At 33.7% G+C, this 144179-nt stretch overlaps 4 protein-coding genes across 16 annotated transcripts; 1 reads left to right on the forward strand and 3 right to left on the reverse strand.

The window, feature by feature from the left end:
• Positions 1–21345: 21345 nt before the first annotated feature.
• Positions 21346–46274, forward strand: LOC143257064 (solute carrier family 35 member D2-like protein). The gene is made up of 12 exons (XM_076515193.1): positions 21346–22774; positions 23880–23913; positions 25969–26055; positions 26316–26383; positions 29451–29522; positions 32144–32212; positions 35846–35948; positions 36469–36561; positions 38704–38850; positions 40134–40216; positions 41532–41631; positions 42833–46274. The coding sequence occupies exons 1-11, from the start codon at positions 22596–22598 to the stop codon at positions 41626–41628; spliced, it is 1032 nt and encodes a 343-aa protein (XP_076371308.1). The 5' UTR covers positions 21346–22595; the 3' UTR covers positions 41629–41631; positions 42833–46274.
• Positions 46275–47665: 1391 nt separating this feature from the next.
• Positions 47666–73189, reverse strand: LOC143257065 (protein HGV2-like). 7 transcript variants are annotated; one of them, XM_076515195.1, is made up of 12 exons: positions 73023–73189; positions 67328–67554; positions 60925–60990; positions 58743–59303; positions 57654–57817; positions 57174–57238; positions 56637–56810; positions 55815–56106; positions 52156–52197; positions 50993–51046; positions 48712–48795; positions 47666–47940 (listed from the first exon to the last, which is right to left on the reverse strand). In XM_076515195.1, the coding sequence occupies exons 1-12, from the start codon at positions 73061–73063 to the stop codon at positions 47881–47883; spliced, it is 1830 nt and encodes a 609-aa protein (XP_076371310.1). In that variant the 5' UTR covers positions 73064–73189; the 3' UTR covers positions 47666–47880. The 7 variants fall into 7 exon arrangements, with proteins under 7 accessions (XP_076371310.1, XP_076371309.1, XP_076371311.1 ...); XM_076515194.1 differs by having other exon boundaries at positions 48712–48837; XM_076515196.1 differs by having other exon boundaries at positions 48712–48837; positions 72957–73175.
• Positions 73190–81937: 8748 nt separating this feature from the next.
• LOC143257068 (required for excision 1-B domain-containing protein-like) lies at positions 81938–87538 on the reverse strand. The gene is made up of 5 exons (XM_076515209.1): positions 87383–87538; positions 86718–86806; positions 83387–83591; positions 82859–82947; positions 81938–82625 (listed from the first exon to the last, which is right to left on the reverse strand). Exons 1-5 carry the CDS (start codon positions 87383–87385, stop codon positions 82556–82558), a joined length of 456 nt encoding a protein of 151 aa, XP_076371324.1. The 5' UTR covers positions 87386–87538; the 3' UTR covers positions 81938–82555.
• Positions 87539–90963: 3425 nt separating this feature from the next.
• Positions 90964–141970, reverse strand: LOC143257067 (histone acetyltransferase KAT6A-like). 7 transcript variants are annotated; one of them, XM_076515203.1, is made up of 9 exons: positions 141209–141970; positions 106565–106730; positions 105626–105738; positions 102337–102418; positions 99368–99472; positions 98665–98764; positions 98138–98255; positions 92126–92179; positions 91827–91963 (listed from the first exon to the last, which is right to left on the reverse strand). In XM_076515203.1, exons 1-8 carry the CDS (start codon positions 141836–141838, stop codon positions 92174–92176), a joined length of 1320 nt encoding a protein of 439 aa, XP_076371318.1. In that variant the 5' UTR covers positions 141839–141970; the 3' UTR covers positions 91827–91963; positions 92126–92173. The 7 variants fall into 7 exon arrangements, with proteins under 7 accessions (XP_076371316.1, XP_076371317.1, XP_076371323.1 ...); XM_076515201.1 differs by lacking the exon at positions 92126–92179 and having other exon boundaries at positions 90964–91963; positions 141209–141967; XM_076515202.1 differs by lacking the exon at positions 92126–92179 and having other exon boundaries at positions 90964–91963; positions 106565–106727; positions 141209–141966.
• Between the last annotated feature and the right edge of the window lie 2209 nt (positions 141971–144179).

Here is a 144179-nt window from a genome sequence, read left to right on the forward strand (position 1 = left end):
TTTAATGACTAAAGTATGTAGTAGCACGTATTAATGACTGAAGATAAAAAAAAGGATATATTATAAAAACGTTAAGCACCGCAGACAATGGCTCATTGGAGCTAAACTGGCTAAAGCACAATCCAAAGTGGACCTTTATCCTAGGAAAGTCTTGTTAAGCGTTTGGTGGCATATTGTTGGTGAGATCCATTTTGAATTGCTGCCACTCAATGTAACGATTAATCAGACTCCTATTGTCAACAGTTAGAGCGTTTGAATGTTGCACTGAAAGAAAAGAGGCCTACTTTAATCAATCGTAAAGGTGTTGTGTTACACCAGGATAATGCACGGGCTCATACAGCAAGTTTCACACCCCACAAAGATTGAAGAGATAGACTGGGAAAAACTTCCACATTTTCCTTATTCTCCAGGCCTTGCCCCATCTGATTACTATCTATTCCGAAGGTTGCAGAGCTATCTTAATAGAAAAGAGCTTGAAACACATGAAAATATCAAAACTACTCTCTCTACATTCTTTTCCTCCAAACCTCAAGAATTCTATAGAAATGGCATTCAGAAGCTTGTGAATCATTGGCAAGAAGTAATTAGTGATAATGGAACATCCATTATTGATTAAATAACACTAAAAGCGTTTGAAATCCTTTCTCTTTTTCTGAACCTAAAATCGGACATTGCTTAAGGGATGACCTGATATATCTTATCTATTGAAAAATTTAATTCTTCCTTTACTTATTACGTGGTTAGGGCGCTTGACTTGCAATCAGAGGGACGCGTGTTCGAATTCCCCTTGCACCAAACATGCTCGCCTTCTCAGCCGTGGGGACGTTATAAAGTTACGGTCAACCCCACTATTCGTTGGTAAAAGAGTAACCCAAGGATTGGCGGTGGGTGGTGATGACTAGTTGCCTTCCCTCTAGTCTTACACTGCTAAATTAGGGACGGCTAACGCAGATAGCCCTCGTGTAGCGAAATTAAGAACACTGATTTCTCTTGATGTGATAGGTCTACAGAATAACAGTATATTCTATAATATATGTACTTGCTTTAGGCAATAAACTGATCCTTGTACTAAACTGAAACTACTCTTTACAAATGATGAAGCCGAGATCAGATTTTTAAAAAATTTACTTCATGGGCAAAGTCGAATTTACCCAAAATAATTAACGCTACTCGTGTGGTCATTTTTAACCTCCCACAGAATAATACTACTTTTTCCAGACTTGGCAACAAAAATAGTTTACTGATTAACCTACCAACGTTAAGTAACGTAATTATGTTAAAAACTGTAGTAACACAAAATAAAGACTTTTTTTTTAAAATGTGACCAGAAAAAATTAAATCCAAATACATGGAAAATTCGTTACCTTTGCTTGTTGTTTAGCACAAGACTACACGATGTGGTATCATTTTAATCACAAGTCAATCACTGTCAATCACAAGTATCGAAACCCAGTTTTCAGCGTTCTGAGCCTGCAGACTTACAGCTGACCCAAAGCGAGAAGGAGAAGCTTTTTATTAGTGCCAACTTGTTCCGACATGTATTGTACAATTTTCGTAGAGAAATATTTTTTATTAATTGATTGATTATGTAATGCTGAATAGTACCATTAACCCACCGCTGAAAGTGAACGGAGATTATTTTTCACCTGTGTGTGTGTGTGTCTGTTATCAGAAAGTTTTCTCGAACATGACTGATTGGATTTCGACGAAAGTTGGTGTAGACTCAGATTATGTCTCAACTTAGAAGTAATTAACTTTTGGAGAGTTAAGGTCACAGCAAGTTTAAGAAAAAAAATCTGTTGACATAAAGACCGATTTTTCACACTATTTTTGCTCTGTAACTCAATAGCATATGACCAAATTTTAATGAAACTTGGTGGACATACGTAGAATATTGTTCATCATTTTCCTGCCGAAAATAGTCCACGTTCAGTGTTAACGACGGACACACGGACACATTTTCGTATTTCTTGAGAGACAAATATAACCAAGGTATGCGCTCTCATAGAGTTATAAACAGAGAGAGAGAGCACTCTTGTGCATTGACTAATCACAGGCTGTGACGTAATGGAGGTTTAAAATGACCACCAAAACGGTAGTACTGTCAACAACATAAAACCAACACACTAACACATGTGAGTTTCGAAGGGGGTGAGAATTTCCTGAGGAAAATATATAATTGATAAAACGTGTCTGTGATTATAGCAATTATGAAGCAAACTGCGTGCAAGAAGTAAATCTGCGCAGTTAACTGCTGTCCTTATAGTCAAAAAACGACCTTTGAGCAATATAGCTCACCTGATTCCATAGAAATTTAGTTCTATATTTATGTATAAGTACGAGCCATATTGCCTAAATTCGCCGGGTTCCTAAACTCGCCAATGAGGTTATATATATTTCAAAAATTAATTTTCCCTACTTTTGCGACTGAAGAACACTGCAGACAGTCTGGAATTCAAAAATGTTCAAATTCCACATTGAAAGCTCCCATCTGCCATAAGCCCAGTGGCGAATTTAGGCCCTATAGCTCGTAAGCTTTAAAATGTGCGACTGGGCGCTATTTCCGTTCATTGCGCGCTAATTCCCATTCATCTTATAGAAGCCGGTATTAAATGGACATGAAGATAAAAATGATAAAGACTAACATGCTGCCAATATTGTTATGACCCGGAAATCATTTCTGGAAATCTTGCCCGGACTGGAAATCTGCCATGTCTGGAATATCGTAAAACGATGCAAGCGGTAATTTTGACTTTTGGTCAATCGGGATGTTTAGTGTATCGTAGTTCTAGGTTTTTAAATCGTCAATCACTTTTTAAGTTATATATTCAATTTATTACATTTCATACATTTCGTAAGATTACAGTGAAGAATACATAATTAGACCTACATGTATATTACTGAAAAATTGTTGTCACATGCGGTAGTGTGAGGTAGCCTCGTAGAAATTCGTATGGTTGTAGACTGTAAAAATGAACTGTGATTGCAAATTGTTTGAAATGATCTCAGTAAAGTATTCCCTTGGGATCAGTCTCACATGCCTTCAATTTATTCTCAATAAGATCCAGAGTTTTATCATTGAAATTCAGTGACGTCAGATCAACTTGCGCTTTGATGAAAATTTTTTTTTTCCTTTTAGAATTTGCAGCAGTTTTGCGATAGATCCAATTTTACTTTTCTGCTTGCATACTCTCAAACCGCTTTTACTATTTTTAGCTTGTCCTTAGCTGCTTCAAGCTGATTTTCCATTGGAACAGTTGAACAATATGAATGCTCGGCATCTGATGCCTTTTTCTTCTTCTTGGCAGGTGCTGGGCGCGTTTCTTTGATTTCAGGAGCTCCTTTTCTTGAAGGTGGTCTACTTTGTGATTATACAATTTGCTTATATCGAGAATGACCTGGAATAATGGTAGGCATTGCCAGAGGTTTCAGTTCATACTTCAAGATGTCATCTTCTTTTATGTTTCTTGGGTGCACTCCTGGAAATAAATGAAAACTGTTGTGTTTTTTTTTAATTTTGACTGCAGCAGGTTTTCACAAAGAAGGCCACTGGCAGTTTGTTGTTATCTCATTTTTTAAACAGACCCGAAATTAAAGATACATGTCCTACAGCCCTCCACCAGTAAAGCGGTATGTCTACGAATTTACAACACTAAAATCAGGGGTTCGATTTCCCTCGGTGTGCTTAGCAGATAGCTCAATGTGGCTTTTTTATAAGAAAACACACACACGTCCTGTAAACAGTAACAAACATAGGAAGCCATTATTATGTATTTTACATATGTTATAAAGACATAGATTGTATTTTTAAAAAACAAATATATGAGTTTTCTTTTCAAAAATATTAATAAATATTGACCATTTAAATGGGTCAAAACGACATTTGAAACTTAGAAACCGTTTTGTATTGGTTATACAAATAATTGGTTTTGACAGACCAATGGTGTCAATGTCTGTAAACTATACAGGAAAAAGAGTTCCGTCGAACCATTATCTGAGGGTCGCGAGCTCGAATCCCCATCGCACCACATCTGTTTGTCCTTTCAGGCGTGGAGGCGTTATAATGTGACGGTCAATCCCACTATTCGTTGATAAAAAAGTAGCCCAAGAGTTGGTGGTGGGTGGTGATGATTAGCTGTCTTCCTTCTAGTCTTACACTGCTAAATTAGGAACGGCTAACGCATATAGCCCTCGGGTAGCTTTGCGCGAAATTAAAAACAAACAATCAAATCAGATAATGGTCTAACAAATCAACTTTCATGCGAGTATAAAACAGTCTCTTTTTTTTTTTTTGACAAAACTCGAAGGATACCTGTCGCTGTCCCTAATTTTGGTCTACCCATCAAATGGTGTGTGTGTGTGTGTTTTTTTTATAGCAAAGCCACATGGGGCGATCTGCTGAGTCCACCGAGTGGAATTGAACTCCTGATTTTAGCGTTGTAAATCCGTAGACATACCGCTGTACTAGCGGGGAGCCCCCATTAAATGGTTTCATAGCAGTATCCACCGCTCATTCTTGGGTCATACTTAATGGGATTTACCAGCACATTAAAACGTGTAATCTGCTGAAACCGTGGTTATTTGTGACAGTACGAGTTTCTAATCTCTCTATTCACTGATAATAACATTTTATTTGGCATCACGCTTGCAGGCCTAATAACACAATCAAAGAAAACTTAAACCTAACAAAAATACATGTTCATTTAGTAAACAGGCCTATTGAAATTGAATTAGGCATTATATATTATAAGAAAAACAAACAACTGAATTTTTAGAAAAGGGCCATAAAAATATATTTTTTTGCAATAAAGTAGGTATTTTTACAATTCTTTCCATATAAGTTTGGCACAAAAATTAATATACAAAATAACAGCTTTCATTACCAAAATATAAACACTAAAACGTTTTCATTGAAGTTAATTTTCACACTTAAGCAAGAAATGTCGGCAAACATTTTGTGATAGAAAATAAAATAATCCATCACTTCACCAACAATTGTGTCAATGTCTGTAAACTATACAGGAAAAAGATTTCCTTCGAACCATTTCTTTTTATTAAGATTACACAGTCCGCTATCGCCGAACACCATCTCTGAAAATTAGGTTAACCCCTTTTTTATTTAACGGACTCAGTGTCCACTCTGTAATATCTAATAATAAATTAGGTACTATGCCATAATATTATTAATACACCTAAATTAATTCAGGTATGGTGAACTGAACATAGCTCAAAGACCCTGCAAATCATATATGGCAAAATACATCTACAATCTGGGATTAATTTCTCTCCCCAACTTTCAGTTTTATTTTATACGTTTTTCAAGGACAGACTTTCTAGAAAATAGTTTCAATGGATTTAATTCCTTTCGAAGTATGCTTCACCAATTGTTGGCATCTTAGGGTAGTTTTGATTCTTTTACAAAGCCATTTGAATCACTAGTTTTGATTTAGTTTGTTTTGAATTTCGCGCATAGCTACACGAGGACTATCTGCGCTAGCCGTCCCAAATATAGCAGTGTAAAATTATAGGGAAGACAGCTAGTCATCAATTTCCACCCCCACTCTCGAGCTACTCTTTTACCAACGAATAGTTGGATTGACTGTAACATTATAACGCCCCAACGGCTAAAAGGGCGAGGATGTTTGGTTTAATGGAGATTCGAACCCACCTTAACCACCTAACCATGCCGGACCTTGAATCACTGAGCAAAGATGCACTTTGCCTTTGGTGATCTAAAAGAAAAGTCCACTTTATAATTTGTCTCGAACTATCTCCAATTTATGATGCTATGTACATTATGCATTATGATTTGAAACAGCCAGAAATTTTAAGTTAGAAGTTAATTAAATTTGTTATGTATTAAAGTTATGATATTTTCCAACAAGATTCATACATACAATTTTTTCTTAACACAAATATACACTGCAGGCCAAAATGTTAAGGCCAATGAACATAAAATCCAATAAAAATAAAAAAGATTTTAGCATTTAATAGAGAAAATGTGAAAACTATGAAATTGGCCTAAATACTAGCTGGTCAAAAGTTTAAGACCATACCAAAAAGAAGTCCTAAGCAGGACCGTGTACTGTATCTTGAATGCCCAACAAGAGGTCTCAGTAGTGAGTTGCACGGCCGTCATTGCGAATAACTGCAAACATTCGCTTTGGCATGGTCGATATAAGCATTTGCAGAATGCTGGCTGGAATGTTATTCCAAGTGGTGAAGGAACACAACACAGTCGCTCAGTTTCAAAGGCAGACACGCTTCCTTACTGGAAGGATGTTGTGAATGACGCGCCAGTTGAAAGCCTGGAGGTAGTTACCAACTTGGCGCATCGCGACGCGGCCCCAAATAACGTCCCACGGCAGAACAGAGTGGTGTTGCTCGATCTTGTGGGTGTATTCGAGGACCAGCAGGCGGTAGAGGAAACGGGAGTCCGTCGGTACGTCACCAGACACGGTACGACACCGCCAGATCGCCGCAGCAGCGTCAACGTACCAAGGAGGGTCAAAACACATAGGTGTCTGCAGGCTCAAAGGTACATCAAAGAGCCTGCACCTCGTGCCAACCAAGAATCAACTGAGGGGGCAACAGGGGTGACCCTCCAAAGACAGACAACAAAAAGTAGTAGAAAGGAAGAGGAAAAGACACTGGGGGTCTGGACATATGGAACGTTTAGATCTCCCCTGAGAGGCGGCAGCGTCAAGGAAAACCTAGACTCTGCCTCAGGCTTGCCACCCCACAGGAAGGCAAAGACATGACGTTCGATGGCTCGCGCAGTGCAGTCATCCAGAGGAAGAACAGCCCCCAGGTACCAGACCAAGGGGAGTATCCTCCTCCTCACCACCTCTGCTCTGTCAAACAGGTTAACAGGGCAGTAGCGATAATCGTGCACAATAGAACCACCTCCTCCAAAGCTGCTCCAGGGCTCTCGAGAAAATGAACCCCGAAGCAAGTGATCGGGGAGGTGGTCCAATCCAGACCAAACGGGGAGTCAGCAGACGAGGACAATTTGCTAAAACCCTGATGGACGATGGCTGGTGGTGAACCTAACGATCTGAAGTTCTCAAGGAACAGGTTCACATCGTCTGCATGCGCGACGTACGTCACGCTCGAACCCCCCGGCATCTGGAGGCCATGCATCGAGACCGAGTGGTACAGATGAAAAAGCAGGCACTCGATAACCAATGCATAGAGGAATGGGGACAACGGGCAGCCCTGACGAACCCCCTGTTAGATGGGAAAGGAAGACGTCAAGTACCCATTAACTAAGAGCCGGCTCGAAGCAGTCGCGTACAAGGCTTGTACGTACTGAACAAAAACTGGAGAAAGACCACACCTCCCCAGAACGAACCACAGAAATTCATGATGAACTCGATCAAAAGCTTTGCTCTGATCGAGGGACACAAAGACAGCAGTGATATCCTGATTCGTGATGAAGTGGAACAGGTCCCTGAGAAGCACCAGATTTCGTTGGATACTTCTGCTCTGCATGCCACAAGTCTGAGTGCCGCAGACCAAGGAAAGTATGACTGCACCCAAACGGGCACACAGGACCATAGAAATAATCTTTGCATCCACGTTCAGGAGAGAAATGGGTCGCCACGAGAAAAGATCCTTAGACTGGCTGGGATCCTTACAGATAAGTGTAATGAGCCCATGCAGCGTTCTCGGCAGCAAAGACTCCACAGTCAAACAGTCTTTAAAAAGTCTGACAAAAGAGGATCCAACAACATGTCACACGTGGCTGTAAAATTCCACCGGCAGCCAATCCAGCCCAGCATACTTACCGAGTGGCATGAACCGAATGGCCGACCAACACTCAACCAAGCTGATGGGTTTCACCAGCTGGTCGTGAAAGGAAGGGTCGAGGGAGGGCAAAAATCGAGTAATGTCATCCCACAACCCCTCGTCCACGGGTATAGCCAAAAACAAACGGCAGTAATAGCCTAGGCACGTGTCTAGAATGTCGGGGATGTCAGATGACGATTGACCATTCTCCAACACCAGACCGAAGATGTGTCTGGTCTTAGCCATCTCCCGTGCCTTGCACTGTGAAACTCTAGTAGCAGTTCTGGGATCGAGTGGTTCGATCAGACTAGAGATGCTCGCAGCATGGAACAGTTTGGAATAGTCAAAATCTATTTCCCTATGGAGTGTCTCAATGTTCGAGAGGACCCAGTGATCCGTCGGTCCGCTACGAAGCAAGGCAACCAAGGTGTCCTGCTTGCCCCACAAGGCCAGGCAGAGGGCCCGCGAATGCCGCATGCCAGCTTGCCACAGCAGTGAGGCACAGGCTTTCTTGAAACCCAGTGACAGACTTGACAGAACAGAGCTCTCGAACAAGGGCAAGCGAATCATCTCCAATCTCATCCTCGGCAAGGAGGGAAACGTTGAGCCTTCACACACTGGGGCCCCTAAAAACGGGACAAAATCCCAGAATGTGGTAAGAAGCGCTCGATGGTCAGATATATGAAACGAGACATTCCCAAGCCAAAACTTAAGAACCCCAGCGACAACATCAACGTACACCACCCGCCCCTCAGCATCACTATGCAATGCGAGAATGGTCCCAGTAAAACGTGTATACCAAAACCTCGATCACACGCCGTGCTAAACGACCAGAAGGCACAGACAGGGTAACCTGAAGAAAAGTAAAAAGGTCCCTCCGAGAGGCAAAATGGGCCTCTTGCAAAAATGTGGCATCAACCGCAAAGTTGTTGAACAGGACGAATGCGTAGAATTGCTTAACAATGCTGTGCATCCCCTGGATGTTTAAAGTGATGCAGAAACCCCATCAAACAGTCAGAGGGGAGAAATCAGTGACGCTGCTGCTTTGACAAAGTAGACGGAGACAGGGGGGCATGCGGCTTTTTGAGGCTACCCGACCCCACCCCTCTTCGTAGCAGTGGCCAGCGACATCCCACCACTGCCGCTCCACACAAGGAACATTCTGATCAAAGTCCGGTAACAGAACGGGGCTGCAAGGCCCCAGCATTTCCGCACTGTCCTCATTCAAGCCAGAGAGGCAGGGAAGACTGGGGAAGTCCAGAAAACTGGCAAACGAAGTGGGTGACGGCAGCTTGTCCAGCATTGGGGTCAGCACGGCCTCGGGGAAGTGAGCTGGAACATCCACCATCCCCAGAGCCAGCACTGAGGGTTCCTCAGAACTCCCAGCCACTGAAGAACTAGCAGGTGGAGCCAGGGGCTCCATAGAATTCCTGTCAACTCTCACCAAACCATCCGGAACAGGGGGCAGGACCCTCCTCATTGGGACCCACTCAGCACTGACAGGGGGGACAGGACCCTCCTCAGAGGGACTAGGATCGTGGGTGTCGACACAGCCTCCAACCCCCACACCACACGACAGGGAGGCCTGAACCTTCAGGGAAACAGGGGACGCCTCAGGGCCACCCAGGCCCGAAAGGTGGAGTCTGTCTTACACAGATTAGTCCTCTGTCCGACATCCTTGGAGATCTGGGAAAGAGTGGCCCGCCTTTTCTGGGTCCCGTCTCCATCAGCGGAGACCATACTGTACCACGTGCCAGTCCTTGTTCCCAGCCACCTGGCATTTTCTTCCAGTATATTTTAACCGTCTTTCAGTACGTCATTTGGCTTGTTCACTACAATTTGGTTTTCAAGCAGGCTCCGGTGTCGTACTTTCAGATACTGGGCTAGGCCAGGTATCGGCTGTTGCTCCACCTTGAGGCTGACTTTTAGCAGCTGGGTTTCGGGGAATTTTTCCGTCTCTGGCGGCCGGACGTCTCGCCACTTTGTGTGTTGGTGGGGGTAGGGTGGAGATTGGATTCTGAGCTGCCCTGCCTCCACATTTGCTTCATGGTTTTTATTGTTTTCTCTTGTATATATTTAATGTTTTTTGTATATATGTAATGGTTTTTATTGTATTTATTTAATGATTTTTGTATATATGTAATGGTTTTTTATTGTATTTATTTAATGTTTTTTTGTATATATTTCATGTTTTTTCCACTGCTATATATTTCATGTTATTTGTTTTTGTTTTGGATCTATTTAATATTTTTTGTATATATTTAAATGTTTTTCTCTTGTCATGCTTTTTGTACTGTTTCATTTGTTGTAAATAAATTCAAAATTTAATCTGGTGCGACGATCGGCTGTTGTCTTGCCGGACAACCCGCCGAATCCTCCTGCTCAACACCGGCGACTACTTGAAATTCTCGTTCCGTATCCCTGACGATCTTTTAAGAAATTTGCAACAGCAGTTTTACTACGCCCAATTTCTCCAGCTATGATACGTTGAGAGAAACCTTGCTTTTGCAACTCGACAATTCTGCCACGTTCAAACTCTGTCAACTTTTTAGCCATTGCCATGTTTTTACTCAATGTCAGTGGGAGATGTTGACAACGCTAATGCTTGAACACAAATGACTAAATTTCGTTACATGTTTAACGATTAACCCTTCGTTTCAGTATGGTCTTAAACTTTTGCCCAGTTAGTATTTAGACTAATTTCATAATGTTCACATTTTCTCTATTAAATGTTAAAAGTTTTTTATTTTTATTTTCCCTTTTCTTATTTTTATCTTTCGAAGCTCTCCTCAAATAAGTGGTTGAGTCTCACAACGCAAAATGCATTATTGGCCATTATGTTCATTGGCCTTAAGATTTTGGCCAGCAGTGTATTTATCTATATACACACACGAAAAATAACAACAACAATACAATTTATAATAACAGTTATTATAAATAATTATGTATATACAATCATTTTATATAACCACAAACAATATTGAATCTGGTTTAGAACTAAATATTTTATTACCGGTCCAGTTTCACGAGGCGCAAATTATTTTTACGTCGACGGAAATGCTACTAGTTTTATATTTCATACAGGCGTTTTTCTTTCCGCTGAAGCTATGCGATGGTTTCGTAGATATACTAACATCCGAAGTTGAACGCTTGATGTGTGTGTTTTCTTGTAGCAAAGCCACATCAGGCTATTTGCTGAGTCCAGAAAACTACATCTGTAGTTTTCCGAATAAGAAGCGTTTATCACAATTATAGCTTCCGAGGCTTATAGTATATTGATTGTAGCTGACCACCAATATTCTATTACTGTCTCTCGTCGCGTCGGTTTATATACTTCAAGCGAAATTCTTAAAAGTTCAACAATATTCGAAGATACACTTGTGTTTTCGTGAAACATACATTGTTGATTCTTACACTCAAGAATTTTCTACAAATTTAGAGAATAGGCGGGACTTGCGCGAGACACACCCAACAATACACTTCACATACATCAAATGAAACAAACGGAGGTATTAATGTATTCTCAAGACGACTGGTGTAGGTATTGGCACTTTAGTTAAAATAAAATTAATTTTAATTAAAGTGATAATGAATATACCAGCCGTCTTGAGAATACATTTTTATTTCAAGTGAGTTTCTCGTCATCAAGGTAACGGAGATATTAAAATAATGTATAAAAGTAACTCCGTTACAACTTCTATATTTTCCACTTCAAAAGATTTCAACCAGTATTTTCAAACAAAACACCTGTGTACTTTACAATGTTTTTCCTTCATAAATGTTATTGTTTCATTAATAAGAACACTGGTTGTCTTATTTCTGAGTGATGATTCAACGATCTTACCAACAGTTAATACTGGACCCAAAATAATGTGGTGGGTTTAGAACTATTCCGTTAGATAGTGCTGTCGCGCATCTTGGTTATTATGGGCTTATACTTTGCTGGGTTAATATTACAAACAAGAAAATAGCAAAATATTAAAATTATAGACTATATCAAGTGCAAGATGAAGTAAATAAACAAGGAACAAACTACGAGTTAAAAAATGTGCTGGTAAATCGGCAACATTAATTTTTATGATTTTACAAACAAGACAGATTGTGATAGATCAGAAAGCATGGACAATATGAACTGTGTAAATTACGTTAGTTTAAAACTGCTAAATTATACATTATAGGTAAGAAATGGCAAGGGATAAAACAACTTCTCAACTTTGGATAAGGACCAGAACCTATAGACTGATTACTTGCAATTTTTGTGAAACAGCAAAGCTAGCCTCACCGCAATAAAATGTGTAATGTACCAAAGAGGCTTTGCAGCATGGTCGATTCCGTGAAAATGTGAAATTAGAAAAAAAAAGAAAGTCATCGAAGTAAAAACAGAAATTTTGAATTTTTATTTGTACAATATAACTTTGTTAATTTTCTGCACTTGACTGAATCATTGGTGACATTGCTCTGTTGGAAGTGAAATGAAGTGCAAACAATTGGTTGCCGAAAACTTTGATGACATTAAAAATTTAGCATTATACTTACTCTATGCACTAAAATGTTGCCAAACCCAAATATATCATTCAAAAACATTATCTTTTATACTTATGATAAAACGAACAAACAACATATATCTAAAATTTCAGATAAAAAATGCCGAGTGAGCAAAATATGAAATTATACTATATAATTAACTTTCACTTCTATTAAGGCCTGGCATGGCCAAGCGTGTAAGGCGTGCGACTCGTAATCCGAGGGTCGCGGGTTCGAGCCCGCTTTGCGCTAGACATGCTCGCCCTCCCAGCCGTGGGGGCGTATAATGTGACGGTCAATCCCACTATTCGTTGGTAAAAGAGTAGCCCAAGAGTTGGCAGTGGGTGGTGATGACTAGCTGCCTTCCCTCTAGTCTTACACTGCAAAATTAGGGACGGCTAGCACAGATAGCCCTCGAGTAGCATTGTGCGAAATTCCAAAAACAAAACAAACAAACTTCCATTAATTTAATGTTGGTTAGGCCAACATTTCGTTATTTTTTAAATCTACGGGCAAAGATACTAAAAAGTTACATAGAAGGAAGAAAAAAGTTAGAAGCTAAAAATATGAATCAATATATAAAAAGAATTTTAAAAGATTTATTACCGAATAATGACTTAATGTTGTTATGTATTAAATATAATATGTCTACGACAACTTGGTGGATAACTGCGGCTAGCTCTGTTCAAAATTTTGTGGTACACATTCATACTATCAATATGTTGTGAGCGATATGTCACGATTGAGCATTAGAATCAATCTACCTCCACGTCGAAGTCTAGATCGAACAGTTAACATTTATTTTTGACTAAACAATAAATTTCCCAAAATATTCACATGTGCGTCGAGAAAATAAAATTAAAATACATGAAAACAGAGTCACATAAGTTAAGCACTAGGAGATAATTAGCGAATTTGTAGAAAACATTATGTTTTTAAACTATGCTGTTAAGGCCAACGTTATTTTAAATTTAGGCTTACAGGAGCGCCGTGCCTAATTTCTCTGAAATTGCAGTAACTATAAATGAACACAATTTATGCTGTACATTTCAGGTGTTATGAATAATAATAGAGAGTGGTGGCTAGCAGATTGTGATCCTTGTTTGAGCCACATGCAAGAAATACAAACTAGGTACCAGGTAAAAATAAACAGACATCTGTTTTCTAGGCGAGATTGTGTCGCTTTTATGTATCATAAAAATAGGGCTGTGTACCAGGGTTATCACTGCTGAGGTAATGTGATAGAAATTTACCCTGTCATGCTTTTTCCTGACAAGTGGGGATGAACTGATTCAACAAACAAGAAACCTAAGTGACTACTTTGGCTGAGCCAGTACTGCATCAAGAGAACTCATTTGCTGCAGTTGCAAGAATAGTTGCAGAGGTCTCTATAACTGATAAAAAAAAAACAGCATTTAAGTACGCTGCATTGTGTCAACCTTGAGGCGGGTAAGTTTATGACGTATGAGTTGTGCGGCATCACGCTAATTACTGTTTAAGTGTACTTTAATTTACAACTTTACATTTTGGTCAGTGAAATATTAGATGCACACTGTTTGTTGTTTTTATTGTAAATAAATAGAGATAATATTTTTGAGTAATATATTTGTGTATGGTGACATTTAAGAGCATATAGATGGAAAATAATGGACATTTTTCAATGTGATAAAAATATTGGCAATCATTTTTTAAAATGGTTGCCAAAAGTAACATAAGCCTTTTTCACGATGGCTCGTTTCTAACCATATTCTTTGGGCCTTGATCTACAACTACACCAAATTTCATGCTTGTACATATAAACCCACAGATATTTTACAATGTTAAAGATATATGTGGCAGACTAGCAGTGGGTCTTCAATTTACAGATTCACGGTGCACGGAAGTGTTCCCAAAAAAGTTCACGTATTACCATCAGTTTCAAAAGTGTATTTATCAGCATATTGTGTACATGTAATTTCATACATTACATTTTTAACTGTACAAGAACCATCTGGTACATTCTTTATAACAAGGTAATTTTTTGGCTTGCAGTTATTCTTCTTATTGAAAGTAGATCCAACAAGTAATTTTTAATGTAATCCATGGATTTTGCATAATACTGATATTTAATAAGATTTTATGATAGTTTTGTGCAAACACTTAATGAAAGAATAATCAACAAAGCGTAAAGTCCAGATGATATTTTCGGTCTGTGAAACAGAGGCATAGTTAGGCACTAACTGGTACACGGAATTCGTATTCCGATTCTATTTGACAGTGTCCTGAGTCCGCAGTAGGTGTGGCCAAAAATCATAATAGAAAATCCATGATGGATATCATACTGAAACGCCGAAAATTTTTGCGCCTATCTTTTAAGCACCTAGTGACGCCTTTGCTGTAAAAGCTTAATGAACTGCTTTTGATCAAATTTGTTTACAAGAAAACTTTAAAAATGTCAGTATTACAGTTATCAGGGTAACCGTTACAATGAAGACGTTTTCTTACGTCTGATATAGCGGTTATTTTATTGTCGTTTGCCTTGTAGATCCTTTCAGTCCTTTTAAGTTGTCCATTAAGCCGAACATGACCAACTGGTTAAGGTTCTTGAATCGCAACTTGAGAGTCGTAGGCTCGACTCTTTATCCCACATCACGTGCGCCTCCTTTCAGCTGTGGAGGCATTATAATGTCACGTTCAATCCCACTATTCGTTGATAAAACAGTAATCCAAGAGTTGGCGGTGGGTGGTGATGACTAGCTGCCTTTCCTTTGTCCTTACACTGCTAAACTAGAGACAGCTAGCGCCGATAGCCCTCTTGTAGCTTTGCACAAAATTCAAAGAAACATTTGCTCAGGACTTATATCATGTTCGATATTAGGAAGGCGGTGTGAAATAAATTGTAAAATTAACAATTTAACATATGGGTTTGGTACATTGTAGTAAAGAGTTTGTTATTTTCAAGAAGAGCCATGGTCTCAAGAAAATTTAAGGAGTAACCAGTCTACGAAACAATAAATTTTGCAGTAGGATGTATACTGTTAAGGAAATGAACAAATTCTTCCAGAAATTTACTATTATGATTTCAATTATTGAAAATGTCAGCATCGTAATGATACCATCTATTAGGATTTTGTTTTGTTTCGAATTCCCACTGAATAATTTAAAAACCGTTTGAAGCCACGTAGAAATTATAGTAAAAGCAAGTACAGCGTTTTTGCCCACAATGTTATGCTGTGTTTGTTTGTGAGAAGTATCCTCAAGCTCAAAATAGTTGTTCTTCAGAACACAGAGAAAAATGTTTTCAACCAGTTACACCCTAGTAAACAACTCTAGGTAGACGATATTTATGGATTACAAATCATACAGTACTTACACTAATTAATGCTTTTTAAAATTGCCACATTTTGCTCTATACTACAACTACTAGTGTTATTACGACAAACACGATGAGGACATGACCCACTTTACTGCTAGCGTCCCCAGTTGGACAATTGTGTGAAAAACAACCACAATTAGAAGCCGATAGATAGGAAAATGAAGTTCTTCAACTGCTTTGTCTAATGAATCATTCTAAACTTTATATTTGCACTTTCTATAGCTTCCCTTATTAGTATGTTCAAATTTTTTTAACTTTCAATACTACCATAAACCCATATTTCAACAGTGTAAAAGATTCATAATATTACACTTTATATAACTATAAGTTTGAATAACTGGAATGCTACGGTAGAATTTAACGATTTAGTTTAGCAATTTTTCACATTCTGCAGCTCGGACTGTGGTAATACAAATATCGCATATTTCCAGTGAAGGTGCTGTACTGGACTTTTACTTCACATACCAAGTTTAATGACAATCCATAAAAAGATATAAAACGTTCAATTTTGATTGAATTTTTTATATTTTTTTCTTCGCATCAAAACTACGGAAATTTTATTTAATGGAAAAACATATTTAACTTTACTGATTTTTTTTATTTCAAATGTGGTACACTGATAGATTGTAAAACCGATAATTAGATGCCAAATTTGGTCACACGTTCAAAGTTATTCAATAAAAACTGCTCTAATTTGACCAAATTTTATACACGCCTACATATAAAGTCATGCGAGCTACTGCGGCTTAAAGTAAGAGTAAATATGGACCGTTTATAGTTTTTGTCATTCGGGTTAAAGCTTGTTGATTTAGAGCAGCAAAACTATAGAATGAAAGGATGTGCAGATACATAAGTTTTGGTTAGGCCAGACAAACCAGATTAGCAGTTTCTAGCCCAAGTTGCCAAAATAATTATGCAGGTAGACGGTAATTACTGATTATTCAATACCACTTTTCAGTGCAGATTTACTAAATGTTATGAAATTCTTCTAATTAAAAAGTTGTTTAGCGTCATGCGAAATTAGCTTAAACAGGAATTAGCGAAAGTGATGATGCTTGATAAAGGTGTACCAAGTGCATGCGAATGATTACAAGAAACTGTTAATCTAGATTCCATGGTGTTACTGTAAAGGAAGTTATTATTACTGTTTTAGAGAGGAAAAATGACCATCATAGATTTCAAATAAACTGATCGGTTCAGTTAAGTGTAGATCTGTACAGAATGATAGGGCTGCAGTCTTAAAGCTATTGTTGGTCGTAATTAAGTGTTTTGTATTTACTCACTGTCATGCCCAAGTTGAACAAAAAAGGCGACCTCATTAATTAATTAATTAATATTTGCTGCAAAATTTCATCAATGTTATAAGTGTAGCTACCAGTTTGGTTACCAATTTTGACATCATTTCTCAAAGTCACACGCTCAATTCTTTTTTTTTTTTCACAGCACCTTTTTTCACATCTCGGGTGTTTTGATTAAATCAAGAAATAACCGTGGTTCAGTGTCGCTTGGTAAAAACAAAATGTAATGTGAACACTGCATGAAAGATAAAGTGGGAATAAAAAATTCAGAACTGGGTTTTTGAGATATCATATGAATATTCTTTTTTGTAAGAACAAAACGGAAGAGTGTCGAATGAAAATGAAATATTCTATTGTTTAAAATACTAATTATTTTCTTGGAATTAGCACAAAAATTCATTGAGTTTCTATATTTCCAACCACTGTCCCTCGATATTTAGATGCTTATGTAATAAATAACACAGTTTCATGTTCACTCGACTCGTAATCTGAGGGCCGCGGGTTCGAATCCCTGTCACGCCAAACATGCTCGTCCTTTCAGCCGCGGGGGCCTTATAATGTGACGGTCAATCCCACTATTCGTTGGTAAAAGAGTAGCTCAAGAGTTGACAGTGGGTGGTGATAACTAGCTGCCTTCCCTCTAGTCTTACACTGCTAAATTTGGGACGGCTAGAGTAGATAGCCCTCGAGTAGTTTCGCGCGAAATTCAAAACAAACCAAACCAGTTTCATGTTATCATGTGAACGAAATTAAAAATAAAGTCTGGCGAAGAACTACCTATGCTAGGAGTCTAACTGGTAAAAACAGTGGAGCATCTACAGATAACATACTAAAAATCTATAAAACATATATTAGACCTGTAATAGATTATGCAGCTCCAGCATGGATAACTGTAAGCAATAAAATAATTAAAACCAAACTACAAACAATCCAAAATACACTCTTCACAGCTGCATACAGAGTTCCAAGAACTATATCATCTCAGTTCATTCACAAATACTCGAACATACCAACCATACCAGATAGACTCCTACATATTACAATAATGTACTTTAATAAGAATTGGATGAAAAACGAATTACTATGCGAACTAGACAGGTACCTCATACATGATGAAGCTAGTCCTAAATATCTTAAGGTAGCCAAATGCCTCGTCATCTAATTAGTGACGCGCATGAAGGGATTAACGAGATTCCCACTGTCCCTATCTACTATCTAGCGAAACCACAGCCAAGGGAACGGGCTTGGAGAAATATAAAATATAAATATAAAAATAAATAAAAAAGAAAAAATATATATAAATAAAAAATAACAATAAAAAAAAATATATATATATATGTATTAAACAATAAAAAAAATGCCACTAACAAACTTGATATTTCTACTGATAGAATAAAATAATCACTATATATGAGCCACAATACATGGACATTACCCTGAAAAGGATCAAAATAATATTCAGTTCCACAGTTATAAATACCAATCCGTCAAGAACATAAGTTCAGGAAGGAGGAAGAGGTCACAGAGAACCTGACCCTCCAGGATATGAACTTTTCTTACCCAAAAACCGACGACATTCTACTTCTTCATGTTATCACGTGTTTATACATTCATAAACCTTTATACTACAGACTCAACCCCTTTTATTTTGCTCAAAATATTAGGCCTGGCATGGCCAAGCGTGTTAAGGCGTGCGACTCTTAATCTGAGGATCGTTGGTTCGCATCCCTGTCACACCAAACATGCTCGCCTTCCCACCCGTGGGAGCGTTATAATGTGACGGTCAATCCCACTTTTCGTTGGTAAAAGAGTAGCCCAAGAGTTGGCGGTGGGTGGTGATGACTAGCTGCCTTCCTTCTAGTCTTGCACTGCTAAATTAGGGACGGCTAGCACCGATAGCCCTCGAGTAGCTTTGTGCGAAATTCCAAAACAAACAAACAATGGCGAGTAATACTTATTGACAAAGTTTTAAGTGAATGTTTAGTTTATTACTGATAATTAATATTATATAAGTGGTTAAGTTATACAACTAACTGAGTTTTCATCAATATGATCAAGGTTTTGCTCTTCACTTGCCGAACTTGAGGTCATCTCAAATTTCAGTTTATTTTTGAATTTCGCGCAAAGCTACGCGAGAGCTGTCTGTGCTAGCCGTCCCTAATTTAGCAGTGTAAGACTAGAGGGAAGGCAGCTAGTCATCACCACCTACCGCCAACTCTTGGGCTACTCTTTCATCAACGAATAGTGGGATTGACCGTCACATTATAACGTCCCCACGACTGAAAGGGCGAGCATGTTTGGCTCGACGCGGGCGCGAACCCGCGACCCTCAGACTACGAGTCGCACGCCTTAACGCGCTTGTCCATGCCGAGCCCGAAAGTTTAAGCATAATAAGACTTAAAGATATTTGCATTGGTCATCTTAGTAGTTAAGCCGTTTGAAAAGCTCTTTAAGTTTGAGTAAAATAATTTTACCAAAGTTAAGTCTTGATTTTGGTTTGAAAAGCATACATAATACATTTAATATTAAAGGTCTTAAAACCAACTTGAATATTTTGTCACTTGAATGAAGGAAGTAATTTCAAACCTCTAACAATAACAATTTGAAGCACGTAATAATGAACAATATAGCCTCTTCTAAGTTTAAATGGATTATAAATACCAAGTTTTAAAGCCTCTCACATAACTAAATCTCTAAAATTTGTAAACATACAAAAAACATATGTTTGCACTTTATATTTTACCTAAATGTTATATGCGACCAGAAGAATTTCAAGACACAAAATGATTCAGCCTACTGAGTTTATTAACTGTTGTTCTGCAGATTGAATCCTTTTAAAAACCTGTGTTCTAAAATGGAGCATGTTCTTTCTAACTAGTAGAGTGTTGCTTTTGTTTTATTTTCAGCTATAGTAGTTCAGGTGTTAATTTGATCTTATCTAACCCTAAAACTGGTTATTTATAACAGCTGAAAAACTTTCACCATAGTTTGTTTTGATGTAGGGTAAAACAATTGTATGTGGAAGTAATTTGCATGTAAGCTATATGTGAATTGATATGTTTAATGTTTCTTGTATTTCAACATGTAAACAAATTATTTTTTCACACACAGACTTTTGTGTGTATTACACAGGGGTAAACTTGCCTTTAAATTGTTTCTCAGGGGTTGAAGGGGGAAACTTTATTTAAGTAAAATGGAGTAACTTTACGACAACCATACTTACTACCTTATTACATTCTGAAACTGTGACTGGAGCTTTCTCAGAACATTGTCATTTGGGCTCTCTTAAATACTGTTGCATTTACTATATATGAAAACATTTCTGTTTGCTTTCCCACTAACTGCAACACTCTGCCTTGTAGACTTTTTCAAGGAATGATCAACCAAAATGCTGAGATCCTTTTTGTTTGCAATGTTACTAAGTTGGTTTCCACAAGGGTGTTAATTATAGTTTAAATTAAAGTACACATAACCCTTATGCATTATGTTTCACTTAGCATAATTAAATGCTATTTTTCACTTATTCAAATGTCTCAATACAATATTGGCATGTTATTGAAGTATGTCAAAATGAATAATGGCCCTAGCATAGAGCCCTAACACACTGCAACACCATTCCAGTTTGACTGAACTTTTGATTGTTATATCCATTTGCTTTTTCTCCTATAATCAGTCCATAATCCATTGGGGTAACTTACCTCATATACCCATGGAAATAATTTCTTTGCTTGTCATTTATGTGGCATCTTATCAAAAGCATTTTAAATACTCAAGCATATAAAATCCACACCTTTACCTTCATGAACGTAAGCAGTGGCATATATGAAGAAGGTCGAAAGATTTGTGAAACAAGACTTTCTCTGTGTAAAATTTATCTTGTTATCTTTGTAAATTCTGTTAGATGGTTTTTCAAATCATCTTTAATTAGACCTGAAACACATACTCTCACAGAAATAAGATTAATTAGCCTATAATTACTTGGACATTGCTGATCACCATGCTTAAAAGTAGACATCCTATTAGCTTGCTCCCAATCTTTTAGTAAATGTCTAATGCTCAAAGACTCACAAATAATATAAATGAGTGTCTTATGTGTGAAATCCTTTATCTTTTTTAACTGCTTGCCTTTGGAAAAAATATTGGCTGAGGAACCCTATCATCTTTTAAACTTCCAAACCTTTCTTTAACAGTGTGATGTGATTGGAAATAATGACTCATTTGACTTCTAAAAACTATATGTAAATAAATGTTTCATAAACATGTTTCTTTAAAAAGTAATGATAATGATTAACAGTATATGTATGGAGAATGACTGTCCTTTTGTTATTTCATAAAAACGACATATTTTTATGTATATTTGTCCATTTCCTTTAATTATTGCTTGGTTAGAAATTTGACTTCTAAATATTTGTAAGTCATGTTCAAATATTCTTCCTGATAAATTCTCATAGACTGAAATGTGAAAAAAACTGATTCTCAAAGACATATTCCTACTTGGTTAACTATATCACAAGCAACCTTTAGTTTGGACATTTTCAAAATAAAACATGCTGCAGGTAAAGCAGGAGGATTATTATAGAGCTGTAGTCAAGAGTTCTGATTGGACAAACTTTGGTGACATTGTGTCAATGTGTCCCCTTGACAGTGAAAGGTAATTGGGGATTTCAGTGGGTGATTATGGTTTTTTGAATACCAGCAATACCAAGCTTGAGATAAGTATATCCAGTTTGATTTTATTACTCATCACAGTTTCTACCAACACTCCCTTAAATCTAATTTACGCCCAAAATAGTGCATCATTCATTTTATATATAAATGGCTGGAAAAATTAAAAGAAAACAAACTTGCTTATTGTTGCAGAACATTTCATCTTTTCATGCAAGATACTTGTCGATCGGTACTGCAAAGATATCAGCTGAGATATCAGCATGATTTCCTACAATTAATTTTGCAGTGTGGATTACTGTTAAAATGGAAGAAAAATAACAGTTTAGCAACTAAACCATCCCATAATAATATGTTATAGCCATTTCTTCTACATTCTTAAAAGACCCAATTCTATTTATTTAACATGTGTTTAAATGAATTCTTATTATTTAATTGTAATATTACCATATAACCTTTTTTTCCATATGTCTGTTTTTGATTTTCAAGTATCCTTTTTTAAACCAAAGATTTTGATAGTCTGTAATCTTCCATGTTAGTAGTTAACTTTTTAAATATCTAACACTTAATATTATTTTCCTTCCTAATATTTCCAGTGAACCTTCCTAAGAAACACTGTATGTTGAAAGATACAACAAATTGTAATTTGAACACTGTGTAGTGTTATATACCCAAAAAGTCTAATCAGCATTTAATTTTTTTGTCCACAGTATTTTGTGTTACAAAAAAGAAATTGAAAAAATACTAGTAATCTAGCAGGATGTCTCTCATAAGAGACATTAACCAGAATAACATTATTAGAAAAAATAATCACCAATTTAATAAAAAAATTAAACTTCTATTTCCCAATAGTGTCTTTTAGTTTTGGCAAAAACAGTGATAATATAGACTGGATTAAAATGTTGTGTGGATAATTTTAACATTACCTCTTGTGTAAGTTTTTTTTTTTTAATTCAGTGAATATGTTTTCCAAGAGTAGCCACAACTTGAAGAGTGATGCTACAAATATTTATATACATCCAGAAGAAATAACGTCAAAGACCCCTGTTCCACTGTTATATAAAATCTTATCGGCACTTCTGTATGCTGGTTCTTCATTCCTCATAACTGTAATAAATAAAGTGGTTTTAACTTATTACAGGTAATTTTCTAACACTGTTCTGTGTTGGATTTTCATTACTTACAATTCTAGTTAACTACACTAGAGATTAGTAGTTTACAAGTGATGTTGTACCCTGTACTTTGTTCATTTTAACCATAATAAACAAAGTAGTATTATGTGCACTGTACGATATATTCTCACAATGGATGTAACAGGTAACTAGCACATTAAAAACCATTCTGTCACTAAGTTACCATTTTACAAGTAGCTGGTGAATTAATAAAATTATATAGAGGTGATAAGACCAGAGATAAACAATTTATCAGCACTTTTTACACCATTGTTCTGTGCGTACTAGTGTACGTTGTTACTAATCAACTGCCATGTGGTTTATGTAAGATACTCATGTAAACAAATTTGATATTTTTTTAGACATCCAACATTCATGTTGACTGGTCTTAATTGAATAGTAAAAATTAATTGAAGACTTTGGTAATTGTTTTCAAGCTAAAAATATCATGGTAGTCCAGTTTTAAGTTATTTTTTAAACTTGTAACAGATGCCTGTTTGGGTATAGCAGTAATAGTTAATAAAACACTCACATAGAATGTGACATCTCTTAGGTTTAAACTTGAGGTGAGAATATACATGCTGTAAAAACAAATTGCCACTCCTAAATCTCTCTTTATCCTAGTAGTCTTTTTTAACACTAGCATACTTTTAAAGGTATGTGTGTGTATGTGTGCATGCACACACACATACACGTGTAATTTATTCAAAGTGTATCTGAGGTGTTCAGTACCAGCCAGGTTAGGGTGATGTATAATATTTATTTGATTCTGTCAAGTACAATTTGACATTACTGCATACATGTGTACGTGTACATATATTTACGGCAGACTTGTACTACATTATAATATTTTGTATTGTAATGAATGTAAAATTGGCCTTAGGGTCAGTTTAATGTTTATGCCAAGTTTACAAGATGTTGAGACATGCATGAATAGTCAAATAATCTTCAGTTACTTATGTAGTAGTTAAACATTTAGTAATAGTATAAACAACAAGATAATGGTTGTTATGTACTTTAAGTTAGTAATATCAATCAAAGTTGAATGAGCCTGATCAGTTGACATTATTTTAGGTTTCCATGCTCACATACCTTAGGACTTGGTCAGGTAATTTATCTTGATTTGTGTTCTTTTACTGTTTCTCTAAGTAAACAGATGTATGTTTTCTCAGTGATATTTACCATGTTACAATTGGAATGAGAAGCACGTAAAACAGTAAAATCACAATACTGTTACAGTTAGTTTGTTTAAATAATTTATTTTGCTTTATTTTATCTGTTACCTACACACTCCAGAAATACTGGCACTGTTTAAACTGAAGTGATTGGTATACTTTGAGAATTTTATTTCGTATGATGAAAGTAACACTGCACAACAATTTTTTTGAAAAGTTTTGCTTTCTGACAAGTTTTTGCTGATTGTGGCAGGTACCTGGTGGGTATGCGCAAATATAGTTTTGGTTTTGCTTCATCGTGTAGGAACTCTGAGAAATAAACAGTTAACTGTTTACCAGCAATAATGTATTTAATTGTGTTTATGTTTCTAATACGCTATTAAGTTCAACATAATTAAGTGTTTTGCTTCTGATTTTAATTTGTATTCAATGTCCGGTGCATCACGTTGCAGTGTCCAACAGTAGTCAACAAGCATTGACAGATTCCAGTTGCCCTCTTATCGTTTTTCCATTGTAGCAATGTCCAAGTGAAACTGAAGATTTTGATGAAATGGTACGTGAAGGGCAAATTTGAATGTGATTATTGTGATCAGCAGCCAAAAATCTATAAGGAACACCCAACAGTGTTCAAGAAGCAAAAACTTTGTTGTGCAGTGTAATGTAATGGATAAACATTAATATCTGTGTATGTTAAGGTAGAAAATTTCCTCTCTCTTTCATTATACTTCTTCCAAAACATGTATTATTTGTTGAAACTTAATATCTATGTGTAGTATGTTGATCACAATATGTAAAGTTGGAGGTGTAGGCAGTGGCATGTTCAGCATTTATCTTGTATTGGATTGTTTTCTCCCCAGTAAGACACAATTAGCCAAAAACAAATCTTTAATTTGTGGTTATGCAGCACCTCCATTAAAGTTGGTTGAAAATAATATGGAAATTTTGCTTGTATTCAGTGATTAACTGTGTAATAAGGTAAAGTAAAATTGAAATTTTTTCTTAAAAATAGCATATTTTTGTCAGCAAACAAAACTATTCACTTGAGTCCAACACTTCATTTTTTTGTTCATGGTTTTTAATTGTTGTAACTAAACAGTCCATAGTAGAAAAATGTTATATGATACAGTTTTCTTGTTAACTTGGTGACACTACGTGCTTTTAAGTTTAACATTGTATATCTTTGTTGATTTTGAGGTAGCGTATTTTTTTGTTCACCTTTTATGTAAGACATGTTTCTTAACATTTGTCAAAAACCATTGTTCATGTAGCATTTATTTTTTTCATATGTGGTTGTTGTAACAAATGATCGTCCATTGTATTAAGCATTGCATCGTATCACTTTGTTATACATCATACATACATCAATAATAGCTTACTACTTACATATAAGTAATCTTTCCTTCTAAATGATAACCCACTATTACAAGTAAAAGTATATACCATAAATAAATGGTCAGTCTTGTGATACTGACCTCAACCCTGCAAATTGTGTTTTTTGTTGGTTTGTTTCCTTCAAAGAAATATATAAACCATTGTAAACATATGACATTCATGTTTGGTGAATTGTAATGCATGAGTAGTTAACTAGTGTGTTTGATAAAGTCATGGGAGTAGCAGCCATAATTCCGTATAACATGCTACAGTGTAAACTGTTGTGGCAAGCTGTTTATAGCAGTGTGCAGAATAATGTAGTTTCTAAATAAACATACTTTCTGTCCAACATGTAAATATCATTTGTCTAGTTTATTTATGTGAATTGTTTTTGATATAATGTTTAAATAGTTTCTGAGCATCCACAAAGTTTCTTTAATTTACTGACTTAGTCAAGGCTAGCTTTGGTATTCTAATGACTTTCAAAATGATAACAGTTGATTTAATTCATATTATTTTGTTAAATTAAATTCTCTTTCTTATTATTTTGAAGTAATAAATATTTCCTGTTAACTTTGATGTAAGCCATGTTTAATGTTGTTTTTTGATTCGTGTAGATGATTGTAACTTTATTTATATTAAGCTGTGGGAAAACCCTTGGATGTCTAACTTTCCCAGATTTTTCATGTTCAATTCCTCTCAAGGTGAGTATCTTTGTTAATAAGTGTAAAAATGTTATCTTTTAAGAATGGAGATATATTGGTATAATTAAGTTGAACAGATAAGTTTTCTTTGTGAACATTTATAATCTATGTTTGTGCTTTTAAAACATTATGCAAAAATTGACTAAAGAAATAAGGAAGTGTCTTGAATATTATTACAAACAGTGGCTCTATGTATTACCTTGACAAGTGTAAGGCTTTTAATTGAAATGTTACTAATGCAAGCCATTGTTTCCTTCTAGATATGGCCTCTTCCACTCTTCTACTTTGGCAACTTGATTACTGGGCTAGGAAGTACTCAAAGGTTAAGGTATAATAGCATATTTAGAATAAAAAAAGCAGATCCACTATGAATAAAAATAATCCAGTGCAAGTGTAACCTAAATATAGAAATTTCTAGTTTCAGGCAAAAATTTCACGTGTTTAAAAACATGTTTAAGTGAGGAACATCTGTGTTTTATGTACATGTGCATATGATTTATAAATATCTATAATTCTTTAGTGCATATTGCTGTATATATACCAACTTGTACGTACTAAGTCATATAAATTAAATTTCTTTTAATATCATTAATAGAAAGTTATGTGCAAAATTATGTACTATATATTATTTGCAAAAATCAGAAACATTAATTTACTTGCAGAATTTTATATCCCAAATTATTTGATGGTATGTTTATAAAATTAGATTTATATTTCACAATGTTAACTAGAATTCCTTTAAGATTGTATTTAAGAGAGATTTCTGAAAACTAACCTTTAAAAAGCAAATAATAAAGTTGTAGTGTGCTACTTTTCATGCATTAAAAAAAATAAACTTATATCTCAATAGGAGTTAAGCATTTAAGAACTTCTTGGGTATACTTTTACTCAAAGGGGTTGATATCTTAGAATAGTTATGGTGTACATCAGGCAGAGATGCCAACTATTTCAAATGAGTGAGAGAAATGATTGTAGACAGAGCCCGTACAGATATTGTACAACCACTGGATACAGTTTTGGATCATCCATGTCTGTGGATCCATCTGTGGCTAAACTGTAAACACTGTTAGTAAATATGCTTGAAATTATTTTGTCATCTTCATAACCCAACATTTGTACAATGGCTGTAGTTTTGGTTCTAGCCAGCCATTTTTTTTTTTTTTTTTGTTATATCAGAGTCTGGGAACATTTTTCTGAATTGATATCCTGCATGATCGGCTACAGCTAGGGGTAAATTATGAGCAGTGACAGATTGCGTGAACATCACTTCTGCATTTATGGTTTCATATTCTGAATTCTTACTCATAAATATCGTTATCTGCATCGTTTTTGTCTTCGCTGCAGCATTTTGTTTGTGAGATGCCGATTTTATATGTCTGGAAAAATCGTTTATCCCGTCATGCGCCACAGAAAAATCGATGTGACAAACTGTACAAAACGCATGACTGTTACTGACTTTTGATGCAGTGACTGGATATTTTGCACCATACTCTTTCCTAAATTTTTGATTCACAGTTTTAGTCCTTTTAGATTTGCCAGAAACAAGACAATCTGGTGAACCAGGCCTCTTTTTTTTTCCAATTGTGAACGATCGCATTGGTGTTTCTATGCCACTTAGAAAACGAGAAATACCCACCTATGCGAGCGCTGATTGACTGACAAGCACTGATGACGTAACTATGGATTCCCCCATGTACCAAGTATGGAGAAGCACTGCACTCAAACTATTGGTAGACGTCGGAGATACAAATATTTTTTTATTATTTCAAGCACAAACATGATTATTGCAAGTAGTCATTTGGACTATGTCTTTTATTTATTATCAAAATTTATTTGTATCTCACTAGAAATTTTCTTTTCACCCCTTTCAAGTCCTAGGGTAACAATTTATCACTATAATATATAATAATTTGGGAGTTGCAACAAGTCGTAATATTTGAGCATATAGTCGTAATGTATACACCAAAATCATAATGATTATGCTCAAATTGTAATGGTTGGCATCTCTGCATGAGGTTATGTCAGCTGTAAATATGGCACCATAAAATTGGTCATGACATACAGATGTTATTTCAAGTTCAGGTAAAATACATTCATATGAGGGCTTATATCATAGCTAGTTGACTAAAATTGACCTGAATCACCAATTTTAAATTAAATAAGCACTTAGAATCAGCACAGCCACACTTATATACAAGTATGTTTATTGTCTAAATAAAATTCTTACTGTTCTAATAGAAAAATCAAATGCTGTTTATAAGATGGGCATTTCACCAAAAAAGATGGTAATGGGGACAAGGGTGAACAGAGTGTTTACTATTTGTTTGCTCACTTCAAAGAGATGTACACTGTTAAAGATATTAGCACATTAACTGTTTTAGCAGTTAACTTAAGTAGAAATTTTTTTTAATGTGTATAGAAAAGTATAATATCAAATTTACTTGAATATAAGATGATTATTTCATTAAGAAAATGGGCTTTTGTACATGAAAGTTGTTTTTATAGCAGTATTTTTTACATTAAAAAGCAAAATAATGAAAATGTACAGTGTTGATGATGTGGTGGAATCTTGATGTTGTTTTATACATTTACATAATTTTTATTGCTAAAGCATTTTCTTTTTGTGTTCCTTTATTAAATCTAATGTTTGGTTTTTCTGAGAATACTTGGTACCTGATGATTAATCATAAATTAAGGTTACTTAATTATGCCAATTTAACATTTAAAACTTTCACTAAAGCAGGTAGAAGTTCAAGTTAGGTAACTGCAATAAGCTACCTTCAGAAATGAGACATTTAAGAATGATCACTTATTGAGTGTTCTCTGGAAAGCATGGATGGAAATATTGCATTCCTGAGGAATTTCATCTTTTAATTTGGCTTTCCTGATCAAAAATGCATGATCTGTCTGTATTTCTTTAGTTATGATCAATGAAAGTGAAGATATTGCTTGGACTAAATATATGAAAAAAAAAGCAATTCATGAGAAAATTTAATTTTAAGCAAGAGGATGTAAGTTTCCCAATAGCTCTCCCTCATGTGAAGGTACTTGTATTTCATTATACCTATTAAGGTATGAGACTTTTGAGGAATTTATAATAATGTTATTGTTTTAATATTCCTGTAGACATGAAGTTTTTAGTTTATAGGCATAACATAGTGTTGGAATTCAAAAACAGAAAAGTAGTAACTTCAAAAGTTTCAAGATAAAAGGTTTTACAGATATTGAGGAGACAATGTTAATGCTATGGAAACAATTTATTTTGTGTGTTTTTTTGTTAACACTTTATCAAATTATGTTAGATAGATTCTCAATGATGATGTGTGTTATGTACTTGTATGTTAGTGTCCTCTGTCTTAAAAATGTTCACTATACTGGTTTTTTGTCTTTACTAGTTTGCCAATGTTCACTGTTTTGAGGAGGTTCACAATACTGATGACAATGGTTGGAGAATATATTGTACTCAAGTGAGTTTAGTTTGGTGAAATTCTACGAACCATATTGTCTTTTGTTCATCCTAATTTTTTCAAATTATATTTTATTGGACTGAATTATTGTGATTAAAAAAAAAAAACTATCATTGTGAATTTTGATGGATCAGAAATGCCCCTTTCTGAAGCTGGTTGAGTTAATACAGATGCCTTTAGCAACAACCACCAAATTTGTAGCATATCATCAGATATATCTGGTCATCCCATAAGTAATGTTCAAAAATTTAATACAGAAAATGCATCACCATTTCTGTCTTTGTAGAAGGCTTTAATGACTAAAATATGTAGTTGAACGTGTATAAAAATGTTCAGACAAATAAAAGAAACTAACCCAACTCCACTTTTTCTAATCATTAATAAAATAAACCTTTATGAAGATGGATGCGTCTGAGGAGCACATTAGACATGCAATGCTTTATGAGTTTAGAAAAAGCAATAGTGCAGCAGTAACTACTCGAAACATTTAAGGTGTTTATGGGTCGGAGTCTCTTAGTGAAAAAAAAGTCAAAAGTGGCTTCAGAAGTTCAGATCAGGTGACTACAGCTTAAGTGATGTGCTACGTTCAGATCGTACTGTTGAGTTTAATGACAACTTGTTACTGATTACAATTGATGAAGTTTGTGCTGTAACAGTTGAAGAACTAGCACAGAAGCTTAATTCAACCTATTTAACAGTTCTCCGTCATCTGTAACAGCTTGGAAAGGTGCCAAAACTTGGGAAATGGGTCTCCAATGATTTGACAGAAGCCAACCTAAGAGCAAGAGTGGACATTTGCACTTCTCTGCACTTTTGTGAACGTAACTCACCTTTTATGGACAGGTTAGTGACTGGAGATGAAAAATGGATATCTTATAAAAATGTTAAGTGCCACAACAATGGCTCAGTGCAGGTAAACTGGCTAAAGTACAGCCCAAAATGGACCTCCACCCTAGGAAAGTCTTGTTAAGCGTTTGGTGGGACATTGTTGTAATGATTACATCAAACTTCTATTGTCAACAGTTAGGGCACTTGAATGTTCCACTGAAAGATAAGAGGCCTACATTGATCAATCGTAAAGGTGTTGTGTTACACCAGGATAATGCACGGCCCCATACAGCAAGGATCACATCTGCAAAGATTGAAGAGCTAGACTGGGAAAAACATCCTCCTTATTCTCCAGACCTTGCCCCATCTGATTATCATGTATTCCAAAGTTTGCAGAACTATCTTGATGGAAAAGAGCTTGGAACATATGAAGATATCAAAACTACCCTATCAACACTTTTTTCTCCAAACCCCAAGAATTTTATGGAAGTGGCATTCAAAAGCTTGTGAATCGTTGGCAGGAAGTAATTAATAATAATGGACTGTACATTATTGGTTAAATAATATTAAAAGCGTTTGAAATCCTTTCTCTTTTGCTGAACCTAAAATCAGACATAACTTAAGGGATGACCTGATACAAACATGAATGTCTGTCCGTGTGAAACACAAATATATTTAGAAACCAATGGATGGCACCACAATAGTGTTTTCTTTAAAACCAAGAAAATAAAGCTATAACAATTTTAAGATTACTGTAGGTTATGTCAAAATATTCACAAATATTGTTTTTTTTGTGAAACACTAGAATGTGTTTTTCAAATAATCCAATGCATTGATAACATTATAGGCTAATTGTATTGAGATATAAAACATTGGCTCAGCCATTTTGTTATGATGTTTGTTTACTAACCCTGACAAGTAATAAAATGATGTCAAATATTCATATTTTTCCTCTTTTTCAGTGAAATGCATTTTTATGAAATTTTAAAATGTACCTTGACACCTTTTGCTGAGCATAAAAAAAAAAAAAAAACAAATTTCTTTCCTCATTTAAGCACTTTACGCCACTGAACTAAGATTTGTGTTACTGGTATTTTTAGACCTTAAAGTTTATTATGATATTACAGATATCTTTTCACCAAAGATGAAACTGAAAATTTATCTGTGAGACAGAAGCCTAATCTACTCTTTATAATATTTATTTTATTTTTTCAAATTGACAGTAAGGTTTTACATAAAAATACACACATCAGAATGTGCACATATAAAATTACAATATGCTACTTCTCAATAAGTTTAATTTGTATTTGAGATTATCCATTGTTTTTAGATGTTATAGAGCCACTGATATTTGCATTCTTGCTAATTTAATGTTGTATTTTTAATTATGTGTAATGTTTTGTACATTTAGAATATCACAAACATACACACACCCACACATTTGCAGATGATGACAAAATAGCTGTAAATAACGTTGCTTTTCATGAAATAATAAAAACAATTAAACTGTTATTCTGTGTGTATCCCTCACATGATGTAATTCAATTTTAGAAAATATGTTTAAAATAATACTTTAGAATAAATTTCCTGAATGTAAATAAATAGTCATTTATCAATATTCAGCTAGTTATTTATGTTTCATTATAAAAAATAAAAGTAATATATCTAGATTTATTATTTTAATATCTAGTGATTTCATATCTATGTACCAGTGTAAGAAAGAAATTAACATGCAATTCCTTAAATTGTTGTGTTGGTTGTGATTTTTTTGTTGTTGTTATTCATTTTCTTAGAGTGAGACAACCTTGTATCATTGTGGTGACAGTATTTGTCATGGTGGGAGGAACAGTTGTTGCAGCTAGGTAAGATTTAACCAAACATTTGTTAAGTAAGATAATTTTCCTTATCATATGTTGTTATGCACTGTATGACAGTCTTGACTTGTGACCAGGTATATAATTAGCTACTGGTTTGTCTTTACCATTATTAAGAAGCTGAATCCTTAACTAAAGTACTGTGTTTATAATCAAAGGGCTCTTATATTTTGTTTAATTGTTAAAAAATGAGTGTAGTATTTTCATACCCTGATTAATACACCTTTAAGGATCCTGGTACATTGTGATTAAGACACCTGTAAGGGTTTTGGTAAGTTGTGATTAGGACACATCTGAGGATCCTGCTTAGTTGTGAGTAGGACACCTATGAGGATCCTGGTTAGTTGAGAGTAGGACACCTATAAGGATCCTGGTTAGTTGTGATTAGGACACCTTTGAGGATCCTTAAATGGAACAAATCATGAAATGGCTTGGCAGTTGTTCAGTATTACTGGGTTGCTTCACCTGTTTCTAACTTTTATCACAACTTCTGACTGGTCCAACAAGATGTATTTATCACAACTCTAAATGTGAGAAATAATAATTTCTTCTGTGAATGTATGCTATGGGTTGTTAGTAATAATAAAGAAATTTACTATGAGTAAGTCCAATTTAGTGTGAAAATTTAGTAGTTAACTTATAACAAAGTAAAATACATATAAAACATTTCAGAAACGAGGTTTTTCTTTGTGTTGAGGAATGTGCATTCTTTTCTCAGAGCTGATTAGCCATACTGAAAGTAAAATGGTGTTATAATAATCTAATACCTAAATTCTGAGTTTTTGACTAGTAAGTGGTGTTATGGGTGCATCAAATTGCACCATGCAGTGTGTAACTTACTGGTTACTTCTGCAGTCATCATTAAAGTGTTGGATACATGTTTTTGTTCGTGTGGACACTCCCTTGTTTGCTCTCACTTAAACATTGCCTTGCTCCTTGTTCATCAGCCAAACAAGAAGTAATCATGTGGAAAATTCTTGAAGTGGAGATTATTTGGGGTTACATTGTTAAGGTAAACTGGTAGATCTTTGTTCTTTCAACTACTCTGTAAGTTTCCTTTTTAACACAAGGTAGTTGTATTCTTTATGTGCAAAAGTATTGCATTTCCTGTTATGTCAGTACTAACACCATAGAGAATAAATTGGCTTTTGTGCAAAACTACGTGAACTTACTGACATTTTTAATATAGTTATCTATGTAATTTGTAATTTTAAAACAGTAACTAAAGCATAGGGTAAAATAAGTAGTTGAAACTTTGACATCGAACATGTAAATACCAAGCTGAATAGCACCCTGTGAATGGTCGTAGCACTTGAACTGTGACATAGGGTTATAATGTATATGTTTTCATGAATACCTTTTTTAATGTTGACTGACTGTAAGTGAGAAAGTACATTAGTTTTATGGGAAAAAAATAAGTTGTACATCTTAAAAAGTTAGTTTCACTCTAAAGAAACATTCCCATATGTTTCAGACAATGATAACAGCTCTAATTTAGAAATGTCAACAAACTACTATAAACCATAGATAAACTGAGAGTTATAGAGAAAGGTACAGACCAAAGGAAAATAATTCCCACTGAGGTGTAATAATGTGTGTAATTATGTTTCAGGTTTGAATATGTTATATTTTAACTATCTAACTGTACAGATACTGATAAGAAAGAGCATTGACATACATATTTATTTCCAAGGTTCATTACTAAATCCAAAATTTATAATTACTTTTGTGTCATTTTTAAAACTTTATGTTAAAAATGAAGGTAGAGTGAAGTACATTTTACTTGTAACTTTTGTAAAAGTAATTTGTTAATTCCCTGTTACCTTATTATTATGTAAATACTAGTTTGTTTGTTTTTTATTGCTTCTATTTTTTGTTACCTGTTTCAATAAATCAAATTTATTTGCAGTGAAGAGATGCTAAGTGTTCTCACTTTGGCAAAAACCTATTTGTTTCAACTTGCACTGTTATGGTCACACCCTGTGTATTCAGATTTTTAAAAGTGTTTTGCCACTTATAACATGACCTGATACATTTTTTATGAGGGTGAAATGTAACGGAAACATTGTTGAGACCATGACAATTTAAACATTTTTATTTCTGCAGCTGAACTTGCATGCTTTCATAACAATGGATAAAACATTGACCAATCATTATGATTTGAGCATAATCATTACGATTTTGTTGTATGCATTACGACTATAGGCTCATACAGACAAATATTACGACTTGTTGCAACTCCCAAATTGTTATATATTATATAGGCCTATACAATAAAGTGATAAATTGTTCCCCAGGGCTTGAAGAAATGGGTGAAAAGAAAATTTCTTGTGAGATACAAATAAATTTTGATAATAAATAAAAGACTAGTCCAAATGGCTACTTGTGATAATCATGTTTGTGCTTGAAATAATAAAAAAATATTTGTATCTCTGATGTCTACCAATAGTTTGAGTGCAGTGCTTCTCTATACTGGGTACATGGGGGAATCTATAGTTACGTCATCAGTGCTTGTCAGCCAATCGGTGCTCGCGTAGATGGGTATTTCTTGTTTTCTAAGTGGCTTAGAAACACCAATGCGATAGTTCACAAGATGGAAAAAAAGAGGCCTGGTTCACCAGATAGTCTTGTTTCTGGCAAATCTAAAAGGTCTAAAACTGTGAAAGGGCTCTGTCTACAATCATTATGCTCAGTCATTTGAAATAGTTGGCATCTCTGCATTCAGAAGGCATATCAATGACTGTCTCATTTGAAAGTGGGACAACCATGTTAGTTTTTGCTGGAAAAATATATCAAGGCCAAAGCCATCGAACAAAAAATGTTTATGAGAAAAAACATTGTGTCAGGACACCTCTCTCACAGCAAAGAAATTTTGGAGAAATATAAAAACAAATCACAGATAAATTTACAACACAATATTCACAAAGTAAAGGTAAAAGTACAAAAGAAGCACTTGGCATATTGGAACACAACCGTAACATCACAGTAATACAAATATTGTGGACACAAAGGAAGAAAGAACAAATCTTAGGTAACATTAAAAGTTAAACAATGCAGATAAAGTAAATAAAGATGAAAACAACCACAAAAATTGCAAGTGTTGTTTGAATATGGAACTTTTCTTTATGCATGGGTGTTGTATAAATTTAAGTTTGAATGCACTGTTGATAAGCTTTGCAACAAATTGTCAAAAATAAGTGAAAACCATGCATTTTATATTTATTCTGTGAATTTCAACATCTCTCATGACAGGAAAGTGACTGCAGCAAAGAAATTATTTCTGTGTATCTGTTTCGATTAGAATACTTTAGGCTCGCATTCCTATATTACATCAATTAGGGTTAGCTCTTAAACATTGATATGATCCTGTAGAACACAAAACGTGTTATTGTCAAACAGTATTATTCACCGGTGTTTGGAACCACACCTATGTAATCATCTTTCCCAGTGTGGAAATTCTGAGGAAAGTGATCTGTTGAAAATGTTACACTAAATGTTAGAATATTTCATAGAATCATCTTGCTATATTTACGTACAATTCTATTAAGAGTAGACTGTCCCTTTCTTATTAGTATTATTGTGTATAGTGGAAGCATAAAAAACATTTTTATATTGTTACAGTACTGATTTAGCATTTGACCTTAGTGGCTATGTCCTTGTCTTATCCAACAATTTCTGTACAGCAGCTAATAATGTGTATTTGAAGAAGAAGATAGAAATGAGGGTGAGTGAAAGAGAGCGAATTTTTAAGCAAACGAAATAAAATTATAGTATGAAATACTGCAGTTTTATGAATACTTTAACAATTTTTAGTTAATTAAAAGTTATATAAGCATATATTTTTATTTTAAAGTATTTCTTTGTTACATAAATTACACACACAAGAGAACAATCGGTTTTCAGTGATAAACTTGTATTAACTTCAATGTTTCACCTTACAGCTTTTTCGAGAGGTTAAGCCTTTACCAGTTACAAAGCTAATTTTAGTACAATTAACAGCAAAATATATAAGTGGTTTTGTGTGGTGATGCAGGCTATATTACTACAATATTAAAGAATGTTGTAAATTAATTACCTTAGAATCAAGCCACATTTGAAAAAGTTGTTTTACCTTGTGTGTTGTCTTAGAACAATCAAGATTATTTTATAAGGTTTTATCTATGATATTTGTATTATATGAACAATTATTATATACATATTACCAATGTTCTGTATTTGAAGTGCTTCTTGTTTCTCTTACTTAGGATCTTGGGAAATTTGGACTTTTGTTTTATAATGTCTTTTTCATGTTTGCCCCTTTAATGTACATAACTTGGTTGACTGGGGGTTTTTCAAAGGTTTGTATAAAGTCATTATATATATATATACACACACACCAAACATGGGTAACCATGAAAGTGATTCATTTATTTTTTTATCCAGGTTGTTAGTTTATGCTTTAATGGAAAACAACCTGTAAATAAAAAATCAAGTATTTTTGAATTTCTTATGAAATCTTAACATTTCATTACAGATTTCATTTTATAATTGATAAATTATATTACATATTTAATCATAGAATATGAGTATTATAATTCTACATCTGCATATTCAAACCAAATATTTTTATGGGATAAGTATTTCATTGTATCTGTTTTGAAAGAATGAATGACAAGAAGGAACTGAATTTAGCCACTGAAAGTATTGTGTTACTTATATGGTTTGATTTTATCAGCAAATTTTGTGGTCAGTAAACTTAAAGTTATTATGTTATCTTTTACATACCTTCAGACATTGAAGAATGTAAAGAAAAAAAACTATTTAAGTAGAATCGAGTGCTCTGACACTTCTTTATGAATGATTGCAGTACAACATTTCTCTGTAATTTTTAATGTAGTATGTTCTTATTGTGATTTATATAATTATTTACGTAAAATGAAAGATTTGCATTTTTTACAGATGATTCATATGCTTGTTTATAAAAAACGTTTGATTCAGTTTATTTGATTAATAAAAGCATATAATTAACTAATTACATGAAAGACAACTGAAATTTAATTGCATGTCACAATTGTTTTACTTAAAAGCCTGGTGGTAAGGGCACATGGCTCACCTGAATGTCAAAGGATGAAAATCTGTCACTGAACATGATCACCTGCTGTGTGTGAGTGTGTGTGGGTGGGGGTATTACATTGTGACAATTCTTGGTGAGGAATAGTCTAAGAGTTGGCATTAATTAGTTGTCTTTTGAAAGGTCTGAAACTGTAAATTTAGACTAACTTAAATAGCCTTTGGGTAGATTTGAACAAAATTCAACAAATATATGAATAAATAATCCATGTGTTCAAACTGTAAATTTAGACTAATTTAAATAGCCTTTGGGTAGATTTGAACAAAATTCAACAAATAAATAATCCATGTGTTTCTCATTTTGGAAATTATCTAATTATAAAATAATCTTAACTGAAAACCTAAACTGATCACAAAGGTGGTTGTAGACTGTAATGAGTAATACAATACTAATCCCATGAGGAAACAATCCATATGTAATATTACATTTTCAACTCCATTTTGTCCACAAAGTGTAGTGGATAGTAATAATTTAGAAAATTTTCATGAGAAAAAGTCCAAGTAAGTCTTTCATTTCTCTGACATAAGATGAAACTGTTTATTGCTTCCTGTGCAGAAACAGTTATTTCAAAAATGACATGTTTTTATGAAACTTTTCATCTTCAAGGTTTAATAATCATCCAAGATGTTTATGATAAAAACTACATTTAATATAATCTTAATGGTAGGCATTCATCAGACTTCCAACACCCTACCAGTAAACAGTCACATCTAACAGTGGGTAGTTGTGTAGTGTATCACCAGTAAACAACCACATCTAACAGTGTGTAGTTGTGTAGTGTATCACCAGTAAACAACCACATCTAACAGTGGGTAATTGTGTAGCATACCACCAGTAAACAGCCACATCTAACAGTGTGTAGTTGTGCAACATGCCATTAGTTGACAGCCACATGTAACAGTAGGTAGTTTTGCAACATACCATTAGTAAACAGCCACTTGTAACAGTAGGTAATTGTGCAACATGCTGTCAGTAAATGGCCACTTGTAACAGTAGGTAGTTGTGAACATGCCATTAGTAAACAGCTGTGTGTAACAGCAGGTAGTTGTGAACATGCCATTAGTAAACAGCTATGTGTAACAGCAGGTAGTTGTGAATATGCCATTAGTAAACAGCCATGTGTAACAGTAGGTAGTTGGCGAACATGCCATTAGTAAACGTCCACATCTAACAGCAGGTAGCTGACACATTTTAACATAATACTTGTAAAAAAAAACAACTATTATTTGTAACATATTTTTAATAGAAGTTGTTTTGTATAATGTTGAAAATAGTTATTGGTTTTGTGTAATATATTGTTCATGTACTTGTAATGAAGTTACAAGTATACTCTGTATTTATAAACCTCTGATATATATCTTTTTATTAGGTTATTGAATATGACCAGTGGACCAATCTATGGTTTTTAACATGGTTTTTACTTTCTTGCACTGTGGGATTCATTTTAATGTATTCAACAATAGTTTGTACTCAGTACAATTCTCCACTTACAACGTCTATTGTTGGTAGTGTCAAAGTAAGTTTTTTACATAGTACACAACTTGTCACGAAGATCTGATTTTTTTAAACACGTAATCACAAGTTATTTCTAGAATACTTTTACAATACATAGGATCTGATTTATAAATAACTTTCCCATCCACCAACCATTGTCTTATATAAGTTAAAGGTAAATGCCTGCTAGGTATAATATGATTCTATACTACAATAACTAACATGGCCACATAAATGAAGGAAGCATTTAGAAAAACATTAGGTTTTTTACACAATCTTTTTCTTAAAGTTCTTGCAAAATAATAGTGTAAGTTCTATGTATTTTTGACAAGGTTTGAACAGGTCCTTTACAAATAAGATTTTGATAATGAAGATAAATTTTGCTTTATTTAAAGGAGAGTATTTTCATATTTCTTATAATAATGTGTTTTTAAATGCACAGAAAAATTAGCAGTCAGTTTCTGATTTCTCTGTCATGTACAGAATAACGTGTTAAGTATCTTGGGATAGATTTTGCACAAGATCATGGTTTGATGGGTGAGTGTTGTATTTAAATACAGTAGTATCTGTGTAATGAACATGATTTTGCCTAAAGGGGGTCTATGCCCAAAACATCACAGAAGAAAAATACTTTAAATGTTTGAAAAAAATCAAGCTTGTGTTAATCATGTGAGAATGTACCGAAAGTCAGTATAATATATGTATCATGACCAAAAATAAAAGGAAAAATTAATAAAAGTCTGTAGCTTTTTCTCTGAACTTTATCTCTTAAAATGTTTTATCACTTGGATATTAAGGAATCCAATGATGCTTGCATTTATCTTTTCAAAAGGGGGCTCAATAAAAGCCACCTGTTTTAATGACTTGCACTACTATACAGTAGTGTATTTTCTATCAGTCAGTACACATTAATGTGGCATTACATAAGGGAAGCTTGACATTGCAATTTTTACTGTCATTATGTCAGCAGAATGTGCAAACGACACTAATCACTAGAAGAATTATGTATTCTGTAGTCTACAACACGGCATGACACACAAGCTTGAAAAGTAAGAAATAAAAATATTTCTTGTTCTTAATTTTGGTTTTACTTACTTTTAGAAGAGAACAGTTTTGGGAACCATGCAGAAGTATATCAAGGATTAGTTTATTGTATTTTGCAACCTAACCTAATAGTTGTATGTGTTGTACAATAACCAAGATAATTGTTTGTTTAGTAACTTAAGATAATTAGCAGTAGTTTTATTTTTTCAATCTCAATATGTATTGTGCATAAATAACAAGTGGTTTGTTTCATCTCAACAGAATATTCTAGTCAGCTATCTTGGAATGTATGTTGGTGGGGATTATGTATTCAGCATTACCAATTTTATAGGGCTCAATATAAGGTAATGTTTATGTTTTGGCATTTTAAGTTGTTTGGAACCTGATGAACAGCAAAGTAAAAATGTATTTTCTTAACCAACCAAAGTTAAAGTTTCTTCTATTCCAGACTGTCTAAAATTGTTAATATATTAAAGTATTTAAAACTGTGACATTTCAGCCCATAGATCTTCTGACAGTGTGTTAATCATACTTTTTCTGAAGATGGCATGCTCTAATGGGCTGAAATATCACAGTTTGAATTACTTAAAAACATTTTCAGTGTATACCTGTTGAGTGGGATTATCTTACGATACTCAAGAACCCTGATATTTTATAATAAACTATGTTTAATTCTAAAAAAGACTTACATAGAAACTGTTAAAAAAAAGATTGCTGGAGCAAAAGTAACTAAAGCAGTTTGTTTCCAACTGTAAAATTACATATTGACCTCTGAACATATAATTATAATGTGTACAAGGCTTCATTGTTATTCAACAATATAATGTTGTCACCTCATACTTACGACTTGTACAAAAGGAAAAAAAGTAGTAAACTGTCAACACTATAGTTTACATTGTGTCAGATTTATCACTTTCGTTTATTTTCAAAAACTTTTCATGTGAAGTTAATAAACTTTATTACCCTTAAAAAATTTCAAAAATAAATGTAATGCATAGACCTATTTAGGAAAAGATCATGGAATGTTTCAGAGCTTTAAAGAAAAGGGATAATATCAATCCTTCAGTTCACACTATACTTATTACCTCTACAACTAACCAATCTGTAACATTTCTTTCATAAGAAACTTCAGGAACTTTTAACTCTGTTAATACTAAGTAAGTAAAAGTATATGTATTAGAAATGAGAAACTAACCATTAGTAATTGATAAAGTAAAACTTTTCTGTTTTGTTTCTTTATATTTTCTTTTCCAGCATTAGTGTTGGTTAATGTTTGTTTTACTGAACTAAAAACATGACACTTCATGTAGGCCTAAGACCAAAACTAGTTGTGTTTTTCAAATTCTTTATTTACAAGTCTTTTTTTTGATATAATAATATTAATAAACTTCAAATAAAAAACTTTAAAAATATCTTTACTTAGGTATGTTACATAGTCTTTTGGTAATAATACGTAACTGTAACATTGGCAAAAAAACGTTTTAATATGTATGAATACTTCTATCATTTAATGACTGGTAAGCAGTTTGCAGTTTATATATAATTCAGTTCCAAAGTGTAGTCATACTTTTAAGTTTCCATTTTTGCTAGTAATACAGTAGTGTAAACATTGTTACCTCTTGAATAATTTTATTTTCATTTTTTCTTCTTGTTTTCCAGTATGTTAGGAAGTGTTGTCTACACCTATTTAATCTTTGTCCAAAAGAAAGAACAGGAAGTTGTTCCTACAAAAGAAGATTCACAGAATAGAAAATAATGAGTAGGTGGATATTTTCTTTTCTTCATTGTACCAGTACTAATAGATAGTAGGAAGAATGCAGTTAATAAATACATAAACAGTTTGTAGAAATTTAGGAGGCCTGGCATGGCCAAGCGTGTAAAGGTGTGCAACTCGTAATCTGAGGGTCGTGGGTTCGCATCCTGTCTCACCAAACATGCTCGCCCTTTCAGCCGTTGGGGCATTATAATGTGACGGTCAATCCCACTATTCGTTGGTAAAAGAGTAGCCCAAGAGTTGGCAGTGGATGGTGATGACTAGTTGCCTTCCCTCTAGTGTTACACTGCTAAATTAGGGATGGCTAGCACAGATAGACCTCGAGTAGCTTTGTGCAAAATTAAAAAAAAACAAAAACAGAAATTTGGGACTTGCAGCTTTGTGTTTAACAAAAAAAAAAAACAAAAAAAACATATTGCCTGAAACTAAGTTTTGATACCTGTGGTGTGTAGATCTCAGATAGCTCACTGTGTAGCTTTGTGCTTAATTCCAAACAAAGAAATTATTGCCTGAAAAGTTATAAAAAAAAATCTGCAAAGGTTTTTTAATCCTTTATTTGCTGTGTACATTTCATCACATATAATTTATCTAGTTTATATTATATACGGGAGGAGTACAACCTTTCATCATCACACTTCTTTTCCATATGTTGAAGTAATGGTACACTTGACTCTTGTTTCTGTAGATAAACAGAAGAAATCGTAAAAAACTAAAATATTAATAAACACTTATCTTTTTGTATTGAGTTTTTGCTGGTGTAAATATTTTTTTGGGATATTTGCCTTACCCTCCCAGTGTTTCTGTTATGTAGTTAAAACAAGAATTGTTTCCACATGACATGGCTTACTAAATTTAGTGTTTTTATGATAAAGTCCATATAAAAACAGTTTAGCTTCTTTTTAATTATTATTTAATTGTTTGACTTCCCAGTACACTGTGTAGCTTTGCACTTAACATCAAGTTGAGAAAGTTATTTTAAGTTCTGTAGTAGAAAGGAGTTGAAATTTAAAATTTTTAGCCTGTGTTATTGTGTATAAATTCTGTAATATTTATAATAGTGCTATTATATAATGTTTATTTTGTTGGTAAATTACTTCAGATGTAAAGAATTAATTTTTGCCAGATACTTTTTATTTCTGTAGGTTTAGCCAAAAACGACCCTGAGGTAGTTATTTTTTATTTACAGATACCTGTCAAATGACTGAACTGTTTCACTGATGCAATTTTTGACATTCATTTACACACCCATAGTAGCATGTCTGCAGATTCACATTGCAAGAAACTAGGTCTCAATACCTGTGGTGGACAGAGCATAGATAGGCCATTGTGTTGCTTTGTGCAAAATTCCCAATAATTATCACATTTCTAATCTTCAAAATACTAGCACCAATATTGAATATACCAAAAACAATATCTATTCATTAGATTTGGTCAAAATAAGCAAGCTCCCCTAATCTTTGCAAAATTAAAAGCTTTTCTTTTTATGAGAATATAATTTTATGTTGCACCAAAAATAAGTTTGTTGTAGGCTATAATTAAAGGCTTGATTATCCCAGTAGTAACCCAAACACTATACTTTCACCTAGAACAAGTTGGCCAATTCATTTTTTCACATTAAAAATTTAAATTACAAAGTCCTTAAGCAGGTAATTCTTTTGCACAATTTATTTAAATAGTATTCTTTTTATAAAAACATTTTGTTTAGAGGTAAATTAAGACCATTTACACTATTACCAGAAGTATTCCAAAAAATTTGATTCTTTTAGTTCAATTACAGTTCTTTTTTTTTTAATTAATAAGGAATAATAGTGTTAACCTCTCAATTTTATACCACCCAATAGTACTGGGTTTGAATAATTTGATCGTACTTGCTAATTTTATTTTTGTATTTTTAATACTTGGTGAAAGGATTAACAAAATTTGGTAATCATTTTTTTGTGTAAAATACATAGGAAGTCCAAGCTGTAGTTACTGAGATTATTAAACTATTGACTGCAGCTGCTCTCACCAAGCACAGAATTGTTGCAAGCCATATATGGCAACTTTGCATTTAACAGCTGAAGACAAAGTATGCCCTGTACAGCATATCAGCAGTCAATGGATAAATTACAGTACTAGAAAGTTGAGTTAAAACATTATTGTATGACTAAAGTTTTATTAGGATCTTTGTCAAATATCATGGTACATAAGCAATTCAAATGCATTTAACCCTTAAAAAGTGGGAATGTTGTAGATAGCAGCTCATTGCAGATGAAAAAAAAGTCTTAAACATAATCTTTAGCATTTTTATTATGAATTTTGACAAAAAAGTATAAAAGTCTTATTACAAGGTCAAATGTTTTTAGGGTATGAAAACATTCTCCAATGCACAATGCTACTCTACATTCTTTACACCAAAGTGTTGTCACCATTCCAAAAATTGGTAAATTGTAACCAGACTCCCTCAATGATGGCTTCTTGCAAGATTTTACTAGATACATGTTATAAGAATTCAAAATTGAGATATCAGTCAGATGTGCATGTGTGTGTGGGGGGGATTATTCTAACCAGTTCATACGTTGTTGAAACTTTGTAGAATGGACGGCAACTGCCTGTTGTGGAGACGCAAGTGTAGAGGACAACGTTTTGAAAGTCTTCATGAATACTCTTCCTAAACAATCTATCAATGAACACTTCATACATTCTAGCTTCATTCCCTCTCCTCACACATCCTTTCTTTTCTGCTCCACTACTTGCACTGGGAAAATGATTCAGACACAACATTTTGAGTGGGTTGCCAACAAATGTTTTTTGCTTGTATCATTAACTGACGATAGCTGTACTGAGCTCAAAGCATGAAATCAATTTATAACTGCCATTTAAGGTTAAAAGCCAAAATACCTAATGTTTTAAGAGAGCTGCATAATCACAAAGTCCTGTTTTAGAAGTTGAGTTTCATTCCTTATGTAGCTTTTACATAAGTGAATTGTTTAAGAATGGATATGGTTTATCATTGGTGCAATACAATTGTGCAGATAGTTGGCAATAACTTTAACAGTATAAAAAAAAACACATCTGCTTGGAGAGAATGGGTAATTCAGAATGAAGATATTTACCGTTACACCATTCTTTTTACAATTTTCTATTCAATACCATATGTGGCAAAATACACCTTCCCCTGTACATTTTATGAAATTGTTGGAATTCAACCAAATGGATTTGTGAATTGGTACAGAATCTTTTTTTTCATTGCCACTGTCAAATAACTAAACTTTAAAATGTCGTGTTGAGAAATTCAAGTAAAACTGTCAAGTTACAAATAAGCTGCTACCAACTTCTTTTACAATGTCACAACTTCATAACTGTGACATTATGAATCAGTTATAGTTAGCAGTTGAGTATAGTCAAGGTTGTGTGTTTGTTTATAGGAAATTTAATTCTTCAGATTTGATCCTAGTGTATTGACTAAGTTGTTAATCACAAAAATGCAGCTGACATTGAAGGAGAGCGAGTCAGAATTGGAAAAAGTTTTAGTACCTTGAAAGTTTTTTCTGTAAGCAAGTTGATTATTTGTATTTACGGCTATAGTAAAACATTAGAAGTTGCCATATGATGGAGAAAAAAAACTTTCACCCTAATAAATCAAATATTTTGCTTTCATCTTATTAGGTGGCATTGTGGAACTTAATTGTGTGCATACATTTTTTTTTCTGCCAGTATAATTGTTAAACTTCTCATTTTGTTCTTTTAAATTTTTTTTGTTGTTAAATTAAAACTTTCGGTTAGCATTTGTTTTCCATTTTTTTTTTGTACATCTGCTTTTTTTCCCCCCTTTCCCAATACAAAAATTACACTATTACACTAATGTTATTCTATTTTCCCCTTTATATTGCAACATATATTTCCCTTTATATTGTAATATGATTAGAATAACTGAAATACTATTTCACAATCCAGTATGTAAACATTAAAGTTCACATATGTATGGATAAAAGCATTTTCATAAAGCTCTATACCATGACCTAAGTCACAGACTAAATATATACAATGTGGTGGGAATCACTAATTATTGCATTTAGGTGTTAAAAATGACTCATTTTAAGTGTTAGTCTAAATCTGTAGCTCTGAAATCTGGGGTTGCAAGATTTGTAGTAAGTATACAGCACAAAGTGGAAAAAGTTTTGAACAAATGGTTTGTCTGAAACAAGGTTAAGTGTTTGATTTATATGCTATTCTATAGAGGGCAAATTACAATAGCCTAAAATAACATTTTTAAAGCTGTTAGGAAAATCTGTTTTCACAAAAAGCATAAGACAAAAATGGATTTCAAGTTGAGAAATGTTTTAAAGTTGAACAATCCTACTAAAGACTTATTGTTATTGTTAAGCTGAAAGTTATACATCTATGCTATGCTCACTATAGGTATAATACTAGAAACCAAGTTTCAACAAGTCTATGGACCATTGGGAGGGGCTTAAAAAGTATGCATGCATGTTCTGTACAAGTAGGTTCTTGTAAAAGCAAGGATTATTTCATGATGAAAGGGTTTGCATTTTTATTATTTATTTTGAGTTTGAGGATGCCAAATTTATTGCAATTGATTTTAATGTTATACCAATGTAATGAATAATAAAACTTTTACAAATTTCTACTGTTGTTGAATCTGTACAAGTTTATATTTAAATATGCTAAAAAGTCTACTTGAATTTCCATAATCACTTAATATATTTATTGCAGTAATAATATTAGGGGTGTTGGTGGAAATAAAGGAACCAATGAATACTAACTACACATTCCAAGCTAACAGTGAACTTGAGATGACAAGAAACCCACTTGAAGGAAAATGTATGTTAAGACAGCTGGTATGGGTATTGAAATAAAGTACTGAATGACATTTTGTCCTTCTAAGATCTTCTTCAGGTTAACAAGAGAGTTTGTAACTAAACATTGCTGGGCATCTCTTAGGGGCAAGTGTGTAAACAGGTACGAGATTATAGGGGTGTTGCAGTTAGATGTTAGATTACTAATTAGTATAGATAAAAAGATGTTCCTTTATACTGGTTTTAGCTGTTGTACAAGTAGGGTTTCTTTGATTTTGTACTTGTTTATATTTGCTTCCATACTTAGTATCTGGACGTTTTCTATGCAGTGTTCAAAAACGTGTGAAGGTGTTTTATGTTCTTTGAATCTAGTTTCCATTTTTCTGCTTGTTTCTCCAATACAGAATTCATGTTAGTTGTTGCATTGTATTTTATAAATTATGTTGGTGTTGTGTTTGTCAGTGTAGTTTTTACATAGTAGGAACTTTAGTTTTGTACCTGGTTTTTCAATAAATTTGGTGTTTACTAGAATGTTGTCTTGTAAGTTTTTACCAAATGTTGGTTAGTTTTTCTTTGATGTCAGGAACATATGCAATGCAGCAATGTAAGGTTTTGTAGTTTGTTGTTTCTTGGAATTTGTTTGTTGTTGATTTAGGCCTGTGCGTATAATTTTTTCCCAACAGTTTTTGGAGGAAATTTGTTGATGAAGTGTTTTATATATTGATGATTTCATCATTAATTTTATCATGGTGAGCATAGTTTTATTCCTGTGTTTATTTGGTTTCTTAATGTTTTATGTGCAGAGTCATAATGTATAATCCACTATGGATGATTTTTCGGTTTTGAATTGTGTATCAATTCTTGTGATCTTGAGGTTAAGAAATGGTACTTGCTTAGTTTTATCATGTTCACAGCTGAACTTGTGGTTGAAAAAAACTGTATTCTGCAATTTTTACACTCTTGCCCCTAAGATGTGCCTGACAATGGTCACTTGCAAACTCTTTGTTAACATGAAAATGACCTAAAGTTAAAACGTTTTTAGGTACTTCATTTTAAGGAAAGTTTTAATACCCATACCAGCCATCTTGAGAATACATAACAATGAACTGACTCTTGTCTGAATGATACACCACCTTGTTAATATCCTTGAAATTTCAGTTCTATTTTATTACCTATTCAATAAGAAATACTGCTGTTTAAAATTCTCTTGATGCCACACATTTTTTCTATATAACTTTTTTTATTTCAAATACAATGAAAAATTATATTAAAAGCAAAACACTGATTTCTAAAAATTGGTAAAAATAACTCTGAACAATACCAACACTTAAAAATTTATCATCATAAGTAAAAAAAACACATCTGGTTTTCTTAAAAAAATGCAGTTTTTATATCTGTCTGAAGCTATCGAATGTACAAAATGTTTTTTTGTTTATCACGTGGTTTGAATATCTGTTCTTTTCTTTGCCTGTGCCTCAAGTTTCTCTCCAACATCCTTAAAAAAAGTTACATATAAAAGAAGTTAATTACCACTAAAACCTTAGACTTGAAAAATGTATGCAAGAATTACACAAACTTCAAAACAAATTATTTAAAATGTAAGAGAACATACTAACACTATTTCCTCATGTTTGCACACACTTGGAGTGGTTGGTACATTATATGCAAGATATGTAGGCTCTAAATACAGTGAGCCAACCACGAGTATGGCTGTGCAATTAATTTGGTTAGCTATCAGCATTGAGTAATGTTATATAAAATAATCTGCCCACATTACAATTAAGTCTATTACTGTCATGAAAGTAACCAACTACTCAAAACTACGATTATTCTATCTACATAGATTTCTACTGTGATTTTTTTAAAAGTTAAAAATTTATTCAGTTCCTGGAGGTTAGGGATATTGGCTTGTGGATTAACAAGTGGTTTTATTCCTGGTTGGTACCAACCACGTGTGCTTTTGGCCTCAGGTTAAAAAAAAAGGCTTGTTGCAAGTTTAGTTTGTTTGTTTTTTATAAACCTTAGTGTCTTTAGTTGTGATCATAATAGACCAAATAGAAAAAAAAAAAACTCATCTCCTGGTGCACAAGACTCTTAATCCAACCCTGGTAATAGCTGTTACACTTCTTTTGTATGTTTAAGTTACATATCTAATGAAATTAAGTACAATATGATTATATACAAATACTTTGAAAATTAAGCCACTTTGAACAAACACCTTTGTATCAAGCTACAAACAACATCGCAGTGTTTAAAATCCACTTACCACACTGGTTTGTATTTTTCCGTTTGCTTCTGTTTTATCACTGGTTAAAGATGTATTATCTTCATCTGGCCTAGGCTTCTTTGCCTGAAGATCAGAATTTTGCTCATCTACTTCATCTGGCTTTCTCTGAGTATTCAATTATACTTAAAATCTTAAGGTCTAATGGATAGTTTGTTTTTTTCAAATTAGAGTTTCAAACAATATTTCTTTTAACAAACCTGTACTAGCAAATCTATGTTGAAAACAAATACAGATAATTACTGTGAAGAATGGTGGTTTTCAAGCTGTTATATAGAATGAAATAGTAAAATTAAATTTATGGAAAGGAATTGGAACACATCAAAAGCAGCTGTAAATTGAACTTAATGGTAAACTTTATATAATTGTAATTTCTAAATTTATTACTTTAACCATTTCACAATGAACTTTGTATAATATACAAGTGTTAGATATATACTATAATTTTTAACTGAGTATGAGTACTTTCACAAAAACTGATACTTCTTGTAAAGACTTGAAATCTTTTACACACAAAAAATCAGTTTTATAAATGGAGTATTTTTACTAAAGATCTGTTCGTGAATATATTCTCTATTGTTACTAGTCCAAGTGCAATGCGATTTTTCATGTCATGGTTAAAAGTATTCTTTTCCCAAAAATTTCAAACATTATTTGTGTAATCTAGAAACCTCTTAAATACATTTCAAATATTTGTTTTCAGTAAGACTGTTGCTTTCTATACCTTAACTATGTGGGTTCTGTCAATTTAACCAACATTGTCAGCACCATAAAAACAAAACTGGGAAATAAGTATAAATTGCTTTTTTTATGGTTCTAGAATAAATACAAATTACAACAAATGTTTAGTCTAAATAGCTTAAATCTCATAGAACTAGGCATTTATTATGTTGACCTTCTAATCATGCCTTGCTAAGATTACAGAACTTGCATTGACAAGGCACACATGCACTCATGTTACTATATTTAATAATGTAAAACTGACCTTTAGTGTTTACAAAGTGACCTGTCTTGGCTGTGTTTTAGTGCACTAGTATTTGGTAAAATAGTCACATTTCAATTAATATATAATCCAGACATGCAGATTATTACCATTTACCAAAAAGTCCTATTTTTTCTTAAAACATAAAACAGTAAATATATAAGTGTGGCAAACAATTATATGTTCCAGTTACGACAATCTTTGTTCTTCATAGCCTACCAACCCTTTTCAAATTTTGCACAGAGGATGTAAAATGTACATACAAGGACCTAAAAACATTTTCCTTGGAAATAACCAAAAAACAATTGTAGTTCACTATATCAATACCACAAAATTCCATTACATTTATGAAGCTTGGTAATTAACTTATATTTTGTCTTTTGAAAAAAAAAAAAAATGTAATTTCAAGTAGGCTCAAGACAAAACCTACCTGCTTGAAATTTTGGTTTGAAAGAATGAGATGGCTTTCAAGAACTTTAAAATTAATGAGAAAGCAATTACATGGTCAATTTGAGCATTTGTTTAATTATTCACATTCTGTATATTGACATATGCATACAATGGACTGTTTATAAAAAAACAGAGGTGACCAGCATGTTTGATGTAATACATAAACAATATACATCTCAGCATACAGAAAGATACAAGGTTCTCAATTTATATTCTAGCTAGTGAATACATGTAATGAGTCCCTAATTCATATGAAATTACAACCTGAGTAATTTAATATCAAAAATGTCTAATCTGAACCAGTGCTGCATTCAACATACCATGCGACTCACAAAAAAAAAAAATATTTAAGTGTGCTATTTTAATATTTACTTTTAAATTAAAAAAATAATATATAATGGAACCTGAATTATAATCTATAATTTGATAAAGTAACTGAAAAATTCATAAAATAGCAGTTCAGTAAAACTGAATGCATGTCAACAAATGCAATATTGCCTTTGACCCATGATCTGTTAAGATACAATTAAAATGCGGACATTTTTCATTTCACCATTCTCCAACCCTTTTTTTTTGCAAACTTTTAATGGGTATTTAAGTTTGCACATTAAGACTACTTTCTAACCCCTTTTGTAGACTTAATCATTAATCAAGACTGTTTATTAAGCCTACTTTCTAGAACAACAAAATTGTACCCAAAGGCATTTCAGACCTGATTAAATGCAACTTATTCTTGTTAGATTTTTTTTAAACAAACTTCTCATTAATAAAAGTTTATTAATCATAAATATTACAGTTATTCATAAACTAAAAATATAAAGAAATAATCACCTTTCTCTTCACTAAGTGAGCAATGCTTGTTGCTGCTTTTGTTGGAGAAACATTCTAGAGAAAAAAGGACAATGATTTGGTTTAATTGTAAACACAGCCCTAAATACACAGTGGCCACTGTATACTCATCAAAAGTGCTTTCCTTTAAAAAAAAAAAAACTTTCCACTATATATAGATATATACATACATAATCAATTAAAAAGGGTTTCCTTAAATGTAAACAGTGACCACTGTATAGTTAATAAAAAATGTTCCACTAAATAATGGTCACCATTTACTCATTAACCCGTTCAATACAATAGCTGGATTTATTGTACTTGACATTTAAGTGTTCAGCACAGGAGGATGTACTAGTGTCACAACAAGTTTGCTTTATGGTACAAAAACCTAGGTACTTGCACGTCCTCAAATTTTCAGCTTTAATATCATGTGTGTACCAAGCAAAAGTGTAACTAGTGGATTTTGATACTGAAAACGTACATAAAAAAAACAAGTAACTTTTTTTTGAATGGATAAAATATTTTGCAAAGCCGCTGAAAATTTAATTGCACACTCATAGTGTCTAAGTTCAAAATAAATACTGTACTCCTCTTTAATTGCCTCTGCCCTGTATAAACAACACTACATAATTTCCAAAATAAAAATAAGCACATCAATAGCTCATTGTCATGAATTTGAAAATGTAAAAAAAAAAACTGAAGTTAGGTTTAGACTTTACTTATTGCTAGCTGAATTGAAAATTTTTAAATGTATGGAATTTATCAAACCAAAATATCAAAATTACAATATTGTTCACTTACTATACACAATGTTCAGAATTACTTAAGTTTTCAAAGTGCTTAAAAGGGAGAAAACATTAAATACAACCATATGGTTTTCTTTTCTTATTTGTACAGATGATTATATAGAATATGTGCATGCACACAACCAAAATTCAATAACTTCCTTAAATAATAGTATACTCTTCAAGTACTTTGAAAAAATACAGCCATAAAGGATTAGTAACCAATTAAATAATTTACACAATAGTTAAACCAAATACAGAATATTTAAAAGCATAATTACGAACTTTTTATTTAAATAACACAAAACTAAAAGTGAACCATACATCTAACTCCAAATGATTTAAATAAGACACACTAAAATAAAGTTTAAAACTAACCTGTGAGGTACTATCATCATCTGTGTTGGATAAATTATTTTCCTGCAGAAGGAGAGAAAAAAATATGAAAAATATTTAATTGAGCAAAGATCTAGGCTGTGGCTACAATATAGTTCTTTACAATGTAAGCAGTTTGGTGTTATTTAATATAATGTATGTTTAAAGTCAAGCATCCTTAAACCACCTTTTTTGAAAATTAGAATTATCTTAAAGGAATATGACTTCTACCTTGCCAAAATTTGTATCTGTGTGCCCTACTCCTACTATTCTCTGTTAAATATGGTCTGAAGTCTTTCCAACAATTCAATGTCTTTCCTAATTTCTTAGGTAAGGAACCAAATACTGAATACAATATTCCAAATGTTGTGTAATCAGTTATAGATACAATGAAATTATAACCTCTTTAGACTTGTATTAAGTATTTCTGTAGATACAATCTTCAATCCTATTTGCCTAAACACTAGCAACAGCACACTGTTTGAATAATTTAGAAACTGTTCAACTATTACACCAAGATCCCATTCATTCATAACATTAAGGTTATTCCCACCCAAATTATATTTATAATTTGAATTACAACCCACATGCAAAATTGTAATTATAATTATTTGTCCAATTCTAAATGATCTAAATACTTTTGTAAAACAGCAGAATCTTCACAGCTAGCAACACTCAATACCAAATTTAAGTAATTTATTGATTGTTCCTTCATCTGTCATTGATGTAAATCAAAAAGGGAAAAAGTCGAAAGACTGAGTGCCCTGAGGTACACACACCACTTATGACATTAATCCATTTTGACTGGCCTCCATTCATAATACCCTCTGCTTTCTTCCATCTAGCCACTCTTCTATCCGGTTAATTAACTTCTCTCCAACACTCAGAGAATTTGTTTACAAGCCTTTTACATGGCACTTTGTCAAGTTCTTAGAAATCCAGATACACCAAATCTATATCCTCACCCTCATGTACATAAGTAGTAACAATTTCAAAGAATGCCAAAAGATTTGCAAGAAAAGATTTCCTTTGTATTTTCAAGACAGTTAGCATGGATATTAAAACTAATTAAAATAAAGTACAGAACAATGTTTCGATATTCTTATGTCATCTTCAAGTTAACAAAGAGTTTGCAACTTATGGACAAGATTGTAGAGGGCATTGTAGTTAGATGTTAGATTACTAATTAGTATAGGTATAAAGGTGTTCCTTTATATTGGTTTAATTTTGGTTTTAGTTGTACAAGTAGGGTTTCTTTGATTTTGTATTTGTTTCCATACTTAGTATCCGAGTTGTTTTTTTCTATGGTTATGCTGTGTTGTGTTTATTTGATTTGCAGTGCTCAAAAAAGTGTGAAGGTAGTTTTGTGTTCTTCAAATTTGGTTTCTATATTGGAAAAACAAGCAAAAAAAATGGAAGTTGTGGCAGTTGTTGCATTGTATTTTATAAATAATGTTGGTGTTGTGTTTGTCAGTGTAGTTTTTACATAGTATGGACTTTAGTTTTGTACCTGGTTTTGAATAAATTTGGTGTTTACTGGAATGCTGTGCTAAGTTTTTTTTCCAAATGGTTATTTTCTTGCTGATATCAGAAATATATGGTATATAGCAGCATAAGGTTTTGTAGTTTGTTGTTGATCGAGGTGCATGCACATGTTTTTCAATGGTTTTTGGAAGAAATTTGTTGATGTTAAGTGTTTTTGTTGATTTCATCTTCAATTTTATTGGCTGAGCATAGTTTTGACTGTTCATTTGGTTTCTTAACATGTTGAGTTTTTGTTTTGTTTCATATGGGTGATTTTTCTGTGGATTTCTACTTTGAATTGTATATTGATTCCGTGATCTTGAGGTTGAGAAATGCTATTTGGTTAGTTTGTTTTCTGTTCACAGGTGAACTTAATGTTGAGGTGTATGGAATTAACAAGGTTGATAAAACTAAGTGTGTTCTTTAGATGTGAATCCAGCAATTGTATCGTCAACATATCTATACCAGCATAGTGGTGGACGTAAGGCTGACTTGATTGCTTGAGATCCAATCTGTGTCATGAAAATGTTGGCTAGAAACTAGTAGAAACCCAAATGGATTCAATCTATTTGTTATTATCTTTGATAATGTTTACAGGATGTACTTCACATTTTACATATAAAGCCACTTCTACCACCTCTTTAATATTCTGTTTCTATTAAACAGCCTTTTAAAACCTTGTATTTCAAAGAAACTTCTGTCAAAAATAATCTATTAGGTTGAGGAATAATTTGTGAGCGTTTTTAAATAATTTCATTCAAGCATTACATGCAAGACTATACAATACTTCAATGCATGAACACATTACACCCAAAACATTTATTATGATACTTTATTTCATGTAATACCTAGGTATATAGTATGCATTGTTTAAAACAAAATTGCAAGAAATTAAATGTGAAAAGCAGATGGTGTTGAAAATGCTCAATTTTGTCCACTTGACATTCCATTTAATGAGCTGAAAATGAAAGCAAAAATTAGACATATGAAAATCAAACACACTATGTATTAGAGCAAAAAATTATCTACCAAATGACATGAAATATTTTGTGAAAGCGTTTCATTTATGAATATATTTTTTTAACTTGAAAAAACACTCACGAATTATTCCTCAACCCAATATGTTTAACCATGTTGCAGGTATTCTCATTAAATGAAAATCCTCCATTCCTACTAATATGCTAAATTCATTTATTTCTTAAACTTCTAGCAAACACAACAGTAACAATTAACAAATAAGTGTATTCTTGTAACTAGTTCTATATTAATTTCTTCTGCTAAACTTTTCTATTTTTGCATTTAGTTTTCCTGGTCCTCACCATTAAGTTTTAGTTTAAAAATTCTCTTACAGCCAAGTTTTATAGTTTTAGCAAATAAACCAGCCCCCTACCATATTTAAATATAAACCATCTAATCCAAAAAAGCTCCCTTCTACTGAACTAATCCCCAAAGTCCAATCTGACAATCTTCTTGTCCCTACAAACTGTCTCCTTTTTGCAAGTCATTATTCTGTAGTCTTTGGCACATTATTTAATTGAATAGAAACTACTTAATGTAATAGTGAAATTAATAAGAAAAAGGATTAAGTTGCATTGACACTCTAGGGAAATTAAAAAAGACTGAGATGAGTACTTCATGCCATTTTGTGTAATTTTCATTTATTATTATAAAAGTGAGAAAAACTGACAACTTTTTAGGTAAGATAATATAAATATTATTCTTTTCATATTTTCAATGAAGTATGCTTGCAAGCAGCCCATAGATTATGCAATTTCATACCATAATATGAACTGCACCTTCTCTGCACAACTCAAAATTTATATGGCATAAATAGTAGTTAGACAGTTCAAAGGGCAATAAAGCATTAACATTCAAGTATAAACAGATGCCTAATATTACAAGCTTTAAGCTGCTAAAACAAAGCATTATAGTTTTCTGTTACCATTTACAGGCATTCCAGAAAGAAAATATGGGAAGGTTATTACTATTTTACAATTTTTGTATGGTGATTACAAGGTCAGTTAACTCAAATGCTTTCCTATAGAGTTAATGTAAAGAACATATAAAATGTAAAGCTCTTCTGAAACACTGGTCTGTAATTACACAGTTAACACTAAAAGGCAACAACTACATCTTACCTCTGATGTATGGAGTCTTTTGGCAGCAGCTTCTCTCATGGTTTCCTCAAAATTTCTCTTAATGTCAGCAGTATCTTCAATCTTGCTCTTAATGTCTGGGATAATTTCCTTTAATTCATCTATCTCCTTGATAATGTTAACAGAATCATCCTGGCTATCCTGCAACTTATCCTTCAGAGACTTCTGCAGATTCACTATTCTATCTTCTATCACCTGAATGGCTTTCTCATAGTGTTCAATAGCATTGTCAAATTGGTTGTCCAATGAATATGCTAAACCCAGCTGGAAAAAGCTACAAAACCTCAGGATTATAACTCACACAGGAAAACTTCTAGTGAGATTAATTGTAAGACTGATTTTTTTAAATAAAAGTTATTGGTATACTGTAACCAACAAATATCATAACTCTCCCCTCAAGTAATTTGGTGCATAAATGTTGTGTTTTTAACATGTTTAAAAATCCAATGTGACCCTTTTCCACTAGTAAAGCTATGGTTAAATACTTTTGTTTTGATGTTTTGATTTACTTCAGTACTTTAAGTTAAGGGAGAGTATTTCTCAGCAGTGTTAAGCTTCTACTCCCACAAGGGATTTATTTAATACAGCTATGAAGTTAGTTTCTCAAACTACAGGAGTACCAACATATTTGCTGTAGTAATACAAACTATGAATTAAATGTTTATAACAAAAGTTAAACACTCTCCAGCAATTCATTGTAACATTTTTGTTTTTCACAAAATATTAGTCAGATGTTTATGGCAAATTTGCAATAATTTTAGGGTTTTGATTCCTTCTGCAAGTTTAGTTTTATCACAAGGATACGCATCAGCCAAGTTCCTGTCGTCAGGTTGAAGCAGCTCTTTCCTCATTTGTAAACACTCATTCAGGTCATTTACAGCCTGACTGTAATTTTCTGACTCTATACTGACTTCACCAAGCTTAAGCAGTACTTCTGAAGTTTTTAACCTCATCAAATAATCACCACCATCAGCTTGTCTAAAGCAAATCAATAAAAATTGTAATTGAAATAACCTCTCCATCAACATGACAAATCATTTGTAAGCCATGTGAACAAGCTTTAAAAGCTTGCACAAAGAATCAATCCAAAAACAAAACATGAAGGATTAACAAAATTATCAACTAGTACAATATATAAATGTGTGTATGAACACACAATAACAAGTGCAGAACTATTAATAAAAAACAACATTAAGAGCATTTTGCTTAACACAAGAAATTATGCAAACCTTCTCAACAAATACAAATTACTGACAAAAGGTTCTGTTCACAAATATCAAAAAGTTTACTTCTTAATGATTTTTACTTTCTAACAAGACCTAACACTAAACAAGATAATACCTCTTACAGATAACCTTTGCTAATTCAAGAACTTCCCATGCTAACTGTAGGTTTGAGATTTCATCCTAAACAAAAGAGAAACAACATTGAAGCTATGATAATAGACTGGTAGAATCATTAAGGATGCTAGAATATTCTATGCAAAACAATATTACAATTCAAAGTGAAATACACCTTATAATACAAAACTTAGCTGGAAAAACAATCACTAATACTATATTTATTCGTAATATCCCAATCTACATGCAAATATTCCTTTTGAATAACTAAGAGAATTTAGAGACCACATTTAACACCGTAAAATAAAAACTTCTACTTCAGCAACTACTCTCCAAATGGTTAATTTCTGCCCAAAATTAATATAGTTTGAAATAAGCAAACATCATTCCAATGCTATGGATTCTCATATAATAGTGACCTTGCTTGCAGAATATTAAGTGTACTCCCACTACGTTTACAAACTTGAGATACTCATCACACCTCTTCATCATCTTTCGTAGATTTCTCTCCTGATGATGTACTAGGTTGGAGCTCACTAAGCCCTCTCTCTTTCACATTATTCTTTACCACTTCTTCAGTTTCTTTATTTTGCTCTTCATCTAAATCTTCATCTTCTTCATCTTCAGGATTTTCTCCTTCTTTCTCTTCAAACCAAGTAACAATTAAACAGCAAATTTGAATGAGTGCATGTGAAACCCTTTACATTTCAAAATAACTGATAACTTAAATTTCTGATGTTTCTAAGTGTAACATAAGCACATTGCTCACACATTTCCATCAATATAATGAAAAGGTTTCAAGCTTTGTTTAGCTTAAACTGAAGTCAGAACATACAACACGTAAGCTACCTGTAACACTGATAAACTCTGTGAATGAAAGAAGATAACTCTTAAAATAAAAATGTTAAGAAAACCACGATGACTGAAAAAGGTCGAAACGTTGTTTGCTCCTCTACATAATTTTCCCAACCCAAACCAGCCATTTTTACATACATATTTTTCTCTACAAGTGGGTTTTCTTGTCATCACTGATTATACGAAAAAGTGTTTGAATGATAATAATAATAATAATGTGGTGCAGGTGAAATACAATTTAAGGTTATATTACAATGTATAATCAAACAATAATCAGTTTCTTACAATTACAATGCACCTATATTTGATATTGAAATTATTCTACAACCCTTTTTCATAAACTTAATCTTTGTCAAGAGAACTTGACAAAACATGATAAAGTCAGAACTTCAGCACAACTACCCCTTTTGACAGCCAACCACCCAGATGATCACACTGAAAGTGATCAAGACAGATCAGTTACATAAAACAAAGTAAATATCTAACAATAAAATGTCTAAAAGGAAAACCAAGTTTAAATCAAATGAAATGAATGGGAGGAGTGAAACATGTTTACAGATGCAAAGGTAACAGCAAAACATATGTAAAGATGATGCTTCATTTTTTTAACCATTATAAATTTCACAGAAAAACACACTACCACAGTTAGTATGTGCATGTGCAGTTTGGTTAGCATGAATTGTTTAGGATCCAATGAATGTTACCATAAACATACCTTGGACTTTAACTTCCTCATCTGTTTCCATATGTTCATGTTCCTCAATAGATGCATCTTGGCCTTTAGTTTTCTTCTGTTCCTTCTTAGTTGCAACTACTACCTTATCTTTAGTGTGACTAGCCTCATTTTCATCTTCAATTTTTTCAGATGTTTTGGTAGTCAACAATTCATCCTTTTGTTTAATGTTACCTTTTGGAATTTCTAAATTTACAAACAAATTTTGTTCTTTTTTCTTGTTCCTCCCTACTTCTACATTTACTGGTTTATGGACAACAGTAACATTTTTCTCACTTTGTCCTTGAACTTCTGGAGTTAAAGTTGCACTTAAAGCCACATTATCACCAAATTGCAACTTTTCAGAGCAACTGTCTTCCCAGGTTTTTTTTATTACACTTTCAGTCCTTTTTCCAGCTTTATTAAAATCACCTAAACTATCAGTCTGTTTACTATTACTTGACTGGACAACCTCCCGACAGCATTCAAGTTTATCATCCAAATCTCGTGAATTCTCATCAATTGCAGCATCAACCTCGTGAATGATCATCTCTCTTTCTTCACCTACACAAACAAAGCAGCAGAAAGACAAGCACAGATGCAACAGAAATCAAAACCCTTTTTTTCTATGAGCACAAGCCTAAAACAACCAAGATGAAAAGCACAAACCTGAGACACACAGCCAATTACTAATGCAGTCTTTCAGTACAATCTTAGCAATAAAACATGTGAAAAACACTGAAAAAAAATTTCCATCATTTACCATAGAAAATGTTAGTTTTTATCTATTTAATATATATAATACAATCATATACCAGTAACTGACATAAAAGTACAAAATTTACCAAGGTCTTAAAATTACACAAGTTTTAAAAATGAAATTGTATCTTAGAAAAATTATCTGAAAACATCTGTACAAACTACCAAACAGATAAATTAGGTTCCAAAAGAAAATGTAGTCATCATTTGTTGAGAACCATGAATAGCTTGGATATTATATCTACCATGGAAAGAAAGAAAGAAAAGGGAGAGACTTATAAACTATAAAGCCACATTGAACTGGAATTATGCTTCAGGCTATTTCTCTAATCTATTCACAAGAAGATTTACTTGCACTATTATTGTAATAAACTACAGAATCAGGGACAAAACATCTGTACTTGTCTGGATCAGAGAATTTTACTTAAGAGTTTTTAAGATGTGTATACAACTTCTACCAATACATTGGATGTACACTATTACACTAATAAGTATATTCACATTTTGAGTATCATTAAGCCATGTAGATATTTAAAACAAGGAAGCGATATTTACATGATTTGTAGGTAAAGACATATCTAATTTATTTATTGTTGATTCCATTATATCACACAACATTTAAACCATAATTTTAATTAATTTTTACATTTTAGACAATGATTTAGTTTCATAGGTAGATTTATGACATAAAATTATAGTTTACAAATGATAATACTCAACCTAAATGATGCCCTATTAATGATTGAATGTATTCTAATCTGCACAGATCCCATTGTCTTGATTTATGATAGTGAAATGTAAACAGTTTGTCTTTAAAAGATTTTATTGTTGGCTTATTTAATTAAAAATCAATTTTCATCCATAACAAAATATTGGAAATAAAACACCAGCTTTATATATCTTATAGAACTAACACTACACTGGACATGGAAAACATCTACTATTACAATAAAAAATAAGTTAAAAAGAAAAAAGATATTGATGGTACTTTCATACTATAGTGAGTGGGTTGTATTCCAATTTTTAAAAGTTTCCCAATTTATTTTGCCACTGACTCACTGCTGAAACTGGTGATTTAGAGTATAGTATATACAAAAATATGAATAAAACATATTCAAAAGTATGATTAATATTAGAGTTTGACAATTAAGCAAGCAACTCTGGTGGCAGTGGAGATTAAAATCTCAGTTTGCTATACTTTATCTTGCATTAACTACATTGAAGTACATGGCACATGTTTTAAATATTTTGTGGCTATTTCTGTGCCCCAAGCTATGATTCTTTTCAATAATTGGAGATACCCATTGAAGTTCCAAATCTCTTAAGCTAGCCAAACATCATGTTATATTAGGTTTATGACACTGATTTTTCTTTGAGACTAAGATTTCTCAAATTCACCCTTAAATAATAAAATCTGTTAACCTACCAGTTACATTTTCTGGATTTTCAACTTGGTCATCTTCTGATTCAGCATCATCATCTTCACTTGGCACTGAGAAGTATTAAAATAAAAAAGGCTAAAGCAACATCTTTTTAAGAAGTAAAAAAACACTAAACTGTATTCATAAAAATTTTGTTTCATATGCATTTTTAGACATAACACACCAAAGATACACTTAACAAATTGGTGAAATACCATAACTTCATCTTCAACAAAACTACCTTTGACAGCTAACTACCCAGATGATCACATGACATTAGGTATGGAGGAAAAGAACCTCCATTTTCCACACTATCCTATTATTCAGGATCCTACTACTTTTAGGAAATATATAATACAGAACTCATAGTAATTTATATTAAATAAAACAATTTCTTCAATAGTAATGCTAGTTCTTAATATAATAATTATTTTTCTAGAATCTGTTTTTGTAATTTTTGTCAAATTTAATGATGGATTTCTATACATAAAACATCTAATTCTTTCAATGAATTTACTTGTTTTACAATTGGTGCTACATACATAGGATGTATCACCAGATGGCTTCAAACTTAAGGGAGGGAACAAGCAAATCTAGTAAGTGATAAGAAATACAAAAGAGCACGTTATACGTTCATGTAATGTATGGAGTATTTTCTTCAGGAATACAGCAAGAAGTAATAATGAAAGTTACTGAGCAAAGACCATTGATCAAGTGGCTGAAACCCTCACATTAAGGAAAAAGGATCATCTAGGAAATTCATTCACATAGCTGTGTGCCAACATAATATACATAAAACATGGATAATAAAGAACCATTTTCCCTTTAAAGCTTTCCTTTCACACCCACAATGGAAGAAAAAAGGAATAAACTTCCTTCAAACAATTTACAATTTCCTTCTTAAACCTTTTATAAAGAGCCAGGCTTTACTGCTTTTAAATGTACATTTTCTTATATCAAAGCTATATTAGGCTATCTGCTGTGCCCACTGATGGGAATCAAACCTCTGGTTTTAGGAATTAAGTCTGAAGACTTACTGCTGTCCTACTGGGGAACTCGCTACTTCTAATAACAGCTTAGTATGGACTAAGTATTATTATTAGTGTTAAAAACTTAACACTCCTACGAAAAGTGGAGCCTAATAGGCCCCAGAGCAACTTGAAAGGTTATTAATATTAGGCTAATAATTTTGTATTTAAATGAAATTGCCATTTAAATCCATTAATGAATGGATTAACGAGATTCCCACTGTCCCTATCTACTATCTAGCAAAACCACAGCCAGGGGAACGGGCTTGGAGAAATCAGGACTAGAAACGTCTTTTCGTAGAAGTGTTAATTCCTTAACTCGAACCTCATTTGTCTTCTAAACGTCTTGTACACTATTCTTTCAGAATAATAAAGTGTTAAGAAATCAGAAACTTTTATTCATCCAAAGATGGTACAATGAACTTCAATATGATCATCTTTAGGGTTCAGCATGATGTTAACTTGTCAAGCTAGCATTAAAATTGGGAGAAGGAAACTATTGTGAACAAATGTTATCCAATCATTTTTCAATATTTGTTCTACACCCAGCTATACACACACATTACACAAAACTAAAATGATGGCTATAATTTTTTCTGCACAAAAATGGGGAAGAAAATAGATTGGCACAGCTACATATATTATCTTTTGAAGATGTTTCTCAGTAAAATGTATTAGCTCTCCTTGTAAACATTAGTACACCACTGAAAAAAGTTTGTTTTTCATTTCATTCTTTTTACAAAACAATGTTCATTATATTTATAAGAAGTATTACAAGAATATTAAATACCAAAATACAGGTCAAATTATAATAATTTTGGAATTTTTCCAAATTTTCCATGATGACAAGAAAACCCACTTGTAGAGAAAAATATTTATGTATAAACAGCTGGTATGGATAGAGAAAGCTCTATGTAGAGGAGTGAACAATGTTTTGACCTTCAGTCATTGTCAGGGTCACAAAGAAAAAGAAGTAACTGACCAATAGCTGACCACATACCTGATGATGACCAAAGAAGGTCGAAACGTTGTTCACTCCTCTACATAAAGCTTTCTCTACCCATACCAGCTGTTTTTACATATATATATATATATATATATATATATATATATATATTTTCCAAATTTTATCATACTTTTTAAAACCTCAAAGTTGATATGAAACCCACCAACTACAAAAAACAATTACCTTAAAGTTATTAATACAAACTCAAATACATAGAGAAAACAAGTTTATTTTGCAACAATATAACAGTGTATAATAAAGCATGCTGTTGACATGTTTAACATTAAAAAGGCACAAATTAAATATCAAAAGAAAAGGGCTGAATTAATTTTATTAGTCAGTGCTGGGTAGTAACTTAAAATTTGAAGGCTTTATTTAATAAAGTTAGCAATCTGTTGTTCTGGAGCAAGAATTGTAGTTTTCAATAAGGAAAGTGACAATTGATTCAATATGCAAACACATACAATATTCAGGTGGGTTATCTCAAGCTGCATAGTTTTACCAAAAGTGGTAGTTTGTAAAGTTATCACAAATGTAATTATATTACCCACAACTGCATAGGGATGGGCAATACCTTTGATTTTTAACACGTTCACAGATATACTCCGTTTAGGAGACTTAGAACAAGATTACATTTGTAAAATGTATAAAACAGCAAATGTTTTGTTGCAGTAAAGAGATATTGCAAAAAAAACAAACCAAAAAACATCAAGTATTTTAATTTGGATGTCTACCAAAGCTAAGTTTTTTTCTTTTATCTCAAATGTAAAGTTTATACATGGATTTCTTAATTTAGATATTCTAGAAGTTCTTGGTGTGATAAGTGTTGCAAACATGTAGAAAAGCATCATCAAGGTATCTTCTATATAATACTGGTTTGCAATAGATGCATCATTTTTTTGCTACTGACGTTCATAATAAAATAGGAAAATATGTGTCAGAGTCAGACTTAGGGGTGTTTTCATCCCCACTCAATTTTATCTGGTCATAAAGTTCACCATTAAATCTGAATTATTTCTAAGCTTTTGGTTGTATCAAATACTTCTTTGCCCTTTGTAGACAGATATCACATAAATGAGCAGAAAAAACAAGGAGCACATTCAACTAAGAGAGAACTATAGCCAGAATATGATCTGAACCATGTAATACTAATGAAATTAAGTCCCAAAAATTAAATGTGTAAAGTGAAAAAGGATGTGCCCCTAGGTGTAGAGTGACTAAAGCATCATGAACTGTACATGGTAACTCAACTGCATTCAAAACCCATGCTATTTGAAACTAACATCCATACATGAATAGAATGAAGATCATATTGTTGGAAAGTCAATTGCAATCCAAGACTCAGCTGCCAGGTATTGATATCCATGTGAGGGTACGAAAGAGGATCATACTATCAGGAAGTTAACTACAATTCAAAACTCAGGCTATGGAGAATTAGTATTTATGCAGGAAGGTAGGATCATGTCAGTGGCAAGCCAACTATAATTCAAAACCCAGTCATCTGACAGGGGTAGGAAAAACAATCATACTGTCTTCAACACAAGTTCATGAAACCAGAGGGAATCTCGTACTTCCTGACATGTGAATATAAATTGAAATACTCATTTGAGAAACCAACATTTGGTATCAAAAAGATGTCTATGTTATGTAAACCATCTCCCTCTAATGCAAAATTAACCAAAACCATCTCAAGTGCATTAACATGCTCAGAATAACAAACACAGATATAGCAAAAGGGAAAGAACTGTAACAATCCACAATTACCTCCAGTGAGACCTACCACAATGTGGAAGTATAAACAAGGAAGAAATAAAACATCTTTAATACATGGGTGAGGACTTTTGTTGATTGGTTCTGCTTTAAATCCAAAATCTAGATACTGGAAACCAATACTGACATGGGTGGAGGTAGAATGAAGTGGTGAACTGCAATTTTAACTGTTCACTCTCATGCCACAAAGAAGATATCTTGTTATCTACACCAGCAGAACACCACCACCTTACTCTCAATTGAATAGATTTAATCATTTGTATATTTTGCAGAAGTAATTACCTGTTGGATCAGGAAATATAAAAGGTGTAGGAAAGGATTGCCCAAAAACACAAAACAGAGGAGACAGAAGACTTCTGATCCAAAAGTAAAAGAGGACATCTGCACAATGAAGAACAGTAGGTTGATAAAAAAAAAAACCTTAACCCAGAAACCAGTGACATAAAATTATATTTGTGTTGAGAAACTTCCATGTTGGAAAGGGAAATGAAACAAGTCAGCAAAGAGACTAACAGTTGGGAGAAGCAAGATCACTTTGCCAACAACCAGAGAAAAATTAGGCATGAAGATGGAGGACAAGAAGACTTAGATGACAGAGGTGACTGAGGATGACAAAGGAAGATGGAGCTGGAAAAGTTGCAGAAACTACACCTATGACAGCCAGGAAAGAGCTGTCAAAAGGAATGAACAAAAAGTGTCAAGAATGAACAAAATCTTCTAGAGAAATGAATGTTTATGACCAATCCTGAGAGAAAATGTTGACAGTTAAAGCAAGATGACAAGAAACCAGAGACCAAAACCAAGCTTATTTGTGATTAAGGGATGTAGTAAAGGCCACTTGAAAACAAAAGGATCAAGAGACCACTCTGGTAAATAACTGTTACATGGATAGGAATCCAAGAGTGAAAGCATCTAGAACACGACTCAATAACAGGAATGTCGAGCACGTGGGCTCAAAAGGAAGATCAAAGTATTAATACTGAAAGATGGAGAACAGATGTTATCTTGGTGATTGAGATAAGCAATCAATGAAGTTGAAATGGATCATTACCAGATGGAGAAAATCAACCAAAACAACCTACAGCAGGAAACTCTGGGACACTGATATGATAAAACTTTTGGCCATACACAATAAAACCCGAATCTTCCAGTTAAACACCCCACCAGCGCAAGTTGTATTTAACTTCAAACGCTGCTCAATGACAAGGGTAGGAAGAAGAGTAACAAGAGCTGACAAAGGATAGAGAAATCCAATGATGGACTTCACTACCTGCAGCTTGTAAAAATAGAGGTAGAGGTATAACATTGAAGCTGGAGCATGAACCTCAGAATTCATTGTAGAACTGTGTATAATCAAACAAATGTTTGACATAAAATGTGACTAAGCAAAATTCTCATTACGAAAATTAAATCATGAAAATAACAATTCAAGTGAAGAACACCAAAAGAAAAAAGAACATGGCCAATTGCTGCCAAACAAGTGATAGTTTGGTGGAATTGAACAGAGGAAGTCGCATGTGTCATAAAAGTATGTTGCATTCTCATTGGTGGAAGGTTAATGTGTGACAATGTGCATTAGAGATGCAGTCAATTCCAGTGAAGAGGAGATAGCTTGTGGCATGTGTAAAAATATTTTTTACATATGAAGGGCAGCACTGAATGAGAATAACTATTTATGTAACGGGAGGTAATTTACTGTATCAGAAGAAATGCTACTGCAAATTAAAAACTTTCTATCCTTGAATAAAGGATAATTTATCTGCTAGTTTCTTGGTGCAAGTGCTTGCCCCTTCACAACTGTGGTTTATCCCACTAAGTTGACAGATACCAACCTGTGTTTATAAACTGATTTAGTAATGTTTAGATAAATTAACTACAGCAATCTATTTCATTGTAACCTGTAAATGAAAACAGAACTTATTACTGATCAAAAAATTACATTCTAAAAATCCAAACAATTAACTTATTTTACATCCATTAATATGGAATTTATTTTCATTTTTGTATCAAAGATTTATTTCAATTACAGTGTTTGTTATAAAATACTTAGGATCATGAATATTGCTATATTTTTATTCATAAAAATAACAGAAAATTTAGAAACTCAATCTTTAATAATACTTTACTATCAATGATTTGAATAACTTTTATTTTGTGAATTACAGTTCAAAGACAACATACAAACCACATAAGACCTACTCCTCAAGACTTTGGAAAACCACACCCAGTAAAGTGAAACTTTAAAAAATCTTCATAAAATTATAAATTCTCCATTTAAATTGCTGCCATTGCCAACTTATTCTATAAGCCAATTGCCCCAATAGAAATATTAACCCTATTTCCAACTTCCAAAGCACTGCTCACAACCAACCATGTTTAGTTTAAAATTATCTTTAATGAACAACTTCCCAACTACGATGAAAACCAGCCAACTATGTGGGTGTTTGATGTTTAGTGCAAAAACAAAGGAGACCCCATTTTCTCTTAGAGCCAAACCAAATTCTCTTTGTATATGGCTGGGTTTAAAAAAAAAATTTAAGAGCAGGTGCAAACATTTAAGTTTTAGCAGTAAATATAACAAACAGCACATGTACACAAACTCACCTCCTTCAAGTGCATTTCCAAGAACACCAATTTCAAGTCTTGCCAGTTCCAAAAGAGCTTTTCCATAGAAGAAATATACCTCTCCACATTCATTGGCCATTTCTCCATATTTCTCAGTATAAAGTTTACAAGACTCTTGAAAACTAGAAACAGCTGATGGATAGTCTTGGACAACAAGATGCCTTTTACCTTCAATGAGGTAGTTCAGAGCTTCTTTGGCAACATTTCTTATAGAGACAAAGATAACAGATTCATAAAATATGTATAAAACTTTTGTTATTAAAAAAGTACTTCTTTTGTGCTAAAAGAACAAAAAGAGGAATATTAAAGTGTAAAGAGGTACTAGTATTGTAAAACCAAAAAGTTTGAAAGCTAGAAGCTCTGAGGATAGAAAAATTCAGTTATTTTAAACACTTTGGGGCTTGGATTGGTTGTCCCAAATATTAGAAGAATGAGATTACAATAAACATCTACAGATATATACTCTTCAAAAAAGAAATGCAAAAGGGATATTTTTGTTATTTTAAAGAGAAATATATGTAATAACGTTACAAGCTCAGAGTATGTGATGTTACGTGTTAAGGCACTGATTGTCAGACCAAAATGACAATAAAAGTTGTGCACTTTGAAAACGGAGGAAAACATCGGAATTTTCGCCAAAACGCATGCGTGTCCAATACATTTGTTTGAGAGATCTGCATGTTCTGCAAGTGCAACATGTGCAAAATCCCTATAAAAGTGATGGGTTCTCGGTTTCAATAGCTCAGTGTTAAGCCACCAACATGCAATACAGTTACGCCAAGACTGACTGAAGCACAACGCAACAACGCCATTGGTCGCTTGGAAGCAGGCAAATCTCGATCAGATGTTGCCAGAGCTGTGAATGTCCACCCAAGCACCATCACAAGGCTATGGAATCATCACCAACAACATGGATCAACTCGTGACCATCCACGATCTGGCAGACCTCGTGTGACCACGCCCGCACAAGATTGCAACATTCGGTTACGTCACCTTTGGGATAGGACCACCACTGTGACGTCTACTGCCTCAACCACACCAGGGCTGCGTAGGATTTCCGATCAGACCATACACAACCGTTGACGATATTCTTAGGCCCCATGTGCAACCCATCATGGTGAATGTCAATGACGTTTTTCAACATGACAACGCCCGTCCTCACACAGCCCAACTCACCACTGTCTTCTTGAGACACCACAACATCAACGTTCTTCCCTGGCCCTCCAGATCACCAGATTTAAACTCCATCGAACATCTTTGGGACGAGTTGGACCAACGTCTGCGACGGCGACAACCTCAACCACACACTCTACCTCAGCTTGCAGCAGCTTTGCAGGCTGAGTGGATAGCCATTCCACAGGATGTGATTCGTCTTCTCATCGCTTCCATGGGCAGGAGATGCCAAGCAGTTATTGATGCTCACGGGGGGCATACTCGTTATTGACGTTGAGTGATGTTAAACTTCAACTAGTGAGCGTGGACTGCACCTTTGCATGTTCAGCAGTGAATGTGCAAAGTTTCACACGTCATACAGAACTACCTGGAATAAACTTGTTAACAATTTGTCTCATATTTTGCCTTTCTTTTTTTTGAAGAGTATATTAAAGTACCATATTTCTTTCAAATCTGTCCTTGCATAACTACTCTTAGGAAAATTTAAATTTAAACTCACCTTTTACAGTATTACCAATTCCCCTCCTAAACACCCATATAATGATCACCACTTCTGCCAATGGAAACTCATTCTAAAAGCCAATCAAAAGCCCCCCCATTATTAAAATAATACAAACTTTATTGGAACCTAGTCTGCTCTTTCAAAATTTTAAAGTTGCGTCATTTCTTTTGTCTTTAGAATGCAATAAAGGAATTGGTTCTCTGGGTAAAACATCTTGCACCATCTCTTATTGCCCTACTTCACTAATAATAAATCATATATCATGGCCTTAAAACCAGTTTTCTGAAAATTTGGAACTAAAATTAACTTAAGATGTAGCTTATCATACCTAATTATTCAGTGATCACCTGTCCTCATTCTTATCAATCACTTTTTTTAAGTATATGGTCTCCAATTTATTTCATCTTCAATCTGACAAACTAATCTTTAAATATATTGTTGCACTTATGCTGCAGTCTTGTTTGACCTCACTGTTCTATCAATTTGTTTACTCCCACTTACCACAACACAAGTTTTTATTTAAATTATCTTAATATTTTTGTGGCTTCTGAAAGCAACTACCACCCAATCTGCTCAAGTAGAACCCATTTCTAGACCATAATTCATTACTACCCTGAAATATATCCCATACTATTGGGATAAGCATATCCCAAATAATCTTGTATTGAAGTCTTGGTTCCTGCTAAGTAATCCATTCCAACATCCACAGATCCATTCCAAAAAGCATCATTGGTATTTCTATCTCTAAACCACAGAATCCTTTATATTTATTTAAGAGTTCTGATTTAAAATTTCAAGCATCATTCGTATCTACATACACTATAAAAAAATAATATTCCTTAGCTTCCTTAACTGTAAACATAGTATGATATCCATTACTTAAGAACTTTTTAGTCCTAATTTTTCTGTTCTTCCAACTACAAACAGCTATCCTTATCTCAATATGTAAACCTCTTGATCATATTTTTCCTTGTTGCTTGTAGCCATACTGGAATTTGCCATGTTTGTTATAAAAGTTATATGTATCAAATTTCTCATAATTATACATTCTTCTGCAGATCAGTGGAGCTGTATGATCAGTAGCATTTACTCTTTGATCAACTTTCAGCTTCTTACATTATTACATTGACTAACCTATCGATAGCTTTTCAACCATGGCACAAACACTTAAAGGAAAAAAAAAGTTGGCACCAGATAATGTCAACTAGTTTTTCTTCCCTTGAACTCAAGACCCTCAAGTTACAAATTACAAAGTTTTCCTCACCCTCTAAACCAAACAATCTTGAAGTATAAAACTGGCAAGACTAAAATTGAACAGATCCCAGAAAGCTGTATGCTTAAATAACAAATATAATAGCAACAGTCTGATTGGATAATTGTAAATACTGATTTTGATTAGATGATTACTTTTAAAATAACCGACTGTTGGAATACGGGAAAACAATTGGAAATGCCAATTTTGGTTGAGCAATTACATCATGTAACATAAATTGATGGAATTGTTGCTCAATATTAATAATTTATCATTTGTTCTACTGCCCTCGGAATAAAATGAGAAAACCTGAATGCATCAATTATTTCAATACCCATGATTATAAAACAAAAATGGCAAGGTTCTAATACAGAATCCTGAGCTACTCCAATTGTGACATTAATTCAATTTCACTGAAGCCCATTTATTAAAACATTCTGGTTTCTTCCATCTAGCCACTTATTTATAATGCATAATTTAAGGAAAGCAAAGGAACTGTTAGTCCAAATACCATCCTACTCACAAGATTAAACCCAAAATAAAACACTCAAAGAGAGGTCTTATAAATTACATATTCATCAATACTTCCTCAAAATTAACTGCATCTATCACATCTGAAGGTAACCTACTTCAAGGGTTAACCATCCTGTTTGAAAAACAAAGTATGAACTAATGATGATTCCTACCTTGCCAAAACATTTATGTTCTACAATTTTACTATTTTACCATTAAGTACAAAAAAAGATTGTCCAAGAAATTAATAGTATTCATGCATTATCTTAAAAAGCTCAATGAAATCCTCTGCAAATTTTAAGAGAAAACAGATCTTAACTTATCCTAGTATGACAACCTTTTCATCCCAGATATCCTCTTTGTATCCTTCCTATGAACACTTTCCAATAATTCAACATGGCCTAATCAATAATAATAAAACCTCTTAACTTGTATTAAATATTTCTGTAGATATAACCAATAAGCAAACTTATCACACACACACATTTATAGACTTCTGTATTTCATTAAGCCTTTTTTTTGCAACACCTTGTCAAGCACTCTCTTTAAAGTTCAGATGAACCAAATCCACACCCTTACATAAGTAGTAACCTCTTCCAAGAATTGTCAAAAGACTAGCAAGGCAAAATTTTTCCTTACTTGAACCATGCTGGCTACCCAACAAAATTTTAAACTTTGTTTAAATGATTTTGAAAACCTTCCCTTACTGGAGTTTCTAAACCTCTTTCCACCATTGATGAAGAACTAACAGGCCTATAATTACTGGAAAAATCTTCAGCAGCACCAGTGAAAGGAGTAGTAACCATAACCAAATTTCAATCTTCTGGCATCTGCCCACTATTCAAGAACTAAAAGAAATATATAGCAATTAGCTTATATGTGAAACCATTAACTTCCTTCCTTGTTGCAGTATTATCTCATTTAGGAACTTCATCATTCTTTACATTTCCCAATTTTTTGTTAAGTTCAGAATTTAGATAATAAATTCCTACACCTAGGAATTTATCAAGATGATCAATTATCAGTCATAAGGCAGAAAAGTAGGAGTTAGTAACCCTAATGTCTTAGTCTTCAGAAATGAGCTTCTTTATCATGTCTCAAAAGCCTGACTTTTCCTGTTCGTCTGTACACTTTCAGTCAAACCCTTTTTGCATAACTCCTCTGATGTCCTGTTTGACAAACTCTTTCATCATTTATAATCACCATTCCCAGTCATAGCAGTATTTAAATTTGCAATATCTGTCTTTAATTTTATCCCTTGCTTATATATTTTTGTGAACCATTTTACTTTTTCCCTCCCAACAAGGAATGTGCACATCTTTAATATATTAAAATATATTCCTACATTTCTTTAGTATCTCATTTAACTCAACTGCCAACTTTATAACAGGTAATTTTTGTTGGACTTTCTCAAAATATTTAACCAACTTCTTATTTTTGATCTCCATATACAGTAAACATCAAACCTGAATGGACAATGATTACTTATACCTAAATGTTCCTCAATTTCAATCATTTATTGTTACCTGCTAATACAGAAATGTAAGACAGCATTACTTCTAGTAAATTCCCTTACAAACTGGTGAAAATATCTTGAACAATTTAAAAAACTTGTCTCCCTTTTGATTCCCAAACCATATGTCCAAAATAAAAATCCTCCATAATTATGACTCATTAAAAACTAAAATATTCTCATTGTCAAGTTTGTCACTCATTTTTCATCAGGTGGTCTATAAGAAATCGCAGCTAAAATCTTTCTCTGTGTTCGCTAGCAGAAATCCAAATAGATTCATTCTCGTGATATCAGTAAATTCAGCTAAAAGTTATTTATATTCTACACACAAACTAATGATGCTTCTTCTCTCATTCTTTTAACAGTTTAGTAAATAACCTATAGTATAATCTCGTACTTTTATTCAGACATTTAAAGCATATTAATGTAATTATTAAAAGAAAATAAATCGCAAACTCACGACATCCAACACGTTCATAACTTACAAGCTCTAAGTTTAATACAGTACTCCATCTTAAAGACCAATTACAAGAAGGTCGTAAATATTTCACGCTTTAATTAATATTTCCTATGCGAACTATAGGAGCACTTGCTGAATGTATTAGTAAAACTACTACTCATTTACTGTATATTAATAGTTGTATGGTATAATTACCTCTAGGCTTAACAAAATTGTTACTTCATTATAACTAAGTTTCATCTTAATCTCGTTTTTTTATACCTTTCTTCATTTTTAGGAGAAGGCACAACTTTGGTTGTCATAATAAAATATTCCACAGTTACACTATCTACGACTATGATAACAACTATATTTTGTACTTTTCGGTAAAGTTACAATGACAGACTATACAGCTACAAGTTCAAAGACCAATTCGCGCGTTTTTAAAGTACCTGACGTTTCACCCGAAAATCGACGTCATTAGGTTTAAAAAAGAATTATATTCAAATACTTTGGCTATTTTAAAGTTAAAGTGCTATAAAATTAGTCAAATATTTTGGAAATAAAAAATAAGAAGTCAAAACAATTAAAAGATGATACAAGATTTGTGTTTAAAATATAGAGGGCATTTTTTTTGCATGTTGTGTGCCACAATTCGTTCGTGCTTGTCACGTTTGTAGGAAAGTAGGTATTTTAAAATATTATTTAATATATACCTCTCTAGTGTAAAAGCATTTTCATTTATGATTACATATATATAAAATAATTCTTGATGTATTGTACAATGTTACTTATTATGTTCATTTTTACAAAGTATCTAAATTGGAGATACTTTTAGAATATGTCAAGTTTAACTTGTTATTTACAGTTTCAACCACTTCTATTTCTACTGTAGTTGTAATAGTACTAATAACACGAGTTGTTTTGTTCCTAACTAACAGAGTACTTCTACTATATAGTAATAATTATTAGGAATTTGGTAGAATTTTACTGTAACTTTTAGCGGCTAAGGTTTGAAGCAAACCTAAATTTACCTATATAAATTATAGCGTTTAACTTACCTTTATCATTAATGCGATTGGTTACTTATACGAAGATAACAATAATTAATATACACTAATATTTATGTGTTGAAAGTTTGTTTTTAATAGAAACAAAACACATGGGTGACACTATAAATACGTAATCTTAGTCTTTTGCTATCTGTATAATGTATTCAGATAAACTATTTACTATGATTTAGTCCTTCAGTGCTTCCCTTTTACACACACAGACCTCTAATACAAAGAAAAACAAAAACCCACCCATAATTTTCAGAGAATTTATCAAAGATCCACATAAAGCCTGTAAGGTGCTAGTCTCTTACTACTAATGAGAACCCATTTAATAAGATTATCACCCTGTAAGAAATTTCTTAACTTGATCTCAGTCTGTCTTTTGCAAACTAATGGTGTTCCCCTGTACAACTGTCCTTAGGGTACAGCACAAAGAATTGAAGGCCTTTCAGTAATAGCAATGCTGATAGGTATATTATCTATCCTATTAGTAAAGCTACCTTCATCATGGATAATGCTGTGAAATTTAATATCACCTACTGCCATTCTTTTATCAAGAAAAAATAAAGAACTATTTAAGGTAATCCTTCCATTCTTGTAGTTCTCTCCGGAGCATCTTTCAATAAATCAGTATCCTTTAGCAGATACTAAGACAACTGTAGTGCACAGCACTCCAAGTGAAGTCTAACTAATGACTTGTATTTAAAGAGATAGTTTTTTTTTTTTTATTTGCAATCAGTATGACTTTAAACATAAGTTTGCAGTAATTTGATAGGACTTTGTAGAGGTATGTCTCAGAGAAACTGTGATTAAGCTACTTTTGCTACTTAGTATTTTTTAAATATTATTTGAGGTTGATAAATAAAAATAAATTGACATTAATGTTTAAGTTATGAAGTTCTAAACAAGCAGCATCCCCAAAATAAAGAGTAGGTTTGATCAAGTTCTAGTTGAGAATATAATTAACTGTTGAAAAACATTTTCTTTTTTTTCTTTTATAGAATTAAAAAATACTCATTTTCCTATATGAAAGTGTTTTACAAGTGTGTGGCATGTCCCCTGTGGGAGTGTATGCTGGTGGTTGGGGAAGCATGACCTTTTGGTATGGTGGGATATGCCAAAAATAATTACAAATGAAACATAAGAGTTGAAGATGATGATAATAACCTAATAAAACTGTCATTTTGTTTTTTAATTTACTTGCTCATTATAAGTCTTTTCTTTGGGATGCCCTCATTGAGTAGTTACTTTCTCCCTTTTTAATGCTGGGGGATGTTAATGGACATAATCTTTTCTGGGGTATTGCTTATATTGATGGGAGGGGTCTTTCCACAGAGTGTATGCTCTCAGATCACAACTTTTCTCTCTTTATTACTGATTATTATACTTATCTTCATGCACATAGCCAGTCTTTTACTGCTGTCAATATCTCCATCTGCTCCCTTTCACTTACTTTTCTTGGAGGGTTGACAGTAACCCATGGGACTGTGATCATTTTCCTGTCGTTTTGAGAGAGACTGGCCATCGTCGATGTCACCCAATTTGCGTGTCTCAGTGGAAGTTGGACCAGGTCAACTGGCCCTCTTTTACTGCTCTCTGGAAACTTCATCCTGCCATTATCTGTAAGTGACTGACTGTATTGTCCAGGCAGCTGCTCATTGTGTTCCTAAAACACATTTTCCACAGTATCCTTGTCTGTGGTGGACTCCTGCCTGCCAAATGGCACTGAAAGCTCAAAAATGCATTGCTTTTCAGCTGGTGGAACTCAAGCTTGCTCTTCATCGATTTGGCAGTACATCAGTTGGACCTGATGATTTTCAAAACGAGATGCTGTGCCATCTATCTTCTGCCTCTTTTGTTATTCTTGTGGTTGTTTTTAACCAGACCTAGCAAGAAAATATTTTTCTGATGCTTGGCTCCTTGCTATTGTTCTCCCTTTCCCTAAGCCTGGGAAGGATCTGAAGACTCCAAGATGGTCAATGCTCATCTTGTTTGGTGCCTCCAACCAAACAACCTCCTCTCATCCACTCAGTGTGGGTTTAAACCAGCATTCCACCATAGACCACAGGATTCAACTTGAAACATCAATCAGGGAAGCCTTTCTCAAGGGATGACATTGTGTTTGTTTATTTTGTTATCTTGAGAAAGCTTATGATACTACATGGAAGTATGGCATCCTGCAAGACCTCCACTCATACAGGTTGCATGGCCATATGCCCATTTTTTATTAATCATTTTTCAATGGACCAGGGATTCTAAGTCCATGTGGGTTTGACACTTTCCTGTTCTTTTCCACAGCTACTTAAGAGTTCTTCAGGGCTGTGTCTTGAGTGTCACTTTTTATTATAAATATTTGTACCTTCAGCCGACAACTACCACCTACAGTTGCAAATGTTCTCTGTGTTAATGACTTCTACATGTCGTGTCAGTTGTTGAGCATGAAGTTTATTGAATAGCAGCTACTGACTGCCCTCAATTGTTTACTGAAGTGGACCACAGCAGATGGTTTTACCTTTTCTCATTCTAAAACCATTTGCATGCACTTCTCTTGCCAATGAGGTATTCACCCCAATTCCAGTCTCTGTCTCAGAAAAGTTATGCTTCCCATGGTCCCTGAGGCAAAGTTCTTGGAACATATCTGTCAAATGAGTTGAACTTTATTCCACACATCAAGCATCTATGAGCCAAGTGTAAAGGGTGCTGAATATCCTCTGTGTCATCTCTTCCACCTCTTGGTGAGTGGATCAATGTTCTATGTTAAAAAATCTATCTTTTTCTCATTTGGTTGAAACTGGACTATAGGTATCTGGTCTATGGTTTTGCCAGGACCTCAGCTTTGAAGATGTTAGACCCTGTTCACCATGGGACTTTCTGCACTTCTCCACTCCAGAGTTTGTACACTGAGTTTCATGAACCTTCTCTACACTTTTGTTGTTTGCAACTATCTATACCATATACTTTAAAGCTTTGGTCCTTACCACAGCATCCCACTTGGGGTTGTGATTTTCTCCCTCAGTGGCCCATGCTTTTTTCACAATAGATAGTCTCCCATTGTTCCTTTTGGCTTTCATATGCAGGCACAGTTGGATGAATTAGGTCTGTCCTTGGATAACACTGCTCTATCCAATTTTCAGCTCATCCCATGATGGCTTATCACCATTCCCAAATGTGACCTTCCCTTGAGTCATCTGAAGAACGTGGACATTCCTGATTAGAAGTACCGTTTTCTATTTGCCGAACATCTTTCAAACCATCCATGTAAATGAGAATAGAAGGATGGTTTGAAACCATCCTTCTATTCTCATTTACATGGATGGTTTGAAATCAGGTGGCTCCATAGGTTCTGCCGTGGTTCAGTGGTTGCACACAGGATCCCCTCTACAGCTTCTGTGTTCACTGTTGAACTGTTCACCATTTCTTTTGCCCTGGATCACATAGAAGCTATGCAATACATGAACTGAACTATTTATACTGATTCGCTTAGCTCTCTACTAGCCTTGGAATCGCCTCATATTAGTTCTCACCCTGTTCTCATCGATATTCAAAAATGACTGGCTCATTTCTCTTTGTTGGTATTTGCAGAAACAAGCTGGCTGACACCACAGCTAAGTCTGTCTGTTCTGGTGCTATCACAATTATGCCTGCCCCATACATGTACTATGGTCCTGTGTTGAAGGCTCAGCTCTATGCCAGTTGACTTGAAATGAGCAATGTGATAACAAGCTTTTACAAATAAACCCTTCTCTTGAACTTTGGCTGTTTTGCTTCCTTAACGTTCAGGAGGAGGAATTTGTCCTAATTAGGCTATGTATTGGTTATTGTTTTTAACTCATCATTTTCTTTTATCTGGGACTGATTCACCAATGTGTGGTCTGTATGACACTCAAGTCACATTAGCCCACATCTTACTGTTGTGCAGTCATTACAACTGTGAATGATGGCACCATTTTAGACATATTTTTGCAATGGGTTCACCCTTGACATTGGCAGTTATCATTGGCAATGGTGACACTGCACACCTCAGTTGTGTTTTTAAATTTTTAAGGGCCATTGGCCTTTTTAACTTAAGTTTTTAATTCAAAAATTGGACTTTTTGTTTTAACATGATTTCTTTTTACTCTTTTACCTGCTGTTTAATACAGATAGCCTAGTTATTTTGTGCCATTAAATGCCAAACAACCAACTAACCACAGATGTGTCTTTCACTGGTCAAGACTAATGATATCTCAGGGTAACATATTTTGTTTTTTTTTAGAATGATGAGTCACATGATAACATTATTTTTAAATGTAATCAAGGTTTCTTTTTAGTTCAGATCATCTGTTGTATTAAGAATAACTTCAAAACCATGAGTTGAAATGGAAAAACATGCATGATAATAATGATGTATTAATTCAGTAGAAAAGCGTCTGTCCAGTGTGTATTGTCCAGTTTGCATTTCACTTTGTCACATGTGTAGTGTCTTTATATTTCAACTTAAAACTCAGTTGTTTAGATAAGTTCTCGTGGTTCATCTTCCCATTATACACTGGACCCATCTCATACATGGAAATCAGTTTACTTAAGAATACCAATATTTAACATTTAAGTAAGCAAGTTAAAGAAAACACTCTTTATACACTTACAGGTTTACTAGCAATTAATGTTATAGATTAATACTTCCAGTTAGTTTTATAACTTTTATTGATTAATAAAATAAATAATAATAAATAAAAACAATGATGGCTCAGCCTTTGAATTTAGGACTAACTTAAAATTTTGAAATTGTGTGAAGATGAGTTATTACTGAAATTACAGCTGAAAATATTGTTAACAGTGGGCCTGTCCAGTTACTGTGTAATGCATTCTAAATTATATAGATTTTGGTAATTTATAATCAATTTGTTGTATAGAATAGGTTTCATTGTGACGTAGTTATGGTCAAAGTTTTTAGTAAGTGACTTTTAAAATACTACTAATATTACATCATATTTAATACCAGCTTGTGTTTCCTACAGAATTATTTCTGACATTTAACCCTTCATTTTTAATGCTTCACTATTAAAGTTGTTTCCACATTGCATTTAATTCTTGCTTCAAATTCTTCCATTTCAAAACTTATTTCAACATTATATCTGACAAATAATGCAAAAATTAATCAAATTTTCATTTTAATTGCTAAGTAAATATACAAATTAATGATCAAAAAGCTACTGTTGGGTAGTTTGAAATTTATTGACTTTGTTATTACATCATTTCTGTCATTCCCTTTTGACCTTTAGTGTGACAGATTCTTGGGCTCTTTGACTCATTGGTAAGAAAGAGTTTTGTCCATTGATCTAAGATTTCATGATTGTGTTTTACTCATTGTTGTAAAAGTATCCAGGACTAAAAAAAAGTAAAATTAAACAAACATCATATCAAAATATTTGATAGATACCATAGATAGATATTTTTCTGTCAATTAAATCATAAATATATATTAATAATGGATGACCACATTTTTATGCTGTGCAAGATTGAAAATTACACACACGCTAATAATTGCATCACTCATACGGTAATAGTGTTATACTTTATCATGCAACCAAAGGCCCAGCATGGCCAGGTGCATCAAGGCGTTCGACTTGTAATCTGAGGGTCGCAGGTTCGAATCCCACTCACCATAAACATGCTCATCCTTTCAGCCATGGGAGCATTATAATGTGACAGCCAATCCCACTATTCATTGGTAAAAGAGTAGTCCAAGAGTTGGTAGTGGGTGGTGATGACTAGCTGCCTTCCCTCTTGTCTTACACTGTAAATTAGGGATGGCTAGTGCAGATAGCCCTCGTGTTGCTTTGCGTGAAATTCAAAAACAAAACAAAACAAACATGCATTCAACAAATTTGAACTTAGTTGGAGAGAAAGAAATAGTAATATTAAAAAGTTCTGTAGTGTTAAACTGTAAATTACTCTTTGAACCACTGTTAACCAGTTTCATAATATCAGAATTCATTGTATTTAGTATTTACAATATTAAGCTGAAGGTGAATGGTTTGATATTTGTTTGCTTTAAGAAAGTACTTCTTGAAAGTCTTGTCTGTGAATAAAATTTGCAGGTGAACAGAGTTAAAGGTGATGGTACCGTGCTGCGTTTCAATAATTCAAAGTTCAAACCTCTCTGATAACCAATACTTTTGCTATAACAGGACATGCAGAAACAAAACGTAGGTATGTTAAAGTACTAGCAAAAGTACCTGGTTTCATTTGGGTTATTAGGTTTATAGTATGTGTATTCTAATATTTTTATGCTAAAATGAGTTCAATCTATACATTGTTGCTAAGTAGCATGACATAAAAACCATTGTTGGAATGCACTGTTACCAAAATGCATTGGCTTTTCTTTATGAACTATTCCTTCATGTTTTTTGTTAGCTTGCCTTATTAAAAAGTTAGCATGTGCACACATGGATAAGATAAGTAATACCCAGGTGTACACCCTCAGAGTCTATTTAGTGTTCTAGGTTATTTGTACTTGGAGCTATGGTGGTGACACATACACACAAGTATCTCAATGTCTGTTGATTTGTTTGTAATATAAAGAACTACCTTTACATGTGATGTTTTGCTAAGTTGCTTCAAAAAGATGCAAATGCATTAGTAATACTAACCAGTTACACACACTCAGGGTCTACTTCATAGGGGTGACAATTTCAGGTTCTAGATTCTTTCTACTTGGTGCTATGTTGGTCATGAATGGTTTTTAATAAGAAACAAGTAATTCTCAACATGGACTTCAGTCCCTTAAAGTCATGGCATTTTGTAATCTCTGGGTAAAATGTTATTTTTCAATTAGCAGTGAAAATATTTAAAACAAATATTTAGCAGTGATTGGAAATATTTCTCTCGTTGAAAACAAAAAGCAGGATCACTTGCTATGAAGGTTTTAATGTCCGAGAACCAACTTTTTGTATTATTTGATTAGAACCTTTAAGTACTTTCACAACATCATAGGGAAAAATTCATTGTGATTTATGTAGTAGTAACATTTATATATTGTTATTCCAGGCTTTCTACTATTTTCAGTTGAAATTATATTGAATAACTTGTATTTAAAACTGTGATTACATCTTAGTGTTTAGTATTATATACCATATTTACAAAATGGTGGATATAATGCTTTGTTCAGTGCCCATTTCAGGCTAACTGAATAAAGTACTCATAACCCCTCACCAGGGCACTCGAATTTACCAGACTGACAGGTTTTGTGAATAAAATTATGTAGATTTAGAATGAAGTATTCTGGTGTGCAAAATTCACAAGATTTTTAGTGAGATTTAAATAAAGGAAATGTTCAGCAATATAGGTCAATGTGGAGAATCCATGTAGGTATAACAAGGTGACTAAAGGTTAATGCCCTAAACAATTTTTAAATGAAAGACATCCTGTCTTTTGAGATAATTTATAAGTTACTTGAATCTTGTTACAAGTGAAGTGAATATTTCTCTATATTAGTTTTAAAAGAAAAAAAACATGAACAATAGTTTTAATTTCTCTAAGAATGTATATTCTTTTAGATGTAGTTGATAACTTTGAACCTTCAAATGCTGAGAGGGTTTAGTAATGGTGTTCCTATGTCCAAGGGCACTAAATGTCAAGACAGTCTTTTAGCAAGAACAGTAAAAGTCCAGTTTATCGTAGATGTCTTTCAGTGTGAAATTAAAGTCACTGGCTCTGTTGCAATGATCCTTCATTTTCTATACTCAAACCCATTGTGTAGTTTTATGTAAACAGAAATATACAAATGTGACAAGTATCTATAGGTAAAACTTATTTTAAGAGGGGAAATTTTATTCTGACATGTCATAGTCATAATATAAAAAGACATGCACTATGTGTATAGAGCTTATTACACACACAAAATACACATCTTTACTCACATTTAAGTATGTAATAATAGTTTCAGGAACACTTCTATCATAACACAAACTATTTACTTCTTGTGTTGTCGTTTCAGACATCTGTAGTTGGAGTTGTATTAACTCAAATTTGGTTCAAAAATTACCATATAATTCCATCAAGAAGGCTTAATCTGACCTTGGATTTCCGAAGTTCACAATTATTAAAAAATTGTACTCTTAAGTGAAATATATTTCATGTTATTAAAACAACTGAAAAGGGTTGGTGTTAAGTGTAAATATTTATTAAAGTGATATTTACAATTGACAAAAGTAACTTATTTTCAAGAGTACAAAATAGTCCAATGCATCAAAGTTTAAGGTGTGTTCTTTAAAGCAGTAATACACAATAGCACATACACTTTGTCATGAATAGCACAAATATGGGACAAACTAAGTGCTGAAATAAAAGAAACCTTTACATAAAAATGTTTCACTGATGCTTGCAACTTAAATTTGTAAAGAAATAGAAATGATCAGATAATGGTAATAAACTTGCATTTCACCTGTCTTACAGGCTCCTATTAACTGGATTATATATATTGAGAACAACTAAATGATAGAAAGCAGTGGAATGGAATTCAGAAATGATTATCACAGGAGAACAGAAATGTTCATTTAACACTGGAAAGAGATTAATTTGATTCATTTATTATGGTTAAATGACGCATGTTAGAACACACGTGTGTGTGTTGACTAGCCTGCCAACATCCAATATAAAAATGTTTATAAAAACCAACATCCAATATAAAAATAGGGAACTTGTATATGTAATTTAACTTTTCATACAATGAAAGTATTTCTAATGGTACAAGTAATCTCTCTGGTGGCAAGACTGTACTTAAAACTCTTGCATCTTGTATTTCAGTTCTGCTAAGTGTTCCTTGATCTTTACTTCCACATTTTTCAGTCTAAACATTAAAAAAAAAAGTCCATTTATAAATCTAATTATTTCTATCAATTAGAATATCAGAATATGATTTAAAACACAATATTTGTTACACCATTTACAGTTTGGAAGTATGTAATTCAAATGAAGTAACCATTTTAAAATTCTCTACTTCAATTTCTTTGAAGTTTTCTTTTTTTTAGAAAGTAGTTCCTGAATTAAGATTAACAAACAAAAATATGGTACTTGATATACCTTTGCTTCAGATCAACGACCAGTGCCTGTCTCTCCGGTTCCTCGGGGTGATCAATAACATTCTGCTTTGCAAGCTGAAGTTTAACAGTCTTAAAAATAAAAGCATTTGTATATAAATTACACAGACATGTACATGTAGCTCATGAAAGTTACCAGATGCAAGAATGAAATTTCAAACCTTCAACAGAGGATTAACAAACTCAGTATCATACTGAAGGATAATTTACTAATAGAAATTAAAATTCCCTCAAATTTTTGAGCTTGGTGTATTCGTGATCTTAATTTGAAAGTTTTTTCAGGTATTACATTAAATTGATTAAACTTGAAGGCTATACGAATAGGCACTTGAACAAAGAACCTAAAAATAATTAAAACTTGTAAGCCCAGTATTTCATTGTAGAAATTACAGTGAAACATTAAATGTGAAAATCAAAGATTATGAGAGAAAGCTAAGCAAATACACTTTTTATTTAAATATACACTAGATTAAGTATACAACAATAACAAAACTGTTAGATGTGGGCTTACTAGTTCCAGTTTAGTCTTTTCCTCTTCTTGAAGATGAGAAAGACGATCTGCTAGGTGAGAAGACCTGAACTCGGTTCTCAGCTGCTGTTCAAACTTAACAATTCTTTCAGAGATTCTTTTGAACTCCTGAGTTATTTCGCGAACCAACTGACGAAAGCGAACAAAGTCATACTGTGGTGCAGTTTTCAGATAGATTTTGTGAGCTCTAGAAGTTAACAAAGTGAGAACATGCTATGATGTTATTTCAGTATTCTCATTTACTTAACATGTATTGAGATGATTTACTTGAAAGCCAAATACTAGAGCTTAAAAATTAAGTTAGTAACTACACTTAAGAATTGAACTCTAATGATTAAATATCCTACACCAGTATTGTATTCATCCAAATATAATCTTACTTTGAAGGTTCAATACAAAGCAATTAAGCGTTTGAAAACAGTTTGCTTATATCCTTAATTTGTTGGAAATTTGTTTAAATACCGTTTCTCTTAAACCGTTGAAAAATTCCATTACATGGATTAAATGCTTACCTACAAGTATTACTTATGACGTCTGGCACAAATACCGACTGCACTATCGTGTTATTAAAAATATTCTTATTACATGCTTTGATTCCATATATGAAAATGAAGTTTGGAAAAAATGAATTATTTTAGTCTTAGTGTTACAGTTGTTTAAGATAATTATACATTTACATACTAATTTTGTTCAACACCTGATGAATTAAAATTACAAAAATAGAAAAAAGTTTCCAATGCAATCAACTGATTGACAGTATTCAAAATATATTAAATATATTATAGCAGTTTATTTGAAAATGTAAAATTTTCTGATCAAAATGTATCAAAATCAAACCACAGAAATAAAACCAAGCCATCAGAGAAAGGACTACTTAAAAAGAACATAAAATTGGTGTGTGTGTCTTGGAAACCTCTTACTGGCATAGATTGATTTTCTCATTTTTCTAGGTTTAAGGGAAGATATCCTTCTAAATAAAGTAGACCATCTCTAAGCAATCTGGAAATACAAAATCAATGACAGATTTACATGTGGTGTGAAGGTACCACAAAAAATATGAATGAACCAAATTTATTTTTTCAACCAAGACAAAATACATATTTTTGTTAAAACACTAAAGATAGATTTCACAGAGCACTGCATGTTAATTAAATTAATAAATATTTTGTTTTTCCTACTACTTACTGTTTATTACACATACAGACAATCTGGACTCTTACACTCGGTCTATTAAAATTAACCCTTTACTGTGGCTGCATTAAATGCATGCAGAATATTTGCAAGCCATGAATTGTATACAGCATACACATTTAACTGCAAGAGGTGTACTGTACCCTATATACTGAATAAACTGTCAGTGGGTTAACTTTCTAATGCATATTATAATGTACAGGTAAGAAATCTAACTTTGTTGCTTAATAAACTTACAAATGCTTCAGTTCTGTAGATAAATGCTCTTACTTCTATGTAATAATGTAAATAAATTATGACAATTTTTTTTTTTATCCCTCAATCAAACAGTGTTACTTCTAGGTAACATACCCACATTAACAAGAACATTTTTAATGCAATATAGCCTCATATTTAAGTTAACTCTATAGTAAACCATTTTTTCCCACTATATTTTCATAATGTAGGCAATAGTAGGTTTAAGAGGTTTCTGAAAAAACCCAAAATCAAATTGTATAATGAACTTATAACCAATTTATTTGAAGATTTAAATGAGCAACTTAAAAATCTTAGTTATGGAATGACCCACAATATTCCTGGAAATACTTTTTACTTCAAATCTATATTTGGATCAGATCTTCCTCAAAAATCCAATAAATTTTAATGATGTGACATTTTGCAAAGATTTTTTAAAGTGCAAACAGCTACATATTGGACAGAGACATGATTAAAAACATACAAGTGACAGATCTTCATTCACAGAGCAAGTACCTAAATTAAGGAAAACCAATTTGTCAACATCTAAAACTTGATCCTGCCATGACATTGACCTTGGAGTTTCTATGTTTAGCAATGTATCCTTGATATACTTTATAGTCACCGAATGTTGTACATCTTCAAACATGAGGTACTGCATCTCTTATGTCTTGTTGAATAAAAGCAAAGTACTAATTTAAGGGGAACAAAAAATATAAAGTTGTGTTTTTAGCATAAGTACAGTTTTATCAGTGTTAAAAGACTGCATATATTTTTGGGGTTTATTTACAGTAAAACATAAAAATATAGTAATTCAACAAAAATGGCCTACATCAAAGATGTTGGTGATACTACACACAAAACAACATAAGAACTAAAATTGGAAATACAAATAAAATTCCTACATTCAAAGTATAAATTAATCTTATTCTTAACACAGCACCATATTTTCACAGAATCCTGGCACCTCAACAAATTTCTTCTTGTAACCAACAAGCAGTGATGGTCCTTCATAACAAAACAACAAACACCAAGTGTTCAAATCACTTCTGAATATGCATGCTGGGAAGTTTCATTTATGATGTTCTGAATGTCAAATTATCATATGATTTATGTGCTGAACTAGGTTTGTGTGTGCAGGTGTAATTTACCTATAATTTCATTATTATACTACATAAACACAAAGAGTAGGTCTTTTGAGATAAAAAAAACTCAATTTTTATTAAGTTAAAACTTTACTGGCAAACTTGCTTGTTTCAACAGTACAATTATAGTTATAATGGAACAATCTTTATCAACATTTGCTTAACAGTTTGACTGGAAGGTACACAATTCTTATTTTAATGTCTTTTATTGGCTTAATATTTGACATATTATTGATTTTATATTGACTTAATTAGGATTCTAATTGTCTGTTTTTTATTTTATTTTTTTACATTTATGGAAGTCAATTTCATGCAATGTTCTACAAAAAATACAATACAATGTTGTTGTAATTCAGAGAAGGGGCTACTAAGATCATTCTGTGATACAAAAGGGTGATCTTACAAAGAAAGATTAAAATCTCTCAACAGCAAAATGAATTCAGAAACTAATTTAGCAGTCCTAGGCTAAGGAGTAGGAAACTAGTTGTCACCACACACCGATAATTATTGGGCTACTATTTTACTAATGAATAGTGGGGTTGATAATCACATTATAACACCTCCACAGCTGAAAGGGTAAGCATGTTTGGTGGGATGGGGCGTTCGAACCTTTGACCAACAGACTGCGAGTCAAGCACCCCAAAATAATAAGCCATATAGAATGTTTTAAAATTCTGTGTGAAAAGTGTTTAAAATTGTGTATAGAGAAATCATAATAAATCCTACATAATGAAAATACTTACTCTTGGAACAGGTGGTGTGTATGAACTCGTTCTTCCTGAAGGGAATAACACTGCTTCAACACACTCAGTATGTCCCCATTCATTGACCCCTTAAGAAAAAAAAAAACGATTTCGGGATAGCAACATAAAATTTCAAAATACCTAAAAATAGAACACCAGTATCAAAAGCTTTAATATTGAGTTATAAAGAGCATTAAAATTTAACTAACAATGCTGACATGGGTAGGATGTTTTTTTATTGCAAGCATGTTTGTTTTAATTTTTACAACGATTCAGTTGCTATGGTGCACGAGAATTACTACGAAGAAAAAGTTGCAGAAAAAAAATAGGGCCAAAGTCTTGATCTGATATGCTTTCTAAACAGATAACAATAAAAACAATCATCTGTTAATAATAATTACTACTTCATTGCGATAGTAATGACATTAACGTTACGTAACTGCAATAATGTAATGTTAAAAATAAGACACTATAATTATAACTAAAATAAAGCGAATAATAGAATGTCTAGCTACATGTTTGACAGTGTTGCCTTTTTTAGTTTCAGTCAACATTACAAAAGTATTAGCTGATCACTGTAATCCAATGTTAAACATACATAATTAAGAAAGAAATACTTAATATAATGCATCATCATTTTCTTAATTCACACCAGTATTACTTACCATATTGCGTTATTTATCTCTAAGCTTTACAATAACAGAAATATGACAGCAACGCTCCAACTGTCAAATAAACTTTGAACCTCCGTTACTTGTATCCGACTTCGTAATTCATGGTGTGAACCTTAGCGAAATCCTTTTAAAAGTTCAGTGGTCTGTGCTGGGGATTTCACATCACGTGATCAACAATATTTTTGTTCCCTGCATGACATGTGTAGCTTTCCGCAAAATTCAAAAAACAAATAAACTTAACGACATTGCGACATATGTTTGAAAGTTGTGCCCAAGTTAATATTTATTTGGAACATTTATTCTCACCGAAAAATAAGTTAACTAACTTTAAGATAATAGAGCGTATGTTTACAAAGGTGATTTAATGCTGATTATGTTTTTGCTTAAAACTTGGAAAAGTCTAATTTCCTTCAATTAACGTTTTTCCAATTACACGAAATAGTTTCATGCAGCTAGAGCCGGGGTGTACACTGTATCTGTGGCACTAGTAAAGTGATTGCGTAAGTATTTATAATTAACAAGGAATTCAAGTGTTAATCTATGAACTGAGAAATAGACTAATTTTAATTATATTAAACGGTTAGCTGAGTAACAGAGAATAGATTAGTAAACAAGATGGTTACTCTGAGATAGTTCAAGGATGGGGAAAATTTGATAGGTGTCAGCATTGGGTTACCTACATTTGAGTTGAGGTTTGATTGTGACTTACGCATACAGGAAGCTTAGAAAATAACGTTGCACTGTATTTGCAGCACTGGCAAACATAAGGACATATTTGACAGCATTTGTAAATTTACTGTAAACTCTGTTTGCTTTCCAAGCTATCTCCACTTTGCCACACCTTCTTAAACCACTGATAAGAATGTTACTTCAGAGAATATTCTACTATTGGGTAGTATAAATCAAAGCAGAAAGTGTCTGACGTTAGGGTACATAAATAGTTCTTGGGGGGGGGGGAGCATTACGAGTTTTACAAAGGTGAACAGCAATAAAACGTTCAGGTTATAGGGACAGATTCAGTTAGCATACGTGTACCAGTTTCTAATAGATTTTAACCTTTGCTTGCAATGAAAAACGAGGTAACATATCGTGGGAGATTATCTCATTAAGTATAATTATGAAGGTATTTATTGTGAGAAGAATAGAATGGTTAGGACTACGTTTGCTAAAGACAGGACATTACAGAACATGTTGAGAGTTTATGTACAAACAAGGAACTTTTTTTTTCCTTTTGTAGTACACGTAGGGGTGAATGATTTCATAAAGTTCAAGCCAGAAGAAGATGCTTGAAAAGCATAAAGTACACTTAATGGAGGTTTGGGGTTAAAAGATAGACGCGTAACCTTTCTTTGGGTGCTAATACTTTCAAGTATACTGTTTGATCGCTTATGTAAGAATAGCAATTGCAATAGCTGAGGAAACGTTAGATGGTCGGATATCATGGGTTCTGTGGACGAGACATAGAGCTATTGCCCACCCACTTTGTGAATAGGAGTGGACTGGCTCTACTTTTAATAACCTGAATTCACTGAGTTGAAGAACGACTAAACACAATATAAAACAATTTGAGCAATGCAAATAACAGTACAAATCTGTCACACAAGAGCACAGAACACCAGATAGTGCTGTTTTCACTCAGAAGACAGACCTATGCAACATTTGAAGACAAAATGTTATATAGTTCTTATAACTTTTCTGTAAGATTGGATAGTACAACAATTATGTGCAAAATTCACCTTTTTCCAGAATGACTATGATTTAGCCACACTATTTTTGGTAATTTCAACTGCAATATTAGGAAGAATATGTCCTTAAGTCATTATCTAACCTGCCAATAGAAATGTTACTGCTTTTCTTTATATAATGTGTTCTGCTATACAATAATCTTTCTCTACAGACTGTAGAAATGACAACAAAAGTAGCTATGGTGAACGGAAGTTAACCTCATTTTTGGCCAATGTTCTGTTGTCAAAAACATACATACAGCTAGAAACGTGTGTGCAGAAAACTGAAAATTGTTGGTTTTATGTTCACCTTCCACAAAAAAAAAAGTTAACATACTTTTCCATACCACAATGGCCCCTCAAGTTGCATACAAAAATAATTTAGTTAGCAGTATCCAAGGTTTAAATGGAAGAATATCAAGGATTCATTTAGAGCAACAGATGATCCAATTTAACCTGTAGGATAGTTTTTAGGGTAAAGTGTGTATCTTAGAGATGAGCTCTGCTTAAGCATATTGGACAGCAGTTGGTTTTTGGAAGTTCTAAATCTATTCATTAAAGACAGTTTAAACTAAACTTTCATAGTGATGAAGGAACTTAAAAATAAACATATTTAGGAATAAAAGATTTAGAGTACAACAAATTTAATAATAGTTTAAAAGATAAGTATGCCATGTTTAAAGGTAAATTCAAGAATAAACTTAGGGCTTTAGTTGAAAGGTAAAATTAGATTTGTAGGACACTGAATAAAAGAATTACTTTGCAACTCTAAGGTATAAGTTATTTTAAAATTATAAATTTTTAAAAGAGGGAGCGAGATGGCTCTGTATAAAGGATGAACTGCAGCCTATTGGAAATGAAGACATAAAAATGGCAGTCAAGAGGTTTAAGGATTGAAAGTTTTTAATTTGTGATTTTTTTCCCAGGCCAGTTGATGAAAAAGATTATCTTATTGGTTGGTTAGTTGGTTGTCTTTTAGAGCAAAGCCACATTGGGCTATCTTCAGTGTTTGTTACAGGTAATTAAAGCCTGGATTTATTGTTGGAAGTCTAAATTTACTTCTGTCTCGTCTGAGGGCTGAACTTAATGAAATTCATGTAATGAGATCAAGTTGTTACTAATAAGAATATTGTTGTAATATTTATGGGAGACTTTAATTTTAGACATACTGACTGACATTTTATTGAGTTAAATGGTGAGGGAGAGAATTTCTTTTTGTGAATAAAGGTTTCCTGTGCCAGGTGGTCAGTGAACCAAATATCTTAAAAAGTAACTGCAATACAATAGTTTTAAGGCATTTATAAGCACTGTTCACATACCTTTACTGTATCATTTGTCATTAATAATAATAATTTAAAAAAAGACTGTAAAGTGATGTTTATTCTTTTACTAGCAGTGGTTGCTATCTCATATTGGATTATAAAAGTACAAATAGACATCACATATAGTTGTTTTTCATTAAGTGATGATACTAATTTAGGAACAGGGTCAACATGAATGGCTGCAAAATGAACCACGCTATCAAAACAATATGTATAATTCATTAAATCACAGTAACTTAGTCAATTTCTGAGAGGGTGTTGGTCCACCTTTGGCAACAGTCACATCTCAGATCCTGTTACTAGCACTATTACTGCAAATACAGGTTGGGATGGCTAATTCCAAATTTGGGTGGGCTGTCCAGATACTTCTGGTGCTATAGTGTAGTAAGAAGTTAAGATATTTTGACTTGTTCTACTGATGACTTTGTATAAGATAGTTTTTGCAACAGTATCCCATTTACAACAAAGTATGTTTTATCATGCTTGATAGGGAACTGAATGAAAAACTGACTAGGCAAACAAAGGCCATCATGCTTCAAATATAGTTTATTTTCATACAGTCAAAATTACTGCAAGTAGACATTAATAAATAATACTGTTTCAAAGTAAATACAAAATAATGAATTATAGATAATTTCATATTTAATAACTTTCTTACAGAAACACAAGCTCATGATATATTTTAATACTTTGAAAAGTAAACCAAGCTTTCTTTCATTTAATATAACTTCAAAATTTAGTTACTAAAATAAATATTTATATATATATATATATATATATATATATATATATATTATTATTTAGAAGTTGTCCATTTTTTAATACTTACATGTAACTATTTAGAAACAAAAATACTTCTTTCATTTTACTACCCAGCAAGTGACCACAATTCAAGTACAAACACCCAATACTGTTTCGTGACTTATGATAAGAACGAACACCTGCATAATTTTTAGAAGTCATTAATATCTATTGATACAGAAATGCTTAACTTCTACAAAATAAGCAATATCTTAGGATTAATCGACAACTCTTAATGGAAAGATAGATCTAATGTTCTTTAACGTTCACAGAGCTTTTATTTCTTGACTTATATGTTTTTGAGATTTTGTCTACTTGTTTAATGAAATACTTTGTCAACAGCCAGGTGCTCTATGAAACATTAGTTTTTCTAAAGATGTTTTGTAATTTAAAAATTACCAATTATAACTAAACTTGCAATGGTTACATCTTAAAATGGTTAAACTCATGACTGCGAATAAATTAAGTATTTTTGGATAGTTAGCAAAAGTAACTTGCAACAGATATTTGCTAGTATAATGTACAAGTAATTTAGAAATTGGATAACAAAGCTATGGAATGATATGATGAACAAAGACAAAATGCTAGAGCAGATGTCCATTTGTAAGTCCAGTCTGAAGACGTTTCACATGACTGTAGATTTTCAGTGCTGGACCAAGTTTGATTGACAGTCCTGTCAATACATCACCTCTTTTCATTAATAGCAAGGACTTTCCATCAATTTCCTGAAACGAACATATAAACATATTAGTAGTGTTAACTGAGGGAACCACAAGGACTTATCTTTTTTTTTAACTGCATTACAGTTTATTACAATATGAATCTATCAATTTGTATTAATTAGTTATGTCTCAACTGGGATGGAGTGTATGTTTCAACTTCCTTACCTCAGAACAGAAAGTGATTTATTGGGTTTCAAAGAAGGGCGACTCTGATCATTCCTGAAATTGAAGAGTTATTTTATGGGAACAAACTAAAATCTATTGTTTTTCTCTTGAGAAAAGAAGAATAAGAGGTTACATTACAGTAACTTACTTGCATGGGATCAACTGGACAAAAGCCTCCAGTTTATATTTAAGTTAATTTGAAAATAACAGTAAAAAAGAGAACATGATTTTAAGATTTAGAAAAAAGTTCAAGATATATATATATATACACACACACACACATACCTCCTTTACTTTTTTTTTTTTTTACAAAAGAGTGATTGGCTTACAGAATAAGTTGTCAACAGCATTTTTAGGTACAACTGTACTGAACTGCAAAAATAGATAAAAATGCCACCCTGTAATAAACGTGTTAATACCAACAAGATCTTAAAGATATAAGACATATTTCAGTGCTTGTGTGTGACACATTTTTTATTTTTGTCTCAGATTTCATCAATTAATTTTGTAAGGTCACCTGATGATTTTAACCAATCTTCACATGATTTACATGTGTGCTACTGTGCCTTAAGTAACTGTGGTAAATAGTATTTGGGTCTTTCCATGTCAAATCATCCAGATTTTGGAAAATTTTCCAGATGACCCCCTCAGAATGCCTTGAAAAATTTCACATGTGCTCATCCACCCATATAATGAAAAATTGCCCAAGATTAGATCAATATCTCTAATAGTTTCCAATTTACAGCCCTGTAAAATTTAATTACTTTTTAGTTATTTTTGGCAAATTCATTTTTGGGCAACTTTGGCTGCTTAAAGCTGCAAGAGTAATAGTGGTAAAAGGCTGAAATTTGCTACACTGACTGAATTAATCTCGCAGAATTCAAAAATGGTCTCAAACCAAGTTTATCTCTCTTAGGATTTTCATAGTGAGGCTGTAAAATCACCTAAAAACTCAAAATTGTAAAAAAACATTGGTTTATTTAATAAGCCATAACTCTAAGACTTAATATGATACAAAGCTGAATTTTGTTTTCAAATTTCCCATAACATATCACTTGATAAATCAGCAATTGTTGTAATTAAAGGTCAATTAGATCTCCTGTAAAACAATTTAGTTGCATGCAACTTTTTATGATTTAGCTAAAAATAGCCCTACTTTAGGCCACAGTTTGACCATGCCATCAGTTATTCAGTCTTTTCAAATTTTTACCATATATTCTTACATCTCTGAATATGATCTACAAAAAACATCAGGATAGTGTTCAACCTACTTTTTGAGTTATAATTTTTTAAATTATTCTCTGACCATACATTTTTTATTTAAAAACAAATTCAGTTCAGGTGTGTTACTGTGTGCAAATATATCCATACAATTTTGAAATAATTTATGAATCCCATTGAAATATTCTTATCAGTCTTTACCATATATTCTTACATCTCTGAACATGATCTTCAAAAAAATCAAGGTTGAATAAATAATAAATTATCAAATTTTAAGTGTCTTTGATATGTACATTTAGGGAAAGGACCACATTCAGTTCTTTCTTGTCAATCAGGAATCAGTCCTGCAGAATTGTGTAAAGTTTGATCTACTTGAGCGCTATGAAAAATGCAAAACTGTGGTAGGTATTAGGTCACATCATAACTTTATTCCCCACTCTACCAACAAATTGTATATGAGAAGGCTATCAGATGATGATGTGTACACAGTTGTAACTGTTGGTAGTAGCAGTGAAAGTGATGCTGCAGCAGCTCAAATAGGGTCTAATGATAGCAATGACAATTATCAGCCAGGGAAATATGTGGCATGAATGGTGTGTGGGAAACATAAAAGATAGATCAGATGAACATTCCGATGTGTTGGTGTCATTTATGAAGAAATCAAGAAACGAACTGTTCTCATGGCCAGCAAGGACACGTAAAGATGAAAGCTGGATTCCTTTCCAACATATTCTTTGTCTGATAAGTGCACCTACTGTGCAAGGCAATAGTGCTCGCCACTATGTTCTATGTCAAAGTGATCTCAACATAATCAAACTCGAATTTCAGAAATTTATTTAAGCTGTCTGAACAAAGCAATGTTTATTTGATGTTGTTAAGGCTAATTTATCGCCAAAGCAGTTTTGAAACATTTCATTGTCACGATTATTGTAGTTTGGTGTGACTATAATCTTTCTCAGTTATCCCCTGTTGTAGCATTGTGCTTTTTGTGTCTGATTTACCTTTGTATTTATTATATTATGAATCTTAAACTCAGCCATATCTGCATAACTGTAATACATACACAATATATTTGCATTGCCATGTGATCTAACTAGTTATGCCAATAAACTTGTTCAGAAATGAATTAATTCTTTCTTGTTTCCTACAACTTCATTATTTAACATTGTGAAAGGCTGGTTAAAATATTTCAGTGGGATTCATAAAATTCTGACAGGTATTTTTCACAATTGTATGGATATATTTGCACACAGTAACACACCTGAACTGAATTTGTTTTTAAATAAAAAACGTGTGGTCAGAGGATACTTTAAAAATTATAACCCAAAAAGTAGATTGAACACCATCCTGATGTTTTTTGTAGATCATATTCAGAGATGTAAGAATATATGGTAAAAATCTGAAAAGGCTGAATAACTGGTGACATGGTCAAACTGTGGCCTAAAGTAGGGCTATTTTTAGCTAAATCATAAAAAGTTGCATGTAACTAAATTATTTTACAGGAGATCTAATAGACTTTTAATTACAACAATTGCTGAGTTATCAACTGATATGTTATAGGAAATTTGAAAACAAAATTCAGCTTTGTATCATATTAAGTCTTAGAGCTATGGCTTATTAAATAAACCAATGTTTTTTACGATTTTGGGTTTTCAGGTGATTTTACAGCCTCACTACGAAAATCCTAAGAGAGATAAACTTGGTTTGAGACCATTTTTTGAATTTTGTATGATTAATTCAGTCAGTGTAGCAAATTTCAGCCTTCTACCATCATTACTCTTGCAGCTTTAAGCAGCCAAAGTTGTCCAAAAATGAATTTGCCAAAAATAACAAAAAATTAACTACATTTTACAGGGCTGTAAATCAGAAACTATTAGAGATGTTGATCTAATCTTTGGCAGTTGTTCATTATATGGGTAGATGAGCACATATGGATTTTTTCAAGGCATTCTGTGGGGCCACCTGCAGCCCCCTGGATGATTTGACAAGGAATGACTTATTTAAAGTCTTCTTCATGCTGTCATAAGATGCCACACATTTATAAGTATATCCTCTCACATTTACTCACTATAATCACATCAAGGGTATTAACTTCACTCAAGACAAATGTACATTTGAACAACTGAAGCCATACAAGTCTCTATCAAATTTAAGTTGTGAGAAACTAAGGGAAGACTAGAACAAAATAAATTGTATATAATGTATGGTTACAAGACAGTACTTTAAATTTCATTCAGATTATAATATTTCTGAGTAGTATACATGCAGCACTGACTCAAGTAAAATGTGGTTGGTGGCCAAAATTTACACTACTTCATGCTTGAGTATAACCCTAGATGTAAAAGGCCCAGTCCATCTAAATGACCACAAACCTATCCCAAACACAGTGAAGTGAGGATTACTAAAGCTCATTTTGCCACAATATCAACAAGCCAATATGATCCCACGAGCCACAACATGCAAAAGAACAAACTACTGGGTCTACTGCAGAGTTTCCATTTCAGACTTCATTATAGATAAGAGATGGACCATAGGCACATGTTAAAGGAGAAAATTATGTGCAACTCTCACATAATTGCCTTCAGCACCAAAATTCATCTTTAACAATTGTCAAGACCAAGCATTGGATGATAGATTGATGTTTTGTCATGGCTCCTCTTGGATTCCTTCAAATTTGTGTGTGATTCAAGTTTCCCTTGAAGAAGTTAATTTGCATTTTGTGTATGTTTTCTTCAGCAAAAGACAGAACACGTGAAAACAAGCTTTGATATATGTGAAGGACTGCAGTGCATCCAAGATCTGAAAGAAGTTATAACTGATTATGAGGCAGCTGTTATTTGGACCATCCAAGTGCTGGACAAGAAAATCTTTCAAACAGTTTTATGGTTTTCCCTGATGTGTGTTTCAGAATATCTGATGGAAACCAGAATTTATTACATTGTGATAAAAAGGTTAGAGAAAAATGTCCTTTAACTCCATGTACACTACAAATTTTGAAAGACAACAGAATTTATTACCACACTTTGACTTCATCTTTCTCAGAGGGATCTATCATTTACTGATGTGTTGGTAATAAGAGACAAAACAGAATGCACAATTAGAAATATGGTAATATTAACAGGGGATCCACAAGTGATCAATATTTGTAAAGGATGGAGTTCAAGATTTGTAAACATAATAAATTTACACACTTTTCAATGTGGAGAACAATTAAATTACTTCACACAGAACAGGGTTATGTGACAACCAAGGTTCTACAAAACAACATACCCTTCAATGTGAAAAACAATTGTCACTTCGGGTAGAACAGGGTTGTGTGACAACTAAGGTCCTAAAAGACAACATATCCTTAAGTGTGGAGAAAAATTAAGTTACTTCACACAGAAGAGGATTAAGTGACACTCAAGATCCTACAAAACAACATACTCTTTAATGTGAAAAACAATTATGTTATTTCAGGTAAAACAACATCAACAACCTTCCTAGTAACACGTAACAACTCAGCACTACTTCAATAGCAACAGCATCACAGATGCTCGTGTTACCCCTTGTTTATGGACTTGACTCACCAAACATCCATACTGTAAACAATTCCAAGAATTCTTTAATCTGTGTTTTACAAGTTATGACACATTTGAACATGTGATGATGTGCTGCATACATTTTTGTTTAGTATATCTTCTACACATGAAATTGATTTGACACTCGAAGTTCATGTTTCTAATTTATTAAAACTTTTTTCTGCTGTATGATTTTGCAATAAATGTGGTTGTTTCAGTTCTTTTGATACAAGTGAAAACTATTCGTCACTTAAACTCTTTGTAACCACCAATTATTGTTACTGAAAAGAAACAATAGCAGAAAAGAATAATTTTAATAGTAAAAATTTTTAAATCTATTTTACACCAGGAAGCATTTTAACCGTGCACAGTCATTAACAGTAGTGAGGGCAAAAACGGTTTAAAGGGGGAACCAATCAATGTTTTCCAGGAAAATAACAGTAAGGTTTAATTTTTAATTGCACTTTATTTCTATTTAGAATAGGCGTATATGGATGGCCCCCAAAAACTGGATAGTCCCTTGTTGTCCGTATTTTATACTAATCAAATATACAAATAAAAGCATATTTTTCATCATCAATAGGTACAGGTACGCTGTTAAACGGAGTATTACCCGAACACTACTTGCCACTACTACAGTGATTCAAAAATACCTTTCCCTATCTTGGTTACAATGTTAAATTATGTTTAACGTTTACAGGATCTCTTCCCAATCTTATTTAAGTCGTAGTTAAATACTTCTAAGTTGAAATAATTATCACATTATTGATGAAAATCTAAGTTTAAATATGTTCTTTAAAGAGTCACTTAATACTCTTAAAACACCAGTTAGTTTTGTTACATGATACACATTCCGGTATTAGTGTGTAAGATGCATCGCCTACTGGCACGTGATTACACATCAGTTCATTACTGATGAACAAGATTTTGTACGAAAAAAATTAAAATATTTAAATCAACTAGATTCTCCTGAGAGACAACGTTGTATGAACATAAATACTTAATGATATATTTATCATCTAAAAGAAACAATGAGTTTAAAATCCTGTAAATGTTCTGTTATTTAAAATCACGTGATCACTTATCACAATGCAAGTGTCGCCCTCTATTATTTACAATTTCTTCCGTTATTTTATTCATAAATGTTGTACGACTGTAGTCTCGCCGTTGATGGGGTATACAACATTAGCCGCTTAATCACACACATCACTCTTATAACGGTTAGGCTTACCTGTTCTCTGAATGCAGGGGCTTGTTCTGGAAAGCCAATATGTGTGAAAAAGTTTTCTACGTCATCAATGGTCCAATCTTTAGCATCTGGAACCACCTCTGGATATGTCTCGAAATGGCTGTTTGAAAGAGAAGATGACATTGCATCAATCCGGCTCATCAAAATTCCGTTGTTTAGAGAATAACCTTTACAAACGTGCCCTCTTTAGCCACAATGTAATGACGACGAAATACATTTTTTCAACATTTTCATTTGTCTTCGAAAGATAATTTATTCAAAAAAATTATATGAAAAAATACACAAGTACTTACACAGGTAATAAAAGGTTGATTTTTGAATATATTAAAAGAAAACTATTTTTTTATTGGCAGGAACAATTAGTAAATTTTTTTAAACAGCACAAGTTACTGGTAACCTTTATAAAATAAAATAAAAACTATATACATATATATTTCAATACGATAGTTAGTACGAACGTCTCATAGTTTCAAAAAACAACAATAAATGGCAAGATACTGTTTCCTTACTTTCGATTTAAAGTATCAAAGGTATTCGTACAAGTACCATAATCATGTGGAACGGGTGAATCACAAAGTAAGGGAAAGTTTAGTGAAGTATTGACTCCTCCTATGAAAAGAAATTTTAAAAATTACTTATAAAAAAACAACGGAGAAAATCTAGAAACTAGAAGTTATACAAATTTTAGCTGTTTTAAAGTAGTTTTTATAAGTCTCTTTGTTCTAGAGTTTTTCCTATTTTCAAAAAACAAAGAAATAAAACATAATAGCTTCTAAGCATCAATCCAGGTTAAAACAAAGCAAATTCCTATGGTAACAAACACGAGCGCAGTCTTTAACGCCATCAATTAGACAATTCATTACCTTTATTTTCCTTTAGAAAGCAAATATAAAACACATAAACAAAACTTAAAGCATGGAATAACAAACATACTAGCTCAACTCTGATAACGGAAACACCTCATTACAATCAGCTGGAGACAAACGTTTGTGTAACGAAAACATACAACAGAACGTAAATATATTTATATAAATTTTCCACTGCGGATTTCATCATCTGATATACTGGGCATTAAGTTCCATGTTTCAAAGTCATTGAATCTAAATTTCAATAGAGTAAAAACTAAACAACCTATACTGATATATGCTACACCTAAAAACGACGATAAAAACACAGAACTTAAAATTGTCTGTAAGGTTTTTGTTTTCTTACCCAGGTCTCCTAGCTGATTGCTATTAACCACAGAATTTTTATCGTTGATTTCATCAGCTTCTGTTGTTTGCTTTTCATTCATGCATCGTTGACATATCCATGTCCCTAAAGTACATCCATTAACAAGAAATAAATAAAATACACTATGAGCCACATCCATAATAACAAAAGTTCATGAAAAAAAGTATTAAGGACTGGTGGTTAGCGTTTCCAGAATATGGGTTAGAGAGTTCATTTCGCATCACGTTGCCGCAGAAATAAGCTCTGCATTTTAAGGCCGCATGTGCGCTATAAGAGTAATGGTCAATTCCACTCTTCGCCAGACAACAGTAGCCAAAGAGTTGGCGTTGCCTGCAGTTGATAAGTTGCCTTTCTTCTATCCTACAGGGGGTGGCTATACGAAGCTAGCTCGTAAGTAGAAATTTCTGATAAACAGCAACAAATTTTTACATCTCTCTCTGACTTTATCACAAACTTGTAATAAAAAAAAAAGTGTTTTTTTCTTTACTTTTTCTAAGTAACATTGTTTAGAGTTAAAACTACTTTATTTAAATACCATATGTTTGTTTGTTTTTTGAATTTGCACACAGCTACTCGAGGGCTATTTGTGCTAGCCGTCCCTAATTTAGTAGTGTAAGACTAGAGGAAGTCATCACCACCCACCGCCAACTCTTGGGCTAATCTTTTACCAACGAATAGTGGGATTGGCCGTAACATTATAACGCCCCCACGGCTGAAAGGGCAAGCAAGTTTGGCGCGACGGGGATGCGAACCCGCGACCCTTAGATTAGGAGTCGCACGCCTTAACACGCTTGGCTATGCCGGGCCTAAATACCATATAATGGTAACGAGTAAACGTATAGAAACATTATGTACATTAATTTTAATTTTAACCATTTCTTTCCACAAATTTTGGATTAATACCGTGCTTTAAGATTGTTTTATTAACAAACTGAAAAAAAAAAATCAATTGACAATAAGATCAGTAAATTATGAAACCTGTTATTTCAACCCTTCTTGTTAATGGAGCAGACAATATATAATTTGATTTACGAGGAAAATGTCTTTCAGAAGAGATGGTTAACATAATATTCATGAGCAAAAAGTCGGGTCTAATAATAATACATTATAATCTACGAATCTACTACTAAAAGACTTGGCCGATAGGTTAGGTTAGTTCCTAATCGCTGATGTTTCCCAGATGCGAGTGCAACATGCACGATGTTTCATTCATTCAAATTACACAACTGTTAGCACAGACTGATCGCTTTTAATAATTTTAAAAATTAACATAATAGTAACTACTAACAAAATTTCTTTTTTTCCTACAGTTATTATTAAGCACAAAGTTACCCAATGGACTATCTGTGCTGTGCCCACTGCAAGTAACGAAACGATTTTTAGTGTTATAAGCTCATTTGATTAGTCATGGAAGATTGAAGGAACCTGAGGTTATATCAAACGAGCAGAAAAGGATAGAAATATAGACTTCAAAGAAGCTAATGTGGTCTTTGCAGGAAATAGGTACAAAATGACTCAAATAGAAATTCAATTTGTGACAAATGTATAGAGCATTAAATCACACTTATTTTTTCGCATCATGCATTGTTGAAAAACATCTTGAAGTCGGTTGATTAAAATGAAAACGAAAGCTGTGGAATGAAGGCAAAGGAAAACAAATTATTTGTAATGCGTTTATAAAAGTGGGAGAAAGGTTCGTGTGTAGATGTGACCCATAGGAAGATGTTGATGACTAGGATAGATATGCCTGGGAAAGTGCATGGGGTTTATAAAAACAGTTTCGCAGTCCAGCGCGTCATATCTAATAAAAGGTACGTCATAGAAAGGTGAGCTTGTACAAGGTTGTTAGGGTTATCAAGCGGTTGTAAATGCAACAACTATAATATGTTGCTACTGTTGCGGACGGTTCAAAGTGTGTTTTCCCATCGTCTAGAATGCATTGCATGTGTGTGACAAAGAGCATTATAGCAACAACATGCTGGTACGGTGGCCAATTTCCGGACAACTGGATCCTTGGGGTCTGGAATCGTGCAAGGCTACCTATGGTACACATGTGGCTTCGGGTACCCTCGCAACAAGAAATCAGCTGATGTTAAATCCAATGAATAAAGTAGCAACTTACAAGCGCAGTAAAATTATTTTGTTCTGAAATTGTTCCCGTTAGACGTGTTTCTCTTGGTTACCATTACGAAGATGGAGCAACACCACATTGCACGGACACTGTAGTGTCCATCAGGTTTCGTTCCTGCAGCATGAGAAGCACACTGATTGATAATTGCAAGGTACGGTGGAACATTGACTATGTGTGTTTGCAGTGCATGTACTGATGGTTCTTCAAAAAGATACAGTCCAATAATAAAGTCAGCTGTGATCTTGTAATGGCTTGTTCTACTATGACTTTGGTGACGGTTTTATCAGGTGTTAGTGATGATCTGAAAATACGTCTTTTATCGTAAATACAATCTCTCCTCAGCATTGCATCCTTTGGTGTAGGTCCAGCATGGCCAAATGGTTAGGGTGCTGAACTCGTAATCTCAGGGTCGAATCCCCGTCACACCGAACATGATCCCCTTTCAGCCGTGAGAGTGTTATAATGTGATGGTCAATCCCACTCTTCGTTGGTAAAAGAGTAGCCCAAAAGTTGGCGGTAGGTGGTGATGACTAGCTACCTTCCATCTAGTCTTACACTTGTAAATTAGGGGCGGCCAGCGCAGATAGCCCTCGTGTAGCTTTGTGTACTTTTAATGAGTTAGTTTTATGTTGGTTGAATGATAAGTTTTCCTGTAACCATAGGAACAGAATTTCATACGATATTATTTGTGAGAAATATCTGTTGCACAGGTGTTAGTTATAGACACGTGACATTCCTTGTAAAACATAGTTGTTAGTTTTCCTGTAACTATATACACGTGACATTTAATACGATTTTATTTGTCAAACATACCTACCTGTTGGTTCCTCTGTAACTATAGGCACGTGACATTTCATGTGATATCCTTTGTCACAAGCATCACAAATTAACATCGTGTCCTGCGTATAGAAAATGTCTTCTTAAACATGTAATCAGTTAAACCTCTTTATAAACTCACGTTGTTTTCATTCATAGTTATTAATGCTATTACTATCAGTGCCGCAGCCCAGACCTTGAGATGAGAGGGTTGCTTGAGAGTAAAGGTGGTTTAAGTTATTCTTTGAATGTTGAATATGTTACTGGATCATTTGCAAACTGAACAAATCAGAGTTTCAATGTTTGAATTATCTGATCTATACATAAATAAAGAATAAAAACTGAATACAGCTGTTTAATAGATTAGATTTATTAATAATCAATTACCCTCTCCCTAAAATTACATATACAGAACTAATGTTGTTGAAGGCTACAGGGGTTTAACCCTCCATCCACTGGTCCTGTCTACGACACTGCTATGGAAATATTAAAACGCTCACACATCAACTACACTTTACAGAATCGTTTTCTTTGCGAAACTTAATTGGTGTAGCGTTTTCTAATTAGTTGGCAACGTCTCAAACCTGTCTTTAAAGTGATGTGTAAGCAGTACATATTTATTATAAACGTCACGTATGTGCTATATATAGTCAAGTTTATCAGTCTGTGATATACAGAATTAATCCAGTTACTGCACAAACCACTAGGTGTCACTTATTATATTTTATTAGACAGAGTGGATGAACGCAATCTTTATTCACAATTTTGTCAGCCCAAATCAAAATAGAACAATGAACAGTTCTTCACATAAACAAACAGATTTTTGATAAACATCACGTGAACTGCATTGTAATTTCTCCCTATTTCTCTTAATAGATCAATTTTGGATACGAAGCGTGTATAAACAGCAATACAGATCTATCTTTTGTTCCCATATATCACAGACCAACCAACTGAAGACTTATGTTATTGAACGATTTTAAAGACTCTCTGAAACGCCATTTTATATATGAAATACAATACTTTAAGAGTTACCGTTTAAACACCGATTGTTTGTCAATAACCCTCAAATCATTTAAACTTTAGAGGTTTTCCTATTTTCCCCAACGTCGACTAAGTTTGTCTATTTCGGGTTAAAAATCAGATGTGTTTATCAAAACCTTATTTGACCTTCGCCAGTTGCGATGTTTAAACCGTAACTGTTAAGTATCTATACTGTTTGAGTCAGTTCTACTTCAGCATATACTAACTTAAATTAATCTAAGTGTGTTAGTAATAACGTTATGACATTTCTTCGAATTTATTATAATTAAATAGCATACAGCGGACCAACTGTTTAATTATTGTACATACATGTTAAAGACTTCTTTTGTTTTTCTTTTTTGATCGTAACTTTCTGTTGTTCAACACGACTGCTATTTTACTATTATTGTAAAAATGATAATTCCACGTGACTCACGTAACCTACTATTAACATTACTACAGCAATACTAATTCCTTACGTGTCCCACAGCTATAGGGTGACGTGATAATAACTTATCACCATGTTGTGAAATTGAGTCGTGAAATAACTCGTATATTTCAAACAGATGGAAGGGTAGTGTTTTAGGTTATCCTGCAACGTCACTCAGGAAGACTACATTTACTGTTACCATAACGACGAGGATTTCTAACATCATCTCATAAATTGTTACTAAGGTAGTCTATAATTATTGTTGACATAACAACGTGGATTCCTTGAACAATCCCATAAAATTGTTTCTTAGGAAGTTACATAATTAACGTTACCTCCACCATATACCTGCCTTATATAATCTCACAAATACAGTTACTTGAGTGATCAGTATTTTAAAATACCCTTATTAATAACAATTTACCAAATTAAAGAATGTATAATATGTTAGACACACAACATCCGTTAGATCATGTGCTGACAAGGCTTTTCGCTCACTACCAGGGCTCACCAGGCCGGCTGGGATTAGAAAAAATATATTAACGGTGAAGACACTATTCATACTAGCAAACTGCTCGTGACAAAAATGTTACAGGGTGTAAACGGGATTAAATTGGTGATATGTAATGTGTAATCAGTTTTATTTATGCCACAACACATCAGAATTACGGTTAGAATTTTGTAACACTGTATTACTTACTTGTACATTTATTTTACCACCGTTCATTGTTAATTATTATTTCTTTCTTGAATTAATCTGTTCTTTATTTAGAATAATACATTTTAGTTGTATCAATGAGCGATTATTTATTTTTTCTGAGGCATGAATCACCGAGATCCTAAAGAATAGAGGTCATTCATCGTAAAAGTTCAATAATTCCTAGTAATTACTTTACTTATATCAATGTTACACCTTTTTAGTTCTCTACCTTATTGTTTTAAACTAGATATTTTATTTTCTAGGTATATGATATTTTAACACAAACCGAGATCAAGGAAGTTGTTAAGTTCTTTTGGTTCTAATTATCTATAACTCTACGTTATTCACATGGACTAATACCTGGTCTGCCAGTGAAATCGCATATTGTGTATGAAAGTAAGCAAATCTATCCTCGAGGATACAACCTTCCTCATTTACGGATATAAATCACCAGTTACGTGGGTAGCACTATTCGCCCTGGGAAAGTAGAAAGCTAAAAATTTTAAGAATCTAACGTGATGCCTTCTTACTATGGAATATATTTTTTTCTATAGAATAAACACCTTACTTTTATAGAATTGACAGATTTTTAGCTTGTACACTTTATCAGTGAAGATGAATGTCTTTCGTGTTGAAATAAATACACACCTTGTGGTATTATGTTAAATAGATTATTTTGTGTTAACACATTTGTGACCATTATTTTCCAGAAATTCATTTAGTTTAAGAGAAATTCATAATTGTTTCATGATATTTCCTAGTTGAATCTCCCATTATATAGCGGACCTATATTATTTACTCTAGGAGGAAGTCAGTTTTACCTGAGAATGTCACAAACCAATAGATATTGTGCTTACAAAAAGTGAACTTTAGAACTGATTACAAAATTAAAAAGTATGAGAAATTAAAGAACTGAAAATCCACTTAATTTCATAATACTAGCTTTCACCCAGTGATAGAAAGTTTATTACATAAATCTCTCTATTCTTACCAGTATTTTCAAAATACACACAAAAATCTGCTAGCACATATTTATTGGAATTTTGAAAAGTTTCTAACGGCCATACAGTCGCATATATTCAAAGTCGATTTTTAATAATGTTCTGGATGAATATGACTAGAGAAAGGTACTCTTACCCAGTCGTCAGAGTCGTTGCACAAACAACATGTCTTACAGTACATGCATTGCCATGGATACAACCTGGCTTTTCCTGCTAGTTCAGGGCTGTAGTCCATACATTTTGTGGAAGCTGGAACAAAAATAAATAATTACGTATATGGAATTGGAAAACTTGTCATAGTAAACACAACAAAGTACCAACTATCGGAATAACCAAGGCAGGGCCTTCGAACGCACGTATCCAACCAACGCCTGCACGAGTGATGACAGCATCTCGATCTACAGAAAAACATACAAATGGAGTGCATAACAACTAGCATGATATAATAGGGGCGATGCGAAGTGGGAAATAGGGAACAAATAATCAATGAGCTATGAACTCAGGCGTTATTGCCAATTACGTACTTAATTTAGTTTGTAAGATTAAATACCCCCCCCCCATCCCACGTGAGTTGAGCGGGTAATATGGCTAGTTTACAAAATGAATGTTTTGATATAATTATATACAACGCAATGAAATAGCATCATACGTACATTTTCTGTCGCCACAAATTTAGGGCTAAAGTACTGCCAGGATTGTGAGCAGTGGTATAGTGACAATTTAATTGCTTGTCTTCGTTGCTGTCGAAGAAAAACTTAAAAATTATATCGACAACACACAGTTATATATAATATTAAGTAAAATACTGTTAGAAACAAAATATTATAAGATAACATCATGACAGTTAGTGCCTACTGCTTGTTAATATAAGTAAAAAGACCATTTAATTCTGACAAAATAACCACCACCTTCCACACCTTAGCTACGGTCCTGCAAAGTGATTAAGATATTACATTACACGTTACCTCTGTCACCAATGGATGACTGGTTATGTGATTAGGTTACTAAAGTATATGTTATCTCTATCACCAATGAATGGCTGGTAACTTGATTATGATATTACTTCAAACATTACCTCTGGCGCCACAATCGAAACAAATCAAGAACTCCGAATCTCCCTCGGGGTGAGCTGAGGCGGGAAGCATGCAGAAGTTACATTTCAGTAGTGCCAACTCTCTATCTGACCACGTCGGTGGTGACCATTCCACATGAACTGACCCCAGGGTCTTTCTAAAACGCTGCTAAGTCAAAAAGAAAGAAACAATAAAATAAGAATCTTACCGGAGCCTTGGAAAATTTTATTTGAAAAATGCAATTCACGAGACCGCAAAATTTTGCGATGTGCGTTAATTAGTTATCGTTACAGCACTAGAATGTTTCCTATAAACTAATTTTGGACATCAAACATAATTTGTTTCTAAATACACGAGAACAGCACAAACAACAGGAAGTTCCTGAATCTCATGATAAGCCTAATTAGTCTTAATAAGAAAAGTGATTATTTTCATTTCCTACCTCCACCCAAAGCGAAAAAGTTGTCGACGTCAGAGAGCTCTGGACTACTGACTTATCAATAGATTCGCCTACATTTGTTCAGCAACAAGCGTAACAGCATATAATGTTAAAATGTGAGGTTATATCCCTGCATATATGGCTACGATGCAACTTTGTGTTTAACAACACACAAACCGATAGGCTCTAAGAATCCCACCAGCTCTTTAAACACATATTTCTATAAAGTAGCTGTGCACGATAATATTAGTTGCCGGTTCATGATTATTTTTACAGGATTTCTAAAAACGCACGAGCCGCATATGAAATATACACAAAAAATTCCATCAATACTGTAGTTAATCCCATCTATAGTTGCTAGGATATTCTATGTATTTTACTTTAAAAATGGGCAAGTTCGCCCACTCTGATACTGGTCAGTTCTTAACACTAAATGCTTTGACAACTGTCAACGAGAAATGATCCAATAAATGAATTCTACCGGTAATGAAAAGCATAAAAAACAAGTTGTTAATTTCTAGATTAATTTTCTTAGTCAGATTTCTTTTTCTTTTCAACTTTTTACAGAGGCCAGATTCTTTATGAGAGGGCACCCAGTGGCACAGAGATACGTGTACGGAATTTACATTGTTAGAAAGCAGGTATCGATATCCGTAAAAAGTAGAGCATAGTTAGCCCATTATGTAGCTCTGTGCTTAAGAATAAACAAACAATTTTATCAGTAGGTGTCCGTAACTTGTTGGAGATAAATTACAACAATAAATCGACAGCACACAGTTCAACTGTTTTAATATAATATATGTTCAAAATAAGTTAAACGTATGTACAAAAATTCGTTACACTATTATTTACCACACTTGAATACAGAGCTTTAAATAACCATCATTCCCATAGAATGTCTACACAATTACTTTAGAACTCAACTGAGAAGACGAATTATTTCTTGCCTCGTCTGTCATCACATTATAGTCAGTGATAAATTCACTCACGTTACCCAGTGGATTACCATACCATAGTTATATTCAGAGTTTCAAAATATTTTTTTTTACATTAAAAGTTCACATAGGCGGGTTCAACTATTTTTGACAAGACGAATTATTCTTCTATATCTATCTCTATTGTTATAATACAAGCTGTGAAACTCACTTTAAAAGTAGCTAGTTACAGTTAACCTCATAAACAGTCTACTTTCACGTTTACTTTCAATAATTTAACTTTCTGTATCTACACGTATTTATAACACACAATAGAAAAGTCTAGAAATACCTAGCCCTCTAGTTACATCACACATAACGAGAATAACATAGAAGCTTCGAGAAAGATGACGTGAACAATATTACAGAGCTAGTATAACAGTTAAACTGTTATACGATTAAACTTGTTATAAAAATTAAATAATCTTAAAATATTAAATCATCAAATAAACTACATTATAATTCTTAAACTAATGAGTATTGTGTATATTCAACAGTGGTAATTTATTCCTATTGAGTATTATGTATACAAAGAAAACTGTGACGTATAAATAATTTTATTCTTAGAAAAATGAACTTAACAACACCAAATTATTTCCAATGAATATTGATTTTCAAAATGTACTAAAATGATATTATTTTTTTGTTTAGAAGTTCCGCGCAAAGTTACACTAAGCAAACTCATCCTTACTTTCTAGGGCCCGGCATGGCCAGGTGGTTAGAGCGCTCGGCTCGCGAGTTCAAACACTACTTTCACCAGACATGTTCGTACTTTCAGCCGTGGGGAGTTATAATGTTATGGTCGGTCTCATTATTCGTTGGTAAAGAGAAGCCCAAGGGTTGACGGTGTGTGGTGATGACTATTTATCCCTCCTCTAGTCTTTCATAACTGAATTAGGAACGGCCAGCGTAGATAGCCCTCGTATAGCTTTGCGCACAACTAAAATCAAACCCTACTTTTAAAATTACATTAATACTCACTGTCAACTATTGGGTTACTCAGGTCTGGGCGAATAGTAAGAGTTGGCCGTTTTTTATAAGGCACCCACTATCCCCAAGTACGAAATGTGTTTCTGCGGCCATGAACCATGAACTCCCGGATTCACAGTCCAAAAAGGCTAACAACTAGGCTATGCCTAAAATTACAGCAACAATGAAAAGATGACTCATATTTTAAAGCTTAAGGCATTTATATCTGTTACACATGACATTCATAACCCCAAATACATGATCAACGTTAAGGCTGTGGTGTGTGTTAGAAATTACATTGAAAATCCAACATGAATAAAACTTAGGCAGTTAAATGTTTTACGAATATTAAGAAAAATCAACAAATACGTTGTCAAACTTATGTCAATGGCATGTGTTACAAATGACATTAAAATACCAACTTAAGACAGTAGCTGGTATTACAAATGTCATTTAAACCTCGCACACACATATCAGTCATAAGACGGTTACGTACACAAACCAACACTCATAAGGAAACCTAAAGTAGTGATATGTGATACAAATGACATCAAAACATAATACATATTATCAGACTTAAAATAATGATATGTGTTACATGCACTACCATACATATTATTAAAGCAGTGATATATTACAAATGACATTAAAACTCTAGCATACGTTAACGAAATGAAAGCAGTGGTATGTGATAGAAATTACAAACGACATTAAAATGTAATGCAGATTATAAAACTAAAGGAATGACATGTTACAAATTGCATTAAAACTGAAAAAACAAAACAAATAAAATTACCAAACTTAAAGCAGTGATATGTAATATAAACGACACTGAAATCTACCCCAAATGTGTACCATCACGTTCTGCCGATAACAGTTTATCAAGGACGGTTAAGTGCATATGATATATGGTTGATACATAGAAAATACAATGAAAATAGTGCAGAGACTGTACGTGTAGAAAACTCTACACTCTCATGTATACCAATAGCGTCGGTTTAATACACTAATTCGATCCAAATAACTGTATCTTTTAGTGTTTTGTTTCATATAACGAACAAAAATTACAATAGGAAAATTCGAATTTATGATACGTTAGTTCTATGTTAACGCACCTTTATTAAACATTTAATGCGATATTCCTAAAAAAATACATTGTTTCAATATACTACGGCAGGTATCTGGTAAGCAAATACATTAAAAGAAATGATTCAGTTGAAATGTGTTCTTTCTAAGACGTACGACTTCGAAAAAAACAAACAAAACACTTTTAGTTTATACTTTCCCCACAACAAGACGCTACTGCAAGGGACTTACTGAACGATGCTTTAAAAAGCAAACTGATTACATCAACTAAAATGTTGCACCAAGTAATAAAATAATCTATTCTTTATCGATAACTTCTGATCAGAGTTTTCATTTCGGACTGTTGCAGAAACGAATCGCTATCTACAGTTTTCTTGAGTTTATAATATACCTATTTCCAGTATAAAAACTGAAACTAAACTGTATTATTACGCCGTCAGAAACATATTAACTCAAAACTTAGGCCTAACATCTACCTGTCGGAAATTACTGAATTGTATCAGTAATATATATTTTTACCTTCATTTTGTGACCAATCAATAGCAGGCACGTAAGAAGTACTGCTCTCAAATTACCTACGTAACATCATTTTATGATTCGGTATACTACCCTGAAATTAGCATAAAGATGCCCTCTTCAATCTGTCTTGACGATCGTTGAATTACACGTAGGCCTACACGTACATATATAGTTGCTTACTACGTTCTGGTAAACCGAAGGCAAGAATAAAACGCGAAACTTACGTATATTACGAACAAAGTATGTACTCGTATTATTATTATTATTAAGAGCTACGTATATAAATATATAATGAGATAAAATTTCATCCTGTATTGGTTATACCATACTGTATAATTCTATACGTGATAGATTTTACGATTACGGCTAATATGATTGCAAAGTGAATACTTTTGTTCTTATAAATCCAGAAATAGTGCAAACTGTCTCCAACTTTTTAACCCATACTCCCATCGTGGAAGTAGCTACAGTGCTTTTTTTTATATTTTGTCATAGTTTAGGTAACGTCCTCGAGGATATTACTCGTCAATCACGTGACAAGCTACCCTAATCTCACTGAGAATGTATTATACATTTAGGTATACATACTATTACAAGACTATTATTCTTCAGTGTGAGTGAGTTTGTTTTAAAACAGTAACACACAGCCACCATCTGCTGTGTCTACTGTAGGGATTCGAGCCTCGGATTTTAATGTTGTAATATCCGTAGACTTACCTCCGTCCCACTGGGAGACAACAACTTACGTCAATTTTAATGTCTAATAGCCAGGTAACGTAAAATCAGCATTTGCTTATCATTTTTGATCTTTTAAAACAATATTATAAAAAAACAAAATGTCGTACACAAACACGACTTGCAAGATCTATGCCCTCCAGTGTCATAGCGGCTAGAAACTGGGTTTCGAAACCCGTGGCATGCAGATCACAGATAGCCCATTATGTAGCTTTATACTTGACTTAAGGGAAAGAAACCAAGATCTACAATAATTTAAAAAAAATGAATACTTCAATAAGTATGAAACCACTTAACTATTAGTATACCGACCGAATTAAGTATTTTTAAACATTGACATAAACAATTAAATTACATTATTAGTTTTAATATATTTGTTGCTTTCTGTCATGGTCTGGTGGTTAAGACATTCGACTCTCAATTTGATGGTCACGAGCTCGGATCACTTTCCCGAACATGCTCGTCCTTTCAGCCGGAGAGGGGTTTGTTATAATGTTACAGTACATCTCACTATTCATAAGTTAAAATGTAGCCCAAGATTTGGCGGTGGGCGACAATGACTAGTCGCCTTCCATCTAGTAAATACAAAATTAGGGACATCTAGGGTAGAAAGCCTTCAAATAGCTTTGTCCGAAATTCCAGTAAAAAGCATGCTTCTAATCGTTATGTTCACAACAGGCAGATTTCAAAGCCGAACCTGACCTCTCTCCAAGTCTAAAAGACCTAAACTCCGATTCGGAGAAGAAGACATGTTGTTTACAAAGCAGTTTATTGGCACTTCGTTAGCACTAAGTAGATTCCACATGTCGCGAAGTTACAATATTATTTTTGTGAAAGTTTATTCATGGAAAATCTCATTAAATTCACACTTGTTTACTCTAATTTACACTGACAATTTAATTAGTGTGAATACTGAAAGTTTTAATTATAAACTTACTATTGTATATCTAGCTGACTTAGAAAACACAAGAAACTAAAACGTTCAGTTAAAGTAAACGTTTCCAGTCCAGCATACGTGCTTGAAATCATTCAAACTGTGAGAAATGCATGAAATGGCATCTAAAACTAATTACACATATTATCAAACTATAGGAAGTGACGTCATTATTAAATTACATTAAAACTAAAGATGCATTATCAAACAAAAAACACTGACATCTGTAACAGAAATGACATTAAAATCCAACACGTGTATCAAATCATGGGCAGTGATATCCGAGATAATTTATATTAAATACCCAATACACATATTATGAAACTTAAGGTAGTGACATATGTTTTAAATGACATTCAAAATCCACACCCACCTGTAAGATTGTGGCTCAGCATGATCAGATTGTTAAGGCGCTCGACTCGTAATCTGAGGGTCGCGGGTTCGAATCCCCGTCACACCAAACATGCTCGCCCTTTATAATATGACGGTCTAATCCCACTATTCGTTGGTAAAAGAGTAGCCCAAGAGTTGGCGGTGGGTGGTGATGACTAGCTGCCTGCCCTCTGGTCTTACACTGCAAAATTAGGGATGGCTAGTGCAGATAGCCCTCGTATGGCTTTGCGCGAAATTCAAAACACACCAAACTTACGTGCGTAAGAAAGAATATATTCTTAGCTCGAAACTGCACAATAAGCTATCTGCTTTATCTACTATGCAGAATCGAATCCCGGATTTTAGTTTTGTAAGTCCGCAAGCTTACCGCTAAGCTACCGGAAGATAATAAACGTAAGTATGTTTAACTTGATTTGAACAATTGAAAACTAAATCCACGAACGTGCAAATCCACTGAAACTGAAAATATTTAGTCTCTTCGATCGCAAAACGTTTTCGCGTTTGCGTTTTCTTATTGCAAAGCCACATGGGGCTATCTGCGGAGCCCAACGCAGGGAATCAAACCCTTTATGTTAGTGTTATAAATCCCTAGACATACCACTGTACTAGCGGGGGACCCAATCGCAGCTATATAGAAGTTTATTTCACATATTGTATAAACCATCGACTAACTATTCACTCTTAAAGCTCAGTCTTGAAAATATTGATCCTCAGAATACCTGACTATTCTAAGAAGCAAACTGAACCACTCCTTCCTTTTCTGTTAAAAGAACTTCCAATATATATAAAACAAATACAAAAATTACAAACACTCTATTGTCTAGAAAAAAAGCAAATAATCATAAAATCAAATAGTGTAAATGAAATCTGCGAGTTTTTATTGTTTCTAGTTAAATGATATACATTATTCTTCCTTTTTCTGTGTTCGCTATACTGTTCAAATTGTTCAGAAACAAAGGATACCGAAGAAAGTTTGTGGAAATATGTTGCTAAAATATCTTAGTTATCATTTTTTTTCTTGTGTGTACAATTTTTATTTTGGTCATAAAAACTACCGCTAACATTAAACTTTCTCCCAGTAATATTGCGACACGTCTCTAGTATAACTTGTTTTAATTAAAAAAGAAAGAAAAAATGATTGTTTTTTTTTAATATCGAACAAAGCTCACGAGGGCTATCTGCGCTAGCCGTCCCTAACTTAGCAGTGTAAGACTAGAAGAAAGATGGCCACTCACCGCCAACTTTTCGGCTAATATTTTACCAACGAATGGTAGGATTGACCAACATATTATAATACCCCCATGGCTGAAAGGGCGAGCATGTTTGATGTGACGGGGATTCGAACCCGCAACCTGCGACTGGAGCATTTTAACCAGTTGGCCATGCCGGGCCCCAAAGAAAGCGGAATAGTTAGTGATAACTGACTTATAAAAAAGTTTCTTCCAGATAGTTCCAGAAATACTGGCACTGTTTACATTGTTACTTGCTTATCCGGTTGACAGAAATCTACACCATGACTCCACAGACATCTACAAACACATTTCGTTGTGGCTATATATACACTTTAGAAATAGGTTCCATGCGCATTGTGCATAATGCAAACTAAACCATTTTGTTTGTTGGTTAACACAAAGCTACACAATGAGCTGTCTGTGCTGTACCAACCAGATGTATGAAATCTCGGTTTTTAGGATATAAACCTCTAGACTTACAGCTGAGACACTGGAGGAATGCCGATTAAATCATAACATTTGATATTATCCAAGTTTATAGCAACCATTTCACGTTCTGTAAATGTTTGTGTACATTGAGGGGGGGAGAACATACAAAAACTACGTAAGGTATAACGTTAATATTGCCTCTAGGTACAAACTATCTGAAACCACGTAGAGCAAAATATTCAGGTTTATATCATCTTCATTTGTACAGTATTTCAAAGTAATGATTAAGTTATTTTGGCAAACACTGTACTAAAGCAAGACTTCAATGTATTCAACATGGCGTCGAGTTAAAAAACAAACAAAACTCCTAGTCCAAAAGTGTGTGTGTTTTCTCATAGCAAAGCCACATCGGACTATCTGCGGAGCACAACGAGGGGAATTGAACCCCTGGTTTTAGCTTTGTAAATCCGTAGACTTACCGCTGCACTAGCGGGGGGCTAGTCCAAAAGAGACAAAATATTAAAAATTCTAACTGCACTTTTATTTAAAGAATCTACTTGAACTCTCCCACAAATTCATCTGTTTTTGAGCGCCAAGTTACCCAAAAGTTATATACGTTGTGCCCAACACGGGTATCGAAACTTGGATTTCAGCGTTATTATAAGCTTTCAGACTTGCCACTGGAGGTTCCCCTCCCCTTCACCTAAGACGCACACGCACAAATATAATATACTTTTGAGATTTTGCTTTTATTTAACAGAGAATTGTGTGTATAAAACACCAGATTCTCAAACCGAGAAACTGAGATAAAATGTACAAACGATCCAGCTGTTTGTACAATTTAAATAAATCTGAATCTAGAAGTTTTTTAATCATAATATCTACACTAAATACATTATCCTAAAGACAGAAAGTTTTCCGGAGGTGTAGTGTTTTTTAAAAGTTAGTAAAATAACATAAGTTTTTAAACAGTTTTAATTCACAAGATAAGAAACACTACAATGTGAAATGATTTTATATATGTTTTCCCTGTTATAACTGTTATTTTGTGCGGTGTGAAATGGAAAATCTAGTGTATGTGAGTGTTAACAGTCATATTTGTAATTACGTATGTATGAATAGCTAAGATTCAAAACGCTGTACATTGAATTTTTCTACTAAGAAAAGTTTTTTCCTGAATCTCTCTCACTAAATGTTACGAAGCAAACAGGGTTACTTTTTAAACAAATTCATTACAAATTATTACATGAAGATCTAACTAAACCTATTTTTTTAAATTTTAAATACATTTTACAAAATATATTTTATTTTTGAACAAACTGTTTTATATTCACAACCTTCCCACTTTTTTTAAATACAAAAACTAGTATCTATCGACATGAACTGATGAAGAAATTATGGCTTACCAATAACCAAAATGAAGCGTAATATATATATATATGTGTGTGTGTCTATGTGCAGAAAACTGATTACAATATCTTAAACCGATTTTGAATATATAAATCGCCAAGAACTACAATTTTACATTGTTTGGTGTAAATAGGTGATGCGACTAAAGATTTTTTACTTTTTGGAAAAGTGTGTATCAACTTCAGATCATGCATTCATATCGTAAAGATCAGTTCAGGTTAGTTTAGCGGTAATGGGCAACATTTTAAAGTGGGTTCCAATCACAGTTTTAAAGAGATAAGGGTGAACCTGTCTGGGTGGACTTTGAGGGGAAAGAGACAGTTCATTAGAAATCTAGATATAAGTGCAGTAACACACGGTATAACGTAAGTGAATTTATCGCAGTTTATGTAGTGACAAGACGAATTATTTCTTGTCAATTTGGTCTTAATGTAACTGAACCAGCCTGTGTGGACTTTTGACAAGAAAAGAGAATTATTTAGTTTTAGATATCCTATATGTAAAGAATGTTTGCACATACGTTTGACTTTTTCTGAATATATTATTCAAAACATGTGGCTTGTGTGCTGTCCTTTTGTTGTTCGAATGTATCATTAACAAATCTCAAACACCTACTGTAAAGAATATGGTCCCTACATACATAAAAACCCAATATTTGGAGTGACAGCCAGGATTATACAGAGTTGAACGACAGCGGAAAGAAGTAGGCCTAGAGAAGCAAAACGATAGTGGTAACGAAGATAGTGTAGATATTACAATCATACTATATAACAATGTCGACATAGTTTTTATAAATAGATAGGAATAGTTTACTAGACGCAAAGCTTGTGGATTTCAGTGTAATCGGATTGTTAAAACGGATATTGTCAAACCGTCGACTTCGTGCACTAGACGAATTCTGAAAAGCATACAGGGATGATGTGTTTTGGTTATGACAGCCTTACGACAGAGCCATTTACTACATAAGTTACGCTGCAGATCTATTTTAAAGATGCAAATTTGTCAGATATGCATGACTAGGCATAGTAACATGAACTGTAACAATGTGAAAAGACTCCAAAATAATTTTCAGATAACATACTCAACCTGTATATAACAGTTTGGAGCTTTTGTTACTTTTTAATGTTATATATGCTTTTTTAAAAATGAGAGACAAACATTATTGGGTTCTTCTTGTAGACAAAATAAGTGTAATAATATTGCTGGATTTGTTCAAAGAGTTTGTTACTGTGTGTGTGTGTGTGTGTGACTGAGGGTTTGTAAGTTAAGGAATATGTAGACAATTATTCTTTTAAGTTTAAATGTACATTTTTAAATGTAGTCTTTTGCAGTTCAGAATTTTCTGAAAGTTGTGCGAAAAGAAAAAAAAATTAAATGTCCAACGAGCAAAGTATAATGGTAAAACTTGTCCTTCAGACAAATCTTACATATGAAAATGGCTATTTTTATAAAAAACAATTTACTTATCCTCCTTAATGCCATTTCAAGAAAGACATATGAGCAGTAAAAGTAGGTTTAACTGCAAAACACTGGTCAATGTAAAAGCTTAATTCCTTTGGCCCCCCTTACCTATTGTTCTGTATCATTCATCTATATTATCATGAGCACTTTCTTATGGGAAAGACTGCTGTAAAATTGAACATACCGTACGAAAGTAGTCAATGATCTCTTCTACCACTGAGTTGGATGATACCTTGAGGTTCAACCAGTGTTTTGTTTTTCCGCTATCAGTAAAAAGTGAAAGTATATTGAGTCGGTAGAGTGTTGGTCATTCAGTTTTAGTCCAGCGAAGTATATAACCTTAGTGAAGTATTTGGGTTAATATAAATCACTCGATTAACTAACTGTAAACTGTATAATTATTTATTACGTTTTCGTGGTATTTTCGTTTGAGCATCACTTGTAAAGTTACTTAGACCTACAAGTTACAATAGTGTACAATTGAAAGCAGTTTGTAGAAACGTTAAGAAAGAAGTAAACTAATATGTTTCTTCCAAGTGGACTTGACCTTATTTTCACCAAATAATCCAAAGAATAACGTTACAACACTACAGTAAGAATTAAGGCACGAATATAAAATTAGAATTCGGGTTCTTATCTTCGCTCCAGCGAATACTGTTTTTTTGTACCACGACAGGCCCTTACTTAACTTTTCAAACTGGCGGTAGGTGCAAAATAATACAAGATGTTTAAATATAGGAATGGTTCTAGAGGGACTACTTTTTGTTTCGCAGAAGATTAGGCATGCATGTCGCAGGTTTAATAACAGCAACACGAATGTTTCTTGCACTTCTATTGTATTGTACATTTACTGCTTGATGCTTAAAAAACGTGAAATATAATGGAGAGCTTGCGTTATATTAATTGAAACAACACCATGTGGCCTACATTTCGCGTCGTTATAACAACTGTGATGCTTCTTGCAATTTTCCTGGTATTCTGCAACCCCCGGATGCCAATTCTCCAGATACAAAACACCTCACAATTCTGCGAATAGAGAATATATAATAATCCCCCCCAGATACAGAATCTATGCAACCCACTCCAGACACAGAATAATAACAATCCTTCCGGATACAAAACACTTGAGAAGCCTCTGGATACAGAACACACGACTATCCTCCGGATACAAAATCCATGGTAATTTTTCAGCTACAGAATCTACGACAGATATATTGTTAAATTCAAAACAAAATAAGTAGAAAGATGTGCCGATTATTAGTTAACATCATTTATAAATAACTTTTTTCTTTTCTTTTTTTTTTACTAGGCTGTTATTAGACTATGTGCTATTTGTACAACAAATGTATTGCCCTGCCTGATACCGATATCAGCAATTGCATCTAATTAAGTTTCATAAATCGCGACACACCTTACTGGATTGAACATGCGCAATATAAACAGTAATTACTGTCATGAAAGTTATATCTAACGAACGGGAAGAATTAAATACGGCAAGTAGTGTTTATACGTATTACAAATTGAAATTGTCTTTAAAACTATATGAGACACTTATAAAACTCCACTTAATACGACGTACAGCAAGCTGTTCACGAAATATACAGTTATATTTGTAAACACGTAAATTATAGGAGACAGTTTATAATCCTAATTCCCGTTAACCGGAAGGATAGCAACTGTCGACTTTATAAGCGATAAAACTCATGATGTGTATTCCATCTTACTATTAAAATAATTAAGTTTTTCATCGTGAAAAAAAGAAATTATGCAACCAACATAATGCGCATGTGCACAATAATATTCTACGGAATTTATTCCCGTTGTTGAAGGTCAGTTTAAAAGCTATACTCCCTGCGATCCTGCCATTACTAACACCTTGTTAAAACCTGATTTAGAACATGTGAATCGAAACCACCTGTTGCTTAAAAATGTTTGGGTGGAGTAGGTTCACGTATTTTGTCTCAGATGTTGTTCAGTTTCCAGATCGCTGATACTTTATGTTTTTTCTCCAAACTACATATACCTTTACCTGTACCCCATGTGATGTAAAATTACGTTTAACTGCAAAATTAACTTAAGTTATAAACGAAAGAGAAACGCATGAATCAGTTGAATTTGGATAAACATGCTAATTTATGAACAAAACACAATACTGAAGAATATGCAAGATATACAAATAGATTTATGAAACAATGTACACATATTTGTTAAATTAAAAAAAATCAAATACCAGAAATAAAATGTTACTCATTATTACAGTGAACCTCCTACCGATATTTAAGCGGTATGCGGGCTTATAACGTTAAAAATAGGGTTTCGATACTCACGGTAGTTAGAGCACACATAACTCATTGTATAACTTTGCACTTAACAACACGCAGATATGTATATATGTGTTTGTCCACACTTAAATGAATTATCCCTAAGCTATTAATTAGTGTTATCTGTTGAAACATACGCAGATATACGCACGCGCACTTTAATAAATAAATGAACTAAAATATGCTGTGAAAAAAAAAAGACCAGTAGACTGATAACACATGCCATGCATTGCCTAGTGTAAATAAAACACACAACAATGTGATCTGTGCTCTGAATACACATTCTAAAATGAAAAACACGCGTATACTGTCATATTTCTTTTCAAGCTACATGTTTTTATTCACTGAATACGCGGCTATTTAGCTTGGTCATTGGCTGGTATCACTTATTTTTTAATTTGGAAACATTCTTCCTTCTGAAAAAAAAAATCTGTTTTAATTTTTCACATCAGCCCGCCCGGTTAAGCAATGGAAAGTTTACGAGCTTGCGACACTAAAATCCGGGATTCGATTTCCCATACGATCTAGACAGCAGATAGCCAATTGTGTAGTTTTTCACTCACAAAGAAAGAAAAATAAAATAAAATACGTGTCATGTGCATTAAGTAAATCACGAATTTTTAGGAAACTATCCACGGTTATTGGCCATTCTTTGACTACAAATTCTCAAGTTTTCCTCTTTTATTATCCTAGCACACTGACAAGTTTTCTGGCTAAATCTCTCTTTCTTCTGTAGTTTATAAAATTATTTTGCAAACATTTTCAAGAAATATATCTATGATTACCCCCGATGAAGGTTGATCTATTTTAGAAAGCGCTTGACTTATAGGGTTTTGTGTTTTTCTAAACTTACACTAATTTCGAAGGTAAACTCACAGATGACGGTGTTTTACTTCAAACATTTCGTTAGCCAGGTTTCACAACACCATTAATTAGCTGATTTACTATCATTTGGAGGCTTTGTTTGTTTGTTTGTAAGTTAAGCACCAAGCTACATTGTCTGGTTGGTTTCCTTTCATATAGCCTTATAAATGTACTACCGTTTGCAGTCAAATTGGCTGGCTAGTCTCTTTTTATATAGCCCAAAAAGTGTGTTACCACTTGGAACCACATTGGCTGGTTGGTTGCCTTTCATACAGCTCCAGAAATCTGCTATCTCTTGAAACCACATTGACTGGTTGCTTTCGTTTCACATAGCCCTAGAGATGTATTGTCACTCGGGGTCACACTGGCTAGTTGGTGTCCTTTAATATCACCCAAGAAATGTATTATCATTTACAGTCAAATTAGCTGGTTGGTCTCCTTTGATATAGTTCTAGAAATGTATTATTACATTAACCACACTGGATGGTTCTCCTTCTTTTTAGAAATGTATTTTCACTTGGAACCATATTGCCTGGTTGGCCTCCTTTCATATATCTTTAGAAATGTGTTATCACTCAGACGATGATGAAATTATAAGTTTCTACGTCTCATGGTTCTGGATTGCAGAAGGTAGGAGACCAGGGAGCAGTGCTGTAAACGGGGATATTATGGGTGCTACAGCTTTGTGACCCAATGTGACCATACAGATGACATGTGAAAGTTGCTTGACTGAAATCTCCAGCTCTTGACCAATTTAAGACCTAATTACAGCCGCAGCTATTTAGGATTCCTTCTTGTTTACAATTTGGGACACGCCCTATACATGTGTATTGGTTCCTCGTACCTCGAGCTAGACTTAGATATTAATCTGAATATAATTAAAACCGCATCTCGGTTAATTAAGCAGAACTGTTTTTCTCATGACAGTTCTAACGTGTTAATCTTTCTTATATAGGACAAACGAATAAAACGGGATGGGCAACCCAAATATTAATAGTTACAATTAAGAGTACCTTGACTGGAAAAACTTGTAAGTATTCTACCCACATAACGGTGCTTTATTCCACAACTAAACTATACCAAGATGTGGAATAGCATGGCGGAATAAAATAGATACATCAACGGCACATAAAGCATTTTCTTAACAAGGTTAAATTAAGCTATTATAAAACGATACTTTGAATAATCCACCCAAGTCAATTTCGAAAATGAGTAACCCTCCACTGGCTCAACGGTAAGTCTGCAGGCTTACGATGCAAGAAATAGTGTTCGATACTCGTGATGGGCAGAGGAAATATAGCCAATCATGCAGCTTTGTACTTAAAAACCAAAATCGAATATAAAGATTATTCGTTTTATAGATATATCTATGTAGTGCTGAACTTACGTTATATTAATGGTGTCATGATTTTACGATTTTAATGCTCTAAGTATCAAAATTTCTGTATATTTCTAGACTTTAGTTATCTCTATAAGTCCATAGTTGGTTGATTCTCATTAGCTCTTAGGGTCGACTGCAACATTCTTCTCGTTGCCGCCAATCTTGGATTGCATCTTGTCTTCTGATTGGTCTATTAAACCAGACTGATTTTTCACACCATTCTAATTGTCGCCAATTTTATACTGCATCTTGTCTTCTGATTGGTCTATTAGACCAGACTGATTGTCACACCCTTCTAGTTGTTACCAATTTCAGACTGCGTCTTGTTTTCTCATTAGTCTATCAGACTACAGTGTTCAAAAACATGATCTTCTCTAGCAACTGGCTCGACATCCACGTGACAGTCATTAACCTGTAACTAAACTGCATCTTGTCTTCTGATTGGTCTATTAGACCAGATTGATTGTTACACCCTTCCAGTTGTCGCCAATTTCAGACTGCATATTGTTTTCTGATTGGTCTACCAGACTACAGTGTTCAGAAACTTGATATTTTCTAGCAACTGGATCGACATCCACGTGACAGTCACTAGCCTGTAACTTGTATGGGATTCAACTAGGAAGACTAATTCTTTATTTGAAGTTATTGTAGGTTAGTTTAGTTAAAATTAACAGTTACCAATTCCAAACTTAGTCTTAGTTTTTACGATTCGCTCAAGGTTTTGTATTAGTTTTTGTTAGGTGAATTTTGGACTTTATTCCGTTGTTAGCTGGACTGAAACTGAATTCGGATGTGACAACTACAACAGTCATGTAACTTTTTCATTCAAAATCTAAACTTTAGCCTTTATATTTTTATTTCACGTACGTCATCAGCTTTTTTAGCAAATCACAAATTTGAACTTTAGTTCATTTTAACAGATTTACCCGCCTTTAAGTCTTCTTGTTATTGTGGATATAAACTACCGCTAGGGCTCAACAAAAACGAACATGAATACAACAAAAGTCTAAAAAAAATTACGATTATAAAGTTATACCTAATTTTAGTATGTTACCTCATTTTACCTACTTGACATAGTTATTCTGAAAAATTCTAGATACATATATTGCATAGTTCTATACTTATTTGCTTATAAATCTACATGTCTCTCGATGGTTCAATGTGGCCTTCTAACATTAAAAATTATTTTTCGATACCCGAGGTGAGCAGTACACAGACGGTCACTTGTGTAGCTTTGTGTTTAAATAAACAAATGACAAGTACACATATTTTAATAGTTAATATTATTAATATAAAAATAATTTTAATTCTAAAAGTATTTTAATCAAGCACAATTTTCAACATTCTCACTTACAAATAAAATTTATATAACAAATCGTTAAGGTTTTCTGGACACAGGCTTACAAATCTATCCGCCAAAGGTCACTAAAGCAAAAAGCTCTTGTACTAAAAACAAAGAAAACTATCTTAATTTATATATAGTCATCTTTATAGGATAACAGCCAAGGTACCCAACTACATTTTAATTTCTATAAATAGAAATGTTATAAGTGTATATTTAATTAGCTTTATTGATGCACAGATTAATTTTTAAACTTCTTCCAAGTACTTAGCCTAGTCTGATCAGCAGTTATTGTTGTTCCTTTGGACCACAACCACACACACACCGACTTGGAATATTAATATCGGCTAGTTGAACGTCTTTATGTAGATTTAATAGAGAACTAGAATTTTCAAATTGAATGGCACTTTGTGCAAACGTGTGCTAAAAGGCCTAGTCACAGACTCCCTACGATTAATTTATAGAAATGCTCTAAGTTTTGTACCACTGACCTAAGGGAAGACAACCAGTCAGTAGTTCCAGATGATACCGGCTCTCTCAACCAAGTAACTCATTGACTATAATTTTTATGTCAACAGTTTATAATAATACATACACACTCTCTCTCAAGAAAGCCCACATATTGTTAAATGTTTCTAATTCCAGTAATTAATCATTTTGCCGCTGTTGAGAGAGGAGGGGGCATGATAAACAATAAACATATAATGTGTGTGTGTTTATACATAAATAATCTGAATAAGCCATAACAATAACAACACAAAAAAAAATATTGCATGTACTAAAAACACCACCAGGAGACATCTTATATTACACAATCAACTGTGCTGTAGTGACCTGATTATCATCACTTGACTCGTAATTCGAAAGTCGCGGCTTCGAATCCCCGTCACACTAAATATGCCCGTCTTTTCAGCGTTATAATGTGAATATCAATGCCATTATTCGTTGGTAAAAGAATAGCCCAAGTGTAAGCTGTAGGTGGTGATGACACAAAGGCCTTCCCTCTAGTCTTACACTGCTAAATTAGGGTCGGCTAGCGCAGATAGCACTTCTGTAGCTTTGCGCGAAATTAAAAAACAAACAAAATGTAACTTTTTATTATTAGTTTTTAAGCCTTGTTTAGATAATTAGAATGTTTTTCCTCACAGGTTTAGTCTTGTTGTTTTTAAAGCAGCCCTTCACTTCGATGCTAATATTTACTTAATTGTTAAAATAATGTTTTTAACACACATATGTATACACCATATAAACATATGCACATGTATTACGTGTATACAAATAAACAGTATTACATTCACCGAAAATAAACAAATCAGTATTCATGAAACCACTGAGAAGCAAACACTTTTTTGCCCCCTTGTGCACGCCCTTGCACCACCCCTACAGAAAAGTAGAATTTTAAACACACCCTTTTCCAGGAAATCACTTTTTCTTCTCTTAAACCATTGTAAAGTGTTGACCTTCACTAATGCCGAAAACAACTCATTCCATAAACCAGTCACTCTGTTCTAAAAATAAAGTTACCTTAACTGAAGCAAAGCATCTCATATACTTAAGTCCACTTGTCATATTGTCTTTACAAGTATGTCTATGTACTTCCACACAATTCTTACTGTTTGTTTGTTGTTGTTGCACGAGCCTTACTTTAAAACCTGTATTATTGCATCGACTAAAACCCATCCCAGTTGCCATAACGACGCTAATATGGGGCCACGTGATATTATTTAATCAATATGTGTAGTTTTTTATTACGTTTTACAAACACAAAAACAGTAGGTTTACAAAACCACGAATCAATTTTCTTTCTTTTTTCTTTCTGTTATTTAATCTTTTCCTATTTTGATCTGTTCTCTTCTTATGACAACAGGAAGCAAATACTCCAGAACTTCAAAGATGTGCTTTAGATATCTATATTTTTCTGGAGACTTCTGTAAGAGAGATAACTTAATGTTTCTCAAGAAACATCGTTCAATAAATAAATCAGCCCTTTAGTTTTAATCACTTTGTACTGTTTTCGAATCTGTGCACGAAAACTGGAATTTTTATTTTATTTTTGTTATGGAGGAAATTCTCAATGGCTGACTTAAATAGACGCTGGTTATTATTCCTATTAATTACTAGCAGTTTTCAAGTGAGTGTGTTATTCAGGTAAACGTGGGTCAAACAGGGATTGATTACGGGATAATAAATCGAACACGGATGGAAAGGTAAAAATTCAAATACTTATGTAGAACGAGAAATACAGTCACTGTTATACACTACATATTATTTTATCACAACTGATGAGCTTCTATGTCTCTTTTAATTCAGTTCAACTCACAGTTTAAGAATAACTGGCTTGTGGGGGGAGAAAATAAATCAAAATACATCTTCTCTTGCTATCAAGGCAGGAAGAATTGTATCTATACAACACACTTTAATGCCAGAAAAAGTTCCAGCGTGTAGTGTATCGAACAACCCTAGATTACTTAAGTTGTTAATCGTTATCATTATATAACATATGTATATATTCAAAGAAAGACTATCCACCAACTCATACAAGTCTCTATGCACCATTTCTTCACTGAGATATGACCTTTATTTCAGTTTGTTTGATTTATTTGAATTTTGCATAAAGCTACTAAAGGTCTACCTACGATAGCCATTTCAAATTTAGCAGTGATGAAACTAGAAGGAAGGCAGACAGCCAACACCACCTAATTAATAGGCCATTCTTCATTTCAGAGAAGAGAGAATAAACAAAACTGGTTAAGTGGATAAAAGCCAAACAAAATGTCCATAAAGGCATCTAATTGTAATCTGACACAAGGATAAAATTAGCGCTACTATTACATATATTTTGTTCATAAGAGAATCAATGGAGGGCTGAACTCTTGCACAAAAGGTGGTCAAAATGGTTCTGAATATACCAGAATAAACACATACTATTTTCTAGTTATAAAAGGGTAGACGTTGACAGATTTCCACTGTTAGGTGCATATACAGAAGGTCGAGTACGCTATATTAAAATTATTTTTAATATAGAGGTTTTGCGTGAACCTATTAGTGTCACGTGACCACAACGAGGTTTGTAAACATACCGCCATATTGGGTGGCAAGTGTCCCGCATGACTGAACGAGTTAACAACTGCTGTATTCACTACTATTCACATGTAAATGGCTGCCGCTGGCTTTTCATCACTTGTAGCACACCTGACAGGTGCTGAAAAGGCCAGGTATGAGGAAAAAGTGAAGAAACTGGGTGTAGGAGACCCGTATATGCTCCCGCCATGTGTATTTACGCCAGTAATATCCAGCCAAGACAACGTTGCTCAGAGTCAGACTGTTGCCGGAGTAGATCTGCCAAATATTACATATGGTGACATTTATATATATTTGATAAACAGGACTTCCACCTATACAAATGAAAGTCTAAAAGGTTACAAAAGCCTTGATGCGTACAAGTACTTTGTGGCAGGATTTGTACAGAATGTTCAGATAACCGGGGCAACGTCGGATAAAGTCATCATTACAGCAAAGGTTTGTACATCATGTTATATTACATACATGTATCACGTACTCTGTATGATAGATTTAACTACATTTTAGATGAAGACTAGATACTGAAGTTAAGTAGGGCCCCCATTTTAATAAATGGTTCAATATTATTGTACTACATGTGTACTGACTGTTGTCAAAGCTTTAGCCTAGGAGCACTTCTATACATGTTTGTATAATGATATTAAGACACCTAATTGTCTAGGCTGTTTCAAAACTTAATTTTTGATTTATGATTAACTTTTGGTACGGTATTAATATATAGATAATAAATAGTACAAGTAGACATAGACCTTTAAAGCAGGTCAATAGCCATGTTAGGTTTCTGTAAAAATAATTTAATATTTAACTGTTCTATTATTTTTTTATATTATTTTATTATTTGAGTGACACAGCCCAGCAGCAGCTTCATGTCTCTTTTGTTGTTCTTTTCTCCTTTTGGTCACTTCTTTCCTGTTTTCATATTTACACAATTCAGCAGCTTTCCTTCTCTTCAGGGGAGAACGTGTAAAATGAAATATGGAAGGTACATAGTCAGGTGATAGGGGATCATCACTCTTCGTCCCTGAAACAGAGTACAATAATTTAGTTAAGATATAGATCTACAGGCATCATCAGATAATATTTATATATATAACAGATACACTGTACACTTTTAACTGAATATATATATATATAACTGAATATGCTGAACATTGTTTAACAACTGAATGTACAGCCAACAAAGTAATTATTTGCACACTTTTTAATCTTGTGCCAGTTGTGGTTTTCTGATGAATCACTTAAATTGGTCCTTTAAGAGATATTAACATTTTGTCTTAATGTACAAATGGCTATATAATCTATTCATCATGAATGATATTGTTCCTTCAGTAAATTTACTATTCAGTTATTTAAAAGTAAAAGAAAAGTGTGCAAAAAATTTCTTTGACTGGTGCTGCAGTGTGTTCTGCTATACATATATCATGCATGTAAGTTTCAATTTATTCAGCCTGGCTATAGATGAATTATACATACCTGACACAAAATGTTTACTACAAAGTCTGGTGTGCTCTGTGGGTGTCCAGTTTTTCCTATTGCCAGCTGCAATCCATCGTCTTCTTCGGTCGGGATCTCTAGGAAATCTGTAGTATGACACATTTTCCACCTGTCCATGTCGATTTGAACAGTTAAATGCACAACACGAGTGTACCATCGCGCACTTTTGACTATGAATCACCCATGTGTTGGAATATAAACACGCCGAGCGTGCCACCAATCATGGCGGTCAGCAGTAACTAGGTCAAGAGTGACTTCACACGCAAAACCTCTATACAGATCATCAAGTCACGTGACAACCACAGCTGATATAAATTCTCGGTTGAAAGGAACTTATCGGAATCGGGCACAGAACAGGCAAAACTTTCGGCGCCTGTCCTGTGAAAGTGGGTTTTCTCGGGGCACTCCCGTTTCCCCCCACAGCAAAAACTTAGGCATTGGATTTTTAGATCCCAGCACAGGCAACTTTATTGCCAGACCCTGAGTCGGGTCGATTGATTTGATTTCATGTTCATATTTACTTTGACTTCTGCATTTCGGGACGGGACCTGGCCGTTCTCTCCGGTGCTGCCTTTGCCTCGGTCTAGGATAACATTAAGAATGACCTCCTTCACCCAAAAAAAAGAGTAAAAAATTATTTAATAAATAAATAAATAAAACTAAACCATATAACCTTTCACGAAAGGGGACGAAGAGGAACCACAACGTTCCTGAACACCCCAGTTGGAGGGAGAATTCTTACCATTTCTCTCTCTCTAAACTGAACCCCTGCCACGTTAGTTTGCGTTTGCGTTATCGGAATTACGTTTTGACACTGTTTGCCGCAACAGATAGTGTGATGCCACAAAAACTGAATGCTTTTGGGAAGGGCATGTAACAGATCTTTAGATGCAAAAATATTTATACAATGAGGTCGTAAAGATGTATTCAGATCGGGGATTTAAAATTTATAAGATGGGAATATATTTTTTACTGAATTGTATTAGAGAACTAAGGAATATGGATCAACTTGGACCATCACGATCATGCTACAGGATCTGTAGCATTTCGTATCCCACAGATGGTAAACAATGTGTGGCATCTTCTAACAAGTGAAAATCCACGAAGACAAAGGCCAGTGTTAAAAGCTCCAAATGCCTCAAGTAACAGTATGCAACATAATCAAGAAGCATCTACATCTGAAAATGAGGGCAACAGGGTATAGGTTAACCAAAATTCCACTCATATCTCCCACTGAACCATCACATACTTCGAGCAGCTGGAGAATGGGATAGACGCTCAAATCGCTGAATGCAACAATTATATATTTCTGTGTGATTTTGACTTTTGAAACTGATGCTGGAATACCACCGTTTTTACACACTAGATGGATTATTGTAAACAACTCGAAAACAGTGGTATGCTTTGGACATGATAACATTACAATTGAGCCTTTTGCATTGAAAACTACATTGCATGACTGCTGTGACGAGGAATACCAAAAATGATCAGATATGGAAAACTGGACTGAAAAAAATGTAGTGAGGTTTCAAAATCGTTTTAATATAATGTATTAAACTTTTGTGTGTGTGTGTGTGTGTGTATATATATATATATATATATATTATAACTAAAATTTTTCATGCCATAAACCAAAACACGTTAACATGAAAATTTTATTTTTTTTTTTAAAAATACGCTGCACATTTGAAAAAAAAATCCTAGGGTACAAGCTACAACGTAGGATTATAAAATGTATCCTAGGTTTTGGAGGTAACTGCGGAAGTAGGACCCACATTGCGATGGGGATACACCGTCAATCAATCTTAACCTGCAATTCGCTAGTCTCACATAAGAAAATTAGAAATTAAGAGAGTGAGATGTGGGTGCTGTTGTTGTTTTTGAATTCAGCACAAAACTACACAATGGGTTATCTGTGCTCTTCCCATCACGGGTATCGAAACCCGAATTTTAGCGTTGTAATTCCGCAGACATACCGCTAAGCCACTGAGGGGGAAAATGTAGGTGCTCAAGTCAACAATGTTCCACATCTATATCACCCTTCACTGCCTGCAGACAGATGTGGAAAGTTGACTGTTCTCCCAAGTTAGAGTAAGAAAACGAATAAACATAAAAAGATAAAAAAACAAAAATTGAAAATAAGGTACTACCATTTAGAGGTAAGTTAAAACTTACCTCTTGAAGTTAACATTCCCGCTCCCGATATGGTAGAGGCACTAAATAACACGACATCAGTAAAGTGATTGTTTAATTAAACTTAAAAATCGGTAACTGTAACCTATGTTTCTTAATCAATTGTACATGAAAGTTAATGTGACATCCATTTCTTACCAAGATTTACCCACTCACACAGATAGTTGATTACTAAACCTGGTTGGTAAAGGAATATATTTAGTGAAATTATAAATGTACTTTAAACTATACATTTCAGTAGTTTACTATTTTAAAACAAAAGCAAAGGTCAAGTCAGATTAATTTCAATTTTTCACGGTCACGTTCTACGGACTTCTATCTTTTTTAATTTTGATATGTGTTCCATGTTTACCAGTTGTTGTTTTTTTATCAATGAAAACCTTTAATATCACTTCTGACTTGTTGTGCCTTTTCTTACTGTTTCTTAATTTTCATGCCAAGCAAAGCTCAAATTATTTAACCAGATTCTTCAGCTCTGGTTTGATGCAGTCTGCTGTTGATGCCCTTGAAGAAAGAAGCGATAATCACACTAATTTGATTTATATATATGTCAAAAATGAGAATGTTTATTGGTTTGGAATAAATATATATATTTTAAATAACCAAACTTTTGATTTAACTAATTTCAACTACAGAACAACCAGTCCTTCCATTATTTTACTCTCTCTACCGTCTTCTTTTTTGCTTTTCTAATCCCTACATGTTTTATTAACATCGTTTATCATGATGAAGGTAATTTATATTAGTTTTATTTCATTCTTTAGTAGCAGAAAAGTTTAATTTAAATATGAAAAGTTTCGTACAGAAAACTTTCCAGTTAATATCGGCGAATGCTGACATTGCATGTAATTATATTTTAGACATTACGTCTAATGATTAATTAAATAAAGCCCTGAACGTTCCGCTACATGTATCTTCAAATATTTCAGTCAGAAACTGGGGGTGCGGGAATAGCAGTCATGTCAGCAAGACACATTGATGTCAGGCATCTCCACATGTATGGATGTCTGTTGAGAAAGGCTGAATGATAAAGATTTTATGTTCTGTAGTTAAGATACACTACATTTTTTCTTTGTAATTACCTTCGTTAGCATCAATAATTGGAGTGCTTAATATGTTTTTAGTATTATACAGTTGTGAACTATATCTTTAATGTTGTAAGTTAAATCTTAGCTAGTGGGAGTTGCGGTCCTTAATAATGACGTTAAGGTCAGAAGGTTTACTACGATAAATATTCTTAGAACATCTAAAAAGCATTACAATTGTGACGTAAAGTGTTCTAAAACATTCGAAACTAGACTTAAATACAATACAGCTATGAAGAAACCAGTTATTTCAAGACACAGTGTTGAATCAGTTAGTGTGTTATGGTGACATATTTGGATCTATATTTGGTATCCTACTTGTTAATTCGTCTAAGTTAATGGTATAAGTACCATGGGCCTAAAACAAGTTAAAACAGTGTGCATGTGTTCAAGCTTGTAAAAAAAAACAACCTTAAAAGTAAGAAATGAGGAAACTTGTTCACGTTACATGAACTAAACAGATAAATCCAAACGACTCCGCCAATTAATAATTACGTTATGTTCTTGCATCACAGTAGAATATTATTATTATTTCTGGTGAAAATAAAACTGAAGTTTTAATAAACTTCAACTTCCATTCTACGTAACAACAAAATGATACAAGACATCTACAGGACAAGACATTTAATTTGAACAGGAACAGAGAAATATTATTTAAAGAATAATAAAAATAACAAATAATTCTACTTGAAGGCAAGATAAATTAAACTGTAGGAAGCATATGGATTACAAGAAGTTTGAATACACTAATATGGGCACTAAAGAAGCACAGCGAGGATGTAATGACAAAACTGAAGGGGTATACAATGTTGTAATGACAAAACTGAAAGGGTATACAATGTTGTAATGACAAAACTGAAAGGGTATACAATGTTGTAATGACAAAACTGAAGGGGCATAGCAATGTTGTAATGACAAAACTTAAAGGGTATACAATGTTGTAATGACAAAACTGAAGAATTATACAATGTTGTAATGACAAAACTGAAGAATTATAGCAATGTTGTAATGACAAAACTGAAGAATTATAGCAATGTTGTAATGACAAAACTAAAGGGGTAGGGTATAGCAATGTTGTAATGACAGAACTGAAGGGGTAGGGTATAGCAATGTTGTAATGACAGAACTGAAGGGGTATAGCAATATGGTAATGACAAAACTGAAGGGGTATAGCAACGTTGTAACGACAAAATTGAAGGGATATAGTAATGTTGTAATGACAAAACTGACGAAGTTAAAAGTGAAGTATAAAAGACCATCATTGTTTGAGGAAAGATGTACAAAGTCTGACGTCACATCCTTACACAAAGATAGTTTACAAAAGTTATATGATTGGAGTTGTAAATGTCTCACAGCTGATCAGCACCTGCGGTTACATAACTGGCTCATAAAGTATCAAGACTCCTTCCTTAGCGGGCTTCAGGACTTAGGTTGAACAAGTAAGATATCTCAAAGGGTTGATAAGATCTAGATCCCCCAATATACCAGTTAGTTAGATGACTTCTACTTGCAAAATAGGATGAGACCTTAAAAGAATCCTTGAAGGAACAGGAAGTAATAGAAATGAATACTAGTTCTTGGGCATCATCTATTTTACTTGGACTACCACATGATGAGTGTGTGTGTGTTTTCTAAAGCAAAGTCACATTGGGCTATCGGCTGAGTCCACCGAGGGGAATCGAACCCCTGATTTTAGCGTCGTAAATCCGTTGACTTACTGCTGTACCAGAGGGGGACCCACATGATGAATAACGTTATAAAGGAGAATTTCAACCCACTGTTAAGGATTTATGCTATCTTGAACGCTTTATTGGGACTGAACTGGTTTTCAACACAGGATCTTAAAGGTAAATACTGGTAAGTTAACAAAGCATGTATAGAGAAGAAAACCATTACTGCAGTAACTGGTAATATTGTCATATATTACCATTTGTTAGCTTACTCCTACTATATTAAAATTATTAAAGGAGTGAGCTTTCTCTGAGCTATTCTGGGATGTTGTGCAATTCTACTTGGATGACAGAGTCACATGTGGGAACACCTTTGATAATGAATATGAAGGGCTAAGGAATGTTCTGGAATGGTAGGAGAAAAAGAACTGTGAGGTGAATTCCACAAAAATGTTTGAATTATTCTAACAATTGGTGAGTTATCTGAGCTATATAATCAGCAGAGAAGGAGTGCCTATAAATTCATCAAACATTGACTTCGTCCAGAATTATCCAACACCAAAGAACCTGCATGAACTTGGAAGGTTTTTTTAGAGTGTGCTCTTACTATTGCTGTCTTGTCATTCTTACTCTGTTATAACATTCTCTACACAGACTAATTAAGAAGTCTAATAAACGTTTTGTTAGACTGCTGATTGTGAGCAAGTACTCAAGATACTGAAGAAATCACTGACCAATACTCCAGTATTTGTGTACCCAACTCCGGAAGATCCATTCACTTAAATACAGGTGCCAGTGATTGTGTAGTGAGTGTAGTTTTTACAAATATAACAAGAAAAATGATATGTGATGACCTACTATAATAAAGCAATGAATGCTGCATAAAGACATTCTAAGCCAAAGGTCGTCCAATATGATAGTTTTTGGAAGTGCGTTATTGAGAGAATAGCTAACTGGGTATAGAAGAACTGGTCAGTGCAACTTCAACATGCAGCGGAGCCTGGGTTCATTCTTCTCAAAATTGCTTCCAAATGTCTTTTAAGGTTCGAATGTCCAGTAGATTGACTTATCTGACCACCTATTGAAGGGTTAATCCTCCGGTGAAAGAATGACTAGTAACGACAAGAGACAAGACACCATCTCATCCTTATACTATGCATGGGCCTTAGAAGAAAATACTACCAACAAAAGACTCGGTGAATGAACTTCAATGAAGTGTTTCGTTATTTTTTGTATTAGGATTGTTCGATGGCTTCACAATACAGGGAGAGGCAGTGTCGGAAACTGTAATCTTAATATTGTAATTTAAGTGTTAACTAGAGGGAGTTGCGGGCCCTAATGATGATTTTAAGGCAAAAAGTACAGTAAACTGACTTATAACATTTAAAAACTTTTTTGATGTGATGTAAAGTGTTCTAGCAGATTCAAAGCTAAATTATCAATACAGCAAAGCTGCGAAGTATTCAGAGTTATTTCAAGATAGAGTGTTGAATCAGTCATTGTATCATCGTGAGGTATCTAGATCTCATTTTATTCTCTTACTTGTTGAATTACTTTGCACAAATAACCTGATTTGTTTGACATTAGTTAACGTTAATTGTAACTCATGCCAACAAAAGAACAACGCTCTAGAAATACCTTTTTTATAAAGACTGTTTTCTGTTGTCAGTTTGGTATACGTGTTTAATCTAAATCTCCTAAGCTGGTCGAACTTCAGATATTATTGAGTTTATGGTCAATGATATCGTTAACAGTGAGTGTACCCAAGTGATGAAACAATGCAGTCTACCTCTACAGGTTGATGCGTAAGAAATTTATATTTAATCACCTATACTAATGGCCAGAATGATTGTTAATTTAGCTCTATGTCGGTAGCTTATTCTGATCGAAAGTTATTGCTAATTAAAGTAGAAGCTTACTTTCGTAGCGTCCCCTCTTGGAGACATTTTTCATAAATACAACCAGACTTCGCGTATGGGTTCGTTGTTTCAAAACATTAATCAAAATTCGTATACTTCATCTTCGACGGCTGAATCAACGTGACTTACTCGTTATAATACTAGTTAATTTACTTTTTTGTTTGTTGTTATTTTTATATTACCCCGTAGGATGAAACGTTTATCGCCCTAGTATATGTAGTTATTCGGTTATATATGGGTCACATCATAAGCAATGAAATTTGGATAATTATGATTAAATAAACACATTCCTAAAACCTCAATAATGAATGATATAACAGCAACACGACGTAATGTTAAATATTCATGTGGTGAGCTAACTCCATTGCGGCAATCTTCAATTACACTCCTGCTGTCATACGAAGTAGAGGCTCCAACGTAAAACACATTACGTAGAGACAAGCATCTAAGAAATGGAACCTCAGAGGTAACTGTTTAATTTCATAATGGTCGCCCGCTGGAACAGAGGTAAGTCTACGGATTTAAAACACTAAAATCAGGGGTTCGATTTACCTCCTGTGACTGTGAACACAGCCCGATGTGGCTTTGCTACGAAAAAAGCACACACATAATTTGATAGTGAAACATATATGTTTAGAAAGTTTTTAATATCATTATTATCCCATTAAGTTTAAAGCACGAGAAAGAAATGAACAGGAAATGACGTAACATCGAAAAAAACAATTACCGGAAATGACATTTTATTGTGAACACGGATATATCGGGAATTGTAAACACCTTATTTGAAATAATGAAAGTTACAAATTCGACACTGATGCCAACGAAACTCTTATGTGAATGTCTGTCGAACGCTACATGATATATTTTAAGTTATCGAGACAAGCAATGAAACATTGACACGTAATCTTTCCTAACAACTGGTTTTGTTTGTTTGTTGTTTTTCTCTTTTCAGTTTTGTGGAAAGCTACATAACAGCTATCTGCACTTCCCTTCCCTAATTTAGCAGTGTGAGACTAGAGGGAAGGAGGCTTGTCATTAACACCCACCGCCAACTCTTGGGATACCTCTTTCACCAATGAATACTGGAGTTGACCGTCACACTATGACGCCACTACGGCTTAAAAGATATAGATGTTTGGTGGGACAAGGAATCAAACCCGCGATCTTCAGATTGCGAGTCAACCGCCCTAACTTCCTGGCTTTGCTGGGCTCAGCTTTATTCATATTTGGCTTTAAGAAAAACTACGAAAATACATCCATATATTCTCGTTAACAACGGTTTGTTTTATTTTGAATTTCACACAAAGCTACTCGAAGGCTATCTGCGCTAGCAGTCCCTAATTTAGCAGTGTAAGACTAAAGGGAAGACAACTAGTCATTACTACCTACCGCCAACTCTTGGGCTACTCTTTTACCAACGAATAGCGAGATTCACCGTCACATTATAACGCTCCACGGCCGAAAGGGCGATCATGTTTGTTGTGACGGGGATTCGAACCCACGACCCTCAGATTACGAGTCGAGTGCCTTAATCACCTGGCCATGCCGGGCCGGTAACAACGGACAAGGAACGTACAATGGGAAATATTATTTTACACAAATCCACTCAGTTTCTTCAAAATCCGTTCATTTTTGATTAAATTACAGAGGAAAAGTATTTTGAAAAATTCGGTCCCTATATTAGAATTGTTTTGGGTTTTCGTGACTTTGACCCTCAAGAAACTAATTACTTCTAAGTTTGATCATAGTCCAAATGCATTCAACCGTTCGAAAGAAATATTGCGAGCAAACACACACACACAGTGAAAACATAACCTCAGTCCACCTTAGGTGGCGGAGGTAATAATAAATAAAGATGAATGTCAAACTTATACGATAAAAGTTCTCGCCCTCTACCAGCTGTGAGAGAAAAAAAATGACACCAACAGATACAGCCTGTTGTGTGTATGAAATGACGGTTGATGTAACTGTTATTACAACGCGCATGCCCAATAACCTTGACGTTAATTCAGCTAAGAGTAGAGAGATAATAATTTTAGTTTTACATCATTTTCATTGGTGTAATTGACCAACACATTATGCGAAACGGCCACGTTCAGTAAAGGTATTCGAACTCTGGTCAGATAGTCGAGCTCCAAAACCACCAGGCTAGGCAAGGCCAAAGAGAGAGATGGACAATCTAGGCAGGAGTTAAATAAAGGTAGAATGGTCCAGAAGAGCGTTCCGCCAGTTGACGATTCAAACCATTAATTTTCTGATTAGAATGACAAAGTGGGTCAACAAATGGTGTTCAGTCTTCTTCAAAATCCCAATTTAACCACTGGGCTACAGTGAAACAGTACTTCATGGCCAAAGGACAAGGAGGTAATGGTTATTGTTACACAGCAACTACTAGAAAGCTAGGGTCGGATTTCATGGTAAACGAGTTCTGCTACTAACTAATATATACTATTTTTTTAGAAAGCGTATGTTTTATCGAACATGTGTCGTTAGAAAGTGTATGTTTTTAGGAACATGAGTCATTAGAAAGTGTAGGTTTTTAAAAAGATGGGTTATTATAAAGTGTATGTTTTCACGAACGTGGGCCCATCCTGTTTTGAACACCCATTTTATGTTCTTACACCCAAGTTACTCTGTTCACGTGGGCTAGGAATGACTTTGTGGCTAGAATGTCAGTACGTTTGAATCCAAGAATCAAACCCCTTTGTCTGTTTGTTTGTTTGTTTTGGAATTTCGCACAAAGCTACTCGAGGGCTATCTGTGCTAGCCGTCCCTAATTTAGCAGTGTAAGAGTAGAGGGAAGGCAGCTAGTCATCACCACCCACCGCCCACTCTTGGGCTACTCTTTTACCAATGAATAGTGGGATTGACCGTCACATTATAACGCCCCCATGGCTGGGAGGGCGAGCATGTTTGGCGCGACGCGGATGCGAAACCGCGACCCTCAAATTACGAGTCCCATGCCTTAACGCGCTTGGCCATGCCGGGCCATCCCTTTGTCATAAGAGGCCCTTACCATTTTGCGGCTGTGTTATGGACAAATTATTATTATTATTAGTTTGTTTGTTTATTTTGAATTTCGCGCAAAGCTACACGAGGGCTACCTGCGCTGGTCGTCCCTAATTTAGTAGTGAAATACTAGAAGGTAAGCGACTAGTTATTAACACCTACCGCCAAGTCTTGGGCTACTCTTTTATTTTCGAATAATGGGAATGACAGTCACATTATATTGCCCCCACGGTTGACATGGCGAACATGTTTAGTGGAACGTAGATTCAAACCAGCGATCCTAAGATTGCAAGTCAAGCGCCCTAACCCCGTGACCATGCAATTATTATTAGATAAGAGACGAATGAGTACGTGCTTACGACAATTTATAAGGAGTATAAATGTTTAAAAGTATTTCTATTTACTTTTTTTGTGAAAACAAAGAGAATTGATTCTCTTAAATATTACAGTAAAACTAGTTTATATTTAACTTTTTAATCCGAAAATTACTTTTTATTTTGCAAAGAGTTTATAACTCGTACGTCCTAAATTGTGACGTTCATTATAACCACCAGGTGGCCATGTACCAAAAAAATATTATAGCGGTATTTATTCAATAAGTTCTGTACACGTGATTAAAATATCTTTTTTACTTTCACTTGAGGTGCTCAACTCCCCACTACCCGACAAAATTAAAAAAAAAAAAGTCTACGAGGTGTTCCCTTCCCAAATCTCAATATTTCCGCCCTTTCAATGTTGGGTGATGAAGCAATTTCCCAACACCATTTGAAATAATCCGTATACTTCTAAATGAAGGCTAACCTTTTAATACTTAACTCTATCCATATTATGTTAAAAGAATGTCATTTATACATAATTAAATAACGGTTACGCCAAGAATCTGTCACATCATTATTTATTAAAATTATTTATTTTTCAACTTAAAAAAGAAACGAAGTCCATCTATTATAATAATACTCAATTTTTGTCTGTTCTGTGAATGCGCGCGCACTTCGTTTCAACGGAAGTAAACAAAAAGTAGACGTAAATGTAATTTATTAGACATTGTGTACAACAGATTAAAAACGTGTACTTTTTAAACAGGTATAACGTTAGGTCGTAGAATAATGTTATAAGTTCATTTTTTATTGCATTAAGTATGGTAAAATATAGCCCTAGCTAAACTAAAGCAAAAACGTACACAAGTTGCAGTGTTAATTTGTCTATCGAATATAGGTTGTACTTAGTAAAGGCTTAGCTAATATTAGGCCTAGTATGAGTGGACTAAGAGATATCGATCTCTGCGAATAGTGATCGTTTGTAGTATTTTAGAAGCGCTGTATTTAAAGTACTTTTGCAATTAAGATACTAATTTGGCTGTAAATATTTTGTTGGCCTTTGTGAGTTAAATATATTTTGTTACTTTTGGCAGAACTTTTTCATTAATCGTGTATAACGTAAATTAAATATATTTTGTTACTTTATTTTGTTTAGGAAACGGTAATTTTCTATATGAACCTGTTTTGACTACACTTTATGTCATAACATAAAAGCCTTTCAATTCAGTTTCATTCATCGTAAATACATGTATAACGTGAATTACGTAATTAAAAACAAGCTAGCTACCAGTATTTTGTTTAGCTGATAGAAATGCTAAAAACCGGGTTTTGATACCCGTGGTGGGCAGAGCACAGATAGCCCATTGAGTAGCTTTGTGCTTAATTCAAAACAACAACAACAATTCAGTAGATCAAAGGAAGCTTGCTCTCAGACGACACAGTGTTGAGTACGTTATATTAAAGCGATTTTGAACATGGAAAAGAACAAGTGATGTAACAAACAACGATGAAATAATGTTGCGGTGTAACTGAATGTATCAGAACTACATTTTGACACTTTCGTAGATATTGTGATGCCACTACAAAGCGATTGTTGTTGGGAATGGTATGTTACCCTAAAAGTCCTTTACGACGCTAAATATTGATACACTCAGGCCATAAAAATAGTTTAGATCACGGAATTACATCTTTTTAAGACGAAGATATACTTTGTTATTATCGTCATTGGAAAACAAAGGATTGTGGATGAATATGAGAACCAATATCATCCAGAAAGAAATATATAACGTCATATTTTAGCCGTGGTAGTAAACAAAGTGTGGCATACGTAGGTGGGAATCTACGAATACGAATGCCAATCACAAAAGGCGTCAACATACCCAAGCAACAGTACGGAACATAGTCAAAAAGGGCCTGTATGTGGAAATACAACAAAATCACGTGTACACAATTTATTACATGATATAATATTGAGCCATCGAATACCTCAAACAGATGGGGAATGAAACTGGTATTTGTACTACTCTATAAGAAAGTCACTTATGGATTTCTATTCGATAGGATTCTTGAAACGGACGTTGTACGAAAACTGGCTCATAGAAAGTATGCAAGGAGAAGGGGGAGGTGTTTGAGCCATGACAGCCTTACGACGGAGCGTTTTGTAATGTACGCTACATTGCTATTGTTAAAATGCACAGTTGTCAAACGGTATAACCGACGCGGCGACATAAACTATAACGATGGTGAGGTTCTGAAAGCCGTTAGTTTTTCCGGTTCGTCTCCTTACTAAAATGAGCTGTTTTAATGACGCAAATAGAGAGAGAGAAAAACAAGTACAGGTGATCGGGGAAGTGGTTTAAAGAAATGAAAGTGTTAGGTTATCGAACTTTCTGTTCCCGTGAAAAATATTCTTCAGTGTTGTCACAATATTTTTTTGAAATCGCTTCCGTATTTCAAACGAAGTGCATCTGAATTTCTTATTATTGGATCGGGTGTTGCCTGTTGATTAGTGTGTACAACTGTGGATTTGAAGGTTCATGGTTCGCGTACTGTTAACGTACCCTGCATTTTGTGAATGTAAGTTATGAAAGCAACGTTCAAATCCAACTATCCGATTAAAGCAGCTCAAGGGTTGGCGGTAAGTGCTGTTGATTATCAGGCCTGGCATGGCCTAGCGCGTAAGGCGTGCGACTCGTAATCCGAGGGTCGCGAGTTCGCGCCCGCGTCGCGCTAAACATTCTCGCCCTCCCAGCCGTGGGGGTGTATAATGTGACGGTCAATCCCACTATTCGTTGGTAAAAGAGTAGCCCAAGAGTTGGCGGTGGGTAGTGATGACTAGCTGCCTTCCCTCTAGTCTTACACTGCTAAATTATGGACGGCTAGCACAGATAGCCCTCGAGTAGCTTTGTGCGAAATTCCAAAAAACAACAAACAAACAAACTGTTGATTATCTGCCTTTCCTCTAGTCTAACATTTGAAAATAAGTAATGGCCAACCTGGATGTTACTTGCGTATTTTGCACGTATATCCAAATGCAACCAAATAAATATTCTGACTCCTGGCATCGTTATCAAATATAAAGACAACCACCACGACGTATACTACACTCTTCGATCGGATATGGAAATATATATAGCTTTATGAAATTATTTTGGAATTTATAGTAATTTCATTGATGTATTTTTGCCCAATATTTTTCATATTATAACTAACAAGAAGTGACTGAAGGTGATAATTACATTAAAATAAACAAAGAACAACTAAATAAAACCGGTAATTAATATTTTCTTCACCATTGTGAGATTTTGTACAGATATACACATACGTTGCCTTATTTTATTTTATTGGAAATTAATAAATAAATTTATTGTACGAAGAACTTTGCAAACCTTTCGCTGTCTTTTTCGCCCTCGTGTACGAAAACGATGAGATATCTTTTGTTGTCGTTTAATACCACTTTGTTTCCTCCGTAATTCTACGCCGTTTTGGGAAGGAAAACGGTGAAAATGAACAGAATTCGAGTTTTTCTGGGGAGAGCGGGGCGATACTAAAACGAAATCTCCAGAAATTAGTTTCTGGAGCGCTCCAATGCTAACTTCTCTTTCCAACGCAATTTCTAATTCATTTCGGGATAATCTAAAGTCCAAGTTCGGAGAAGTTATGGTATTTTCAATTTCTTCTATAGAAACACCAAGTTCTGCTTTTTTGGAACTCAGTTCGCTTACAATATCGGTCAAAGTTTTGCTCATCTCGATCGAGTTTAATTGTTCAATTCGCTGCTTATTAGTGTGACGATCCAACTTTGAAACATTCCGATAACTGTTACCACCTTTATGGCCTACTTTGATTACGATGTTTTCATCCACGAGTCTCTTCAATTCAGCTTCGACGTCGCCAGAGTTTACCCCGTGCTTCCTTTCCAACATGTGACAAATTCGCACAAAATCCGGTCGCGATTTTCTTTCTCGAAGTTGTTCGATTGAATTCAGAATCAAATGTTCTAAATTATTCCCACTCATTTGACGAACTTAAAACAATTTTATTTTTTTCCGTTTCAAATACAAAGAAAAACTAAACCTTGTTTTTCTCGCTGCTGTCGCTATACTCGTAACGAAAAACGAAGCATAAACGGGACAAGAGAATAAGCTCTGTTACCACGAGTACACGCATGCGTATCATTAACAACGCTTTGCATTGCGGGAATGGGGGCACGACAATTCCTAGTAAGTACTTGGTGCCTATACATGTTAAGCAAACACACGGAAAGGTTACTTAATTCGGAGAAATACTTTAAACAATTACTTCAATAAATGAGAAATAAAATTTATACAAAACATAGCAAAAAAAACAACAAACAAAAACACAATTCTATTAAAATAAGTTATGAAAGTGGCCGAACTTTTACGTTACCAAACATATCTATAAAAATGCGTAGCAGTAGCGCCTGCTGTTATTTATCAGGCACAATTTAACGTGTTACGAAACTTATAATTAATTTTGTTTTCCATCACAAAATTTACAATAGTTTTTTACACCACTCGACAGTTATAATTTGGAAACAATAATAATAACATAAGGACCAACGGCTACAAATAAGTTCTGGACATCTGTTCATTACTGAGGTTGTGTGTATGCCAACATGGCGGAGATTTTTTGTTTCAAACAATCATGGCGCTGAAGGCATGTGAATTTCACACATTTGTTTGGCTTCATATTACTAGTATCTTAAACGATTAAGGATTTCGTTTCACGCAACCCTCTTTGGGACACGTCGTGTCATTTTAAATGATTAAACTTACGTAAAAATACAACAAAAAACAATCGAAACGAAACACACTCAAAGTTATGCATTACGTTTCAGGAAACAAGAGTCGAAGTGATTCCGAAATATTAGCGCGTTACGAGTATTGACTAGTTCAGATGTTTCATTGTTTCACAAACAAACATGGTTCCATTATGAAGATTTTCTTGCTCAGCTGTCTTTTATTTTTTTATTTTTTTGCGTGCCAATAACATAACTTACTTTAAACAATGCGGGACTGAAAAACAATGAATAATCTCACGTTTCAGCACAATTATCAACACGTTAATTCAGTGTACTTGACTATACTTTATTTGTTTTTAACAAGAAACTTGTTTAGTCGTTTCTGAAGGTAATTACTGTGATGCAACTTTCAGATCTGATCTTATCCAGTTCGAGAAAGATATTCATAAAAGTCTAGCTATAACAGTCATGTGATATAGTGGTATACGGGTGTGAATGTTATCAGCACTACTTTATTATGAAGTATCTCTGTCGCCTATAAACAGATATTAAAACCAAGAGCCGACACTATATATCTATCCAGGGAGACAAACAACACTGGTTAGCCTTCTTTTTCTACAGCTCGTATTATTTAGTGTCTGGAATGCATACTTGTCATCTTTCTATCTTCTGTTGCGACAGCGGTAAGTCTTCGGATTTACGAAGCTAAAATCAGGTGCTCGATTCCCCTCTGTGGCTTTGCTATGAGAAACACTCTCCTCACTTTTCTGTACATACAGTTACATGTTCAACTAAAACTATCATAGAAACATCGTTGTTCTCTCGTATAGACGGTTCTCTGGAGAAAGATGGTGTAGTTATTTATAAATCGTTGACGGCAGATGTGCCAAATCATGATGAGTTTAGCTAATTATTAAATTTCGACGGCTGATATATTCAAATCAGGATGAATTTAGTTAATTATCTGTCCCCAATGGCTGATACAGCAAAATCAGGATGAGCTTAGTTAAGGCTTTGAGCACATAACACATTTGGCACGACTGTTGTTCACCGACTGGATTTTCAGTCTTAAACCCTTTGAGTTTGACCATACGACTTACTCCAGGATAGACATACCATGGGTAAAAGTGTAGCCTGAATCACCCTCCACCTCCCCTATTTCTTACCGCTGTAGGCATAAAGATATAATATTTTCGTTTAAAGAAACCGATCAGAGATATTTGATAGATAAATGTTTATATCACAAGATATTTTATAATTGTTAAAACATGCAATATAGACTTAAATACCAGACCTTAATTTACACGTGCCTCAGATAACAGTTCGTAAAATAATCAAAAATAACTTTCATCTGGCAACGAAGCCAACAGGGTACACGTTCATGAAGGTAAGGCCTTCAGTTATGTCTCCCGCTGAATCGTCGCACACCATACATTTGGAAAATGAAAAGAGTATGCATGTTATTCCATATGGATGGTCCAGTCGATGGATGAAGTGAATGCTTATGGATTTCCATGCGACCAAACTGTTGAAAATGGAGCTGAGATAGTATTATTATCGTACAATAGATGGGTTATGGAAACTCTTCAGGGTGG

The sequence above is a fragment of the Tachypleus tridentatus genome, chromosome 7, assembly GCF_004210375.1.
Source record: "Tachypleus tridentatus isolate NWPU-2018 chromosome 7, ASM421037v1, whole genome shotgun sequence".
Classification (NCBI taxonomy): domain Eukaryota; kingdom Metazoa; phylum Arthropoda; class Merostomata; order Xiphosura; family Limulidae; genus Tachypleus; species Tachypleus tridentatus.

Excerpts from the sequence above, each read along its gene's own strand:
- LOC143257065 (XM_076515194.1), bottom strand. The coding sequence starts at position 73,063 with ATGACAACCAAAGTTGTGCCTTCTCCTAAAAATGAAGAAAG. Across the intron at positions 51,047-52,155 it reads ATGATGATAGTACCTCACAG|AATGTTTCTCCAACAAAAGC; the intron begins GTTAGTTTTAAA and ends TTTTTTCTCTAG. Across the intron at positions 47,941-48,711 it reads GAAAAATACAAACCAGTGTG|GATGTTGGAGAGAAACTTGA; the intron begins GTAAGTGGATTT and ends ACTTTTTTTAAG.
- LOC143257064 (XM_076515193.1), top strand. The coding sequence starts at position 22,596 with ATGTTTTCCAAGAGTAGCCACAACTTGAAGAGTGATGCTACAAATATT. Across the intron at positions 23,914-25,968 it reads ATACCTTAGGACTTGGTCAG|ATGATTGTAACTTTATTTAT; the intron begins GTAATTTATCTT and ends TGATTCGTGTAG. Across the intron at positions 26,384-29,450 it reads GGAAGTACTCAAAGGTTAAG|TTTGCCAATGTTCACTGTTT; the intron begins GTATAATAGCAT and ends TGTCTTTACTAG.
- LOC143257068 (XM_076515209.1), bottom strand. Across the intron at positions 82,948-83,386 it reads AAAAGACTAAACTGGAACTA|ACTGTTAAACTTCAGCTTGC; the intron begins GTAAGCCCACAT and ends TTTATTTTTAAG. Across the intron at positions 82,626-82,858 it reads GTCGTTGATCTGAAGCAAAG|ACTGAAAAATGTGGAAGTAA; the intron begins GTATATCAAGTA and ends TTTAATGTTTAG.
- LOC143257067 (XM_076515201.1), bottom strand. The coding sequence starts at position 141,838 with ATGAGTGGGAATAATTTAGAACATTTGATTCTGAATTCAATCGAACAA. Across the intron at positions 102,419-105,625 it reads GCAACGACTCTGACGACTGG|GACACGATGTTAATTTGTGA; the intron begins GTAAGAGTACCT and ends TTCTATACGCAG. Across the intron at positions 91,964-98,137 it reads CCCCTGCATTCAGAGAACAG|GAAATTGATGGAAAGTCCTT; the intron begins GTAAGCCTAACC and ends TGTTCGTTTCAG.